Source organism: Nyctibius grandis, chromosome 3 (genome assembly GCF_013368605.1).
Source record: "Nyctibius grandis isolate bNycGra1 chromosome 3, bNycGra1.pri, whole genome shotgun sequence".
Lineage (NCBI taxonomy): Eukaryota > Metazoa > Chordata > Aves > Nyctibiiformes > Nyctibiidae > Nyctibius > Nyctibius grandis.
This window is the reverse complement of record NC_090660.1, coordinates 72,083,600-72,202,162: the sequence shown is the minus strand read 5'-3', so window position 1 is coordinate 72,202,162 and position 118,563 is coordinate 72,083,600. Positions and strand designations below refer to the sequence as shown.

Genomic DNA, 118,563 nt, shown 5'->3' with positions numbered 1-118,563 from the left:
CCGCATCTGCAATCAGCATACCCTTCTGGCTACACCTTTCACTGGCTGCGGGAGGGAAGGGGGTAAATGGCTCTGCAGAGCTTTCATTTGCTGTTGTGACCTAAATGAACCAATCTGGATTGAACCTTTAATCACTGGTGAATGTGTCCAGTGGGTCTCCCTATCACCCCCCGCTTCACACACGCACACACAGATGCACACACACATTATCTAATAGGTTCCCAAGTTGCCTGGGGAAAAACACATTGTTAAAATTAAATAATTGCGTTTCAAATTGCGTGCGCCCACTGCCCACACAGCACATTCCACTTAGCTGACAGTTTTATAAGGGCTTCAAAAGTTAAGAATTACTTTTGCTAGGTACTGTAATAAGTGAGCCCCCCCTATAAACAGCATGGATGAGGCAGTCACAAAGTGTCATGTTGAATGGCATTATGCTGGCTCTGATTTTTTTCTTTTTTTAATGCAAAAATCCTTCTGTAAAACTTGAGCACTCTGTAAATGCTGCTGTTTCTGCCCTCTGAGCCAGATTAAACTGCTGATTACAGTGCAAAGTTTAAATTTAAGATGCTGTTCTTTAAAACACATTTAACCTTCGCTTCTATAAAACCAACCATCCTTGCTGGAGGCTTCAGGAAAACTTCTACTGACACACTCTGGTTTCTTTAAACAGAGAATACAGTCCTATCATTTCCAATATTTTAATGTCATAAGTCAAAAAAAAAATTCTTTGTATATGGACAGACTCCTGTGTCAATAGAAATGTCTCAGTTTTTGTTCAGCGTTGGCCGCACGGACAGATGGCTGGTGACAGTTGCTCAGGAAACATGAAGGACTTGTACTCAAGCAAAACACATGTGAGTGCGTGTGTTTGTGTGTGTGTCATGTGCTCTGTGGGTACGGTGGAAGTCTGTTAATGTATCTGTGCATGTTGGGTGTGTGGGAGCTCAGTCCAGAGCCAGCAGTGGTTGGGTGTTCTCGCTTTCCCCCTGATCTTCATGCTTCAGTGTGCCGGCTTCCACCACAGACTGGGACCTGAAAGCAAGAAGACACGCATGCTAGCGAAGGCTGCTGCAGGAGCACTAGCCATCCTGGAGTCCCTTTGCTTCATTTTATGATTTTTGCTTTTGTCCATTTTCACCTTTATGGCTTTTTATTTCTTTTCTGTGGAATGCCTAAGGAATTTGAGAAGCATTCCTTTGAATATGAGCAGGGACGTGACTCATTGCAGATCACAAATGCTTTCAAAATATTTAGTGTTTCGCTATTAGCCATAACGTTGAATGCACTCAGCAACTTAAAGGCCTGATCCTGAGATGCCATGTGATCTGTTGGTGCTTAATGTCTTTCTAGGCAAAACTGCCTCTGCAACTGCTTACTGGAAAGCAAAGTCATTTGTACAAGTGCTTGCAGGAGTGAGTCTCAGCTCATGCTTATTACAAATCTCAAGAAAGACAAGCAGATAAAATACATTTCACTGATGTAGGAGTTTAAGGGGCAGAAGTTCCATGAGTTACGCAAGATCAATGAAGAAGCCAGAATTACTATGACAACAAGGGAGCTTCTGGTGTGCCCAGTCCTGCAATTTATCTTTATCTCCTTGTCTACACCCTTGAAGGAGAACTTTATTCAGGGCTAGTCCATTTTAAATTCGTTTCTGTCTTCAAGGTGGGAAGCATAGTTTATCCTTTGCTGCTAATGGGCAAAATAAAACCCAAGTAAAAAAAAATGAGTAAACACTAGGGAAAGTGAAGCATCATGATTTCTTGCAGTGATAAAAGCTGAATGGGCTTAAATTAGTGAGAAAATTCAAGACTATTTCATTTTCTGAGGTTTGTGTGCTCCAGCGTTTGCTCGCTGAGCTATGGAAGGAGGAACTGATGAGTTTATTGTTACAGAGATTTGTTACCCTCCATTTTCTCTGGTTTGGGCTAGGAGTTGCCTCCCAGTTTGGAGTGGGCAGTGAGCTTTAGATCAAAATCACTCTATGAATGAAGTACTTTTAAAAAGGGAACTTGTTCAAAGGTAGGGGTAGAATCTTCCAGCCCAGGCATTTCCATGCTGCATGGTATCGTTTTAAAGAGCCAGTTTTCTCATGGATAGCTTTTAGAATTAGGGTAGCTCTCATTCCCTGCAGGATGTGTTTGTAGTGCCTCATTGTTCATTATGGTAATCTCAGTTTAAGCCTTAGCTATTTCATAAGATTAGATGTCACTTCTCTTTCAATAAGAATCATTATTAAATTGCATCCTTTGATACTGCAGCACTTGATCAGGACTGAATAACATGACTGTGAATAACTTGTATCATTATTTTTCTTATTCTTATGCCTGGAGCATTCATTAAAGTGTAATAAAAAATTTTCATTTAAAAAAGATCTCCAAAGAGAGATAACAAAAACTGGATGCTCAATGAGAAGATTTTATGCCCAAATTTTCAAAGAAAATATGTTTGCCCAAATGTTTTCACTGTGTATTTTTTGCAGTAATGTGACATGTGTAGTGTTTATGATTGCATTTTAATATAGAAAAGCAGCTGATTCAGGAGATTATACAAAATGAAAATTTACATATTTCTAGTATATGGCAGCAAAAACTAATCATGGTGCTTTGAAACTGATACAGAATGGATTCAAATCACAATACCAACAGTTTATTTTCTTTTCTGGACTACCAGGTTAAATTATTATTAAATAATACCTAACTAATACTTGTCACCGATGTTTTGTTTTCTGTGTGACCCACTGCCCTAAAATGAATGTAAGAAGTCACAGGTCCATTGCTGCATTTGCCAGCATACAGCAGAAAGTTTCTGCTCTAAGTCAAATGTGAAAAAACCTCACAATTTTGCCTTTTGTGCCTTTTGTGATTCCTACTGATTATCTCTGCTCTCACCTCATTACAGGAAAAAAAAAATTCTTGCATCTGTAAGAGCAAGATACCAGTTTCTCCCCCATACTGGTGCTCAGATGCACACCAGGTTGGGAGCAACCTAATCCCACACTCTGTATGCAGGTCCCATGCTGCTGCTCTTCACACAGAGCCAAAATAGTTGGAGCATTGAGTAAATGCATTGCAGCCCACCTGACCTCCAAATTCAAGATGCCACATGATTCAAATGCTATGCCTAGCCCTTCTAGATAACATGAAGAGGGATCCAACTGAGATTTTAGTATCTGCCAAGCTCTGCAGCAACAGTAATCTCTCTTTTCCTTTTCTGCTAGAAGCTGTTTAGCCCCCTATCCTAAAATAGGTATTTCAGATATCTATCTGAAGGGCACAGTAACGATTTGAACAGCCATCACTATTTTCTAAGACACCACAATAGAGGACTTACTATCGTGTTTGGATTTCCTTTTTGCAAATGCATCAGTTTTTCATTTGGAGAAAAAATGCTTCCAGTTTTATTTTTAACTTAAATTTTATGAAGGAAAAAAGAAAATTACTCAATTCTCAAGAAGATTAAAGTATTTATTTCATATTCTCTGTTTATGGTAAATATTAAAAATGTAGGTGCTCAGAAAAGCATTTTAGCAACATATATCAATGCAGCTCACAATCTAATGTAATAACTCAGCATGAGAGCTATGTTTTACTGGCACAGAACATCCTGGAATATGTATTCCATAGCTATACTTCACTTAATGACAGAGAAAAGATGATTTGCAATAGGCCACCATTGCAGAAAGCTTTTTCAACTGACTAATAACTATATTTTGTGGCTGTAGAAATTCATATAAGACAAATGATATTTGAAAAAAATGCACCCTATATGTTGGTTTTGTCTTCCTTTTGTGTATCTAACACATGTTCAGGAAAGCAGTCATATTCTAGGTATGTACAAGTTTGCACAATATTTATGGGGTTTTGTATGCTGACTCTAATATTGAACCTAGGACTAAGACTAATTTCTGTTTTAAAAGTACTGCTACCTGTTTTAACGGCATTAACATTTTATTCAGAGGACTTTACAATTACACTTCAAATTTTTAAGTAGAATCTGATCATAGTTCTTGAAAGGTGTTTGAGTATCTAACTTCACCTTAATCTCTTATTGAAAAATAAATTGCAGTCAGGCACCAAAGTACCTTTGCCCTGACTAGTCCTTGTAATTTGTAACCATCTTTGCATTAAAACCACCAAAACACTCTCTTGCACAGCAGCTTAAACCATTTTGATGTAAAATGGTAAATGAGCAGTACAGAACTTTCCTTGTTTGGCAAGCTCTATTTAAGCTTTGATCATATAAATGCTGGGGATGCTGTTCTGTTGTCACCCTATGGCAAGCAGAACTTCATGGAACCAGACAAAAGTGATTTTGTTTTGCTGCCTTTCTGTATCGATGTGCATAAATACCTGATGAGGTGGAATAGAGAACATGAAGCCAGGCTCTTCTCAGTAATACCCAGTGACAGGAGAAGAGGCAACGGGCACAAATTAAAATACAGGAACTTCCATTTTAACATGAACCCGAATGTTTTTACTGAGGGAGTGGACAAACACTGGAACAAGTTGCCCAGAGAGATTGTGGAGTCTTCATCCTCAGAGTTATTCAAAACCCAGCTGGACATAGCCCTGGGCAACCTGCTCTAGCTGACCCTACTCTGAGCAGGGGGCTGGGTACAAGATCACCAGAGATCCCTTCCTCAACCTTTTTGTGATTCTGTGCCCACAGAAATACCAGCTTCTCTGAACCATCCCAATTCATGTTTCTCTATCCTGATAGGTCAATGATTTTCTTTTCAAGATCATTATGCCTTTAGGGTGTCAGCTTTGACAGTGTGGATCACATTCAGCTGCTAAACATAGATACCTACTGCCATTTAAGGCACCTTAGGATATCGCAGATAACCTTCCATAGCTGACTGTTATGACCCAGGATTTATAGAAGACTTACAGAGGGTTCATGTCCATCTGGAGTAACAGATGGAGGCCAAAAGGACATCACAGTACCTGAAATCATACAAGATGCCTATACTTAGGCAGCAGAGCCTCATCTGTGCTGTTGTTTCTGCAGGATGAATGCAACTGGTTTGTAATGTTCAAGACATGTCCAAGTCATTTTGACCTGGGCCAGATATGGACCAATCATCTAAGCAGGAAATAGTAATTGCATTGGCCTTCTCCTTATATCACTACATTTTAGTCACTTGTGTTGTGTGATTCACCTCACCATCAGATATCTATGGTCACTCTGTGCTATAAATGACAGAGAGAAATAGACATTCTTAGGGTGCAATTCATCTGATCTGTTCTAAATATATGGTCATATCATATGATTCATGGGTCACCTACATTCAGGTCCCTGTTCTGATGAGTTCTCACCTGTTAACACCAGGGGGAACAGGTTCCATGATTTGTGAGGCAATGTGTCCTACATATCATAGCCATGGCTGCCTTCCACTATATTACCTTCAATACTCACCTGAAATGTGGCACATGTCCTGCATGTACTGCAACTTTGGAAGTATAAAAGATTATATTTGAATTCAAAGCCTTCTAGTTTTCCTTGTTTCTCAGCTAAAAATTCTCAGTAACCAGTTTGGAAGATGCTTGGTTGTGAAGGGTCTGGTTGAATGAAATTTTAACATAAGTAGACAATTGTTTGTATGACACAGTTAAGGTCACTGTGTAAGGCCCTGAGCTGGCAGACCCCATGCCTGTCTTTCTTTAACATGATACATGCAGGAGACTTAGCTCTTGTAAAAGTACAACGTGATCACTGTGGGCTGGGTGCTAAGTCTTAAGTAATTAACAGACAAGTCAAAGCCCATAGACTTTCCTAGGCTAGTTTCCCAGGCTAGGTAGCCTTGCTTAGGAGAGCAAAATGAAAATGGAAAGAGAAATGAATTCTCAGTCTCACTTCTGAAGTGATGGTACTGTTTGTGTGTGCTCCATTTAAAGTGTCAATCAAACTCCCCATGGTTGCTTTACTGTTCAGCAAGAATATTTGGAAGTCTGGAAAATCAACACTATCCAGCTGTTTCTCCAGCAGGTCAGCCATATATTTCAAATGACAGCACTGCATAGGTATGTAAATCAATATCTAAGAGAGCAGATGGCTTTATGTGTGTGTGGTCATTTTAATGCAACTATCTCAAATTTAGTCAAAAAACACGAAGAACACTGGATGAAGGTCTTCTAGCTGCACTGATTTCAGAAGGTTCTTGTCTGAATAAAGCTGGAGTGAATCAGCTCACAGGAACTGACATCTGTTGAGTATCACTTTTTTTTTCCCATAAAAAAATTAAATAGCAAAATCCTGCACTGAGCTAACAGTAACTGCCAGCGTATCACGGCATGCTTGCCTTAAAAGACATCTTCCAGTTCTCTGATCCCTCATTTTATGCTTTTCATCACAGTGATGCTGATGTGTTGCAGCCCACAGGAGTGAGGACATATTACTTTTGTGCTGGGCTGCATTTGGAGGGGTTTGTGGAGCAAGGAGGAGAGTGGTATGTTTTTTTCCCCAGGTGCAGGAGGCTTCAAGCTCTCAGAGTGACACACTGCAGCCAATCAATCAGATCACATCGTGTGACTCTATTCATCTACCTCTCAACTCCCATCTGCTCATTTCCCTCTAATTCCCTTCCCATTTCACCAGCACCTCAGGGCTGTTAATCTCCCAATTATTCATTCACTTTACAGAACATAATAAGCATTTTTTTAAAATCACACCTGTGAGTTTTTGTATTGACAAGGTCTGAGGGGCATTTCTTTCTCTGCCCTTCTCCCTCCCCATCAGACTGCAGAGGAAGGTACAGCACCCCAGAATGTGCTCTGCAACACACCTCAAGAGTATGTCTTCATCAGAGGGAAAAACAAAGATTTTTTTCCCCCAGTATTTCAGAAACAATGCAGATGTGCAGGTGTGAAGTAATTGTGGTAAAAGGTACTCTTTTCGTATTTAAAGCACTTTAAATATGCATGGACAAGGCATCTTGAAAGACTTGTATGCTCCCGCAGGTGGTGCAGGCAGATGCAGGCAAGCTCTGCTCAGCGGTGCACAACTCCAGCGCAGAAGCCATGAAGTGTGGCTCTCTGCCCAGGCTAATAAGCCCTGCTAAAATCTCTTGCTAACACAGCTCTGCAGCTTCTGCACTTGCGCTGGCTCACAGCTCTGCGTTAAAACAGTGCAGGGTTGTGTTGCAGAGACCTAGGTGGAGCGGCAGCTTTGATACACCAACTGCAGCATTTCAAAGAGATTGCACCTCTCCTACGAAGACAGGCTGAGAGTTGGGGATGTTCAGCCTGGAGAAGAGAGGGCTCCAGGGAGACCTCATAGCAGCCTTCCACTACCTGAAGGGGGCCTACAGGAAAGCTGGAGAGGGGCTTTTTACAAGGGCATGTAGTGATAGGACAAGGGGAAACGGTTTTAAACTGAAAGAGGGTAGATTTAGATTAGATATTAGGAAAAAATTCTTTCCTGTGAGGGTGGTGAGACACTGGAACCGGTTGCCCAGAGAAGCTGTGTATGCCCCCTCCCTGGCAGTGTTTAAGGCCAGGTTGGATGAGGCTTTGAGCAACCTGGTTTAGTGCAAGGTGTCCCTGCCTGTGGCAGGGGGGTTGGAACTAGATGACCTTTAAGGCCCCTTCCAACCCAAACCATTCTATGATTCTGCGAAGCAGCACCCGTGTCTAGGGGCACAGCTAAGCTGGTTAAGTGATCCACCAACATGGTGTGTCAGAAGGCAAAGCAGCATGAAAACTCTGCCTTAACCTTACTGCCAGCCCAGTGCTTAGCCCACAGGACATAGGTGACAAGTTGCTGCATTTCTCAAACAGGAGCGGGCTTTGTGGCCACCTTGGCAACAATCACCATCTTTCTTCCTGATGGTTAGCACGTCCTAGGGAGAGGTCTCTGAGTAGTGCCTTGGCACATCAAAGCCAGAGGTGACCATGGCCCAGATCTGTGCTTAGCTGCATGTGTGAAGAAACCTCTGTGAGTGCATCTACACCGCTAAAGAGGCGACTGCTGCCGAGTGAAGCCCAGCATGAGACCCCTCATCTTCCCTGTGCCTGCCAGCACCCTCCATGCCCCTCCTCTCCGACAGCTGGCCCCAGCTGCTCTCCCCACTGCAAACCCTGGCCACAGCTCGCTGCAGGGTCTGCACCAAAGAGCAGTAGGGATGACACTGCACCGCATTTGGCTCTAACCATGGCCTGGCCGGCTGTGCACCCTGTCCCCACCTGTCCCTTAGCCCACACCCCAGCGGATGCAGCACATACCCTTTGGCTCTTGCTGTAAAACAGTTCTCTGGTGAGCTATGACACAGCTCACTGCAGACACTCTGAACTGCGAAAACATACAGGAGCATGCACTGTGGTTTCTCAGAGGGCTCTTTCCTCCCTCAGTGCTCAGGGTAGACAGTGCCGAGCTAATAAGTGGCTATTTATTTTGCTTTCTTCTAGCGGTTCAGTGTGTGGCTCTATGACACATTTGCTGCATATTGTTCCAGGCCTGCTCTGAAGGTAGCCTTTGTTGATTCCCTCCTGAGCTTTTATGTGGAATTCATCAGTGTAGGACTTGTGTGCCTCTTAAATGCTAATTCATTTACTGCCATGGCACAACTGTGAGGTTTTTATTTTTTTATTTCCATTTTGCATGTGAAGAGCTGAAGAACAGTTTGATTAGGGTCCAAGTATTCCTCTAACGTGGGGTGCCCATTTCCCAGTGCCAAGGGTCTGATTTTGCAGAACACTCAGCATTAGATGGCAGCTTGTGTGTTCAAAGCACAGGTCCCATTGATTTCTGCTGCAGGTGAGCACTGAATATTTCTGGAAATTAGACCCCAGAGTCCATAGCTTGGCAGGCTGAAAATAAACAATGTGCAATCTCACCATCTGCGTGAAATTTGGTTTAGCAACTTACCAGGCCAACGCAGGGGCTCAGGGAGAGAGGGAGAGCAGGATCCGCTTCTCCAGGGCTGCACCCAACAGGCTTAACCAAAGGATCGTTCCTGCTCTCCATCTACCCTCCCCGTTTGCTTGCCCACCAAGTGTGCTTCCTAGCCCAGCTGCTTTCCAGTCCTTTATGCCTGCCTCATCTTCCAGTCCGCCTTGGGGCTCCCATCCCTGTGACCTCTGTTCCCAGTATCCCAGCTAGGTTCACCACTGAATCCTCATTTCTCCAATGCTGCTGCCAACAGGAGGGAGAAGGCAGCCACGAGAGCATGGGGTGTCAGTCTGCCAAATCCCAGCTCCATGTCTTGTTACAGCCTGGCCTAGAGCAGGGAAAGTTGTTGTGATCACAAGTAAAAGTTGTAATTACAAAAGCCCTCTGCACCCCATGGCTTAGACAGGAGATGCGCATTGTGAGCGTTGAACCATCAGCCCAAGCTGAACAAGTTTATTTATTCTGGGAGGCCAAGCTAAAGCATGAGGCAATCCTTAGGGTCATTAAATGCTAGAATTAAATATGTTTCTACATAGCATGTGTGAATTGCCTTTTCAAAGGCTTGTAACTCAGCGAGATGTAGGTGGATTTTTCACAGGGCAGCAAAGGCATAAGCAGTGCAAAACCATTTGTTTTATTAAGTGTCATGTCTCTAATCTAAACTACTAAACTTTTGGCAAATTTATATCCAGCTGAAGACATAATTTACAATGCAATATTTTAGGCAGCCTGAACAGCACTGGTTCTGCCATTCCCGCCTCCAGCCTGTGTTTGTGCACCTGTACATTGGTCACTGGTGCTGTAAATAGATGGAAACCACACTGTCAATGCCCTCAGAGAGCAACCGATTTCCTGCCTTGTCCCAGGGGACCCCCAGCACCAAGCTACCCATCCCTCCTGTCCTTGGTTCAGCCATCGCTTAGTGACTCTAATCTCCTCCTCAGCTTCTCTCGCTCCTGGCTCCTGGGGATATTCTGCAGCGTCTCCCCTGCAGCATCCCTGGGACCTGCTAACATGCCAGATCCCCACCTCCTTTTCCATTTCTCTCTGATGTATTAGCAGAATTCCGGTCAAAAGCTATAAAACTGTTCAACAGCTAATAATCTATGTTGCTAGATAATGCATACATTATGTGATATGCATGTCCCTGGGACACCTGCTTTACTATCAAGACATGTCTCCTTCATAACTGCATATGGGGGAAGCATTTCCACAGAAGCATTCAGAAATTCTCCGTTGTTTGAAATAATTCATAATAAAATAGTGAATATAAGTCTTGCACCATAGGTCTCACATATTATAGAGCTACTTTAACTGAAAGCTTACATGGACTCTTTCCCTCTTCCCCCAGCACATGTGGAAATGCACCCCAGCTACAAGCAGAGTAACCCAGGTGCCGTCCATGGGCAGTGAGAAGTTTTCACACATTTTCATACTGATTTTTATTTGCTGGTATTTTACTACTTCTGCAGTAAATTGGTGCTGACTGTGAACAAGCATAAAACATGACCCATAAATCAGAAACATATGGCGAAGGAACATTAAGGTCACACCAAGGAAAACAACTAGAAAGGGCTGCCTTGCACAGCCCAGCTGGGCACATGGAGGAACCAGTCTGAATAATAAAAACCTTACATATGTCACCCCCACAAATGGCTCCTTTTGGATCTAAAACTGTTCCAGTTGTCATTAGTGTATACCAGTTGTGATGATGATACACTTCTTTCTGGGATCAGGATCCCATTGCTGAGAACCAACAATTAGTTTCAGCAAGAAGGTCATTTGAAGATCAGTCCTTTTGAAAACGCACACATCAGAAGGCAATAATGACACACCGTAATCTGTACCTTAAAATCCTTTCATTCTAATCTAGGACATAGAAATCCACATGCTCTGCCTCAACAATGTGAGACAATGCATTCCAACAGGTATTTTCGCTGCATTTTCAAAATGGGCTTTTGATGAACGACCAGGCAGGTCGTCGCATCTTTAGGCGCTCAAGTTTCTACTTCACAGCAGGAAAAGTTAATGATGCCATGATCCATGAATTGTACATTTTCACAATTATCTTGGCTCTACTTTAAAAGTTTTACCCTAACTCTGAATTTCCTGAGTCTCTAATGAGCTTGACTTGGTGACAGTAATGTTCTTGCAATTCATGTTATCCTAAGAATAATTTTTAACACCAAATTTGATTAGAGTTGTCCTTAATGAAACATTGATTAAATAAATTTTATGAAACAGCAGAAGTTGTTTGATGAGAGTGTATGTTTAGCTGCTAGGTAAAATTTCCTTTCTCTGCAGGGCAATTTTAAATTGCACTAGGTTTTGAGACCTGTTTGCACTGGCAGGAGGTTAAAAGCGAGCTCTCTTTTGATGCCTGGAAGGGCAGAGAGGGAACAGTCAGCTCCCAGGCTGTGCTTGGTGACTGCACAGGGAACAAGCAAAGGCAGAGAACAGTCTTTGTCAGTTGGACTGAAGTTCCAAGTTCAGACATCAAGAAGGGACCCAGATGCAGCTGCATCTTCTTTGTAAAGAAAAGCAAGTCACAGGGAGGCAATGCGCTATTGCAGGTTACTTGCTGCTGCTGGACCCAAGTGTAAGCATAGGGTGACACTGGGGAAAAAGGAAAGTCTTCAAAGAATTGAGCTCCTTCACATCTTCCCCAGTCACTGAATCCATCTCTCCAATTGGAGATGCTAGCTCACTGCGGTTAGGTACCCAAATATCTACAGGCACGTATCTCCCACTGTGGCTGCCCAAAAGACTATGCCCTGTTGGCACAGTGATATGTTGAGAGCGGTCTCTGACTAACTGCTAGGCTTAACCATCCACCATAACTATTCACTACACTGCACACCAAGATAAAACCTCCAGGTGTTCCCAAAAACAACAGCTTATTGACAAAAGCCAGCACGAGTGCCTCAGGCAAATGCTTTGTTTTTGTGTTAGCTCCCTGTTGACTAAAGCAACCCAAGGCCCCTTTCTGACCATCAGGGCTCACAGAAGGTTTGGCCACAGCTCAAAGGGAGGTGATTTTCTTCCCCGTGCTCCAAATTTTCACACCATTTTCATTGCTTTCAAATCCCGTAGCTCGTAAGTGACAGGCTCCCTGCGTGGATGCAGACCGTTCAGAAGAGATGGTCCAAGAGAGGGGAAGTGTGTGTTGCCATTGCTGCTCCCAGGATTACCAAATGGATGCAGCCAAGCTCTCAGATTGAACTGATTTTGCTATTGCTGTATTAATGCTGGTTTGCATGTTTATTACCTTGCCTATTTCAAACTTCATTGAGCTGAATCTTAATAAACAGATATATTCTGAATGGATTTTGTTATTGTTGCCTTTTTTTTTTCCCCTCCCCTGGCTATTAAGACTCATTATGTGGAGTCATCAGCTGTTTTGCTTTGTTTCTCATCTGCTCATACAGTACTTGAGTTCTGGGATTTTTCCCAGGGTGTGTGATAATACTGCAGATGGGAGTGCAATTTCCAGTGTTTTGATTTTGTCCCAGTGGGGCTTCATGTGGCCACTGGTGGAAAAATGACAATTGCAATGGTTTTGATTAAAGTTTTCCCATATTATAGAAACTTGTCAAATCTCAAGATTTTCGACATCATATTGCTAACTAGAGCCAGTGGCAGTTTTTTTCTAAGAGGATTTTCAATCCTTTCCCTATCTACAATGCCTCCATTCTCTGAAGTAAATACAAACTCTTTTTTGAGACAAATATTCTGCAATTTCAAGTCATGGGGAAAAATCATGCCTGCCTGTGGTTGGGGAGAAGATGATGTTCTGGCCCTATTGCTGTTAAGGGGAGCAGAAATTGGAAACTGATGAGACATTGAGGGGCAAGTCTAGTCTCCTGTGACCACTGGTAGCCACCTCATATCAGACCTTTCACTTGTGTCAGGTTGTCATACTGACAAGCTGTTTCAGTAACTCACTCCTCTGATGGCTTGCAGCCAAGATATACTTTGGTCAGCTTATATTCATTTGATCTCATGCCTAAGTTGTCCTTTTTCTCAAATACCTATTCTCTCTCCCCAGTTTTTTTTCCCTTCTGTATTTGTAGAGAACGATCACATCCATTTCAACATTTGCTCTGCGAGGCTGAACTAACCACTCTCTTCTATAGCTTCTCGCTGGAAAAATATGCTCTCTGCTCTCCTCACTCTCCTTGCAACTCTCAGGTGAATTTGTTTCAATTTATATTCATCTGCCCTGGTGATGGGAGCCAAAGCACTGCTGTCAGTCCTGAAGACAACATATGGGAACGTACCTGCTCCAGTTTCACTCCCTTGCACTGCTGCTTGGTGACACGTTTTCTCCTGGTCTGCATTTTGAGACTTATTTTAATTTTCAGGTGATGACTTCGGTTTGGTTTCAGTCACATCTTGAAAATGGCCTCTTTCTTCCCCTCTGTGTTCATTTTCTAACATAGATTAAGTGGCTACAAAAGTATTTTTATCAGCTATTCTCTTATTCAATTTCCTGGCATTTTTCTTTCAGATCTGTGATTCCTACCTTGTTTTCTCAGCATGTCTGCTACTAAAATTACGAGACACTATATTTGAAGTAGGTTGTGGCCAGAGTGAGCTTCTCTCTGGATGCCAGTCTCTGAGGGAGGCCCCTCTTCCCATCTTTGCAAGGTCAGCAATTTTCTGACTCAGAATTGCTGTTATTTGTACTACATTTCACAGGGACGTTTCTCTGTGGTCACAGTGCAAGACTCCAAACTATCCTGGCAGCACTGAGCTCCAAGATTAAGAAAGCTTTAACACAGCACTGGCCCAGTGGCAGCTCTAGCGAGGACGTGTTCGTATGGCTTTACGGCAAGTGGCTGCAGAACCAGGAGGGGCAACCTGCAACCCTGCGCCTTCAAGCAGCAGAACGGTGCTCCAAGTAGGGAAAAAACACCACTCCTGTGGCCTCAGGGGTAAATCCACCTCTCATAAACACTGCCCTCCCCTGCAGCTAATTACTGGGCAAGTAAATCTGCAGTGATATCTGGGAAGTCAGAGAGGAGAAGACCCATAATTGTTCAGCAAAGTTTTTCATCCTTAAATTACAGAAACCCAAGAAGGCTCAGTCTTCATATATTTACACCTTTCAGAGGAACATAAGTGCTAAAGTAAGGGTCAGCCATTTTTTTTTCTTAAACCCCACATTTTAGCATAGAAATGTTTACAAAATTACCATGTTTACTCAAGAGGATAAAGATTTTTACACTGTGAACGGGTGAAGAGGGGAGAGATTTTTAACGGAAGTGCAAAATTGATTTAATCAGGAAAAAAAGTGATACGGCAATTGTGAGGGAATTATATTTAAAATGAAAACTAATGCTAAGAGACCACCTATGACTAGTGTAAACCTTCCTGGAGGATCCAGAATCTCAGCCATGGCCTGAGACTCTCATTGTGTTAGAGATATATGAACCTAAAGAGGCGAAGAGGAGGGATATATAAAGAAAGGTAATGCTGGTGGAAGTCTGTAGAATTTTTGATAGGCCTTAGACATAAATCTGGTCTAATAAATTTAATAAAGCACACAATTATGCTTCCTAAGCATTGTCTTTTACCTCAAGTTAGGCCGAAATGGAATTTCAGGGAAAGAAGGATCAAAGCAAATACTCAAGAGAAAATCTGTTGAAGCAGTGAACTTTTCACCTCCAACAGCTAGTAATGACCACAGGGTACAAGATCAGATGGTTCACTTAACCACCGAGTAACAAAATTAGGCTAAAAGTTAGATCTAGTCTGCCCAGAAGCAACATGACAAATTAGATTCATCCACTCACCATATTTGTATTAATGCACTTTTGTATTAGTGAACAGATTATAAAAGAAGGCTTTGCCTCGAGGCAGGGTTTTCTGGCACTGAACTAATTTTCAAGCTGAGGTTCTCCCTTGAGGGCGTGATAAGACCCTCCTGTCTTTGCAGCCAAGGATCTGATCCTCAGCAAAGATTTACCTGTGAACAGCTCTTAACACTTTGGAGCTTTAAAAACTGCAGATTTCTTTCTATAAAACTAGATAAATTGTACCCTCTCAATATATATCTTAATAATTATGGAATATTTAGTTAACATCTTTCTAAAATCATTCAGTGTGTTCCACTGCTAATATTAAAAAAAAAAAAAACAAGTTGTTTTATAATCAGTTCTCTGGGACAGGCTCTGTAGACTCCTCCTGGCTCCCAGTCTTGGATGGCAGTCAGCAGTGAGAACTGCTGACTATGCAGATGGCCACTCCTCTTCATGCCATGGCTGCAAACCTACAAAGGGTTGTAGACCTGCGGTCTCGTGGCCCTGCGATTTGTGGGGCTCACAGCACTTAACAGCACTTAGAAGTGTGAGTATTTCCAGCACAAGGCTTCACTTTGCAGCTGCAGCAGCGTGGCATCCCTCTGACCTGGGAGGGAGCTGTGAATCGAGAATGCGTTTCTTTTTTCCTCTAAAGATGAAAGTCTCTTAGAATTAATTGCACAACATTATGGCTTGTCTGTGTTGTCAGCTTTGATTGTGCTGTGACAGAATGATGGCTGCTCCCTGTCACACAGAGTGACGCTGCCGTTTCTGTGAGCACCTCACTCGTCGAGTGGCAGCAGCGAGTTAAAGCATCGCTGCGATCTGCATGGAAAGTGGTTTCACGCAGTGGGGTGCAGAGGGTGAGGCAAGTGCAGATGTCACACTCCTGCAGGGGAGACAACCCGGCCATAGCTCACTGCAGCTGGTGTTGGCTCTGCTGTACCACCCACAAACCTGCACCAGGTATCCAACCCTCCTCACCCCATCCCTGCAACCAGTGCAAATTACTGAGGGTGATACTCTTGAGAGGTGTAATTTTAAGCATTCAGAGCAGAATGCACAACCACTAGATCTAAAATCAGAGATTTTAAAGAGCAGCTCTGCTGCCTTAGCAGGGCTGGATGGAGGAAGCTGGAGCAGGAGCAGCGGGAGGCGGCTAATCCCTTTTCCCTTTAGAGGGCAGTGGTGTTCATCATACAAAACCTGCATTTTCTAGGAGGTAAAACTCTTTATCATTAACAACGGGGATCAGCAGCAGCACAGCAGCAGCAAGTAATAGGGACCAGCACTGAAGTGGTGCTGCTGGTCGCACTACACCTTACAGAAGAGCACCTCACTCTGATATACTTTCCATAATGCTCTGTGCAGGGGTTCATTAATTTCCCCTTGTTTTCCTTCACAATAATCAGACGAGTAATTACAGTTCCTCAGAGAGGCTTCCTTTCTCTCACCACACCATGAACTCAGTCCAGGGTGAAGCTCTCCTTACTGTCAATGTTTGCCAAATTACAGCCTCTCTCCGAGCCAGATGAGCCCTTCCTGCTAGATTTATGCCAAACCTGTTTGGAGAGCCAAATAAGAGATGATTTCAAAGCCAGTACTAACCGTTTCATGGGTTTGGGTGAGGCCTCCCACTCCAGGTTGGAGGACGCATGCTTGACGTGCATGGCATTGTAGGAAGTGTGCGTGTACTCATTTTCGTCGCTGTAGTCAGGACCAAGTAACGTTCGAGCCCACGTCCCCATGTCGTACGGAGGAAGAGTCCCCCCAAATTCAGAGGGCAGGCATTCAGGGTGTATTAGCTGGTGAAGGCTGTTCAGGTTGTTACCATGAAGAAAGATCTTTAACAAATAAAAACAAAGTTCAAAGTCATCATCGATTCCTTGCTTCATTAAGTACAATAATAACAGCATTAATGAAGTGTGGAGCGTCATTTGTTGACACTGCAGTTTCAGGTGGGAATTTCTGAAGCGCTCAGGGCTGGTGCAGGCAGGAGGGAGGAGGGGGATTAGCTTTGGGCTGTGCAGCTGAAGAATTAGGCTGGCAGCACAAAAACTTCTGAAAACCCTGATTTGCTTACTTTTGGCACCTGACACTTCTTAAGTACCGGATCAGGGAAAGTGCAAGTCAGGAATAATGACTGATTATTGCTACTGTAAGAGGATAGAGGCTTGTATGAAGAGCTGTGAGAAGAAAAGGGAGATAGTGGAGCTTACTGAAAGAAGATGTGGAGAGTAGGTCCTCAGCGTCTGAGAGGGTAACCCAGCCCTGCACACTGGGACTGACCTTTCCCAGGGGTGTAGGTCTGTGTCGCCACTTTGCACTGCTTCAGCAACATTTGTCTCTCTAATCCCCCTTTGCTTTCAGGCTGGTACTACCCTTGTCCTGCCTGCTCAGACACACCCCAGGGTGGGCTCTGGGGCCTCCTGAGGGATGATACGGTGGTCATTTGATAGACTGCAGAGGGCAAATGGCTAAGATGACAGCAGGAGCACAGTTCATATGGGTTTCAGTGGGGAAGACCTGCCTCTTCTGCAGTGTTGAGCAAACAGCCTTCAGTCATGGGTGTTTTTTGTGGAAACATGTGAGTTACAACCATGTGAAAACAATCAACTTGCTGAAGGAATGGAATAGGAAATTTTACTCCCATAAAAACAGCTGAACTGAAATTTCCATCACTGCAGGTGACCTCAGCCAGGCCTGATAATCCCTCCACATTGCCAATTCTCTCTATCCCTGAGTACATCCCATTAAAATGTATCTACACTTTGTTAGTGATAACAGCTTTATGGTCCCTGGCTGAGTTATTGATTCAATCCAGACCATTGCAAACTCTGAGTTTTAATAACAGCAGCAATTCTCTGAGGCCATATGAAAAATGCAGAGAGAAAAAGAAGGAAGAAAAGAAAGCAGGCAGCTACTCAGCTACTCCATCTCTGCAGCCTCCTATCCCCCCTGGCCCAGTCTAATTACCCTTTTCCTAGTCTTGTCTTTGAGGAACGGTTTGATTAGCGTGTACAGGGCATGGATGTACCAGGGTTGGTTGACAAAATGGACTCCTCCAAAACGGGCAGGAAAGCTGTCCTACAGAAAGAAAGAAAAGGAAGGCAGTTAATAGATACAGTGCTTTAGCCCGGCAGTCAGTAGGATGAAAGTCAGAGGAAGGAGTCTGCCTCTTTCCACCTGCAAACAAGCACTGGGCTTGCTGGCAGGAGGGAGATGGAAAAAGAAAGACGCCTGGAAACATTTGCATCAGTTTCCTCTGTTAGCAGGCACAATCCCTTCTGCCCTCCACACACTAACGCGTCAGTTGCCGACGATTTAAAGTAGGCTCTCCAGCCACTTAGCCTGGACATTTTTTAACTCCATCAGGACATCTGACTTGGCCAGGATGGGAAGTGAGAGGGGGCTGATGAGCACCGCTCCCTCGAGGGGAAGCTTTCTAATTTCTCATTGTGCAGAGCAAGGCGAGCCCCCGGTTCCCATGCACACTGCTGCACGCAGCTCACCTTTTCACCCTCCGGCCTCCCTGCCTCCCCCCGCTACAATCATCATTACAATGGCTGACCTTTCGGGGTGAGCGAGCAGCATATTATGGGGAGGAGGATGGGTGGGAAACGCTGATAAGTGAAGGTGTAGGGAGAGTGCACCATGACGGCACCATGGAAACTGCCGGAGCCCCGTGCTCGCTGCCGGGCTGTGCACAAACACCCGCAGCATTAGCATGCAGGTAGCGTCCCACCAGGGAGGTGTTTGCAACAGCGTCCTATTCCTCTCCGCCAGCGCGGCACACTTAATAAAAGAGGAGGTTGCTGGCACGTCTTTAAAGGTTATTTTATATTGTGATGGGTATTTTGTACCTACACTCTCATCTAACAAATGTCAGTCAGTCAGGGAAGAGCCTAGGATTTTTTCACTTGCATAAACAGTGGGACGACTGCTGCTCCTGCGTGCAAATGCTCTCCCAGCGAGAGGAGAGGTGCCTGTCTCTCCCCTGTGAAGGGAGATACTGATGAAGCTGTCCTCATCCTGTGTGTGCTCCTAGCCCCTACAGCTTGGCATATAAAGACAGAGCATAATCAGGTCTCTTCCTTCAGGATTTTGGCTTTGGGACTCAAGCAGGTTCATTCCCCCAATAATTAGCACGGGGTATCCTGGGGCTTTCTCTCACCTTCCTCCGGAGCATCAGAGAATGAGCACAGCTGGTGAGGATATGGGGTGGATTTGTGATATGATATGGAAAATCCCCTTATATACCTGCTTGGTATAGCTTCTGTGCTGCTTCAAGGTCAAACTATTTCCCAGATTTAGCACTACGTAGGCATCCTACCACCTCCCACCACCCAAGGCAGATCGGCAGGACTCTCTGTGCTCCTTAGCACCGGCCATGGATTGCCCTGGCAGTCATCTTAAACCACACTCGGGCAATGTTTGTGAGTGGCCACAGGCACTAAGTGATATCTTTTTCTTTTGCTATACAGCAGTATAAGCTGCTTGCACCTCGGACACATCAGTTTACCTGAAATCATTACAGATCTTAATACTGGATGCTTTGTGCAAGACTAGTGGGTAGTCAGGCCAGCATGCAGGAGGCCAAGCAGTGTAACATAACAGGTGACCCCATTTTAAATCCCAATAAACTATGAGCTGGGCTTTTTAAGGATGGCCTATGCTCTGTTGAGGTGCTCATTCACTATAAAGATGACTGTATTTCGGCTGCTGCCGGAATATTCATCAGAGTTTAGGGACACAGCTCTGACTGATATAAACTACTGCAGTGCTGCAGGCTGCAGTGACTTCAACTGGGCTGTGCTGAGAAACAGCTGCAGAGAGTCTGAGACCACCTAGAAAATGCATTGACCAGCCGAAGTGTGTAATGAAGCCCAAAGTTATTTTCTACCCTGTGATAACCTAAAATTGGGGTTTAGAGCAGACCAGAGCCAAAAATGCCCATCTCATGCAAAATTCACATATTCAGTTGCTTTCCTCCCACATGGGAATGAAAATTTGAAGATTTGAAACTCTTCATAGAATATTCTACAAAGAAAAGAAAAAACAAAAGAAATATTGGAATGTTCCATATTTGTCTTTTTGGGTTTTATTCTATATTTGTCAAGCCAGCTGTCATCCCACAAGCTGTATCTTTAAGGGAGAAGTTCTGGACTCCTTTGCTCTTTGGGGTTGAGCTGCCACAGCCGTCCCAGGTTGTACCATAGCAGCATAGGTCAGTGGAGAAGATAGATACAGTCTGAGCTTGAAGCAAAGGACAGCAAAGAAATGAGAGATGGGAGGCAGGGGAATAAATTTGAGACATAGAGATTTATACTGACCCAAAAAAGAAAAATTGTTTTGCCTTCTCATTGGAATGCACAGATGATATTAATCACAATCTTCAGTGAGAAATGTCAGTCAGACTTCATTTCCAAGAGGGAACGTGTTTTTTTTAGAACATGTTGACCAGCCTTAATGATACCACATTACCCAGAAAGGTCTGAATGCTGAGAATTATAGGAACCAGCCAGAGGTTTAAACTGGCAGACTGCCTCTGGAAAAAGTCCACTAAGGAGAAGGATGTACTTTCCTATATAGAAAGTGACTTTTACGTCTACCCGACATAGATTTTTGAGTCCATAAACTAGATTCTGTCTGGTACATCAGCAGATTAAGTGTTACAAGAAAGCCCCTCATATAACAGGTTATTTAAAGGCAATTGATTTCTTTTCATTCTGAAGGTACACCTGAAAATGCACAAAGACCCTTGAAAAGGCAGCATGATGGCCAGGAGAAAAACAACAACCAAATAACATTTTTTTGTGTGTAACTTTCTGCTAATTTTTGTTCCTTACCCTATTAGGCACAATAAGCTCAATTTGACCTTCATCCCTCAGTCCACCTGCATTTATAAGGCTGTCAATTAGAACAAGGACAAAGACATAATTTTTTTTAAACTAAAGAAATTTGATATGGGAATCATCCAGACGCTGTTTGGAACCGCAACATACCAATTTTGTAGAAGTCCCTAATTAGAGCAGAGCTGTCTTGGAAAGAAAAGCTCCCATCTGGAGGTCTGCCTTGCGCAGTTCCAGGAAGATGTATGACACCTTTCCCACACCCCACTTAGTGTCTCTGCTGCTTTCCCTGGGGCAAGGTGAAAGTAGCTGAAATTGATTTTCTGCTGGAGAGCTTTTGCTTTTAGGAATTCTCTTTTGATTTCTCATGTCTTGTGATTCCTTGGGAAGGTGTATTTTATAATGAGGTACATTTTTTGGAGCCTACTGTGAAAAGGACCTTGGGATCATGGAGTCTTTTCTTAACCTGATTCCTTGTTAAAAATACCTAATTCTAAGGATATATTTACATTTTATTCCAATGGCATAAACAAAATATAGCATGCAGGAATTGGTCTAATTATTTGTGGGTACTACTGTAATTTTATCCGAAAGCCAGGCAGGACATATTAGCCTGTTGCTCAGACATGAAATTGCAGTGTTGATAAATACATCCAACTCAGTGCTAATCTAGCTAACTTGCTACTCAGCAATATCAGGGAAGAAACAGTGAAAGGACTTCATACATCTGCTTGGGCAACTGGCTTACTCCAGCGTCAGGCCAGATCTTCTTCATTGGGACCAGAAGTGAACTAAAATAGGGAATACAGCTAACCATGCTGCTTCCCGAAGTAGTGTAGGCAAACCCAGAGAGACAAAATTGTCCAAACACAGGGTTTTCGTTGTTCCTGTTGATTGAATGAAAGTGGTGCAGTAAGGTAGGACTTTTCTTTTGCCTGATTTGTCTTTTTTTTTTACTTTATATATTTGTTTCTTTACTATTTTCAGTTATTCACTGCTGCATCATCCTCAAAGAAGAGAAAGAAATGAACACTTGAGTGCCAGAGTGGAGGTGCCACAGCAGCCCAAAATCCATACAGACCTCAATACATCTTTCGTTTCAGATTGGAGAAGTGTCTCCAAGGCTTGCAGATCAGAAGAAAATGTCACAGAGAGTATTGCTTCCCTTCTCCGCTCAGACTTTCTGTGCAGGGAAATTTCTGAACTGAAATGAGCCTGGAACTGAAAACCCTCGGTACATAATGTTCCACTAAATATCTTGGGAGCAATAGCTACGAGGTTAATGAGAGACAATTTTTCACTATTTCTACCTGTTCTTGTCTTCATGACATCTATTTTTTTGGCATGAGTAAGAATCAGAAACCTTTTACTGTGTTGTTGTTCTGAACTGCCTGAAAGCTAAAAATCAAGATGATCTTCCAGCACCTCCTCACACCAAAGTGTGGCGGAAAAGAAAAACAATCTTTAGAATACCAAAATCAGGAATAAATCCAACCTGATGCTCACGGCCAATCTTTTCGAACTGCATGAATTGGCTTCATAGACCAATGACCTGAGCTCAAAAACCAAATTATAGACTATTTCTGTGTTCTGGGATATCTGAATTTTTTTGTGATACAAACATTTTTAAAATGCTTCTATAACTTCTACCCTTTGCAATCAGAAAAGCAAACACATATTGCCATCCAAATGCACTTTAATCTTGACCATGTTTGCTGGTTTACTGCAAATCAGAATATAATCCCCTTTGAACGAAAATAATTTCCCTTAGATTCAGGAAGATTTCAATCATAAACAAAACTGTTTAAACTGAAAGGTCATTTAAACTGAAGATAAAAACAGCATCACTTACATAATCAGTCCCCGCGGTGGATTAAAGCTCCTACAGATTGTATTAATAGTTCAGGAAGATTTTATTAATAGTTCGGTGATAGTTTCTCCACAGAGAGTTTCCGTGAGATTCCACAGAGAGTTTCCGTGAGATTTTAATGGATTGGCATGATAAGGGAAGGAGGCTTTCCGCTCTCCAGCTCTGGATCCAAATTCAGCCTCTGAAAGAGTGGCAGTGGTTGAAAGTTGTTGCCCCCAGATTTTATGACTTTGTCAGATATTGGATAGGTTGTGTCTATCAAAAACACGTTCCTGAGCACGTTTGAATGAACACCATGTAACACCTTTGGTGTGGATGGAGCAGGCTGTCTTATAGTAGGTGCTAGGAGAGACGATAGTGTCACCATCGCTACAGCTTCAGCTTCTAATTTTAATACAGCTCCTAAGAGATGCATGCTTAGTTTGGGAAATCCCATGGGCAGAAGGCAGCGGGAGGCAGCGGCAGGGCTAGGGGCCGCAGGGACCCTGGGACCAGGCTGCTCCCGCGCCTCTCCAAGCAGTCCCTGGGGCTGCAGGAACCAGGGCTGCTCCCACTCGCCTGCTGCGGTGCCTGCTCTGAGCCCAGGCACATTTCAAACCTCCATTCAGACAAGTTGCTCATCTTTCTGTTATCTCTTTTTGCTCCCCTGTGTTTTTGAAGTGACAGGAATGCAAAATTACTGTTGCCAGTGGAAATAATTGCAAACTCGTTTGCTTCTACCTTGGCATGCCCTCAAAGTACACAGGGCTTGGAAATCGCTGCAGAGTAGGGGAAAACCATTAAAAAAAAAGACATTAGTGCTAGCAAAATGGCAGTCTTGACCTACTCAAGTACGACTGTAAAAGGAATTCTAGCAACCAGGAGAACCTCATAGATTTTAGGTAAGCTGTGACTGCAACTGCTCACACCAAAACACTCTTTTCTTTGAAGCATACAGTAGCAAAGGACTGGAGCAAAATCACAGGAAAATATGAGTGCTTGGTTTATTTTTACACCACATACCCACATATGTAGGTGAGTACACTCTGAAGTACTGCTGTCGGGGAAATGGAACTGAAAAATGAACATTGGGATGAATTCTCCTAGACATTTTTCATTATGTTTGTTATCTCTCCTGCTACACTTGATAACTTTTAAAATTCAGTCATTTGCAGTGGGTTTCTCCCAGTCATTATTGCACATTAGTGAGGTCCTACAGAGCATCTGTTCATGGGTGTTGGCAGATGGCACCAATAAATCAGGTTATAGAACACAGATTTGCTCAGTAAACTTTGATTTGTCCTGATAGAATCATGCTGTCATGTCATCTGGTCTAACAAAATAAGTTGTAACCTTGGGGCAAAAGGGGGATTTCTTCACTACCTTTTTACAAGAAACCCTTTGCTGAACCAGCTCAGAATAATTTAGGAACAGAAAATTTCACAGAAGCATTGACTCTGCTCGACTGACACCATACTCTGGTGCTGATTTTTTTGCTTGGCATGTGCCCCTGTTGATTTCAAAGTGTTTCATACACTTATGGTATAGACAGAGGCTTCCTCCAGAAAAGAAGATGAATAAATTATATTGATAAACAGCAGGTTCATTCAGGGGCTTGGTTGAGGAGGTACACAGAGAAGAGAGGAATTCAAAAGGTGAATAAAAAATAGTAGTACAGAGAGCACTGACACACTGATTTGGAAGTAGCCTGCATATGTGTGCTACTGGGGTGCCACAGTTTGCTCTAGATTAGGTCAGATTAGGCGAGGCCAGGTCAGGGAGCTTCTGGTGGTGCAGAAGAGTGCAAGTCACACACTAAGATAAGGAGGGGTAGGCTGGGTCACAGGAACTGGCAGCAGCTTGGGAAGGGACACAAATTTGCCACAGAATATTTTTCAGCGTTAGTTTAGGAACTTGCTATGATCTTTGCAGTCAGCTTTAGCAAACTGGGCTAAATTGTCTCCAGTGTCCTGATTTTTGGTGTAAACTGTTGCTCAGATACACTTTCATATCCAGCTTTCTTAAGTGAGGGTGACTGCAAGTTAAGTTGCTTCTATTCCTCTGTCTCACTGAACATGAATGTCTGAAATCAGTTGTGGGGGAAAGAAAAAGCAACGGGAAGATTATCAAAGCTGAAAGTAGTTTAGGGCTTAATTAGAAATTGCAAAATGTACTGGGCACAGTGCAAGCCTGGCCTGGAGGCTTACTGGAGGAGCGCAGGTTCTGCTGGCTGAAGTGTGCGACCACAGGTTGGCTGTGATGCTCCTCTCTCCCTGGGATACCAAGCCCTTGGCTGGCTGTGACCTACAAGCTTTGGTTGCTCACTTGAAATCATCATCATCAGAAAGTCTCCATGCAAATGTCAGGTTTCTAAGAGAAGTGACAACCCTCCAGTCCTTTCCCTGACACCAGGAGTTAAAGCAGTTCTATTCATCTCTGAGCCGTTGGTGGGTCATGTGGGTGTGAGTTGCTCTCAGTTTTGGGTGTCTGATAATCAAAGAAGTGGATTTTTGTAGCCAGATTATAATGTAGGACCTTCTGAAGAAGAATGGCCACGTGCAGAATGAGCACATCTGTCAATGAAAGTAAAAATAAGCATTAAGACATCTTTAAGGAAAGACAACCCTAATTTCCTTGCACCTGGGAAAGAATCCACACAGGAGTGCTGGGGCTAAAATGTTTGGCATGGAAAACTCGACCTGAAAAATGTTCTATTTTAATATATTTTTTTTCAAAAATAATAATGTAAAGATTATTTTGAAAGTAATTTTTAAAAGTTAAGCTCTAAACAAACTTAATTAGCGCAATCAATCACTGTAGCCAAAATCTACAATTTTTTCTTAGCTGACCTGATTTAAGCCTCTCTCTCCCTAGCTATTTCTATTTCCATAGACAGGTCTTGCACCTACCATGAAGGGCAATAGATCTGTGGGACAATGCAGTTGAAAGCACAGGGAGTGAAGGAGTTGGGGCACAGAAGAAGATCACACTGAAGCAAATCCACTAGGATTTAAAAGGCTGTTGAAAGGAGAGAGTCAAGTGCATGCAAAAAGCCAGTCTTGAAAAGGACAAAGTACAGCACCTTATTTCTTGTCCAATACTGTGATTTTAAACAAAAAAAACCCGTACAAAGACTGGCTCTTTAGATATGCATTGTTATGTTGAGTATCTACATCATAGATGTAAAACATTTATTCTGTGTTTTCTTCCCGTTGCCACTTGCTGTATCTATGTATCTGCTCTCTGCCAAAATAGCCATGTCTGAGCGAAGGGGCAATGAAGGCCACACTGTCATGGTGAGGACAAATGCCCACAGCATTAGTTAAAGTCAGCCAAAGAAAAGCAATTAAAAAAGGTCTTGTGCCACTTACGTTTCTTATCAGGAGACCTATTGACTTTGCAGAAAAGCTTTCCATCTTGCCTATGAAAGCGTCAAGGTGTTTTACAGAAATCATATAGTCGTATTACACTTGTGATTGAAAGCTGATGATGGAGAAAAGGAGATTTTGTTATTTATAGTGCTGGGCAACCTATTTGGCACTGAACAGAAGTCTGCTGTAGCTTGGCTTGAACAAAGCCAGGAATCATCTTAAAGCTTTTGCATGTACATTCACATATAGAGCGGCATGTAAAGGAGATTATAAACTACTAGTGTGATGAGATTATAACCTAGCACAGGTCAGAAAAAAAATGATCAAGCAATTTTTTTATTGACATTTGTTGACTGACTGAAACAGATTATTCCTTTTCCAGCAAATTTCTCTGCATCTAGCAAGAAGTTAAGAAAATCCTTTGTGTTGACTTCTTCATACAGCTCCTTGAAGGTATCATAGGCTTCTAGCACCCATTTTCTTGAGGCTGTCTGCTAAACAGAAGATAGATACCCATCTTATTTCACTAAGAATTTAAGTTTTTAATCCTAATTTGTTTGAGAATGGAACACCTTTTTAAAATTGAAGGTTTCCCTTCCTCTAGATCTTGCACAAACCCTTTTTTAAACAATTTCTATGGTCTCTGTCATCCTTGACGAATCTACCCTGATGAGTGGCCTTAGGGTGAAGATATTTTTAAAATTCTTTTTTTTCTTTCAACAGGAGTGTGTGTATGAGTGTGCGTGGGTGAGAAAACCCTGTGACCTACTTTGTTTTAAAGGGAGTTGAAATGCTATATGCTTGTGCTATTGTGGAAACCCAGCTCTGGAGGGATTCAGTAAGAGGCAACTCACGCTGCATTAGACAAACACATGACAGCAGCAGCACCTTTGCTTTATATACAACCTTTTATTTTTCAAAACAATAGAAGCCTAGGGAAAAAAAAAATCTCTTTTATTATTTGCATGATTCAGTCTCTGTCCTTGTTCTAATATGTTAGTGAGATTGCTTAGTTTTCTTATCCCTCCATCCTGAAGGGAAACTTGTTTCATGTATTTGTGTATCACAAAGTCCCAGGGCTGAACTGACAGGACCAGACCAACATGTCGTCTCTGCAATAAAATATCATCTCTTTGTGTCTGCCCTTTTGTCATCTCTTTCTCTATTTTTTTTTTTTTTAAAAAATGGAGCAGTGCCTTGGTAATGAGAAACCTAACCATAACTGAATGTCCTTGAAATAAATTTTAAGAACAAAAAAAAGAAAGGGTAATACTAAAGATACATGTGGAAAGATATAAAGACACATGTAAATATACAATATAGAAAATATATCTTTAGGAAAGCTGTTTGTACAGTGACAGCATTTTAAGTTTCATGACATTTTCTGCACCCTGTATTTAAGAAACAAGTTATGAAGACCATTTTGCAATGAAGAGCCTTTTATGATGCAGTGCAGAGAACACAATGATATTTTTCCCTCGTGGCTGTAAAAGTAGGCATTGCTAATAGCACCACCAATAGCTGAGATTGTCTGATGCACCATTTGCAATTTGTTATAAGTTTGCCAGAGTTTTACATTTTGGGCCCAAAAGTTTCAACAGGCAGCTAGACATACTTTTATGGGGACATTTTTGGGGGCTGGAGGGTGGGAGCAAGGAAGTGATTTGAGTGTTTCTCAATGGGCTTGGGGGAAAAAACATGGATTTCTGCACTTCAGAAGTATTTCTATGACTACTGGAGAATGGAGCTTTGAAGCTCAAAGCCTTTGGGTCATGGACCCAGCCTTTCACATAAGGTTTTCCTAGTGCACATGGTTTTACTACCACAGTGAGAACTTGCAGCTCTGTGTGTGCATATGCCAGAACTCATTCAGGGAAGTTTGGATGTTGAGAGGTTTCATAAGCTGGACTTGTCACAGTGATAACCTCTTGCCTTAAAAGCTATGATCAGTCAAAATCCTTAGAGTTCATCAGCTACATTCTCCCAACAGAGCGGCTGCAGCCCTGACTTGTGGGTGGGAGGTAGAGCTCTCCCTGCAGTGGCTGCTCCTAGAGGTATGGGAAAATGCAGGTGGAGTCAGGGCCACTGAAGCTGTACTTTGATACTACTATTTCTCCTTTTCTAAGTTGCTTTGCTATTTTAATGTTCTTTTGTACCATGTTCACCACCTCAAGCAATGGTAGGTGACAGCCAGTGCTGATCATCACATAGTCACTCAGAATCCAGGGCTTTTATCAGTCTGGCAGCATTAAATGCTACATAAACTTTGTACTCTTTGCTACACAAAATACATGCTTATACTCTGTGCAACAGCTTTCTCATTTCCACACCACAACTTCCCTTCAGTTCACACTTCTTATTCTTCACTACCTTGCTTTACTGCAGCCTTAACTCTGACTTCAAAACAACAAGATAGTGGTAGAAAAATTATTTCTGCTGTCTGTGTGGGTGCAAGGAAAGCAGGGCACTAATCGGTTCAGCTTCCCAGCCTTTTCATTGTCATCAGCCAAGCATGGATATCAGACTGTGGGGATAATCCTCATCATTGAGGATGGCTATGAGGATAGCCATCCTCAGTCCAGGAGGTTCCTCCAGTGCATTGATGATAACTTTCTGATGCAAATGGTGGATGAGCCAACTAGGAGAGGAGCGCTGCTGGATCTGATCCTCACTAACAAGGAGGGTCTGGTTGAAGAGGTGAAGGTTGAGGGCAGCCTTCGTTGTAGCGACCATGAGATGGTAGAGTTCAGGATCTCATGTGGCAGGAACAGAATAGCTAGCAGAATCACAACCCTGGACTTCAGGAGGGCCAACTTTGGCCTTTTCAAGCAATTGCTAGGGGAAATCCCATGGGACAGGGTACTAGAAGGTAAGGGGGCCCAAGATAGTTGGTTAGCGTTCAAGGACTGCTTCTTCCGAGCTCAAGATCAGAGCATCCCAACAAGTAGGAAGTCAAGAAAGGGTACCAGGAGACCTGCATGGTTGAACAGGGAAGTGCTGGGCAAACTCAAGTGGAAGAAGAGGGTGTACAGATCGTGGAAGGAGGGGCTGGCCACTTGGGAGGAATATAAGTCTGTTGTCAGAGGATGTAGGGAGGCAACTAGGAAAGCTAAGGCCTCCTTGGAATTAAACCTTGCAAGAGAGGTCAAGGACAACAGAAAGGGCTTCTTCAAATACATTGCAGGTAAAGCCAACACTAGAGGCAATGTAGGCCCACTGATGAATGAGGTGGGGGCCCTGGAGACAGAGGATAAAAAGAAGGCGGAGTTACTGAATGCCTTCTTTGCCTCTGTCTATACTGCTGGAGGCTGTCCTGAGGAGCCCCGGACCCCTGAGGCCCCAGAAGAAGTCAGGATAGAGGAGGAATCTGTCTTGGTTGATGAGGGCTGGGTCAGGGACCAATTAAGCAATCTGGACGTCCATAAATCCATGGGCCCTGATGGGATGCACCCGCGGGTGCTGAGGGAGCTGGCGGAAGTCATTGCTAGGCCACTCTCCATCATCTTTGCTAAGTCGTGGGCAACGGGAGAGGTGCCTGAGGACTGGAGGAAAGCGAATGTCACTCCAATCTTCAAAAAGGGCAAGAAGGAGGACCCGGGTAACTATAGACCGGTCAGCCTCACCTCCATCCCCGGAAAGGTAATGGAACAACTTGTCCTTGGTGCTGTCTCTAGGCACATCAAGGATAGGAGGATCATTAGGGGCAGTCAGCATGGCTTCACCAAGGGGAAGTCATGCTTAACCAACTTGATAGCCTTTTATGAGGACGTAACCCGGTGGATAGATGATGGTAAAGCTGTGGATGTGGTCTATCTCGATTTCAGTAAAGCGTTTGACACGGTCTCCCACAGCATCCTCGCAGCTAAACTGAGGAAGTGTGGTCTGGATGATCGGATAGTGAGGTGGATTGTGAACTGGCTGAAGGAAAGAAGCCAGAGAGTGGTGGTCAATGGGACAGAGTCCAGTTGGAGGCCTGTGTCTAGCGGAGTCCCTCAAGGGTCAGTACTGGGACCAGTTCTATTCAATATATTCATTAATGACTTGGATGAGGGATTAGAGTGCGCTGTCAGCAAGTTCGCTGATGACACAAAACTGGGAGGAGTGGCTGACGCGCCGGAAGGCTGCGCAGCCATTCAGAGAGACCTGGACAGGCTGGAGAGTTGGGCGGGGAGAAATTTAATGAAATATAACAAGGGCAAGTGTAGAGTCCTGCATCTGGGCAAGAACAACCCCATGTACCAGTACAAATTGGGGGCAGAGCTGTTGGATACCAGCGTAGGGGAAAGGGACCTGGGGGTCCTAGTGGACAACAGGATGACCATGAGCCAGCAGTGTGCCCTTGTGGCCAAGAAGGCCAATGGCATCCTGGGGTGTATTAGAAGGGGTGTGGTCAGCAGGTCGAGAGAGGTTCTCCTCCCCCTCTACTCTGCCCTGGTGAGGCCGCATCTGGAATATTGTGTCCAGTTCTGGGCCCCTCAGTTCAAGAAGGACAGGGAACTGCTAGAGAGAGTCCAGCGCAGAGCCACGAAGATGATTAAGGGAGTGGAACATCTCCCTTATGAGGAGAGACTGAGGGAGCTGGGTCTCTTTAGCTTGGAGAAGAGGAGACTGAGGGGTGACCTCATTAATGTTTATAAATATGTAAAGGGCAAGTGTCAAGAGGATGGAGCCAGGCTCTTCTCAGTGACATCCCTTGACAGGACAAGGGGCAATGGGTGCAAGCTGGAGCACAGGAGGTTCCACTTAAATTTGAGGAAAAACTTCTTTACATTGAGGGTGACTGAACACTGGAACAGGCTGCCCAGAGAGGTTGTGGAGTGTCCTTCTCTGGAGACATTCAAAACCCGCCTGGACGCGTTCCTGTGTGATATGGTCTAGGCAATCCTGCCCCGGCAGGGGGATTGGACTAGATGATCTTTCGAGGTCCCTTCCAATCCCTAACATTCTGTGATTCTGTGTGATTCTGTGATTCTGTGATTCTGTGTGATAATGCCAGGACACTGTTTCCGTCCTTTGACCTCTTCTATATTATCACCTGCTCCCACTACAGTCTCTGAACAAGGGGAGTCTGAGGGTTACCAGTTAAGTTTACTGCCCATGTAGCACTTGCACTGCCTACCCCAAAAGGTTATTCTTAATTGTGTTTTCTGGCAGCACAGCATCAGTCTGCAAACTAACAGTTCCTCCATTTGCCTATTCTATTCTTGAGAATTTGTTCTGGCTATTTTTTCTAACGCCAAGAGAAGAAAAAAAATAAAAGACTTCCCTGAATTTGCTAAAACTACAGCTATCAGAAAGGTTAAAAACCATACAAATTTCCCTCTTCCTCTTTCTTCTCATATTGGATTAAAGTTACACATGAAGCATTTCTACATGAAGTCACAAATGAATTAGGCTTTTTCCACCCAGGGACTTGGAGTAAGTTGTGTCATATCCCTGGAGGTCATTAAATTTGCTAGGTAGGTACAGGGCAGTCTGTCTGTCCCTTCTCCTTTGAAGACTTCCCATCGAGAACTCTTTCCACCTGAAGACATGCACCAGGGTATCCTCTTTGTTAAACTCCAAGGTTTTTATTACTGCTCCCTGCTTGAGTCCCAGGGCATTTGCAAATCAGTGCGTGTCATTTACCTTGACTTTAGCAAGGCTTTAGGCACAGTGGCCTGTGGAAGACCCTCAGCCTGCAAAGAGCTGTGCTTTACTTGGGGAGCATAAGATTTGCTTGGGAACACTGCACTGAGAATAGTTTTTGCTTGCTTCTGAGATAAAGGAGACGAGACCAGTTCACAGGGCTCTTTGAGGCATGTAACAAGTAAACACGTGTTGAAGGTCAGTACTGAACACAGAGCTGAAAACAGGAATGGTTGTTGATGTTTTGAGCCCAGGACACTGGGCTCTTCCCAGGATGGGTGATGAGTGCTTAGCGTGTGAATGTTGATGTTATCTTGAACTGCCTAGTCTGGCTCCTGTATTGTAGCAGTTAAATAGGGTAGTAGCATAACAATAAAAAGCCTTAGGCCTTTCGGCTTCAGGCCTTTGCATCCTCGATCTCAGAGTCTGTGCCTTCCTTGCCACCCGCCGCAGTGGCCCATATTGTCCCTCTAGCAAACTGGAGAGATTTTGTTTGGAGAGGTGGAATACAGTGTGGGTGAAAAACTGACCAGATTGCTGAGATACAAGTGTTGAGATCAGAGGTACAAAGTCTGCCTCACGGTCATTTACTAATGTTTTTTCTCTGGGGTTGATACTGGAGCCAGTTCAGCTTAACGTCTTTACAAATGAACTGGGTGATGGTAGGGAGTAACTAACCCTCAAAAGCTTTGCTGATGGTACCAGGTTGTGGAGCACAGCTGATATGCTGACAGTTAAGTCAGAGAGTCCCTATTCAGAGGGATCCTGACAGGCTGGAGAGATGAGCTGCTGGGAACCACATCAACAAATGCAAAGTGTTTTATCTTAGAAAAAATAACCCCATACAACCGGACAGGTCAGGCACTGAGCAACTAGAAAGCAGCTTTGCAGAAGACCTGGGCATCCTGGTGGGCAAGTTGAATATGTCAGCAGTGTATTCATGTGGCAAAGGTGGCCAACTGTGTCCTGGACTGCACTAGCAAGTGCATAACCAGCGGGTGAGGGAGGCGATCCTTTCCCCCAGCACCTGTGAGATCACATCTGGAGTGCTGTGTCCATTTCTGGGCTTCCTACTGCAGGAGAGGCTGATATACTGGAGTAAGTCCATCAGAAGCTGCCGAGATGGCTGGGGACTAGAGCACATGACATATGAGATATTCAGAGAACAGGGTCTGTTCAGACTACAGAAGAGGAGGTTAAGAGGGAATTTCACTGCTCCCTGCAACAAATTAATGGGCACTTATGGAGATGACAGCCAGACTTTTCTCAGGGAGAAAAGACAATGTAATTGACATGAGTTGAAGTTGTGTTGGAAAGCCAAACCACATATTAGGAAAATGTTTCATCATGGGCAAACACAGCAACACATTTCCAGGGAGGCCATGGAAACCCCATCTGCGGAGATGTTCATATCTCAGCTGGAAAAGACCTTGAGCGACCTGATTTAAACTCAAAGCTGGATCTAACCTCAAAGGTTGCCCTCCTTTAAGCCATGAATGGGATCAGATGACTTTCGGAGATCCCTTCCAATCTTAATTATCACAGGATTGTGTGGTATTTTATATGTATGGGTACGTGTGCATTTGAAGTTGTCAGACTGTTCCTCATCTGTAATTTACTTAGTCATGTTCCACACTTATCACTGACTGATCTCTGGTTATTCAGGGTTTCAGGTTTCAGTTTCCATTTAAAGCTGAAGCTTTTATCATCTTTAAAATATGCCGCAGAATTTATTACAGAATAATGGGCAGGAAGGTAAGCCTTATTTATGATATGCTTTTCCGCAAAACCTGTATTATGAGCATAAATGACAGCAATAAACAAAAGAAAATAATCTGTTCAGACCACAGGAAAATCTATATCACTAACTCCCTGCACTGAACTGCTGTTCCAAGAATGAAGGATTTCCTTGTTATCAGGAATGTGCTGGGTGAACAGAAGTCATCAGAACATCTGCATTCTCTATTAACTGCTACAGTATTTCACCCATGCCCCAATGCATATTAATCCCACTTATGTCCATCAACTTAATTAAGACGTCTCCATTATTCAAATCTATAACTGGCATAGAAAGGTATCAGAGTTTAGGAAAGAGTGTTCATTTATATATATATATAATATATATATACTCCAGTAGTGCTAGGTTGTTTATGGTAGGAAATAAACAATTTCTGCCGGAAACACAGATATTTGGAAAACATTTGGAGATCGCAACCAAAGCCAACATTTGTCTGCAAGCGTTAGTGAGAAGTTAATAGTACTGCTGAATGCTTTGCAGGTGCTTGACCTGGGATTCTTGGTTTTTCCTTTTCTTTTGGCAATGACAGGGCCTGGTTGTCATGGGGGATTTCAACTAGCCTGATATTTGCTGGGAGGCCTACTCAGCCAGCCATCCTCAGTCCAGGAGGTTCCTCCAGTGCATTGATGATAACTTTCTGATGCAAATGGTGGATGAGCCAACTAGGAGAGGAGCGCTGCTGGATCTGATCCTCACTAACAAGGAGGGTCTGGTTGAAGAGGTGAAGGTTGAGGGCAGCCTTGGTTGTAGTAACCATGAGATGGTAGAGTTCAGGATCTCAAGTGACAGGAACATAATAGCTAGCAAAATCACAACCCTGGACTTCAGGAGGGCCAACTTTGGCCTTTTCAAGCAATTGCTAGGGGAAATCCCATGGGACAGGGTACTAGAAGGTAAGGGGGCCCAAGATAGTTGGTTAGCGTTCAAGGACTGCTTCTTCCGAGCTCAAGATCAGAGCATCCCAACAAGTAGGAAGTCAAGAAAGGGTACCAGGAGACCTGCATGGTTGAACAGGGAAGTGCTGGGCAAACTCAAGTGGAAGAAGAGGGTGTACAGATCGTGGAAGGAGGGGCTGGCCACTTGGGAGGAATATAAGTCTGTTGTCAGAGGATGTAGGGAGGCAACTAGGAAAGCTAAGGCCTCCTTGGAATTAAACCTTGCAAGAGAGGTCAAGGACAACAGAAAGGGCTTCTTCAAATACATTGCAGGTAAAGCCAACACTAGAGGCAATGTAGGCCCACTGATGAATGAGGTGGGGGCCCTGGAGACAGAGGATAAAAAGAAGGCGGAGTTACTGAATGCCTTCTTTGCCTCTGTCTATACTGCTGGAGGCTGTCCTGAGGAGCCCCGGACCCCTGAGGCCCCAGAAGAAGTCAGGATAGAGGAGGAATCTGTCTTGGTTGATGAGGACTGGGTCAGGGACCAATTAAGCAATCTGGACGTCCATAAATCCATGGGCCCTGATGGGATGCACCCGCGGGTGCTGAGGGAGCTGGCGGAAGTCATTGCTAGGCCACTCTCCATCATCTTTGCTAAGTCGTGGGCAACGGGAGAGGTGCCTGAGGACTGGAGGAAAGCGAATGTCACTCCAATCTTCAAAAAGGGCAAGAAGGAGGACCCGGGTAACTATAGACCGGTCAGCCTCACCTCCATCCCCGGAAAGGTGATGGAACAACTTGTCCTTGGTGCTGTCTCTAGGCACATCAAGGATAGGGGGATCATTAGGGGCAGTCAGCATGGCTTCACCAAGGGGAAGTCATGCTTAACCAACTTGATAGCCTTTTATGAGGACGTAACCCGGTGGATAGATGATGGTAAAGCTGTGGATGTGGTCTATCTCGATTTCAGTAAAGCGTTTGACACGGTCTCCCACAGCATCCTCGCAGCTAAACTGAGGAAGTGTGGTCTGGATGATCGGATAGTGAGGTGGATTGTGAACTGGCTGAAGGAAAGAAGCCAGAGAGTGGTGGTCAATGGGACAGAGTCCAGTTGGAGGCCTGTGTCTAGCGGAGTCCCTCAAGGGTCGGTACTGGGACCAGTACTATTCAATATATTCATTAATGACTTGGATGAGGGATTAGAGTGCGCTGTCAGCAAGTTCGCTGATGACACAAAACTGGGAGGAGTGGCTGACGCGCCGGAAGGCTGCGCAGCCATTCAGAGAGACCTGGACAGGCTGGAGAGTTGGGCGGGGAGAAATTTAATGAAATATAACAAGGGCAAGTGTAGAGTCCTGCATCTGGGCAAGAACAACCCCATGTACCAGTACAAATTGGGGGCAGAGCTGTTGGATACCAGCGTAGGGGAAAGGGACCTGGGGGTCCTAGTGGACAACAGGATGACCATGAGCCAGCAGTGTGCCCTTGTGGCCAAGAAGGCCAATGGCATCCTGGGGTGTATTAGAAGGGGTGTGGTTAGCAGGTGAAGAGAGGTTCTCCTCCCCCTCTACTCTGCCCTGGTGAGGCCGCATCTGGAATATTGTGTCCAGTTCTGGGCCCCTCAGTTCAAGAAGGACAGGGAACTGCTAGAGAGAGTCCAGCGCAGAGCCACGAAGATGATTAAGGGAGTGGAACATCTCCCTTATGAGGAGAGACTGAGGGAGCTGGGTCTCTTTAGCTTAGAGAAGAGGAGACTGAGGGGTGACCTCATTAATGTTTATAAATATGTAAAGGGCAAGTGTCATGAGGATGGAGCCAGGCTCTTCTCAGTGACATCCCTTGACAGGACAAGGGGCAATGGGTGCAAGCTGGAACACAGGAGGTTCCACATAAATATGAGGAAAAACTTCTTTACATTGAGGGTGACCGAACACTGGAACAGGCTGCCCAGAGAGGCTGTGGAGTGTCCTTCTCTGGAGACATTCAAAACCCACCTGGACGCGTTCCTGTGTGATATGGTCTAGGCAATCCTGCTCTGGCAGGGGGATTGGACTAGATGATCTTTCGAGGTCCCTTCCAATCCCTAACATTCTGTGATTCTGTGACACATTTTTGTCATACAAATGCAGTACTGTGCTTGTACATCTTTGCACAAAAACTCAAGATAAGGGCCACTGACAACACGCCTATAATGCCAAGGTTAGACTATTATCTTGCTTCCCCACTTCTATTAGGGGAAAGTCTGGCTGTAAAAGTCAGTTCGCTGCTTATCAGTGTCATGCTTTCTAAGATTTTAAGACCAGACCGTCAGCAAACTTCCTTCTTTCACCCCCCTAATTCTGTGCTCCAGGCACTATATTGTTTCAATTTTGTGTTTAAAATGAATCTTAGGCACACTGTGGTGCTGTACAATCTGGGAGGGACTGCTCTATTAAATAGGCTCTACTATTCGAACTGGTTGAGCTGTGAAGGGTCTCAGGTTATGAAAGTCTGCTCAGTGTGAAATCCATCACCAAACACAGCAAATTCTTCACTCAAGGTGATTACTGAACTAAATTTCTCAAGAATAAACATCAAGGAAATATCCTAAACAGAAAAATAGAGAAGTTAAATGCCTTGCCAGCACCATAATTCTTTCAGACTACAGAAGACAATTGTAGTCATTTGCCTAGTACTTCAGCCTATATCCATAAGCCAGCAGTGCCACTGGAAAGGTAGCTTAATGTCTGACAGAGAAGTTCTGAGGCACCTTGATTGTTAAAAATATTTTCCCATTAACTTAGGCAGAGGGGGCTAATTATGAAAGATTGTTACAGCAATGTAACTATCCATTTTAACAATTTAACCATTCCATTTTATTTCATAAAATAAGAAAACCATATCAATACTAATAAAAAAGACACAAAGTTATACTTAGCCCATAAATTGCTAGCAAGCCCCTCCAGGGGGAGGGGAAGGGGGAGACCGATCCCGAGCAAGCTTTCCAATTTATAGTAAACATGACGTTAATGTTATAGAAGACATCTGTGGGCCAGACTGAGTCAGCTGCCCTGGATTTAACTGTTAATGGCTTTGATCACCATACCATGGCTGGCCACAAACTAAAATGAAGTGTAACAGAAAATTTATTCTCTAATTTTATCCCTGTGAAACTAGGACATTTTTGGAATTAAATTCAGTTTGTGATAAGATCGCAATTAGATTCTGGGAAAAATCGTTCAAGGAAGTGTCTACTGAAATACCCAGAATCAACTTAACGGCAAAGCAATTAGCATTTCTAAAGCAGTAAAGGACTTGTGTGAAGTTTGAGGAGGTTAGGAGTTGCTTTGACACTGTGGACATGAAAATAAACTCAGAATGTTTCTGCAAATTAGATTGAGGTGTGAAAGCATAACATTGTCAGTGTGGGACTCCACAGAGCCCAAGACTCTGAGAAACTCAGAGTGGACAAACAACTCACACAAGATAATATCTGCCATTTGTAAAAGGATCACTACGCTACGCAGGCATTTACAAACATCAGTAGAGACCTGTAGAGGAAGGAAGAAGACTTCTTCATGGCAGTCATGGAAAATAGCATAGTAGAAGGTGAAAGGATTGTGCATTTGGAGACCCGTGGGACACAGACTGCTTTTCCATGTTTAGTTGCACCAGGGACACCAATAACAGCAAAGTCAAGTCACTGATGGTAGGAGTCAATGAAACTCTGGTCTTACAGTGTTCGGATAAAGAAAAAAACTGATAAATATGGAAAAGTTAAAATTTGCAATAGTACCAGAAGGAAAAAAAGATGCTTAATATTGAGATAAAAAGATGCTAAGTTCTGGATCTCAGAGAGTGAATTCATTCAATGGACAGACAATTGTTGACAGCAACTGAAGAGGAAACTAAAGGTGCTTTCAGGAAATATGGGAACTCTCAAGTATGGAATAGAGATGGAAGGGTCAAGATGGTCCATGGCTCATCTACTCAGGAAACTTTCTCCTGCCATAATTCAGGCTACAATATTGGTCTAGGGAGAAAAATATAACTAAGAAGAACAAGTGAAGGTAGTGCTCTTACAATCATGTAAAAAGCAAGAAAAACATTGAAATATTTCATTTGCATAGGAATTACCTAAAAATGGCATCTATTGCAATGTCTCTAATGAGGAACTGAAAGGGCAGTAACACTCTGGGAGATGACCTTATGAAAGTGGGGCATCCATTTGTGCATGATCATTATCTCTTTAGGAAACCATTTTCTCAGAACACCATTGGGTTGCGCTAGGAGACAGAAGTCTTTCGCTTGGAAATACAACACATTTGACAATATAAACAGTACTAAGTTATGCATAAATTATGTTAGATATAGGGAAAAAGTGTAAAAAATCCTGTCTGGAGGCTTCAAGTGGCTCAGAAAGCACAACAAATTCTGACACAAACTAAACAAATAAAGATGTAAAGTGAACAGATATATTCCAGAAAAACCCCTGGGAATGCCTCGCTTAGCAGACCCCTCAGAATGGAGAGCCATAAGGAAATTTGCACCTAGTCAAGCTGCCTGCATCAGCAGCTTGAGAGGGCTACTGAGAAGATACATGCAGGAGGGGTAGGTCACAAACAGATCTGTAGTTAACATCATTGTGAAACTGCAGTGGCACCAGCGATGCATGGCAGGTCACATGAACTGTGCAAACAAGGCGCCTGTGCTTGTCAGCCAGCTGTCAGAGTCACTTTGGCCTCACAGGTGTCTTGAGACAGATAGAGCAAAGTAGCAAGTCCAGTATGGTTTGTGAAATGATCTTAGCAGTGTTGAAGGTGGGAAGCAGTCATGCCAATGTGCAGCGGACTCATCCCAGATGCAAGTGACACTGCTGCACCAGATGAACACAAGCAGAGGAGAAGTAGGTGGAGTAGGTTTTCTCAGCTGAGGCAGCTGAGTCCCAGGAGATGCAACAGCAGTAACTGAAGGACCCAGCCGTGGCAGAAATGGTAGCACGGTTGTTACAGCTGAGATCCAAAGGTCCATGTGACAATACGATGCACCCCAGGAGCTAATTGAACATGGGTAACTGATGGTCTTTGAGATTCTTAATTGCATTAAAAATCAGTGATTGTGTGCCTAGGAAGAGAAGTTTTGGGAAAATAAAGAACTTGTAGGAGGACCTTAAAATAGCCACTTAGTAATAAATGATTACTGATACCTTCCCCTCTTCCATCAGTCCAACCACGGCCAGTTTCTTAGCCCCTCTGTTGCTGTCCTCATAACTTGGAGTGGAAATGTGAAACAGCGCTTTCTTTGTGTCTTTTTTAAAAGTGGCAGGAACAGCCTCTTCTCCCTTGCAGGGTGTAGGATAAGGTGTCCCATACTGCTTACAGAGGCCAGATTAGTAGGAAGCATCAGTAAGGAAGAGAAGACAAGAAGGAGGAAGAAGGTAGGAAACGTGTTCTGCCCAATGGCATTCTTACAACTGAATAATTTATCTGGCTTCAGATCCCCTGGTCATAATAGCAAACCATGGAAAGACTGCATTTAAAGAAAGGGTAACTGTCTCAGTCATCCAGTTACATCACAGCTCTACAGGATTTCTCTTATTTTAGTAAGTAGGGATTAATTTTTAATTGTTTCTCCATTCTTTAAAAAAACATTTTGATGTCATTTGTATAGTTTATCCTGTCCATTCTTCTAAAAAAATACAAATAATCAAGCATCCTACAAAAGCATAAAGCTAGTAGTACCAGCAATTGCTGTAAAAATAAAGCACAACTGCAGTTAAAATATTCTGGAATCAAATACTACAAGAGAGTTTAAAGGCCTAATAGAATCTCTACTATAAGAGTATCAGCCATGTTTAATACCAATGACAGACAGGGATATGCACAACCTTGGTGTTTACAGCAGGTGTGCAAGACTCAGCTCTGCATGGAAGGTCTGACCCCTCTCCAGGATACATCCCAAGTTATGGACCCATGTGGGCTAGGTTCATAGGATCAGCTCCACCCTGCATGGCTGGACCTGTCCTATGCTCATGGATGCATACACGTGCATGTTACACAGTCCTACAGTTTCTCTCCAACCTTCCCCTGGCCTCTTCTGGCCTCTTCTCTCTGAGAAGCCAGTGTGATGCAGATGAGCTGGAGGCAGAGGTGTAGGTTAGTGGGACGCTAACGTTTCATTGCTCTGCCTTCTGCTGCCTTTTCCTGCTCCTCCAAGAAAACTCCTGTCTAGTAGATAAGGAATATTTGTTTCTGTTACGCTGCAAGGCTTGTCGTGAGTTTCAGATTCAGACTGCAAACTATGACCTGATGCTAATGTTCTTGAAGTGCCTTTTTTGTGCCTTTTTTTTCCCCCATTGTTGTCATTCCTTCACCCTTCCCATCATCCATAGTCTTCTCCTGGCTCAGCTAAGTTTGTTGAAGAAAAATCCTGGACAATATATTTCAGTGTGCGTTTAATCTTTCGTTTTGATTGAATTCCCATGTGTTTTTAGAGCCATAGGTCAAAAGCTTCATCACTCCCTGCTGCTTTATAAAGTATTCTTCTAAATAAATAGTACATACCACAGAAATATCTGGTCGTCCTAGCAAAACATGACACTAGCAGTGCCAGTTGGAAGCTGAAGAAAACAGCACCTGCCTGCGCACAGCAATTCTGTATAATTCTAAAGACACAGAGACAAAATGAAAAACCTTGCCTCTGCTGAGACACAGGAAAATTTACTGTGAAGTGAAATTCAGCACATGAAAACAGGGGTGCAATTCTGAAAAAAACAGGAGAGGTTATTGTCCCATCTCTGCTATTAATCTCCTTGAAGCTGCTGGTTACCATCCCTCATGGTATCTGGCCTTGTGAGGGCCCCTACAGCATTACAAATAATAAAACTTTACAGGATGGCTTAGGTGAACCTGACATATTTGCCCTGAAGCATCAAAGAGTATTTCTGGTCAACAGCTGCAGAAAACTACAAGATGGGGGGTTGATACGACTATGTGTCCATCTCTAGTACTCCTCCAAGTGCACACGCATGAGGTTTGAGTTTCTAAAACTGATCTCCACAGAGCTGTGGTGGGTTAACAACAGGTACACTGTCATTTTCACCTCCCCCAAATAAAATATGGTAACTTGTAAAGTCTTATTAATTTATATCCATTCAATCGTATGTATATTCTCTCAGTTGTTTAGAAAACATCTTTTAATGGGTTTAAGTTTTTTAGAAGCCAGATAACTGAAGAAAAGGTTAAAATCTAGCACTCGTGCATTGTACATACATGAGGTACGGACAATGCTTTCTCTGTTTAGAACAGGACCTGAATATAACGCTTGTCGGTGCCTGAAGCAGTGAAATTTGCTGTGTGTTGTTTTTTCTTTCTGATGAGTGTCTTAGTTTCATGGCAGATTTTAATGTCAGTAGAAATTGTAGCTCCCATCCCTGGAGGAATTTTAAAAGATGTGTAGATGTGGTGCTTGGGGACATGGTTTAGTGGTGGACTTGGCAGTGCTAGGTTACCAGTTGGACTTGATGATCTTAAATGTCCTTTCTGACCAAAACGATTCTATGATTCTATGATTCCAAAGTACAGTCCCAGATCCAATGGCTTCAGGTTACAGAATTGTTTGTCACGAACGACAAACTTGTGAATGACTCTGTCCTCAAGGCTCTGACTCCACTGAGGAGAATTAGGAACTTTTCCATCTAATTCCAATTTCCATCTGATTTTCCACGTTAAGCTTTGGATCAGCCTTGTATCACATATGTATATTTTGTAATACGTAATACAACCCAGGTGTGTTTTGGGTGGAACTGGCAGCATAACAAGAGGGAAGATTTGAGCCATGCATTTTTGCTGGGCTATCCAGCATCATATGCCTTGACTCCAGATGTGTTGACATATGCAGCAAGCAAGTAGATAGTGTTTCAGTGGTGAGCCAGGGGGGTGGAGAGATGGCAGATATTATTTTGTATTCTAAACATATTGCAGAGACTGTGTCTGTAAGGGCTTCACACATAGCCCTAAAGAACCTGATGTTTCTTTTCATACTTTGTGGTATCAGATTTTGAGGAAACAACTGCAATATCTTGGTAGTGTATTTTAAAACTGCCTTCACTGCCATGGGTTTGGGATGATGAAATAATCTGACATTTAGATGGAAGTAATACTGAGTGCTGATTGTGTGTTATCTTGAAGGACTGAGTTTATTGGCAGAAGCCCACAAAGAAGAGCTGGCAGTTCGCCTTGATGTGAGACCACCAGGGGGATTATTCATCAGAAAATATGAAAGGGCATCAAACATGCCTGACAGGTGGGTCTCATGGTGGCTTGACAGCTTGGACTTTTGCATGAGAATCTGCTCACCCTTTGCTTTGCTTTTCATTGAATAACACTGTACATTGAGAACTCTACCTTGCTATCTTTGCAATCTCAACCCCTCTCCATTGCACTCAGTAGTCTCATGTGAGGCCATGTTTTGGAAGACTTCTCAGGATATCTTCCTCTCTGAGACTACCTACCAGCTTCTTCTCCCCTCATACTTCCTCCTTTGTTCTTCAAAGAAGATATTCTTCAAAGGACATACTGCTTTGACAACACTTTAAGGTGGGCTGCCACATCTGATCAATGACCTGGTGCCCTTAGGTTTAGCACATGAATGTTCCCTGGTATTTTTGTTATTAGGGAAAGCAGGAAATGTGAGGGCAGGAAATTCTCCCAGTCCTAGGATTGGATCTGAACATCGCTTCCTTCTCTTCCATCCTTTGACCGTACTTGCGTGTGTTAATGGCTGGCTGCTGACACCAGTGTGATCTCTAATTGCCTTTTCTTTGCCTCAGGGTTATTTGCAACAGGAAAAATATACAGGAACTCAACACTTCCTTGCTCAAATTCCATTTTTGAAAAATCCTTTCATAAAATCAGAGGAAGGTCCTTACTGAGCCACATCCAGTTAGTCCAATATTCTCTCTGGCAGTGGTCAAAGATGGACAGCCAAGAAGGAGTACAAAAAACAGATAAGTCTCCAGTTAACAGCTTCCTGTATTCACTCTTTTCCTGAAAGACTTTTCTGTCTCCAAAGACATCTCTTCTCTAATGACAATTCATAGATGATTCTCTATCCTAGAAATCTATAGATGAAAAAAAAGAATGAACTAAAGCGATGAGAATTTTGAAGACTATTGATACCTTAAGAGTCCAGCTTGCCTGACTGGGGATAGATTTCAAGGGTTAGCTTTCTCCTACCAAAACATTCCTTACTGAAGCAGGAGGGAGCCTGCCAGCTACAATGCTGTCCATGGAAGTCAGGGTTTGGTATGAGAAGGGGATATCATAACGATTTCTGTTTCTCTGTTTTGCCTCTTCAGCATATTTTAGTATTGCCACAGTCAATAGCTCATTACTTGCTTCACTGAAAGACTCTTTTGGGACTCTCTGGGCCTTGTAGGAGAATTTTCCACTGGAAAAAAATAACAGAAAGCATTTCTGTGGGAGGGGCCAAACCTATTAATGTCCTGAGAGCAGGAATCAGGATCCCAAATGTTGCAGTACAATGTCCTTCCAGCTACTCCCCCTCCATGTCTCAGATCAGGTGCTGTCCTGTGTGCTCCAGGAACATTTCAGTGCTAGCCAGGAAAGTTCTACATGCAATCCTCAGACAGAATCATAGAATCATAAAATGGTTTTGGTTGGAAAGGACCTTTAAGATCATCAAGTCCAACCATTAACCTAACACTGCCAAGTCTACCACTAAACAATATCCTAAGCACCATATTTACCTGTCTTTTAAATACCTCCAGGGATGGTGACAAAACCACTTCCCTGGGCAGCCTGTTCCAGTGCTTGACAACCCTTTTGGTGAAGAATTTTTTCCTGATTTCCTGATATCCAATCTAAACCTCCCCTGGTGCAACTTGAGGCTGTTTCCTCTCATCCTATCACTTGTTACCTGGGAGAAAAGACCAACACCTACCTCACTACAACTTCCTTTCAGGTACTTGTAGACAGCAATAAGGTCTCCCCTGAGCCTCCTTTTCTCCAGACTAAACAACCCCAGTTCCCTCAGCCGCTCCTCATAAATGCTAGTGATACTAGTGATACTAGTGAATACAGATACTAGTGAATCCTGTGAGAGCTCTGCTCTCCCATGCAGCACTTAAGCAACAAGGCTTAAAAACTTGTAAAAAAAAGCAGAATCTTTACGGTCACGTTGGTTACATTGTTTTATATAATAGATAACTTTGCTAGTCATCCCTGGAGCTGAGAGCAGCTGAGCATATTTCACAGTGTGACGTTGACCTTGGGACCCATACAGTAGCAGTTCTCCTTGGACTACCTGAGAATCTGACCTAGCTCAGCACTCTGTTGAACACTTCCAAGTACAAACTCAGGACTTTCTAGAACACTTCCTTGTTTTTCATTAGGTTGACATTTCCTTTTTAGCTTCACCTCTAAGCCTGAAGCATGTGTGCTTTCTGAAGTGAAAAAGGGTTGAATAAAAGGTGATGACTGACGGTAAGAAAACAATTTGCAAGGAAAGTGAAAACAACAGCACTTGACTTCATCCAGAAGCACTTGCCATTCTGTGACATCCTGCAGCAGTACTTCTGGATCTCCTGATATTGCCAAGTGTTTAGTAGGACTCACTGTAGAGTAAAAGGGACAAAAAGGGTATTAAAGCTTTTTCAGTTCACCAAAACATGAAATATTTAAGAATCCCTTACAACTTGTTATACTTAACTGTCTAGCTGCTAGAAGTGAAATGCTGACTCTGAAGAGGTCACGAGGACTACAGTAACTTCTAGAAGGTATAATACATCCCTTATACAGGTGCTCTTTATTTTTGTAGCTGTCTCTAATCCTGGGAATGCAATAAAATGTATTTTCTAAAAACTCCACAGTGTCAGACTAATAAACACTGTGCATTTACAGCTGCTAAAAGTATTTCCCATGTGGTGCCAAAACAGGTGAGGATAGAAACGACCAGTCATTAAAAAAAAAAATCTGTTCCTGTAAAACAGAATGTCTCATCCATAAAGCCCTTTGCTTTTAGGAAAAAACAACAACCCACAAAATCCATAAAGTCTAATTCAGCCTCTTAGTGGAAGGAATTTACTGCAACTATGCAGAATGCTGGAGGGTTGCAGTGCTTTTGAAAGTCCCTGGCAAAATAAATGCTTAAAAGCAACAAAGAGGTATAGTCTCCACTGCTTGCAGAGGGCGTATGGATCTCTGCACAGCCTTCCCTTAGAATCAAGATGTGAATATCCTCACACCATAGGCCAAATCCCTGCCCCGGGATTTCTCTTTCTCTGTTGCCTGGCCTGCAGGGAGCACTTAAATACTACTCTCTTCTGGCCCTGGGAACACCATCTGTTCTGTGAAGTAAACAAGCTCCAGACTGGGAAACCACAGGAAGCCCTTTATAAACACTTAACCATTCTTACACAACCATTTAATTGTTTAGGTAGGTAAACAAGAAATGATCTTGCTGACAACATGACCAAATTGAGACCTTACATCCCTCAGTGAAGGATGTCCGCTCTTCCATCCAGTGCTATCTAATCTTTAACAATGCAAGATGATACAATTAGGTATCAATTTGTTTCAGGCAGTAACAGCTGGACCACAACAAAAAAAGTATTTCTGTTGGAGAACAATTTCTGGCAATATCAAGCATTTGCTGTCTGAGTCAGAAGTTGTTCAGGAAAGCTGCACAGCTACACTGTCATGATGACATGTCTAAAGTACTGTATATACTCGCATCTCAAGAGGGCTTCTTAACTCGGGTGCTTGTCACCGGAGTGGCCACCTGGTTTTCAGGCTAGCCCTAGCAATTGGGGGTGACAGAGCATCTGTCTGCCTCAACTGCAGAGACAAGGCCCAGGTGGCTAAACTTTGTGAAGAAAGCAATTTATTCCCTGGAGAAACAAAAGGTTGACTGAAATTCCTTGTATTTGTCTGATAAATCATCCTGCCAAAAAGAATGAAGAAAAAAAATCAAGCAAATGCACAAACTGAAGTATTTTCAACTTTTATTTTGAATCCTGATTTCTTTTTGATACGTAGCTTCAATGTGACATGAAAAGGGAGAAAGAAACATTCCAAAATGATGCAAAACCTTTTTGCATTCAAAGAATGAACCAGATGTTTTCTGTTTTGGTTTGACTCACAACAATTTCTTTTCCAACTTTAATACTGGGACAACAACTTAGAAAATCAATTTGTTCATCTGTAGTCATTAAGTGGGTAATGAGGCATTCAGTGTGGTTCATGGCCACATTGAATAAACAACTTATTCAATGTCATTAACATTTTCAGCCTATGAACTCATGAACACCCAATAATGCTCCTCATTGTGCAGTGCAGGTGAGGCATCTTCAGTGTTTCACAAATTCAGAATTCAAGATAATCTTCTACTTTATTGAGCATTTTAAATATTTCTTTATGGCAAAATATTATCAAAACAGTCTGGACAAGATGGTCTGATGTCATTTTGGTATGTCATTTTGGCCAGTGGAACATTTGCTGGATTGTGTTGAATTGTCCATTAAAGTAATGGGGAAAAAGCAGGTATACCAGGAGGGGGTGTGCGCATCATACTGTCAGCTGTGTGACTTTGCTGCATTATGTAGATGTCACCCATATTAAAAAATGTTGCAGGCATCTTATTGTCACCTTGCGTATGAATTTTAATTAGACACAATATAGAATAATATGTTAATAATTAAACTCACAAGCATATATTTTACATGAAAAAGGCACTATGCACTGCATAAAATTATCATTCAATTTCCAGATCACCTTCTCCAAAATAGGACAGAGGGACTTAGACTGGCCCTGCAATCCATCTAGTCTGGTATTCCATGATAAGCTCTCTCTCAATTACTGATTTTAGTAGCAATATCAAAAATGCGGCTATTATTCACACCGGCATAGCTGATATATATTCACAGTCTGACCAGAAACCAGAAACCCTTAGCACAGTTCAGGCATATGACTTGAATGCATGTCAAAGCATAAGTACTGTTCCTGCAATTTAACACAGAGGAGCTGTGGGCTGTGAATTCCTGGTGCTAAGAAGACATGCCTAACTGAACACCTCTGAAATTGGAAGTCAATCCTATTCCTCCTTTTGTTTTCAGTGTTGTAAAATAAAGCATTAAACAAGAGCTGGCCCATATGAAGTGAGCGTGAATAGAAATTGAACAGAAAACTTCTCTAATTTGAAAACCAACCTGGAAACAGGTGAAAATGCAGCCTGGGTGTGACTGAGAGGGCAGAGCTAGGGTCAGGCATCAGCAGCTGACCCAAACCTTTTGGCTGAGGGTTGAAATAAACAATCTTTCCAAATGATTTCCCACCTCCTCACATGACAAGGCTGAAGTCCTTCAAGACCATTTGTAAATCACTACTGGAAACTGTATTTGCTTGGCCAAGAAGTGGAACCAGATCCTCCTACCTAAATCACAGAATCAACTAGGTTGGAAGAGACCTCTGGAATCATCGAGTCCAACCTTTGACCTAACACCACTGTGTCAACTAGACCATGGCACTAAGTGCCACATCCAGTCTTTTCCTAAACACCTCCAGGGATGGTGACTCCACCGCCTCCCTGGGTTGCCCATTCCAATGCCTAATAACCCTTTGTGTGAAGAAATTTTTCCTAATGTCTAACCTGAACCTCCCCTGGTGCAGCTTGAGGCTATGTCCTCAAGCTCATATGTCCTATGTTCTCTTGGGAGAAGAGGCCGAACCCCACCCCGCTACAACCTCCTTTCAGGTAGTTGTAGAGAGCAATAAGGTGTCCCCTGAGCCTTCTTTTCTACAGTCTAAACAATCCCATTTCCTCCAGCTACTCCTCATAGGACATACCCCCTAGACCCTTCACCAGCTTTGTTGCCCTCCTCTGGACTCGCTCCAGCACCTCAATGTCTTTCTTGAAGTGAGGGACCCACAAATAAATAAATAAATAAATACAAAACTTTCTTTATGCTATACATCCAGGCAGAGGGAGATCATCATGGGAAGGCTGTAAGGCTGGGGAAGACTCAACACTCCAGTGTTGCATTTATCTTAAGAAATCAGCTCCTAACCATGAGACCTACTGCAGAATCCACTATTATGTGGGTTCCAAATTATTGGAAGAAAAATGTATGTTTTACTTCTTTCCCAAAGTGGCAAACTAAGTAATTTTCAAAAATATGTACACCTGAAGGACAGAAAGATCTAATTATTATTTGTGTCTGATTACCTTTTCTTTGCTATCAAAGAGTTGACCATGTTTCCTCAACACAAAAAATTTTGCAAGAGACATAAGTATTTTTAAAAAGGTAGTCTAATATTAAACAAATTTTGGATCAAGAGAATTGGCACATTTTTAGACAGAAAGATGCTGAAGCTTCTAATTAACTTCTAAGCCAATGGTTCTGCTGTCGCTCATATCTTTCCAGGAAGTTTGCAAAGAGTTTGCAAAGCTGCTGGAATTCCACAGAACTTAGAAGAGCTTCAAAACTGCCACCTGCATGGTTCCTTTTGGCAACTACTTGATCATGATGTGTCATGTAACCTTTATAGAGATACTAGAAGACTTTAAGACCCATCCTTGTATTTACTATATGGCTGGAAGCATGGACTTTACATGACCAAATGCCACATCCCCTTCTCATTCAGGAATGTAATAAAGGTGGCTTCATTTTGCTCATGTGACAGGGATATATTGAGTCACACAAGGGGAGAGGCAGACATCAGGACCCAGGGAATTAAGACATCAGAGAAGAAACAGTCAAAAGATTTTTTATCCCTGTTTCCCTCATTTCTCCAAGAGAGTTATAGCATGGATTGTTCTGAGGTTGGGGTTGTTCCTGGTTGGATGGTCCCACTTTTGATTTAATATACAGTAGTCCTATGTGTAGAAGTAGCAAAGCTTTGTTGTCTTACCTGGACAAATTAACTATGAAATGAATTGACATTCTTAAATTGGTCTAGATTTCTAAATTGTTATTTTAGAGTTACTTGGTTGAATTGACTTGAACAATCTCATAATCCTATTGGCAAATAACGTTGATTGGACATAAATGCAAACTTACTCTTAAGAATCCATCTTTTTCTGTTGATACCAGAACCACCTGCCCAGACATGTGCAGGTAAGGGATAAATCTTGCTTTTGTAACAAGATTATCATAAGACTTTGAATTAATTGAGCTGATTATTATCACTTGAAAATTGTACTATCCCTTGTTGAGTTCAATTTCCAGTATAATGAAAGCATATCTAAACATCTTAATTTTCCTTCTTGTCATGGCTGTTCTGTTTTAACAACTATTTTGCCTGGGAGACTTAATACATTCACAATAATTTTCCAGTCTGTATTTTACTTAAGACACAAAGATCTCAAAACCCTGAGAAAAATCTGACAGAGGTACTGGTTAAATGAATAATTAGAGCATATGTATTTTATAACTCAGCATTCTCAAAGGCAGCTCAACAAGGAAGATTTTCCTCAAACCTCACTAGGAAAAGGATGAGACATGCCCAAGGACAGTACCATATGCTTGATATTTAGAAAAATAATCTGACTTGTAAAAAGGAAGGAAATGAGTCAACAAGACAAGTCTAGGGGTATCAAAGTCCCATGATACACCTCACCACAAAGTGCATCCCTTAACTATGCATGACCTAAATTAGTAAGTCCACTTGATGCAGCGTGGATGTGCCACATCACATCTGAAGCAGTATTGCTTCCTTCACATTTCTCTTATTATCTCCTACTGGATCTTCTGCCCCTTCTCTTGCAGTATAGATAAGCTACCCTATGGACCCCTCTGACTCACCCTCCAATTTTAAATTGCTTGTTTGTCCCCCCCAGCATCTGAAGTTCCTTTAGCTACGCCCTGCACAGGCATGGGAAGACCTCTGGCTGACAGAAGTACTGAGCGCTCTCACTCTGCATTATTATTTTCTGAATTAGTAGGCACAGTTTGCTCTGTGTCAGTTCAGTCACCTTCATGCTAGAATAATGGGGATTTTAATTACATGATGTAAAACCTCTTACTATGATGTAGCCATGTATTGGAAGGCTCATCATCAATTCAGCAGTCGATTGAGGAAACCTTGGATAATGAGAGTTTATTAACCCAGGTTAATGAGCCTCAGGCAAAAAAGAGGGATTTTGTCCAACTGAAGAGGAGCACTGAACACAAACGTGGCTACATGAGCAGAACTCAGCCCTCTTGAGATCTGCCCAGGAAATGACAGAGCATTTGGTAGATCTGGATGCTGAAAGCAGAACATCTGTGTTCTCAAGAGGTACATTTTTTAATCATGTCCTCCAGATTTCTGAGGAGAAGTAGATATTCCAGCAAGTGCATTGGCAAAGGGGAAAAATGGCTGTTGTGCTGCTCAGAGAGGCAATGAATATAATGGTTGTCTCCCAAGAAGTCCTGTAGACCCTTCCCTGAGGGTCTCCCTGAGGCAGTCCTTCTGTTAACAAAAATTTGGGGTGCTGAATGTAAGAAACAAACTTTCTGCCTCTCCTGGAAGACAACCCTCCAATAAGACACTGGCCCCATCACATAAATTCAGACAGGTACGTGTTCCCATAGGATGACGTGTCAGGGATAGGGAAAAAATTCCATGACATCTGAAACAACTATTTACAGCCACACAATGCCCCCTTCATTTTGGTCTCTCATGTACATCTCCACTCCTCTTGTTTTACCCTACTTTTTCAGTAGCTTTAAATGCAGCTAAAATAGCAATAATATTGTTTCAGAAGTATAGATGGATGTGGAAGTATAGATAGAAGTGGATAGATGATGGTAAAGCTGTGGATGTGGTCTATCTTGATTTCAGTAAAGCGTTTGACACGGTCTCCCACAGCATCCTCGCAGCTAAACTGAGGAAGTGTGGTCTGGATGATCGGGTAGTGAGGTGGATTGTGAACTGGCTGAAGGAAAGAAGCCAGAGAGTGGTGGTCAATGGGACAGAGTCCAGTTGGAGGCCTGTGTCTAGCGGAGTTCCTCAAGGGTCGGTACTGGGACCAGTTCTATTCAATATATTCATTAATGACTTGGATGAGGGAATAGAGTGCACTGTCAGCAAGTTCGCTGATGACACAAAACTGGGAGGAGTGGCTGACACAACGGAAGGCTGCGCAGCCATTCAGAGAGACCTGGACAGGCTGGAGAGTTGGGCGGGGAGAAACTTAATGAAATATAACAAGGGCAAGTGTAGAGTCCTGCATCTGGGCAAGAACAACCCCATGTATGAGTACAAGTTGGGGACAGACCTGTTGGAGAGCAGCGTAGGGGAAAGGGACCTGGGGGTCCTAGTGGACAGCAGGATGACCATGAGCCAGCAATGTGCCCTTTTGGCCAAGAAGGCCAATGGCATCCTGGGGTGTATTAGAAGGGGTGTGGTCAGCAGGTCGAGAGAGGTTCTCCTCCCCCTCTACTCTGCCCTGGTGAGGCCGCATCTGGAATATTGTGTCCAGTTCTGGGCCCCTCAGTTCAAGAAGGACAGGGAACTGCTAGAGAGAGTCCAGCGCAGAGCCACGAAGATGATTAAGGGAGTGGAACATCTCCCTTATGAGGAGAGGCTGAGGGAGCTGGGTCTCTTTAGCTTGGAGAAGAGGAGACTGAGGGGTGACCTCATTAATGTTTATAAATATGTAAAGGGCAAGTGTCATGAGGATAGAGCCAGGCTCTTCTCAGTGACATCCCTTGACAGGACAAGGGGCAATGGGTGCAAGCTGGAACACAGGAGGTTCCACATAAATATGAGGAAAAACTTCTTTACATTGAGGGTGACCGAACACTGGAACAGGCTGCCCAGAGAGATTGTGGAGTGTCCTTCTCTGGAGACATTCAAAACCCGCCTGGACGCGTTCCTGTGTGATGTAGTCTAGGTAATCCTGCTCTGGCAGGGGAATTGGACTAGATGATCTTTCGAGGTCCCTTCCAATCCCTAACATTCTGTGATTCTGTGATTCTGTATTTGCTCATCTGCAGGTAACTGGCATTCACAGCTAGAAAGAAAGATAGGTATTAGCCAACAGAGATAAAATGCATGAACTTCATGAACGTCAGTGATGCAAAATACTCCTCTTTCCTGTACTAAATGTATTACCCCATGGAACTACATAAATTAGTATCTGCAGTTCAAAATCGCAGTAGCAGAAGTTTTCTGGATTCCCACTTTTGTGTCTAATCCCCTGTGATTATGAACTCTGAGAAGAGCAAATAGTTCCAAATGACTCACTAGGCTGAAATTCTTGGTCCTGAAGTCAGCAAAAGGTTTGCCCTTGTTGTCAGTTACGGGAATTCGTGTAAGCGGTACATTTACTCATCAGAGCTTGCTGTTGGCAAAATTCAAATTGATACAAAATCTTTAAGCTAGTAGATGGAAGAGAAAATGGCCCAAGAGGAAATGACCCTTAATTTTCTGAACTAAAAACCAGGAAATTTCTATTTCATATTTCTGCATCTATTGCAAAATATAGCTCATGAATTAAAGTATCTTACCTCCTTCCCCATAGGGCATCTTATCTATATTCAAAGAAGGAAAAAAAGACTGCTTAAAATATCAAGTGATATGAAGTACATGTAACTTTTGAAATGAAAACAGGTGGGAAATGACTTGAAGAAAGTTGGGTGCATAATATTCATAGTTTCAATATATGTAAAAATGTAAAGCTGTGATTCAATGAAAATAATGGTAGCTATGCCAAAAATGTATCTGAGACAGATTTGGGTAAGCTTATTGTAAAATCTCCATTGTCCTTATTCTTCATAAGACAAAATCCTGAAGTTCTTATTAAAGTAAGACCTGTACTAAACAAAACATACATACATGCATAGAAATAGTCACAGGTTTTTTCTCAAAGTTAGAACCTTATTCAGCAGGGAAAAAAACCCTTATATAGTTGATGACAAACAGAAGCTCTGCAGGGCAATGGGTAAAACCTTGCCTGCACAGGGAAGTTCTCATTGTGTAATTTTTCTCATAATGTCTGTGCAAATATTACTACGACAAAAACACATCAGCGTATTTGTGAGGATGTGCCACTTTCACATGATATCAGACCCCACAGGGCCTTGGGCTCCTGGTGAGCATGAACTGAGGGGGCTGATCCACACCTCCTGGCAGACAAGCAGCAACCCCGGTAACACAGAGGTCTGTGAAGAGCTTGCTGGAGCTGCAGCAGGACATCAATGCTAGAAGAGACCTCCATCGAGCCACCATCACCTTATGTATATGCATATATATGTATACATGCCTATATTTACGAAAATATCTAAACAGACTGGTGTTTGTAGCTCAATTACTGCTGTCAGGAAGGTGGCTACTGCTATAGTGTCATTTCATGAGTCATGTGGGAAGGTTTAGAAATGCACGGGTGATTAAGAATAGATTTGCAGTGTAGGGGTACTGCAGCAGGACCATGACTGCACAAGAGGTCTTGCTTTTTAACCCTCACACTATTGATCCACAAGGTGGAAAACGCAATTGCTCTCTGGTGTCGTAAGGCATGTCAAAAGCTTCACCAGCCTATGTGGTGGCCATATTTTCGTAGTCTGGGGGTATGTGTGCAGGTTGTAAAGTCATTTTCTAGCTCCCTGTGAAAGACCACTGCCGTAAGTGCTGCTGGGAGGGAGGGAAGGAGAGATGGAAGGAGAGGGACTTTAGAGGTTTGAGTTGGAGGATATATAGAGAAAAATACAGTACTTTTTTGTAACACAAGGAGTATTATCTAGGTCTAGATTAAAATAGCCACTCATGGCTTCAAATCTTCTGATGAACTTTAAGAAATGTACCTGCACCAGACTATTGACAATTCAATTTATAAAATCCAAAGGTAGATAAAGAGCTAAGGGTATCAATTAAACGATGAACCAGAATACCATTTGTATTTTTTATAGCTACAGTGACAGTAAACATGTGTCAGATAAAAATTTTAACCTGTTTGTTACCACCACCTGGAGAAGGCTCCAGACCAGGAGGTGAGTAAAACTCATAACTTAGGAACAGAGAAGCATATACGGCCAATTATTGTGGGGTTTGAGTTTTCAAAGGGGGAATCCTTTCAATCTCAGTAAGTAAAAGGGAAAATATAAAGAACTCCTTAGTGTCTACATTATGTTAAGTGGCTTACGAAGTTGTGGGCTTTTTAACTGTAAGAGGCTGACTGGTGGAGAGCAGGGTACTGCAGCAGAGAGGCACTCGCACTGTTATCCTCAGAACTTTCTCCGGAGCTGACACTGCTTTCAACTCCAATTAGCTAACTCAAAATCATAGCCCTGATGTATTTTCTAAAAGAACTGTCATGTATGAATCACACAAACTGTACTTAAAAAATGATGATTCAGTAAAATACGGTCCTGTGAGCTTTTTGTACTAGAAAGACACTCCCAGAGTGACCAAGGCCAGCCGGTGCTAAGTACTCTTGCCAGAACAAGCTCTAGGGAGTGAGAAGACAAGATGAATTTTCATATGGATGCTACGTACTTAAAATACTGCTGGTATTTTCCTTTGGGTGTAGTGACAAGATCCTTTTGGCTTCACATGCTAATTGAGAGAGTGAAAAAGGGAGGCTAACCCCCCCTTCCTGTTTTAAAAAACACTATTTTCCATATTTAGGCCTATCAATGATGTGTAGATATAGGCCTTGTGTAGTATTATGAATTATTAAGGCTGACTAAATGCTTAATTGAACTTGCAGGCTTCTTGCAGGCCACCTGACAGGCCCTGGTGGTATGGAAAAAAGCAGGTTCCTTTGCTGAAGTATATAGTGTGGCATAGTAGACCTCTGCGTGTGCTCCCCACCCCAAACCAGGATCACCACAAGAATGCCTGAGTGATGCCCATAGCTATCCTCACACAACCTCTTAAGCTTTCTCCATCCTTTTTGGTCTAGCAGTCTTGGGGACCCCTTGTCTCTTCTCCAACTGCACCACAGCCCACAAATCCCATTCATGGTTATTTCTAATTCCACATATCCATCTCAGATCAGAGCTTCCCAAAACTTCACAGTACATACCAGACCACCCATTCTCTTTGCTCCAAAAAGCCATCCAGAGCACCACTCAACTCTGAATCTCCTCAGTTCTTCCAACTTCCTGCCCCAAACCTCCTGCTGCTCAAACCCTCCAACTTCCCTGATCTTCCATCCCAGGCTCTCTGCTGCCACCCCTCACTGCTCCATGGTCTGGACACCCAAACTCTGATCTGGCAGTGATGGCTGCTCAGCTCTACATCTCTGGACCCATCACCTTTGCTTGAAACATCTGCCAACATCTGCACCCACCGCAAGGAGCTGCCATGGCTGGCTGAGCCCACCTTCCTCCACCACAGCACCTCCTCACTCACCATCCACCCCAGAGAGAAAGATCCAGCTCCTGCCTCTTGCAGTGATTTCTAAAACTTAGATACAGGCTGTGGTTCCCAGAAATGTACTTTAGAAGGATGCAAAGCACAAGAAAACAAGATCTATTTCAGGAAAAACAGATGTATTTAGACCCTTTTACTCTGCAAATAGATCTGGAACTTCCCTTTTTATAGGATTTGGAAAATAAAACCTGAGAAAATGCACATGTAAATTTTTCCTTTTTTTCCCCCTTCCCCCCTTATCTCTGTTTGGCAAAGAGATTAACCCCAAAGAGAGCACTGTTACCTTTATCTGCCTCTCTTTAGCCCTGTATTTGAAAGGAAGGTGGGTGAGGTGAAAGGGGACTAAGATAAAAAGAATTAGAGGTTGCTTGATCTTTTTTGTAAATAATTGCAGTACCATTGACTTCGTGCCCTGAAGCCCAGCTGCCTGCTGACAACCATTGTGTCAGCAAAAATTTCTCTTGTTTTGCAGGAGTCTTTAAAACCATCATGGGTTGAATACAAGGCAGAGTACAAAACAAACTCACTACCAATCCTTGATGACATACAGTTGCTTTCCACCAAATTTGAACAATATTTTTTCCTTTCCACTTGCATCAGGGGTGTTACCTCTATGGTGCGTATCAGTTCTTCCTTTCTCAGGCAGGGTGGAGTGTTATTTGCTTCATTCTCACTGAACCATTTTTTTTTTCCCATTGATATTTCTCATTGCAATCAAAAGGCAGGAGGTTATTTCATTAATCACTTTGTTAGCCCTGTTTTCACTTTTGAAAAAGACACTTCATTCTCCATTTATAGTGTAGTAATTCCTACAAGGCATTGTGAATCACAGAATCACAGAATCACAGAATCAGCCAGGTTGGAAGAGACCTCTGGGATCATTGAGTCCAACCATTGCCCTGACACCACCATGTCAACTAGACCATGGCACTAAGTGCCATGTCCAGTCTTTTTTTAAACACATCCAGAGATGGTGACTCCACCACCTCCCTGGGCAGCCCGTTCCAATGTCTAATAACCCTTTCTGAAAAGAAATTCTTCCCAATGTCCAACTTGAACCTCCCCTGGCAAAGCTTGAGGCTCTGTCCTCTTGTCCTATCGCTAGTTGCCTGGGAGAAGAGGCCGACTCCCACTTCACTACAACCTCCCTTCAGGTAGTTGTAGACTACAATAAGGTCACCTCTGAGCCTCTTCTCCAGGCTAAACAACCCCAGCTCCCTCAGCCGTTCCTGTATAGATACAGCTATAGACCTATACTCTTTATTAATCCATTTTTTTTACAATAAAATAGCTGGGTGAGGAGGCACAAGGAAAACCTGGATAACAAAACCCTGTTAGGTGCCTCATTTAGACCTTTTCCTATTCAAAAACTCCTTGTGCCAGTACAGGAACATATGTTTCCTTGTAAATTGTACATGTTAATTTGCCTCCCAGCCTCACACTGCTGCCAGTGTTAAAAAGGTGAACAAAATCCAGGGTACAAGGGAACTTACAGCGGTAGAAGAACGTTGTAAGTTTGAAAAGCTGCTGAGTGGAACTGGACAAATAGGAGTCCTTGGTTTTCAGCCAAGGACAGAATGAAGCAAGGTGGAAATCTGATCTAGACTATTGCTTAGCAAAAGCCACTAAATCTTTCCCAAGTGATTGTTTCAAACTGTCCAGTAAATGCAGCTAGGGATAGCACACATCTTCAATAAAGCCTTCAAGCATTCATTAGCATAGGTCAGATGGTGGAGGATCTACTTCACTTTTAGATAAGATGCTGCAGTGGTTGACAGCACACATCACTAAATAAAGACCTCTTTTTCTAAAGACCTGTTACTGGTCTTTCAACAGTTAGATTAAGGGCTCTCCAGTATCACTGGAACAATTTTCTGAATTTATGGTCTCCAAATCAAACTTTGCCCATTTTGCAAGGGACGAGATGAGGGTTTCTTTTTCCAGCTAAAGCCTGGAATCAGCAATAATGCCAGGCTTTTCCCTTCTCATGCATCCCCATTCGTGGGAGTTCAGTGAGTGTGCAAGTGGCAGTAAAATCAAGATTGCTATCTCCTTTCCGGCTTGATTCTGCGGTGCTAGCGGAAGCAAATGGCAACATAGCACTTCATTGTCAAGGTAAGCCTTGTTACTCTGGTTTGAAGAGGAAGAATATGATTTCTTAAATATTAACCCTTCACTCTGAGCAAAAAAACCACCCTGTGCAAAAGTAAGCAATGAGGGTCTCTGTAAGTCTTGGACACCACAAAGAATTCTTTTGCATCTAAAGAAGGAGGGAGGTTGTCTTTAGTACTGAACCATTTTAGCTGCAAATAAACAGAATTTCCATGGAAAACACTTATATGTGGACATGCTGAGGAGGGATGTGTTGGAGCTGCTCACAAATCCTTGCTTAGTGCAACAGATGCTACGTGTCATTTGGCTGAGAGAGGTTGTGCCTTTCCATCCATCTCTCCTCCTCCATCCAACCTGACCATCTCATTGTCATCACAACCATATCCAACACAGCTGTCTTCTGCAAGGCCAGCAGCAGCAGCCAGGTCACATGTGGGCCTTGTAAGGGAGTGAGGGCATATGTAATCCTCCCATACTGTGGCGATACAGAAGCAGCACTGGGAATCAGTCTTGTGATTTTCAAAAATTCCCTTAAAGCCTGAGCTGCTATTCCTGTGATATTCATTAAAGTTGGCTTTCATTAAAATGGGAAGAAAATGGTTCCAGCCTTCATTACAGCAGACAGAATCCTGAAGACATTAACTGAATGCACCTCAGAGACAAAACCTAGGCTGCAAATGCAAAGAAAGAGTCTTAAAAAGTCTGCTTGTACTTTCATCTCTATTTTAAAAAAAAAAATCATTCCACTAAGCAGATAACAGAGAGGAGGAGTGTGGGTTTTTTTGATGTTTTCAGAGGGAGTACTGTTACGTACTATGGAGCAGCTGCCCTGACTGATAGTCTCTTGCCCACCTGGAGGAGAGAACCTGCTGTGAGGTTTCCATGAGCTCTTCAAAGAGAGCTGGGTGGAGCACAGCAGGAGCAGCAGGGTTTTGGATAAAACTCTCTCCCTTTTGAGTCCTGTAGTTTGTGAAGAACTCCTGCAAAGAAGCTGAAAAGTGCTGCGAAAGACTGCATGGTTTTCTGCCAGAGCACAGCTGGGGAATTCAGGGGTCTTATGCTCTTCCTGTGCTACAGGCACTCTGTGGGACACTGGAGTAATAGTGCCACAGTCCAGCTTTCATTTCATGATCTTGGTCACCGCTTCATCTGGCCCCAGGGCAGAGTGTGAGTGGGGGGTTGCTCAAGAGGGTGGAGGAAAAGGCTCTGCGGTTTCTCCCTCTCTGCCCTTCCCGTCAGCAGTGCTCACTCTAACATTACAAGAGGAGAGTTAGACCTTCAGCTCAGCAGGTCCTACCCCCACCCACCTTGGTTGGACCAGCCACCCACCAGGCCTCCATGCTGTCCTCTGCAAAAGAAGCCACCAGGATGGCAAGAGTGGCATTTAGTGGGATCAGTGGGAATGACTGAATGCTCCATGCTTTTGACCCACCAGGCTCTGCTGTGGTCATGCTTAGATAAGTACGGGGAGAAATACAATCAGCTTTCAACTAAATTTCAGAATTTACTACATTTTTACTAGCATCTTTTTTGCTTGAATATGTTTATTTTTATCCTTCAGACAAATATTTCTGCCTCCTGTGAACCTTTTATGTAAATCAACGAAGGCATTTGGCAAGCTGTATCTAAACTGGAGCTTTACATATCACTGAAGTGGAAAATAAATGGAAATAATTACTGATGTCTCCAAGTACAGATTTGTTTCAAAATTAAACACATAGCTCAGAGTGGGTAGGCAGTATATACCTAATGATTTCCTGTTAGCTTACACAGCATTGGCTCAGACATTTTTATTTCATTCCGGGATGTGTTTTTTCCCTCTTTTGGGGGAGATCAGAGAGAGGTGGTGTTGTTTGTTTGCTCATTTTAAGCATATTGAACAGTATCAGATCTTTACTTACTTAGGAAATCCAGAAGATGATATTTGTAAATCCCTCCCTCATGCTAGAAATCAGAAATAAACTGATGTTTGAAGGAAAAAGATGTACGCTGCCATGCCAGTAACATCATCAACAGAGAGACTGACTGAGTAAACTGTAGTTTCTATATGATGGGCTTGATGAATATTCATAAGGGTCAGTACTAATCTGCTTTTATGTATTTCAGTATAAACCAGTAATGCACATCCTGACGCCACTGAGTTGCACTGACAAGAGGAGAGCTGAGTCCCACAGTGCCAAAGTCTGGTCCTGAGCCACTACCACAGTCCACTGTCCTTACATTAGTTGCATTCTAGGGGAAAATTTAGGAACAGTCCTGCTTAGTGTCTTTGGACTCTTGGAAATAAATGTTTTTATGACTGTTACCATGACTAGGCAGTACTTGAAGGAGTCACTGAGGACAGGTGCAAATTTTGCAGCTTCTGGAGCAGAAGGCAGCCATGCAAGCCAGACCAGACTCGTCTGGCCCTGTATCCTCTCTCTAGACCAGCTGCCCTACACAGCTGCCAAGGGAAGAGGAGGAACAGGTAAGTGTATCTTCACCCAGCACGCTCTCAGCCTTCAGTTATTCTCAGCTTTTAGAGTCAGGCATGATTGCTGTCTCCTTAGTCACCCTCGCTAGATTTCTCTTGCATTAACCTGTCCAGTGTCTCTTGGTGTCATGTGGCATCCGCATATCCTTCGAGACAAGCACTTTCAGGTCTACAGCGCACTGCAGGATGAGCTGCCTCCTTTCATCTGTTCCAAACCTGGTTCCTGGTAGCTTCATTTACTACCTCCTCATCCTTGTACTAGTGACTAGTAACAGGTACCACTAGTGACAGCACCAAAGTATCAGCCTTGTGCTCTATTGTTTTTTCCGAGCAATAATTCCCAGACTTCAGTTATTACAGCCCCACTGTTAACATCAAGCCTACGGGGGCGGAGGGTGGTGCTGTGAATTCTAGTTCAAAGCTTTTCTTCTGCTGGATTTGGATTTTAAACACACCATCAACAACTGGACATCTGGGGGGGTCACAACCCACTTGGAATTGCTATAGTTTCACAAGCCCCAATTTGTTTATTGCTCCCCTGTATGCAACCCCAGGATATAAAAATGTAAAGACAGTTGTATTTTAAAGACTGACTCCAGTTTTATTTAATTTGTCCCTATTTTTATATTACCTTTTACTGCTGGGTGAAAATGAATGGGTTTTTTGGAACACCACTTCTATTGCATTCCTGTAGCATCTCAGCACATGCTGATAGTACACAAGTCCTGGAAAAGTGTATAGTACAATAAAACGACCATCCCTTCTACCCCTCCACATGTTGTAACTCTTTTAAAGCTTTTAAAGATAGTAAAAGTATTAAATACCATCTGAGCTTTGCTTACTGTGGATAGAAAATCTCTGAAGAGACAGTACCTTGAAGTTCAGGCAGAAATTATCTGAGAAAGGACAGAACATCAAGAACATGGGAGATGTAGTAACAAAAGAAAAAGTGAAACTGCACATTTTCTGATGTATTTAGCAAAGCAAACTACTGCAAATTGCAAATATCCTTCCAGTACTACCTCTTGACAGGAAGCTTATCAATGTTTGATGTGTTGCTGCTGAGATAATTTATGTAATTCTGATGCTGAACAAAAAAAAAACAAAAAGAAAAAAAGATATGACACTAGCTGTTCTACTTCATGAAACCTCCCATCATGGCAGTATAATACTTCAACTTGTAAAGCTCTGCTGTGCATTAGTGATTGAAGAAATGCAGGGGGAAATGTGAGCTCATGACTGAAAGGGCAGAAAGGTAGATAAAAAGAAAAAGATAAATAATTGTGAAGGTGGTGGTTTGCTGCATTTAGCACATACAAACAGTATTTTGAAATGTTTAAAGGATGCAAGATATGCTTGACATGCAACAACAGTTGAATGGCAAAGAAATCAGAAGGGTTCAAAGTCTTCACCTGTGTCACATCTACCAAGGCTGTCCCTACTGATGTGGCAGGTTTCTCAAAAGGATGCAATATACACAAAAATCAATAGATGTTTCATCTTTAGTGAAATGTTCCTGCCAAGAGTTATTTCACATCTTCTTTTAGTGTGCCAATGAGCCCAGATTCAAAGAGGTCTGCCTTGAAATCACATCTTCCAGGGTCTGTGGAGAGGTGGCATGAGGTTGCTCTCTGGGCTTGGACACAACCTCCCAAATATACAAAACAAGGGAGACATCGATTTTTGCCTATGGTTACCACAGCCACATTAGTAGTGCTGGTGACATATTTGGGGATTCACTACACTGAAATCCTTGATCACTTGCCCCTGTTAATGTCAATGGCATGGACACTTACTGATTAGTCCAGGGCAATTTGAGGATACACAGTATCTGAGATACTGCTGCTGAGGGAAAACTGCAGCCTGACAACTGCATGGAAGTGTGTTTAAGTCAGATATTTATTTTCAACAATATGCAGGCCCAATAAAGCACTCTGCTGTTAAAAGCAAATTTCTGAAATTCATGTTCTGATATTATTACAGAATTTGTACTATGTAAAATTTCCAATTTAAAAAAAATCATTGAAGAGGACTAGTTTGAAAAATCTTCTACAAGAATGTAAGATTATTTCCTTATTTTTTTTCTTTCCATTTAAACCTGGAATCCTACAGATGTACTTTCTGCATTAGCTTCAAAGAAAAGGAATGCACTGCTACAAAGGGTTGCTTTTTCCCTTTTTTTTCCTATATACACACACAAAGCTGGGCAATCCTTAGAGTTAGACGAAAAATTTACTCAAGCTAATAACATTCGCTTATTTTGTTAGTTTAACAAACATTCCTGAGCTAATTTGCCTGGAATATCTTTGCAAAACAACCAACCTCAAAATGGTGTAAGCAGTCAAAACAAAATACTTCAAACATTTGAATGGATTTTATCACAGATGGCAGGAATTTTCTAGTAAAGTTATTTATTCATTTGCAGGCACTACTGTTCGGCCATAAGTTACCTCTGGAACAGAGACAAATCTAAGTTATTTTCATTGTCTTTTAAGACAGTTCAAATGGAATTTATTCACCTTTCCTACTCAGCAAACTGGATAAGAGGTCTAGCCCTTTAAATGTTGTTGTTCCAGCTTTAGAAGAGAGAGGCTGTAAAATGGGAGGGCTTCATTAAAATACCATAGCCGGCACCTCTCAGAGGCACAGGAAAAGAATATTCACTGAGTAAGTAACACATTCTAAATTATAATTGAGATTCAGTTCTCCCAGGGAGAGGAGAAGGTAACTTGTCATTTGAAGTATTCTGGGTTTCTGAGAGTGGACTCAGAGTTTAGAGGGTATAATGATATCATTAAGAAATGCCCTTGCAAAGCAAGCAAAATTATACTGTGCTGTTCCTTGAAAACCACAGGAACTCTTTATTGTTCTGTCAGCAGCAGTTCAAAGAGCTATGTGACCCCATTAACATTCATTCAGGCATGTATAACAAATTGGAGGGGGAAATTTCTTGAATAGTTAATTGTATTTGATTTGTTTGAATACCTAATGCTGTTAACCATGTGGGCTCAGCCCCACAAAATGCACACCTTTCACACCTGGTTTACCGCACAGCTTTATTTATCTTTTAATATTTAGAGGAGAAAGCAATATCAAAGGTAGAGAAAGAGCAGGGAGGAAATAAAGAGGAAAAAGCTAGATAATGGCCAGCTGATTTGATGACCATGGCTGAACTGATCCAGTATTTGCAGTAGTTCTGCTATCAGCAGAAATTGTGACTGGATGACCAGAAGACACTTTGAACTCACATATCCATGGCAGGGACTGGGTAGGAATATGTGGGGTGATGATATACTATAGGCTTAAGCTAGAACCTTGCAGAGAAACAGAGTTTCTCTTAATTTCAACAAGCGGCAGCTCTTCTGGCCAAACTATTTATTTATTTCTGTGTGAAAAGCTGTGGGCTTCTTCTTGAAAATGTTGACTTTTCATAGAAAAGCCTAATTGCAGAGACTCTGCTGCAGTATCTGTCCGGGTCTGCAGCTTGGCTGTTTTCTGCTTCCTTAGTCCTTTGTCAGTCCAGTTGTCCAAGTGGCTCTTCTACATAAGATGCCAAATGACTAGAGACAGTCTTCATGCTGCAGTGATCGTTGACTCAGCTTAAGCAAAGACAGTGGCCAGCAACAGAAACTGAGGTTTGCCTGGTTGGTTTTAAGTGCAAACATTCTCTTTTTGATAAAAAGTGTTTGGAATTTGTCTGAAAATACAGAAGGCTAATTTTTTTGCGTAGTAAAATTAACTTTTTTTTCAGAGAGACTGAGTAGCAAATATTGTCTCCAATGTTAGCAGAAAGCCCACTCACATTGATTAATTAAGTCCAAAGCTTTATCTGTACCAATTCATTAATTTCAGTTACAGTACAGGTTCAGGAATCCTTATCTCTTTAAGACTGTTCCCTCACAGTTTTCCTCAAACTTAGCAATAAGTTTGATAAAGATATCAAATGATATGATAAAGGAAAGGAACATCACAAGGAGGTTAATGACGTCTGTGTTATACTGAGGAGATGTTATTTCCCAAGAAATTGTAAATTCAGGTTCTCTGTGTTTGTCAATGAAGACAAATAAAGTCAGGATTGCCAGTGGGACTCTTCATGAAATGTCACACAAACATTAGGGTAGGACACTTTGTAACTACTGCAGTTTTCCATTTGTATGAGCGTTCCCACTAACACACGAGAAACCGTCTCTTCCAGACAGTGAGCACATGTGCTACTGAGCACACTTCTAATTCAAAACTGCTTCTACGTTCTCTTGGAAAATAGAATAGGATTTATACTACCCTATAAGCCTAGGCAAGCTTCAGTTCTATTTTCAGTTTATTAAATGTTCTGCTCTTATCCTCCATAATTCTTAAAGAGTAATCAAGTATTTTGCTCATCACATACACATTCATGCTTCTGCCTTTCTTATGAAAAACTGTCACTTTGATGACATTCTAAATGTATCTGCTATTTGAAGAATACTTGCATTGTAATTGTATTTGTGTTAGCTATGCTTTTTCTTAGCTGCATTTTCATTGAATGTAGATTGGAGTTGATCAGAAAGCCTCCTCTGAAATGGAAATTATTTTTATTACACTTTGGCCATGCTTTAAACTGGTTCTACTGCAAACAGTTTGAAACAGTGGAATTGTGTTCGGACTGAAAAGCAGAATGCACATTCAAATGGTCTAATATGTGTCTACCATAAAGGGATGCAAAACACATCCTGAAAGAATCATAGGAAGGTTACAGGGTAATGCAGCTACTGGAGGAATTTCCAATGAAACGCTTTTTTCCTCAGAAGATACCCATTTGTCAAAATCAAACCTTAGCAGGGGACAAGGGGTAGAGAGGAGGGGAGAAGGAAGTAGGATGAATTTTTCACTCGATGTTTTCATCTGTCCTTGGAAGATTACGATGTATGAGATGTTTCAGGTTGACATTTTTGCATCAAGGAACCCCCGCTATTCAGGAATGCTCGTTTCAAGCGTTAAGCTCTACATGGTTAAGAAGAGACATAAAAATGTTTGAGAACAAATCAGAGTGCTTCAAGATCACTAGACAAAAAGTGCTCAGATGTTGGGGGCCATTTTCTGCAAGCCTGGAAAACTCTTACGAAGTGGAAAATCACTTCCTGCCATGGTGCAATAGGGGTGGAATTACAGCCTCCATCAAGGCAATGTCAAAAGTCCCATTTGCATCAGGTGACACTTCAACTCAAACTTACTGAAATCATTGTAGCCTCTTTTGATCATATGGACTACACACATATTGACCATACAAATATGTATGACCATACGAAGTATTGAGGAATTTATAAGTTGCTTTATTTAGAAGGAGATAATAATAATAGATGAGGCTTTAAAGAGAATTTTTGTGTGTGGCAGAAAAGTCCTGTTCTTCTGCACAATATAGAAGTCAAACAACAAGCAGGCAAATGTTTCTCAAAATCATTGCCTTTCTGCAGAATTTTAAAATGTTACTGTCTGCAGCTCTTTGTTAAAAACTTGCACCAGAAATTATTACCTTTCCCAGAGAAGCAGAGTGGACAGTGTGAACACAGGGTCCTGGCAAGAGCCCTCTTCTGCATTCATGCGAGCCAAGATGCTGGCTCTTGCATGGCAGCAAACGACCCATGGCCAGTTCCACTGATACAGCACATCCTTGAAAGCATGTGCTAAAAAGGGGACCGTGAGACGGAGGTGTAAGGGGACCACTGATCTCACACTGCCGCAGCTGTCTTCCCATGGAAAATGAATTTCAGTCCTGCAGTTTTTAGTGAGGCTCCAGCACGAATTGTCTCCTAAAGAAAGCAAAGTCCTTATCTACCTGTGCTCAGGGGATAATCCATGCCATATATCACAATGCACAGTTACATTATCACTCCTCCTCTTGCTCTGACTTCCTCCGTCTCTCTACCCACAGGTACCTCCAGCGCCACTTCACGCCTCAAACAAAATAATACCCATTCCACATCTGTTGGCACATAGCTCTTACTGAAATGTCACTACTCCTGGATCTTTCTGGTCTAGTCTTGTATATACAATCCCTTTTATATTTTTTGCATAATTGCTTTATATATTTCTCACAGCAAGAAGGTATCTGTAGTAAACACTCTCTTTGGGAAGCTTTCACTCAGTTTCCATGCTAAAAAAAAAAGGCTTTGGGGATTGTAAAAGAAGTTAAACAGTTCTTACAGATGCATCGCTCCTAAAGTTCTATGAAATTACTGAGGACAGGGATAACGTACATTAACGCAAGTACATTTGGCCATGTTCACATTTTATGAGAGGAAGAAAGGTTCAAGATACAACATGAGCTACTTATGCATATGTTGTTGGGAAGGTTCGAGCATGGCCGGTGTTAGCTCTAGCTGTCTTTTCACTAGCTACCAGTAAAAACCAGCTGCTTTCTGTTCTAAGCAGACTTATTGCATTGAACTTTCTCATTTCCTTGCCTGGGTTGAAAAAGTATTTGCTTCCTGTCTAATTCTTATCAGCAACTCGATGATATCTTTACTAAAATGTAATAACTGGCATTAAAAAATACTTTCCCATATATACCCAGCCTCCTGGGCTGTCCACATTGCAGCTTATCCTTTACTCACAGCCAAAAGCCCCAAAGCCTCCAACTGGCAAACATGGCTGGGCTGATCTATTCTACTAAGCAGTTAAGTCTAATTTTCAAGTGACAAATGTGAGTCTACAGCCTTCTATGCTTTTCTTTTTCCTTGTTCCAGTCAACTCCCTAGAGATGATAGGCATACAATGAGCATAGGCCTTTTCTTGCAGAGAGCAAAGTCTGTTTATCTACCTTTATTTTATATATAATGAGTCAATCCCTTTTCTCCTCTCCTAAAATTTCAAAGATGCTCGCTGACAGCTCAGAGAGTACTCACTCTACGTATCACAACAGCTGCTGGAGACAGATACCATGAGCATTTCTGGAACGATTCAAACTGACCTTCTTTCAATGTAAACTAAGTGCTCATCTCTAGCAGTGACTTCATGTTCAGCAGTTCAACAAAGGTCTCTAATATGAAGCACATTCTAATATTGAGGGAAGAAATAACTAGAGAACAGAGCTGGGAACTTCTGAGACAGCATTTAATGGAAAAAAATGGTATGCTTTTTATGTGCATATATTGGAAATGGTTTCATCCCAGTATTTGTGTAAATATGCAAACTTACATTTCATACAAATAGTGGACTTGAAATCAAGAAGGTTTTTTTGCCACACGTTTGGGACAGCCCGTTGCATCTTATAGCAACTGCTAAATTCTGATCTGTAGCTGTTTTCCAGATGCTGAACGTCATTAGATCTTGAAGCTGTCGCTTTTCAGAAACAGTTAGATCATCCTTCCTGGGAGGAGTTCTCTATTTCCTTCACAGACCAGATTTGTCCCGCTCTGTAGGTAAACCCACGTTTATGTAGCTAATCTTGCCTCTATGAACATAAGCTTGAGTTATTAGCAGGTCTTCTAGAGTTATTAGGAGGGACTCTAGTTTGGGAAGCTACATCATGCCTTTTGGACATATCAACACACTATGATTATGGCACAGGAACATCCTGCTTTTATGTTCTGAGAAAATTGCCTGTCCTCTGGTAAGCCACTACTAAAGAAATGGTTATCCATCCTAAAGGACCCAGCCTAGAATATCCCATTTTCTTCAATTTCCCTGTCCTGGGAAAGACACGACAAGGCTTTTGCACAAAATCCAAAATCTAAATACTTCCTTAATTTTTTACAAGTCTTTAAATTCTGGACATAAAAAAAAAAGAAAAACAGTCTGCTTTCAAGTAGGTTTCTTTCTAACAGAGGAAGGGAAAGAGGGACTGATTCTCAGCTGCTGTAAATCAGCATTACTCTGCAGATGTGCACAGAGCCCCAGCCAGTTATACTGCCCCAGCAACTGGCCTCAGCTGTCTGCTGATTTTCAGCCTGAAAGACTGAGGAGCAATCGAACAAACAAATGAGTGACTTGTGAGTCTGCACTTAGTCTCCCAGAGATAAACAGCTTTAGAGTCTACATTGAGGGGCTTTCTACAGTAGGTGCTAAGGTTTTTTTACTTGTCCTTGCCCAAGCCAGTGTATACATATGCCTATATAAGGTTTTATTTGCCTGGCTTCTGTTACTGAGGATTTGATCTGTTCTGCCTTCAGTAGCCAGTGACAGAGAGCTCTCTGTCTTTCTGTTAATACGACCTCTTATAAATACCTGATGAGACATAACAGCATCATAGGATATTTATAGCATAGACAGACTTCTCCCTACACTAGAGATTTCTACAGAAAGACTGAGCTAGAAAAAGTCTTTTTAGAGTGTTCTTCAGTTTGTTGTGGTGTGGATTCTCACTCATTTTAAATTTTCAAGTAACAGCAGTATTATGTTCAGAAACTCTATGGAAAGACTAGCTGTATCTTATACTTACTATGTAAGTCATCTTATAGCCTGCATCCTTCACATGACTCATAAAAAGTTCAACTGGAAGTACTAAGTAAGTCAAAGACATCACATTTACCTCGGTTTTCAGAGTATGAATGTGTTTAAACAAAGAGAGAAGAGTCAGTTCCTTGCTCCAGGGTCCGGGCTGGTGAAGGAAAGACCAAGCTTGCAGGGCAGAGGGTTTGGCAAAGTCTCCAGATGCATGAGGACTGCCCAGGCTCTGTTCAGATCCCCGGGTTCACCTTAACTAAGATTTGATCATACTCGTTAACCCAAGTTATGCTGATCTGAACTACGTGTTCAGCTTGATTTCAACTTTGAAAAAGCAAGAAATTACAACAATTAAGAAAGAAATGAAGTGCTTCTTACCATTCATAGTGAAATGGAATATTAAGTATTTTGATATTCCGGATTAAAATTTTTGAAGCAAACATATTTCCAGATTTTTTCCAGAGAGTTTTGGAAACATATTTCACCATAACACTTCTATTCTGAAAACATGGCATTGGTCCAGAAAAAAATGTTTTTCACAGGAAAATTTTATCAGCTCTAAAAGTTCATATTTTACACTAAGATTTGGAAAAACAAACAAACAAATTACACATTTCCCATAATATTGAACTACACTTTTTCCCTTTAATCTCTGCATTCTAGGCTGCGTTTTGAACATATTTTATATTTTAGCTCTTCCTTCTAAAGCACAACACGAACAATATTTGGTTGTATAAGATAGTGTCAAGAGACAAGTAATCTGCTGCTATAATTTAACTGACATTAAGTTTCTCAATCCCACATAGTTACAGTGGGAGGGAATTTAAAAAAAAAATAACTTATTTAAATCTGCTGCTCATGTTAAAGATCAAAAAGCTTTGTATAATTCTAAGCAGGCTGAGTTTTCCCTAATCTGGTATCTCGTTCCAGATTTTGAAGTGGGATAACCTCCAATAGTGTCCAAACAAATCTGTTAGCTTGATTATCTGACTTGATCTCAGCATCAGACATATTCTGGACAAATGTACCTCAGACAATTTTCTAAGAGAAGCTTATATGTGTCCTTTATCTGAAGGGTTTTTTTCCAGAAGAATTTTATCAGTACCAGTATCTGATTAAGTTGTTCTTAAGTCAAGCATCATTGATTTCCTTTCATTTCTCTTTTCTCCCAGAAACACCAGTTTCCAATTTTCACCGAATGATGATAAACCGAAGGTAATTAAAAAAAAAAACAACAACTTTAATGGATCTCTTACTGGACATTGTTCGTCATAACTTCTGTCAGGCTATTACCAAAGAAAATCTGGGGACAAATCTCTGTTTGCTGATCACTCCTGCAGTGATTCATTGTTGTCGCAAAGTAGGCATAGGGCTTTTTTTTAAGAGTCACTGTCCTCGCATATGTGAGTACAATTGCACGTTACAGAATTATCAGAGAAAAAAGAATACAGCCAGGATATAACCATTCACCATACTTGTTTCAGAACCTTGAGGCAGCTTTGGGGCAAGTTAGCATTTATATAAGGCAGCACTAGTTACGCTGGAGTGCAAAACTGATCTTCAGGTCAGTTTTGAACCCAGCTTGCTGATTTGTGTCGTAAGCCAGTCAGCTGGGTCTTGTTAGGCGGTGACCTTCTGGCTTTGTTTTCACCAAAGCAATAGCAGGTGAGATCAGACCTTGTGCTGGTCTGAAAGTTTTGGTATATTTCTGGATGCTGTTGGAGAAGTTGCTGCATTTCAACTCAGAGGACTAGCTATGGGAATTTCTACATGGATTTGACCATACTGCAGTACATCTCTCTGGTGTTGGATAAGGCAGAAGCAAACAGTGGTTCTCTAGACTCATTGGTAGGAGCACCCTAAAATCAAAAACTCTGTCTGCAGGCAAAGCAACTACATCCTCTGAGCAAAACCTAACCAGCATTTAAAAAAAAAAAAGTCTGCACTTCACTGGATACCCAGGCTGTGTTCACTGTAACACACACACTTCAGCCATAATTCACAGGTTTATTAGAGGTCTTCAAATGCAGTGGTCAGGAGGAAACATGCTGCATACTAAGAAGGACAGTAGTGACCACGTTTTACGTGCTTTACTTGCCTCACAGTTGCAGTAAGGTTTATTGCCTTTGCCATCAGACTCTGATTCTTCTAATCCGTTATGCAAAATGCCAAAAAATCAGTGTCTGGTTAACTTAAGCCACAATTAAATTTTGTCTACCATCATAGGATAATTATAAGTTCAGCGTGACACACAGAGAAGTATAACGTCACAGACGACGACAACAGAGGGGAGAAATATACTGTGAAGGGGAAAAGCTGTTCACATTAAAAGAATAAGGATCAGAAGTCAAAACTCATCAAGTTATTGGCAAAATAGATTGGTTTTATATACATCTCTTTCCCCGCCTTTCCATCCACATGACAAACTTCTCTTTAATGCGTTAAAACTCAAAAGATCAGTAAGGTCTAGGAAGGAGTACGGTATGAGCTCAAAGCATACAGTAGCAAATGCCTTGTGATAAAAGAGCAGAACTCATTAATTAAAGATGGTTTAAGCACTAAGAACACATTTGTCCCTGCACTGCTGTGGCATAATGAGAATTGCCATACTGTACAAATATTTGTTTAACATCTGAACAAATGTTGTTTAAACTGCAGACATTAAGCTACTTTTAGGTCGTTAAATAACGTAACTGAGAAACAGAGTAGGTGCCCTGTTAAGTTATAATGAACCATCTTGTGTGATGCAATATATACAGAAGTCCGAAGTGAACAAAGAGGAGTATTGAGCAAAATGTGCTTTCAGCCATGTGGTGATGTTGTCTCCCTAAACATTTACACACTTTACAGTATTTGGAACTGAGCATCCTATATAATAGCAACATATTAATCACTGCAGCCAAGTCTATCAGATTTGATTAGTGTTGGTCTTGCAACGCAGGATGAATTAACATATGCACCAGTGTTATGTTTGTTCTTATGACTTAGTGATAGCAGACTGCAGCAGCAATTTGAGGAAAAAAATAAACAATACAAACACAAAAAAAAGTGAACTGCCAATATATTAATTGGTTTAAAGCAATTTAAAAGTAAGAAAAAAATACCAAATGAATACATTTAAATTATTAAATACATTATTATTTATTTTTAGAGCTCTATATTTCAGAAAATGATGGTCTGAGATACTGAATCAGATGAGAGCTTAACAAAGGTAGGGGAAAATTGTTCAGCTATGGCATTAGAATTACTTTTACAGACAGAAAGACTAGAAGTTCCTGGCTCAGATACCAACATATGAAATTGTAAGAGAGAATTATTTTCCTTCAATCCACTTCACTAGGCTTACACAGGACTTAATATGACCCAAAATCTCTTCCTAGAAAGAAGAACTGAGATAACTGTGTAATTTGTCTGTCTGAGGATCTGTACATGCACAGTGCCTTAACTGTGAGAAATAACAAGGAACTAAAACAATCTCCATTTTTTTCAGACATCATGACCTCATGAGATCAGAACCTGACTTTTTCACTTCCAATGACCTCCCTGCACAATATGCAATCCACATTGTGACTCTTCTTTTTCTGCATGTAGGTCTTGCCTGCATTTCAATTAAATGTTACATAAATTTTACATTAGGATAGCAGTAGTTCTTTTAAAATAATAATAGAACAGTCTTAATGAAGGTACTTCAACAGCAATGGTTAGAGCCAAAAAACCTGCCCCTAACAATACCCCACCAACATTGCCTGCTAAATATATGCTTTATAAGCATGAATGACTTGCTTCTAAACCTAGTAAATAAGAGTGCAGCATTCACAACTCCTACAACTTGTCAAGCCCACCAGTGGTTAGAAAATTCTAGGACTCAATAACCCAATTTGTACTTCCTAGTTATATTTTTACTTATCTTGGAGAAGAAGACAGTGACGTGACTTTAAATGAGAAATGAAATGCCCACCCACCAACAAGAAAGGCAGACTCCTTAAATTGCTCAGCACAGGATGTCAGGCTGATGACAACCATCCTAAGACCCGCATTGGTACTTCCAGGCTTTGATACTTCCAGGAACACATTGTTGCCAAGAACTGAAAATAAATTGGGGGCTCCCTCCAGGTAATGGGGATGTCTAAGAACAGCCTGTGAACAGCACTGTAGGGGAAACCGACTTTGAAAGGAATTACTTCCTTTTCCACTGCTCGAAGTTGGAGCTGCCATAAGGTGGAGATGTCCCCTCATTCCACACAGTAGGCAGACAACCGGGCAGTGCCATAGCCAGAAATCAGGTGGGGTGAAGGCTAGACTGGCCTCTTGCTGGAGAGTTGGAAGTGCAAAATTTGGACAGGCACAAGGGCACCTTGTTGGAATTTGATTTCCTTATGAATGTCACTTGGCTTTCTCTTCTTTCTGACTGGAGGGGTTTTTTGAACCACAGAATGTTATTCCATGACGGAAGCCAGATGAAGTGATAGTAGCATCAGGAGAAGATAAGGTATTGTCCTAGGACTAATTACACAGCTTGACTTTCTAATTTGTTAGGATAGATGAAAATTCCCCACAAAGGGGAAAACAGGCTTAAAACTGCTGGCAGATTTTTCTACCTCATGTTTGAATAATAACATAAAGTAGAGAGAATCATGATCTAATTGTAGAAAATTTGTTAGTCAAAAAATTAGTTGAACAAATTGTTCTTTCTAGTATATAAATTAAAGTTAAAATACACACACACCCGGGAAAATTATTCCTGAGGTGTTTATGACTGCAGGATACCTGAAAAGAACTAAAAATAAAATGGAAAAACAATGACTTATAAAATCTCTCCTTTTAAATATGTAGCTACACGAAACATGGTCCTCTAGCAACTTTGTCTAAGATTGAAATCAGCCCTGCTTTGAGCAGGGGGCTGGACAAGGTGATCTCCTTCCTAAAGGGATCTGAGGGCCCAATATGCAGAGCTGACCCCCATCACAGGGAGGTCTGCAGCCTGCCTGGAGCCCAAATCAGGGATATCACCAGGCAACTCCCCAACCTGGTGAAGGCCACAGACTACTACCCCCTGCTGATCTTCCAGACAGGTGGGAAGAAGCTGCATCCCGTAGTCTGAGGGGGATGAAGAAAGACTACAAGGCCCTAGGACGGTTGGTGAAAGAGTCTGGGGCACAAGTTTTTTCTCCTCCCTCCTTCCATTTTCAGGTGATGATGTGGGATGGAATAGTAGGATTCTCTCTATTAATGCCTGGCTACGAGACTGGTGCTACAGACAGGGCTTTGGGTTCTTTGATAATGGCTGGTTTTATAAGACACCAGGCGTGACCATAATACATGGGAAAGGTTTATGTCGTAGGGGCAAAAGGGTTCTGGGACAGGAATTAGCAGGGCTCATTCAGAGAGCTTTAAACTAGATTCGAAGGGGGATGGGGTAGTAGCTGGGCTTGCACCACTGGGGCAACGCTCTAGTGTTGAGGTAGACCAGGAGGCCTCCCATCCCCCTGGGGTGAAATCGGTGTGCTCAGCTCGCTCCCTGAAATGCCTGTACACCAATGCACGCAGCACGGGGAATAAACAGGAGGAGTTGGAAATCCGTGTTCGGTCAGGGGTCTATGATTTAGTGGCAATTACAGAGACTTGGTGGGACACCTCGCATGACTGGAATGTGGTCATGGATGGCTATGTCCTCTTCAGGAAAGACAGGCCACTAAGGAGAGGTGGTGGAGTTGCTCTTTATGTGAGTGAGCAGCTAGAATGTATTGAGTTCTGTCCAGGGGCGGATCAGGAGCGAGTTGAGTTTGTGGGTGCGAATTAAGGGGCAGGCTGGCAGGGGTGATACTGTTGTGGGTGTCTATTACAGGCCACCGGATCAGGATGAGGAGGGTGATGAGGCCTTCTACAGGCAGCTGAGAGCAGTCTCGCAATTACAGGGCCTGGTTGTCGTGGGGGATTTCAACTACCCTGATATTTGCTGGAAGACCTACTCAGCCAGCCATCCTCAGTCCAGGAGGTTCCTCCAGTGCATTGATGATAAATTTCTGATGCAAATGGTGGATGAGCCAACTAGGAGAGGAGCGCTGCTGGATCTTATCCTCACTAACAAGGAGGATCTGGTTGAAGAGGTGAAGGTTGAGGGCAGCCTTGGTTGTAGTAACCATGAGATGGTAGAGTTCAGGATCTCATGTGGCAGGAACAGAATAGCTAGCAAAATCACAACCCTGGACTTCAGGAGGGCCAACTTTGGCCTTTTCAAGCAATTGCTAGGGGAAATCCCATGGGACAGGGTACTAGAAGGTAAGGGGGCCCAAGATAGTTGGTTAGCATTCAAGGACTGCTTCTTCCGAGCTCAAGATCAGAGCATCCCAGCAGATAGGAAGTCAAGGAAGGGTACCAGAAAACCTGCATGGTTAAACAGGGAACTGCTGGGCAAACTCAAGTGGAAGAAGAGGGTGTACAGATCATGGAAGGAGGGGCTGGCCACTTGGGAGGAATAGAAGTCTGTTGTCAGAGGATGTAGGGAGGCAACTAGGAAAGCTAAGGCCTCCTTGGAATTAAACCTTGCAAGAGAGGTCAAGGACAACAGAAAGGGCTTCTTCAAATACATTGCAGGTAAAGCCAACACTAGAGGCAATGTAGGCCCACTGATGAATGAGGTGGGGGCCCTGGAGACAGAGGATAAAAAGAAGGCGGAGTTACTGAATGCCTTCTTTGCCTCTGTCTATACTGCTGGAGGCTGTCCTGAGGAGCCCCGGACCCCTGAGGCCCCAGAAGAAGTCAGGATAGAGGAGGAATCTGTCTTGGTTGATGAGGGCTGGGTCAGGGACCAATTAAGCAATCTGGACATCCATAAATCCGTGGGCCCTGATGGGATGCACCCGCGGGTGCTGAGGGAGCTGGCAGAAGTCATTGCTAGGCCAATCTCCATCATCTTTGCTAAGTCGTGGGCAACGGGAGAGGTGCCTGAGGACTGGAGGAAAGTGAATGTCACTCCAGTCTTCAAAAAGGGCAAAAAGGAGGACCCGGGTAACTATAGACCGGTCAGCCTCACCTCCATCCCCGGAAAGGTGATGGAACAACTTGTCCTTGGTGCTGTCTCTAGGCACATCAAGGATAGGGGGATCATTAGGGGCAGTCAACATGGCTTCACCAAGGGGAAGTCATGCTTAACCAACTTGATAGCCTTTTATGAGGACGTAACCCGGTGGATAGATGATGGTAAAGCTGTGGATGTGGTCTATCTCGATTTCAGTAAAGCGTTTGACACGGTCTCCCACAGCATCCTCGCAGCTAAACTGAGGAAGTGTGGTCTGGATGATCGGATAGTGAGGTGGATTGTGAACTGGCTGAAGGAAAGAAGCCAGAGAGTGGTGGTCAATGGGACTGAGTCCAGTTGGAGGCCTGTGTCTAGCGGAGTCCCTCAAGGGTCGGTACTGGGACCAGTTCTATTCAATATATTCATTAATGACTTGGATGAGGGAATAGAGTGCACTGTCTGCAAGTTCGCTGATGACACAAAACTGGGAGGAGTGGCTGACACAACGGAAGGCTGCGCAGACATTCAGAGAGACCTGGACAGGCTGGAGAGTTGGGCGGGAAGAAATTTAATGAAATATAACAAGGGCAAGTGTAGAGTCCTGCATCTGGGCAAGAACAACCCCATGTATGAGTACAAGTTGGGGACAGACCTGTCGGAGACCAGCGTAGGGGAAAGGGACCTAGGGGTCCTAGTGGACAGCAGGATGACCATGAGCCAGCAATGTGCCCTTGTGGCCAAGAAGGCCAATGGCATCCTGGGGTGTATTAGAAGGGGTGTGGTTAGCAGGTCAAGAGAGGTTCTGCTCCCCCTCTACTCTGCCCTGGTGAGGCCGCATCTGGAATATTGTGTCCAGTTCTGGGCCCCTCAGTTCAAGAAGGACAGGGAACTGCTAGAGAGAGTCCAGCGCAGAGCCACGAAGATGATTAAGGGGGTGGAACATCTCCCTTATGAGGAGAGGCTGAGGGAGCTGGGTCTCTTTAGCTTAGAGAAGAGGAGACTGAGGGGTGACCTCATTAATGTTTATAAATATGTAAAGGGCAAGTGTCATGAGGATGGAGCCAGGCTCTTCTCAGTGACATCCCTTGACAGGACAAGGGGCAATGGGTGCAAGCTGGAACACAGGAGGTTTCACATAAATATGAGGAAAAACTTCTTTACTGTAAGGGTGACTGAACACTGGAACAGGCTGCCCAGAGAGGTTGTGGAGTGTCCTTCTCTGGAGACATTCAAAACCCGCCTGGACGCGTTCCTGTGTGATATGGTCTAGGTAATCCTGCTCCGGCAGGGGGATTGGACTAGATGATCTTTCGAGGTCCCTTCCAATCCCTAACATTCTGTGATTCTGTGATTCTGTGATCTCCAGAGGTCCTTCCAACATAAATAGTCCTTGGATTCTATCAAATGCCCACAATTAATATGGTATGTCAGACTACTTCAAAACTAAAAATCCATCTCAGGTCTAACAGCAGAGATGGGCTCAGACTCTAGTGGAAAGGGCTGAAGTCCTCTCCAAGCACCACAGCTTATCCTCATTCTCAGGTTGCCCCATCAGGCCCCAGCTGCCTTGTCCTCACTTTCCACCTAATGCTGTAACAGCACACGGTTTTAGCTTGCTCTTATTTACTTGGAAGCACCAAGTGGATGCACAGCCCCTGAACAGTCTGAACCATAATGTAACAGGATGCTGTGTGACAAATTAAGGCAGTCAGAATGAGGGCACAACAGGGAGCCTGTCCTCCCTCTTCCTCATTTCCCTCTGACTCAAATTCATCTGCGTGAACACGGCAGCACACTTCCATCTGGTGAGGGAGCTGCTGTCTTCTTCTTCCACCCTCCTTCTACATACAGATGTGCTTGCATGTGGACTGTATACTCCAGAAAGCAGATGCTGCTGGATTTTAATCCCTCTGAATTCTCTGATGGATTAATCCTCAAATCTCTAACTGTCCTTCTTAATGCTGCGGTAAGCAACACACACATTGGTTACACTGATTTACAGCTGATATAAAAGCGAAAGACAGTCAAAATGAAACGTCTGAAAATCAATCTATGCTGCTAATGGATTGGACACTAAAGCGTTCTGTATTATTTTCTCCCACCACCCTTCACCCTGCCCAGTGCCTGATGAGGTAAAAATGACTGGCTCCAGCAATAAAAGTTGCAGCTACATGTACTGCCCTCCGCCTACCTGTAACCCTTCAATGGCCAGTTTGAGGATAGATGGTGTAAGCTTGGAGGCTTGCTTGAAGGAGAAGTTGCTCCAATCTATAATTAGAATGAAGCCATTTATCTGAAGCTCCTGATCTTCGATAAGCACTTCCAATGACAGTAGGATAGCCCGAAGGATATCTATGAAGGAGTTCCTAAAGCCAAAGCAGAAAAAAAAGAAAATAAATGGTTGCAGTTATCTTCAAACCTCAAGATATTCAGCTTTGCTGTGGATGGGGCATGAGCAAGGGACGGGGATTTATTCTGTTAGAATTCTTCTGAAAAGAGAGTTGTTTCAGAGGTGTCACTAAAGCGCTCCTGCTCCGAAACTCACATTCCTTTGCTTGATGTGATAAGTCCTGCTCACAGGGGGATAAAATAAACCCTGAATTAAATCTTTTTGATTCTTCTGGCATTCCTTACAATAGATTTTTAGCTAAGCTACTTTAGGAAAATATTTCTCTGTGGTGAAACGAAATGGATTCAAGCTATCAGTTTAAATCCCTGCTCCTTTGGATATACTTTACCAGTTTTTTGTTTGGGTTTTTTTCATTTTCTTTTCTTTCTATTATAAAGAGGAAAATCAGAAAAGGAAATAAATTGGTACAATATTAATATAAATGGTTTGGTTACAACTAGGCTCCCTGGCTTCCTGCTTGAGTGGAGGGAATGATCCAAGGCTTTGCACAATAAAGTTTGACTGTTGCCTTATTTCTGCAAACCAAATGCAACATGCAAAATAGCTGCATCCACTCAAAATGGGAACTGTTTATCAATTAGCAGCTACCAACAGGCAGGCTGCAAGGTTTCCCTCAGCTCTGGGAGAATAATTAGAAACCTTGGAGGCCCTGAAGGAGACAGCAAGTGACAGAGAAGAAAATGTTGAAACATTTTCTTTAATGTGAAAGTCTGTACTGAGAAGCCTGGGCCACTCTCTACTTCCATCTCATGCATTTTACAAAAACAAGTTGGACACCTGAGTAAGCTGAATCAGGCCCTCTTGTCATTTGTCCTTCCTGTTAAGATGATTTACAAACAACAGGTTCTTTTAGAGAGCAACAAGCAAGGAAACTTCAGAAAGTACAGCTTAACCTTCTGTAAAATGAAATTGTAACATACTGCTATTGTGGTCTGCTTTACCTCTGCATAATTCTCAAATTTTGATGAGGCCTGAGGTCTGTTATAGGGAAGGCTCTCACCACGTTCTCCCACGGAGATTTTCATTTAATCCTTTTCTGCTGTTCTCTTTAATTTAAAACAAGTTATCTAAGCCTACAAAAGCATTGTTTCAAATTCCGCCTGAGAGAAAAAACCTATGTCCAGTTAAAACAATCTTCTCTACCATCAAGACCTCTACCCTTGAACAGCAGCAACACGTGATAAATTTAATGGTGAAGTGTTTTCTTTTTTTTCTCTTTTCTCTCAGCAGGTTTTGAGTGGAAATGTACATTCCTTCTCTAAAGACATGGTCCCTTGAAAAAGCTGTTTCTGAACTGTGCCTCTATGCCTAAGGTAGAAGCTTCTCTGAAGTTTAATTGCTGAGGAAACTTGCAATACATATTATTTAAAGATGTTTAACTTTTATCAATCAGAAACAGTGTGGCCAGCAGGGCAAGGGAAGTGATCGTCCCTCTATACTCAGGACTGGTGAGGCCGCAACTTGAATACTGTGTTCAGTTTTGGGCTGTCACTACAAGAAAGACATTGAGGTGCTGGAGAAAGTCCAAAGAAGGGCAACAGAGCTGGTGAAGGGTCTGGAGAACAAGTCTTATGAGGAGCGGCTGAGGGAACTGGGGTTGTTTAGTCTGGAGTAAAGGAGACTCAGGGGAGACCTTATTGCTAAGTGAAAGGAGGTTGTAGCAAGGAGGGTGTTGGTTTCTTCTCCCAGGTAACAAGTGATAGGATGAGAGGAAATGGCCTTAAGTTGCACCAGGGGAGGTTTAGGTTGGATATTAGGAAAAATTTCTTCACAGAAAGGGTTATCAAGCACTGGAACAGGCTGTCCAGGGAAGTGGTTTTGTCACCATCCCTGGAGGTATTTAAAAGACGAGTAGATGTGGTTGACTCGGTGGTGTTAGGTTAAAGGTTGGACTTGATGATCTTAAAGGTCCTTTCCAACCAAAATGACTCTGTGATTCTGTAACTTTGTTGCTGCTGGGTACCAGATCACCCCTCCCTCATTTGCAGTAACAGGACAACCTTGACCTTTCCAAATCGTATGGAGAAGCTGTGCTAAACAGACAAACTGAAGATGTACTTTCCTTGTCAACGTAAGGTGAAGGCATACCAACTGGACTGGCAACTGACATTTATTTTCAGTCTAAATTTATTTCAAAAAAACTCTGATATGAATATACTACTCACTGCCCAGCTGAAACGAGTGATGACTTTCAAACAGCATCAAATTACTAGACTTTCAGTGACGAAAAAAACGATTGCACCCCTAGACCATATCTACTTAATATATCCTATGCTACTCCACCCCAACATCCCTATTCAAGGGGGTCAGCCTTCCCCAAGAACTGCCCTGTGGAAGTTCTCAGAGGTGTGCAGTTGTCCAAAAGTGTCCTCACACACATGCCAGCCTTCTCCACTCTCTTGTTGGTGTCAACACAGAATGATATCATCATTCATGGATGGGCTTTCTGGCTAGATTGGGGAAGATGGACTAAGTAGAAGTTATTTACCTGGGAGATATGGCACCCAGTGTTTCTTAGTACATAACTAATCTGGCTGTCCCCTGTCCAGATCCCTCCCCTGCTCTATGTCTTTGCAATTTTAAGACATTGTGTAGGAAATAATTCAAATTGAACACAAAGGCATTTTTCAGATGTGTACAAGGAGACAGGAAAGCAGCGCACAAGACCTCCAGGTGGGCTGTTTGCAGGCGCGTTGTTTTGTGAATGTACGGTCTCGACAGAAATCAGACAGAGTGCCACTTGAGGCTGAAGCCCTCTGCTCCCTAATCTGGAGGCTTTGAGACAAATCATTCAGCTGTGTGACTGATTTGCATCCAAATAATTTTCTATGCATGAACACAGAACCACTTTCTATTAGTCCACCTCTTTTGTTCCTTTGCTTAATGTTCCCTTCCCTCTCCCTACCAGTTTAACCCTCTCACACACACAAAAAAAGTGAAATAAATAAATTACTATTACACAAAGGGAAATGTGTAAGGTGCTCTAAGGGTTCAGCATGGAGCCTGCTGAAGTGAGCCACTAATGAGTTACAAAAGATTTGCACAAGCCCCAGAAAGACAAAAAGGAGGAGGGAGGGAGAGGGTCTATCCGCCTTGGCTGAATGGAAAGGTACCACAAAAGAGGCTCTTCAAATATCCTTTGGAAAATGGGAAGTTAGCCCAACAGAAGCTGGTGGTAAGGAACAATAATGTAAAACAAAAATGAAGATGGTTTAGCTGAGGGATTTGGTGGGGAGATTAGCCAAAGGCATAACACGAAAATAAATAAGAAGAAATTACTTAATTATAAGAGGCATAAGCAGGCTGTGAGAGAATCAAAAGGCTCAGTGGAGTACTAGGGTGCAATGGGAAAAATTAAAGGGGATAAAGACATTGCAGGGAAATTAAATGATCTATTTGCATGTCTCTGCTACCAGTCATTTTGAAGAGAGACACGGATAATAAAGATAAGGGACTGTTGGAAAATAAGGAGTCAAGTAAGACATGCTGTAAGTGCCACATTTTGAAGAAGACAGCATCAGTAAAAGCTTTTGACATTACTCTCTCTGAACAGTTAAGGGTTCAGGCCTCTAAAACAGGGTCTGTTTTAGGCATGCTATGAAATTAACTGGATAATTCAGATGGTTAAAAGTATGAACATACAGAAGTACTGGCAGCTGAAGCCATTAAGATTGTCTGGTAGTAAGCAAAACCAAACTGTCACTAAAAATCCTGACTGTCCCACAAGACAGAAGGCTAACAAAGTTCAGACCAGTATCATTATCTTGGCAGTTGCAGAAAACCCAGCTTAACATCTCTAAATTAGTGTGCAGTAAGAGCCTCTGTCCTGCAATACTCAAAAGGTGGCTTAGTTAAATACAAATACAGATAAAAGCAGTTTCTTTACCTGTTAAAAAAAGCATTTGGATACCAAATCAATGAATGTATCACCTTTTAAATGTAACAAAGAAGTGAAGTTACACTATCATATTTAATATAAGCTAACAAAAGACTAAGCAATATAAAACTGGTTTCATTGAGTCGTCTTTGAACACCTAAAGAGAAGACTGTATAGTACACCTCAAGGAAAAACTGTGGCCAAAGTTGAATAACATTTAGCAAGCTGCAAACATGGCATCGATACAAATCAAGTAAGAGACCACATCTCGGTTTGTTCCATCCCCACACGGTAAATCACCAACAGAGAGCAAAAATGCACGCTTAGCTTTGAGTGGGGGAGAGCTGGCACTGCCCTGCAAGGAGGATTCCCACTGGGAGTAATGCACAGAAGAGGAAGAAAAAAGAAGGACCAGAAAAACATGTTCAGGTTGTCCCAAATTATTTGAGCTAATCGAAGCTGAAGAAGTTGTAAGGAAAGGCTTAGAAAAGGAGATGTGAACAACACAGCAGATCAATGCTGTGGAGTAGGGAGAACCCAGGAAGGAGCATGCCGAATGGCTCCTTCACACAGCCAAAGTATGCTGTTCATGGAAAAGCCCATGGAATCCAGTCAGCATTGGGTTTTGAACCAGTATTCATAAATCGTATGAAGTCATTTATTTCAGCAGATTAAATTCTCCTTTCTCTTCATGAAGTATTGATAAGAAAGCCCCAACTTCTGGTAATGTGTTCTTAGAAAACATCTGGTTTTTTTTAATGCATGTATTTATTTTAGCATTTTAAATCTTGCCTCTGCTGAAAAAAGCATTGGAATTTACTGACATACATTCCTTGGGGATTCATGTCTTGATTCAAACTCATGATTATGAGTAGCTATCCTGCCTCTCTGGCATCAGAGGAAAATGGCAGTCAGTCCAACCACTGCAAGACCTGAACTTCACATTTTATGCCCTTTTGGTGAGGAAAGGCTCCTCATGTGAACCATGCACAACGTGGGGCAGCCCTTGGCTGAAGAATAACCAGAAAGAATAATTGCAAAATGAAGAATCGTGAACAAACATGGTGACTCACTTGACTAATCCTGCACCAGAGAAGATGAACAGTCAAACAGAGGAGCTCACATCTGACTCATGCACTGAAAAGGGCTTGTTTGTCTCATCTGAGGTCTGAATAGCACGTATGTGTGCAGAAATTAGCAAGGCTTGTCTGCGATTCACAGAGAAAACGGGTTGCATTCACAGCAAATGTTCATAACAAATATTTTGACCAGCCATGGGTAGCTTTCTTCATAGAACAATTCAAAGCCATTTAAACTTGTTAGCTGCAAAAATACGAATAATTCACCAGCAAGAAATTCTTACACAACAATATGAGACTTTTTCTTATTTTGTAGGATACCAACCCCTTCTTTGTCATGCCTGTTACAAATTTTTTTATTTCTCTGTAGAACCAGAATATATGCAGATAGAACTCCCACTTAGTAAAACACAGGTTACCTTAAGTTAATGTCATAGCTCCGAATTATTCTTCTGTCACATCCAGTCTAACTATCTTTGGTTGTTCCAGTATGTCAGATTCAGACAGCCATCTCTCTTGTTTTGTAATGAAAAGATAGCAAGTTTTTCCCCACAGCATCTGTGTGAGTATATAAATAAAATTCCCAAGTAACTTTACATCCAGGATAACAGACTGGATAGATAAGTGTACTGATTTTTTTCTTTGCAAATGTTTAGTCCAATGGTGCACTGGTTACAAAGAACAGAGTAGACTAAGCTGAGACCTGAACTGTATTTAACAACATTAGAAATCCACTGCTTAGCTTATAACTGAAAGGAGGCCAGTCATTCATAGATATCTGACTGGCTTTGAATTCCTGCTTGGAGTGAGCTGGAAGCTTCTGCCATTGCCAGTGAAGGGGAATGTACCAGCCTGCAGAAAGAAACTGCATCAGTTTATTCTTATATCATGAAAAAATTGCCTCTCAGTGGCTTTCTTAAAGATATAAAAATATTCCCTATGTTACATTTCTACTGGAGGTTCTTCTATATACAAGTATTATGAGCTTTTTTTGCTGTCACTTTCCACTTCAGTTGAACTCCATAGCAACCAATAGCCCCTGAATTACACGCTCTGCATTCAAGTCAGTGTTATGAATCTCCTCCTACATACACTCATTCATATTGCAGGCACCTTTCTCAAATGAATACTTTGTCCCTGATGTTAATGTGACTGTTCAAGGACCCTTTCTTATGTGTAATTTGGCTGAAAAACAGGGACCTTTGCAGTCCCTGTGATCGGGGACAGTGAGTGCAGGTGGTGGTGCTCTTTGGACCCCTGGTAGGACCAGCTTCCACCAGAAGCCTACACAAGAGAATTGGGAGGTGACATCTTCTCTTCCCTTTGCCTCAGCCCAGGGATGTGTCACACCATCTAGCAGGGAATCAGTCCAAGATAAAGCATAAAATTTTTACACTCCTGAGATCTCAAAAAATCCCTCCCTGAGGTCTCCAGAAACTTGATCCCAAATGGAGCAGGCAACTGATTGCAACCCGTCACAGCACAAGTTTAGTGACTGCTCATAAGGAGTCCACTTGGGTGCAGTAGAGCAGCCCAGCCCTCAGGCTAATGGCTTGGCTGGGGTCCAGGCAGAGCGCTCAGTGCCGTGCAGGGTGAAGACTCTCAGGAGCAGTGTGCAGCTCTGCTTTGTGGTCTGCTGCTGAAAGGAAAGGCCAGAGTTACATCTCAGGTGCAATATGAGTGCACCCTCAGTAAGTCTGCAGACAACACCAAGTTGAGCAGGAGATCTGCTTGAGGGTAGGACAGAGGGATCTGTACAGGCTGGATCGATGGGCTGAGGCCAACTGTATGAGGTTCAACAAGGCTAAGTTCTGGGTCCTGCACTCGAGTCACAACAACCCCATGCAACACTACAGGCTTGGAGAAGAGTGGCTGAAAAGTGGCCTGGTGGAAAAGGACCACTGGTGGAAAAGGTGGTGGTCAACAGCTGGCTGAACATAAGCCAGCAGTGTGCCCAGGTGGTCAAGGCCAACAGCATCCTGGCTTGTATCAGAAATAGTGTGGCCAGCAGGACTAGGGAGGTGCTCGTCCCCCTGTACTCGGCACTGGTGAGGCCACACCTCGAATACCATGTTCAGTTTTGGGCCCATCACTACAAGAAAGACATTGAGGTGCTGGAGAGAGTCCAAAGAAGGGCAACGAAGCTGGTGAAGGGTCTGGAGAACAAGTCCTATGAGGAGCAGCTGAGGGAACTGGCGTTGTTTAGTCTGGAGAAAAGGAGGCTGAGGGGAGACCTTATTGCTGTCTACAACTACCTGAAAGGAGGTTGTAGCAAGGAGGGTGCTAATCTCTTCTCTCGAGTAACAAGTGACAGGACGAGAGGAAATGGCCTCAAGTGGCATCAGGGATGGTTAAAATTGGATATTAGGAAAAGTTTCTTCACCAAGAGGGTTATCAAGCATTGAAACAGGCTGCCCAGGGAAGTGGTGGAGTCACCATCCCTGAAGGTGTTTAAAAGACCTATAGATCTCGTGCCTGGGGACATGGTTTAGTGGTGGATGTGGCAGTGTTAGGTTATGGTTGGACTCGATTATCTTATAGGTCCTTTCTAACCTAAATGATTCTATGATTCTATGATTCTGTGATTCTATGACTCTATGACTGTTCCTCTGACTGTAGATTTGTTTTACTCCTTCACGAGGCAGTATTTCTGAGCTACACACTGGTGATTTTCTTGCCTTTTTAGTACCCAGAACAATGTCATGCTTGCACACTCTGCAAATTTCTCTGTTGAGAAGGAATCAGTGACAATCACAGGCAGTGTGTTATGATACTGTGGAAGTTATTAAAAGTCCTATGCTACAACCCCTAGATGCAATCAATAAACGAATACTAGAGAGCCACTGCAATAATTTGCCTGGACAATCCCAAACACAATGTCCCCTGCGAGGAGCATGGGGAAGATGGGCAAGGAGTAGATTCCAGCATGAGCACTGTCAGGGAGTCTATGGTGGTTTCAGGTTAGCAATCTCCACTGTTAAAAATTTAGGTGATGATATGTGGGAACAGTCTGATGGTCACAGTTTAGGATACTGTTTGAGAGGCAGTTTTTACTCTCTCATTGTGATCTTACTGATATTGTGACACTGTTCCCTCAAAGCACAGCTGTAGTAATAATGAACATAATGAATGCTGGTACATGAATGGCTTATGGTTAGAAGCATTAGGATTGATGACCTCTTTTGTTTTATTTTATTCTATGTGATTGCAAAGCCTTTTCTTATTCCCTCTCGGCACTGCAATCCATCCTTGCATCACACTAAGCTATTTGCTCAATTTCTTGCATCATTGCATTCCACAAGTTAATTTTTCATTACAGAAAGGGAAAGGATTTTCTTTTGAACATTACAAAGCTACTGTTTAATCACATAAAGCAATTATACAGCTCCTTTGTTCTGTTATTAGAAAGTACAAACAGCACTGCTGACGCAGTCTCCCTGCTATCATGTTTTCTCTATGTGATTCCACTGTATATCCTCTACCTATATCTCCACTGCGTCTTCAACATCTTTCCATTTGAAATAGCCCTGGACATTTTGCTCCCTCCTGATGTGATTACCTCATTTGTTCATAACACTAATGAATTCCTTTCATCGCTTTTTTCTTTTTGGACAGTTATATTTTTTACATCCCCTTCTTTTTGAGATAATATAATGTAAAGTGAATTCAGTATTCAATGTGAGTTTGGAATATCAACATACATAAAAGAATATGTTATCTTTCCTATTTATTCTCCATCTCATTCTTAATGAAGCTGAACATCTAATTAACTTTTCTGCCCACCACTGCACAATAAGTACACTCCTTAATTGTGCTGTCCATAATGACCTGATGTTTTTAGTAAAAGGTTAAAAGTAATTGAAAACCCAGAAGAAACTGCATAGAGTTAAGAGAGGATAAAGGATGTGCATACAAAATGTGGACGCATATTAAAATCCAACATGTTCTTGCACTGTACTTAGACTTCTTTGCATAATAAATGCTGCTTTTCTAGGCTGTTCTAGAATTTTCCACAATTTTTGCTAATCTTCACTAAACTACACAACTTTGCATTTACTTTTTGTCACATCATCACTTACCTCACCTACGTCTGCCAAAAGAATATTACTGCTGGGCATTATGATAACATAATTTTGCCACTTATAAATCCTATTCTCTACCTGAAGTATCAGGGCCACTTCTATGTGAAAGGCAGGAATTCACCTGTATATTTATTAACTTTTCTGAAAAGACTAATACAAGCTTCACAGGAAGATTTTTTATTAGCTAACTAAATGGTATATTTGCATACTTTACCTTAGACAATTCTAACAAAACTATCTAATTGTCCTTTTGGTTGCAACCAGTCATTCTTACAGCAGACCTCATAGAATCATAGAATCATAGAACGGTTTGGGTTGGAAGGGACCTGAAAGATCATCTAGTACCAACCCCCCTGCCATGGGCAGGAACACCTTCCACTAGACCAGGTTGCTCAAAGCCCCATCCAACCTGGCCTTGAACACTGCCAGGGAGGGAGCATCCGCAACCTCTCTGGGCAACCTGTTCCTGTGTCTCACCACCCTCACAGGAAAGAATTTCTTCCTAATATCTAATCTAAATCTACCCTCTTTCAGTTTAAAACCGTTTCCCCTTGTCCTATCACTACATGCCCTTGTAAAAAGTCCCTCTCCAGCTTCCTTGTAGGCCCCCTTCAGGTACTGGAAGGCTGCGAGAAGGTCTCCCTGGAGCCTTCTCTTCTCCAGGCTGAACAGCCCAAACTGTCTCAGCCTGTCTTCATAGGAGAGGTGCTCCAGCCCTCTGTTCATCTTTGTGGCCCTCCTCTGGACTCGCTTCAACAGCTCCATGTCCTTCTTATGTTGAGGGCCCTAGAGCTGAATGCAGTACTCCAGGTGGGGTCTTACAAGAGCGGAGTAGAGGAGCAGAAGAGCAGAGTAGAGGGGCAGAGAGTAGAGTAGAGGGGCAGAGGCACCTCAGTGATGACTAGATCAAATAGTAAAGTTTAAATGAAATAACTGCTCACCATTGCATACATTCTGAGAGTGCTGAGTTCAGAACTACAAAAGTCATATTATCACTTGTAAATATCCAAACATCACCTGGTTACTCACACAGCACTCATCAATCCAGAAAGCTTTGAAAAATGTATCAGAATGCCTGGAAGTTCATTCAGAAACTCACTTTTCTTATGTCTGTTGGAAAGTTTAACTGTTTGGCTAAGAAGCATACTCCTTCTGTGTGCTTGAGATTGCAGTAATGAACTTTCAGCTGGTAATCGTAAGCGGACAATGAACCCAAAAGGTATGCATGAAGTCACCTCTTTCCTTCTAGTACCTTGTCTGAAATCTCTATGAAGCTCTAAAGTCAGAGGAGAAATCTGGTCCATCTGAATCTCAGATTTTTAGAGCCACAGATAGAGTACAATCCATGTGCTTGACAGATGAGAGTCAAAACTTGCCTGTGAAAGCAGCCCATATTGCGAAAAATAATCTGCTGAAGGGTGTCCTCTTGTGTATGGAATTATGGAAGGTACGTTTGATTCTACAGGCTGAAAAAAAGTCAGAAAAAATCATAGGAAAACTGGAAAATTAAGTGAGTCCAGATTGTCAGGAGCAGATTGCTTCAGGATCAAGAAATGACAATCTAGCCAGTAGGAAGAGCAGAGCTGAGCCGATCATGGTGAAAAGCCACAGTAAACCGAGACCAAGTTATGGATAGCACTCTGTACATGAAATTCCAGACACTGTGCGTGGAGCTGACAGTCATGCAGTATTATGTCCCTAGCAAAAGCATAACATGAAGAAGAAAAAGACAACATTCCAGTGGACTTTAGTAAGTCAGTGTGACATCCTCTTTGGCTTGTGTGAAATGAATACACACACAGAGACAGACTATTGCAGACCTTGCAGCAGTAGCATGTTGTGACAGAGTTTGTGTGCCTTGAACAACTTGTTTGACAACTCTGGCTGGAGGAGGGGATGGGTGCTACAGAGACCGGCAAGTCTGGCAAGAGATAAGGGCCTTGGGAGCAGAACAATACCTTTGCTGTGCCTTAATTCATGTGATTTACAACTCTGGCTGGAGGAAGAGATAAGTCCTGCTGAGGCAGTATGGTATCTTTTCCTTGGGGACAGCCTACATGTGCAACATCTTTGTAACATGAAGGCATCAACCATGCTTGCTCAGAAGCCACCTGAGGACCAATCCTGCAAGCAATTTACCAGAGGACCAACTCTACAAAAAACTTCACTGGATCCAAGGGTGGTGATCTCTCTTTTCCTCTCTCATATTCTCTATCCTCTTTTTCCTTTTCCTTTTCTCTCTTTTCTCAGTGCCTTTAGAAACCCAAGACACTTATGACCATGCTACTTTCCTTGTATTAATAAATTGTTCTTAATTTCATACCAGTTATTTGGTGTCGTTTCACCTTAATTTACTCCAAGGGATTTATGAACTAGTTGCGACCAGGTCGTAACACATGTCTAGAAATGGTTCACGTGAAGATGGTGGAAAATGGCCTGTGTATCGTCACTGGCAAGATCATCCTATGGTAGTAATGAATATCTCCACATAAAGATTTATAAAGTAGTTTTGATATCACCAGATGGTATAATGGAGAACCAGAGGGACCAAGTTTTATTTCTCCTTTCAGGAGGAATGAAAGAGAAAAGCAGAGCAGGTATGGCTAGTGAGCAGCAACGCCACCAATGAAAACAAAGAAATAATTTTCAAAGAAAGCAATCAGAAACATCACAGTCTCTAGACTTACAACCCCTCTCCACTAAAAATAGCATTTTAGCTATCATAATATAGAGGATGATATAAAAATGATGATGTTATTAAAAAGCTTGGAGAAGCTCAGTGGTCCCTGTGCCTGTCTGGTGGAAAGCTTATTAGGGTTTTGCTAGAACAGCAAGAACAGACTGATGAAGCCAAGTGGGATGTCATCACCAAAGGCAAATAATCAAAATTGAATCTCTTCAGACATATTGGGTAAGAGGCTATCGAGACATGAGAAGAAGTGGCAAAAAATAGAAATGCAAATATATATTAGTAAACACCTAAAACCCTAAAATGGCTACTAAATCAGGCAATTAAGTATATATCTATGCTTATGCCTGTACTTAAACCTGGGCAGTGAAAGTGGCAGATGTTAAAAAGATGTACAGAAGTTATGTCAATCACAAAAAGGGATATAAATTATTTTTGTTGGAGCCCTTCAGTGCCACTAAAAGACAGACATGAAAATATTCTAATCATTTCTTATAAGTAAATGAAAAGATGTGTCAAACATTATATATCAAAAAGGTTTCTCACCGGAACAATAGGCAACTTTTATATAGTTGACAAGATGAAGGAACCTGATATTATTGATGTAGAAATTATCATTTGGGAACTCAAAACAGATGCTATAAGGATTCATAAGACAGCAGTCTACGAAAAATTAACTGCAGATCTCTTCAGAAACAATGATGAAGAAAATTTGCTATAATGATTTAACTGAGCAGGGAAGAAGGACCAGAAAAAAATGAACCTGTGTAGATTTATGAAAATAGAGAAGACACTTAAAAGTGTATGAGATCATGATGCTGCCAGCCACGAAGAAACTCCTTTGCACAGTTATGCTGAAAAGGATATGCAGTGCCGTGAAGCTCAAGAAAAATGACCAGTTTTCACCTTGGCCACCTTTGAGTGGATCGTATTTCATGCAACATCGCTGAAGAAAGTGAAGGAATGAGTAGCAACAACCATCCCTCCTAAGAGAGCAGATTTTTTTTCCCCAGAAATTCATTGAAAGTGCAAATGACAGACATCTGTAGAAGGCTTCAGACTTTACAGAATCCCTAATGAGAAAAAACGTGATGTGATCCAACCAGCAATGAGGACTCTGGTCAAATGTTACCAGTGGAATTAGAAAAAGATATGTCTTCCTACTCACGTTTTCCAGGTTTGTCTCAGACTTCATTGGGTATCAGACCTCCCATGTGGAAAACAGCTGACAGAAGTTGCTTTGGGAGAGCTGGATTCCACTGACACATGACTCCCCGATACATCAATCAACAAAAGACTGATAACCGAATGGATTTTATAAGTAGCTAGTAGAAAGCAAAAGTTGTGGAAGACACCATCTGGCTGAATCATACCACATTGTAGGATAAACCCTGGGAACTAGTGTTGAACTTAATTCTATAGGCAATATGAATGACAACTGCTTCTGTAATGACTCCAGTGAGTGAGGGTGAGGTGACTGATCCTTTTGAAGGGGAATTACTGAATACAGAGATCAAGTTTCATCAGCTCTATGCTACGCATCATTGCTAGCCTTTTACTAAGTGTAATTTTTTATGGATGATAGCAATGGAGCAAAACAGGTCTGCCTAAAAGAAGATAAAAATCTTTTTCTGTGAATTTAGGACCACTTATGCAGAATAAGTCAGGGAAAAGGAACAAAAACTGTTCAGATCCAGAGACAGCTACAACCACACGATGCTTTGCAAGTGAGGAAGTGAGCTTTCCTTGGATACGAGGGGTTGCTTTGACAAAATAGTCCTTTGGTAGGGTCTTTTATTTTGGGTTGTTTTTTTTTTTTGCCTTGAAGTTGTAAAATATGATTTTCTGAGAGAATTGCAAGACAAAGGAAAAAGAGGAGAGCCTAGAAGGGCTCCCTGCAACACAATAAACCAAGAGGAAATTTTTCAAAGCAGTAACCTGAACAAATTAATGTGACTCATTTAGAAATACAACAGTGTTTAGACTGGCTTTCTCAAAACAGATGAAATAATTATGGAACAAAAATACTAAAATGCAGGTTGCAAATTGAAAATTAGAAACTGCCAGGGTTACAGTTGCTCTCAAAATGCCCCCTGTGCAGGATCAACAGACAAAATAAGCTACAATAAATTTTTAAGTATGATTTCATATACCATAATCACAAAGAGAAAAATTAAACATATTTTAAAAGTCTAAGAGCAGTACTTCATAATTTTTGCTTACTTCTTTTTCTGTGAATGCAGTGGCTTGGTACATAATTTCCCTACTTCAAAAAAAGAAAAGAATGTATAATCTACCTGAAGCATTCAATCAATGTTTTACCTGTATTTCATTTTCAGGATTTAAAAACCCTAAAATTCTGCGATAAACTCTGCCTTTTAACCAAGATTACTAATTTCATGATCTAGCAGCATGAAGGCTTTTTCCTGGATGGGACGGGATGGATCTTCATGTCTGTGCTGCTTTTGGCTGGGATAGAGTTAATTTTCTTCATGGTGGCTGGTATGGGGCTGTGTTTTAGATTTGTGCTGAAAACAGTGTTGATAACACAGAGTTGTTTTTGTTACTGCTGAGCAGTGCTCACACAGTCAAGGCCTTTTCTGCTTCTCACACCACCCCACCAGTGAGTAGGCTGGGGGTGCACAAGGAGCTGGGAGGGGACACAGCCAGGACAGCCGACCACAACTGACCAAAGAGATATTCCATACTATATGACGTCATGCTCAGCATACAGAGCTGGGGGAAGAAGGAGGAAGGGGGGGGATGTTCAGAGTGATGGTGTTTGTCTTCCCAAGTAACTGTTACGCATGATGGAGCCCTGCTTTCCTGGGGATGGTTGAATACCTGCCTGCTGGTGGAACATAGTGAATGAATTCCTTGTTTTGCTTTGCTTGTGCATGTGGCTTTTGCTTTACCTATTAAACTGTCTTTATCTCAACTGATGAGTTTTCTCACTTTTACTCTTCCAATTCTCTCCCCCACCCTACCGGGCAGGAGTGAGCGAGTGGCTGTGGGGGGCTTAGTCGCCAGCTGGGGCTAAACCACGAAAGTGTCACATACTGACCACAATGGTGTGTAATAACTGTTTGAGATCCCAAAGAAGGCAGAAATAGGATTGTGGAGTCTTGTGTTGAATATATGGTAATGGTGAAAGGAAGCCCAGCCTGCTATTCTCTATTCCTCTGAAGCCAGTACAATTTTTCGGTACATGCCAGTTCCCAATAGGGTACAGATTAGTGTTGCAGGTGCAGTGTGGTCCTTGCTTTGGAATAGTAATGTTATCTTATTATTTTGGCAGACTATCAAATTTTCTTAGGAATTTCAAGTGAAAAACTATTTAAGTGATTTATAAACTATTACAATTCAATTGAGTTAAAAAGAGAATTTCATGTCAATTGTAATGTTAGGAATTCTGAAAGAAAAGTTTCATTAATTTCTTATTACACAAGTTATCAGCACCCTCCTAAATCACTCTAACCTCTGTCCAGTAGAGTATACTTATATGTGTGGATGTTTAGTCTCTGTCTTCTGGCAACCACTGTTTCAGGGTTTGCTGTTTCTGAGGGAAAGGGCTGCGTTTCAGGTTTCCTAAAAAACTGGAAGCTGTACAGTGATAATGTAATGTTTTATACTCTTCTATTTCTGTTTGTATTTTTTTTATAGTGAAATTAATATAATTAATTCCAATTTTTTTCACACTTCTAATAAGAATTCTCACATAGTCAATACAGAGAATTACTGAAGAAATGTGGTTGATTGAAGACACTAATCTACACTACTCATTCAGTCATAAATAATTGCTCATGGAGAAACATATGTAACAATTAAGTACAGAAAATAATAGCCAAAATTTTTGTACTTTTGAACTCAATGCACAATGACATCCTGCCAAACCTGATGTTGGTATTTGTAGGAGGCAGCTTTGGAACCAGTTAGCTAGAACAACCAGGATCTGTACTGCAAACACAAGCAGTAGGGATCACTTCAATGAAGATACAGACAGCAGGGAGGCCCTATTTTGTCAGAAGACACCAAAAAGAGGCAGAAAAGGGATCAGCAGACATCGCCACAGCAAATCTAGTTACATGGCCTTGAGAAAATGCCAGAAGGAAAACTTCAGTGTTAGAGGTAAATGTGAAAGTCTTGAACAAATAAATCATCCTTTGTTCTTTACTTACTCTTGTTTTCTGGAGAACAGTTGCATGCAGTCATTGGTACAAGCTTTTTTACAACGAAACACCTGATTTCTTCATCTATTCATTCCCATTAAAAAACGTTATAAAAACAGACGTCACAATTAATTTTCCTCGAGATCTAATTGGTTTGATGTTAAGAAAGTAAGGGATTGGGTGTTACCATGAACATATTATGGTTTATTGGAATAGCTGCACCTTGAAGTCTCTTTTAAAGGTAGCAAAGCTTACTTTTCAGGAGACAGCATTGAAGGTGCTTGCACCATAACAGGAAAGATACGGCCTTTGGAAAATTTAATATATAAAAGCTATAGTTTGGTATCATAGGATGGCTTGTTAAAATTGCAGGGTTTGTTAATACTACATTGGGTATCATGTTTTCTCTGTTACTGGCTCACAGTTTAGAGTGTATTGAAAGGGGAAAATTAGGCGGGGAGAGTCCATTCCTACAGATCTAATCACAGTCTTATGACACATTTGTTACAACAGCAGAATTCATTTGCTTAAAAGCAACTGTACTACATACTTCTTTTTATTCTAACCAATACTTTGACTTCACAAAAAGTGTTACTAAAAAGGCCTTAAGGCCATATCAGAGAAAAACTACAAGTGATCAAGTCTTTGCAAAATGAATCCAAACATCCTGCAGTTAGTTTCACCCACCAAAAACACACAAAAACCAGAGCGATTCCATCCTCTCTGTGGTTTTTCCCCTTGATCTGGTAGAACTCTCCACCACTCCATTGAACAGTTGAATTTGTTGGGGTTGCTCACATGCACGTGAGTATAAACATTACTGAATAAGACGTTATTAAAAAAATCTTTTCTTTGTCATCTTGCTCTTTGGAAATGCATGAACTCTTTAACGTGTAAACTTTTGAAAGAATAGATAAAGAGATTCCCTGGCTTCAGCCACGCAATCTTCTAACTCCTATGAGTGAAAAACATGAATTCATGACAGTTGAAAAACAGACTTTTAGTTCACCTATTCTGACCTAGTCAAGTGCACTAGTTTTATTAAGGGCCGCACAACATGACTGAAGGCATGAATTAGCCCATTTTTCATTCTAGAAATAGGAAACTACATGACATAGTACAGCACTGGAAGACCAAGGCACAATGGGACCTTGTGTGAGCAGGACATTGATGGACACCTTCCTCCCCTCTGCCTGGCCACAGCACTTCACCCCTGCACTCTGCTACTCCCCCAGTCCCAGCCAGAGCCTCTCCTCAGAGGACACAGCTAATCGAGGTGCAGAGCTATAAATCACACCTGCTTCTTGATGCTGGGCACTTCTTTCAGCATAACTATTTCCATTTTTTTCCTTTGCTTTTTTTCTGTTATCCTGCCATGCTCACACTGGAGCAATTCACCACATGCAGAAATGAGTCTCATCCATAGCTGGTGTGGCCTTCTTATTTGCTTGGAACCACCAGCCTGGCAAATGGTTGTTTTCTCAACATACCATTAACATAGTAAAAATTCTCATTTCTCTGGTTACTTCAGGATAAGAAAATAATGATTTTTTTTAATTGAAGATGCATTTTAGGCATCTATAGTGAGCCATAGCCTAGGCCAGGCTTAGATGGCAGTCACGAGATTTATTTTCCACCACACCTTTGGGAGATGTAGAGATTCTTTGGGGGATAAAAAAGTAGACAAAAGTGTTTTTCTTGTCCACCGTGGTGTAAGATCTGGACCAGGACTGAAGTCTGTGAGTCAGGGTGGGGGGCCATTTCAGGTTTCCTTTTGTAGTTTTCAGGAAGCAGGATTAAAGAAGACCTTGTCTTCAAGTCAGTGGAGTGACAAGTAGGAAACATTGAGTTATTTCTTCCCTGTGTCACTGATCTACTGTCTGAATGTGTTTAATCACTGCAAGCCCCTCCATCAGGCCCCAGCTGCCCTCCTGCCTTGGGATGCAGCCAGCTGCAAGCTCCTGGGCCCTGCCCTGGTGCTCCAGGGAGCCACCAGCGCTCCCAGCCCCCAGGGAGCCCTCTACCCCCCGACACACTCTTCTTCATTTAGGGAAAGTACAAATGCTTCTTTTCTCTTGTCCGTTTAGATTGCAAACTTTCTAGAGTGAGGGTTAAGCTTTGCTTTATTTTTTTCATCCTAGTGTGCTAGGACCCGGGTTAGGGCTGATAGTAAAAAATTAACAAATGCACATGCAAAATTGGTTTCGTTGTTGGTGAGCACAGACTAGCCAGTATTAGTGCAGTGTCCTTTTGGATATATCATGCGATAAGCAGTCATCTGGCTCAACAGCCGTGGTCTGGATGGACTGGGCAGGAATTTTGATGCAGCTGCATTTAAAGGCTGTGGCTGTAACTGATTGCATTTTATTACATTTGACCATTGCCTCTAGGCTACCTCCCTGCGTTATATGATAATATAACCTTTGATATTGACTGTCTTTCTCTGGCTCTAGTGCAGTTGAATGAGACAACACAGTAAACTCCTTAAAGTTCAAACCCACTCTAAGAAAGACATTATTTCTGACTTGGTAGGTCCAATAGTATTCAAGAACGACGTTTAATGTCCTGGAGACTAGACACTCAGCTGTGACAGAATCATACTCCAGTGGATTTCATAGTTAAGATGAAGGTGGCTTTACACTAATTACATTTCCTTGGATATATGGATGTGGCCACTGATTAGCAGGGCCAACAAGAGTTCTGAAGGCCCTCCTTGTGCTGTTGTCCTCAAGAGCAGCCACCAGGACAGGCCACGTAGATCCTACATTGGCTGCAGCATTACCTCCATGAATATGTAGCCAACGCTAGACCTGCACTGCCATTTCATGAACAGACACACTCAGTACTTCAGAAACGCCCTCCCGTGGAAAAAACTGAGATCTGAAAGTAAGACAGACACAAGAAAGCCCCATTCTCACCCACCTCATCTGCATACTCTTCCTGACAGAGTACTTGCTCACTGATGCTTTCCTTAATTCGCAGAACTTCTTTTACTGGGGTCATGTCAGAAAGCCCCTGTTGGAGGATTATTTCCAGATGGGCTACGTACCTATAAATTCTGCAATTTTCCATATTACAGATAGATAGCAACCTTTACCCAAAGTTGGAATACCTGCATTATTTAGTGGTTTCAAATAGGTTCTAATCCAGCAAGAAGGTTGCAATAGACCTTGGAGACAATGGGTTTTGCGACCATTATCCCCCTTAGCACACAGTGAGTGGGAGACACAGCTCCAGTGTAGGAAGCAATGACACTGGAACACCATAAAATATCAGAACTATCCAGTTTCACATATAACTGAGGCATAAAACACCCAGCATGTATTCAGTATCCCAGATGGGAAAGTTGCTTTTGCACAGCATCTTTTATATACAAGATAGTCTGTTGTACTTTTAGATACTAGAGCTTACTGATATAATCATAGAATCATAGAATATCTCAAGTTGGAATGGACCCATAAGGATCATCGAGTCCAACTCCCTGCTCCTCGCAGGACTACCTGAAACTAAAGCATATGACTAACAGCATTGTCCAGATGCTCCTTGAACTCTGACAAGCTTGGTGCCGTGACCACTTCCTTGGGGAACCTGTTGCAGTGACCAACCATCCTCTCAGCGAAGAACCTTTTCCTAATGCCCAACCTGAACTTCCCCAGACGCAGGTTCATTCTGTTTCCTCGTGTCCTATTGCTGGGCGTCAGAGAGAGGTGATCAGCACCTCCCCCTCCACTGCCACTTTGAGGAAGTTGAAGGCTGCGATGGGGTCACCCCTCAGCCTTCTCTTCTCCAAGCTGAACAGACCGAGTGACCTCAGCTGATCCTTGTAAGTCTTGCCCTCAAGACCTTTCACCATCTTTGTCACCCTCCTCTGGACACACTCTAACAGTTTGATGTCCTTCTTGTACTGAGGCGCCCAAAACTGCACACAGTACTCAAGGTGGGGCTGCACCAGTGCAGTGTAGAATGGGACAGTCACCAACCTCGACTAGCTAGCTATGCTGTACTTGATGTACCCCAGAACACGGTTGGACCTTTTTGCTGCCAGGGCATATTGTTGACTCATATTCAATTTGCCATCAACCCAAACCCCCAGATGTCTTTCCGCAGGGCTGCTCTCCAGCCTCTCGTCCCCCCGTTTGTACATATGACCAGGATTACCCCTTTCCGGACGGAGAATTCGGTACTTGCTCTTGCTAAACTTCATATGGTGACTGCCCAGCTCTCTAGTCTATCCAGATCTCTCTGTAAGGCCTCTCTGCCCTCAAGGGAGTCCACAGCTCGTCCTAGTTTAGTATCACCAGCAAACTTATTTAATGTGCATTCGATTCCTACATCCATTAAAGAGCACTGGCCCTAAAACTGAGCCCTGGGGAGCCCCACTGGTGACTCGCCTCCAGCCTAATGTAACCCTGTTTGCTATAACTCTTTGAGCCCAACTCATCAGCCAGTTGCTCACCCAACGCATTATGGACTTGTCTAGCTGCGTGCTGGACATTTTATCCAGAAGGATACTGTGAGAGGCAGTATCAAAAGCTCTGCTAAATCCAAAAACACCACATCTACTGGCTTCCCTTGGTCAACTAGATGGGTGACCTTGTCAAAAAAGTTGGTTAAGCAGAAGTTTATGTTTATGTTCTTAAATTGCAGGATAGCTTAAAGCACCTTCTGAGTTTATCATCTTCAGAGACCTTGACAAAAAAACAGGGGATAAAAAGTGATCTGACAGCATCTCATACATCTCCTGCACTGCATCATCATAAGTATTCCTAGTTTGTCTCTGACTTCTTCAGTAAAAAATCCAGTGATGAGGAGTCCACAGAGTGCCTCCATTACCTGTCCAGGTCCTTAATCAGCTTGATCATTGCAAAATGTTTTCTAATTTTCAGAAATCTAATTCTGTTTAAGATTACTTAATTTGCTTTTTTGCTGTATTCCCATCTCCAAGGAAATGGGGAACTTTTCACTGCCACCTTTTATTAATATGAACTTTTATACATAGGAAGATTTGTACCCCATCTTTTATTGTCCTTAACTTTTATTACATTATTACATTTTCCAGATTTCTTGTTTTACTATTCTTTTCTAGACTTAGCTCAGATTTGCCTCTCATGCTAGTACTTAGGTTACAGGTCTGTTGAGGTGAGAAAAGGTGAATAACTGCTGGTGTCCTGCAGACAACATTCTTGTAATATAGCTCAGAGACACTGCTTCCTCAATGATATCACCTTACCGTATCATTCCATTTGTAGTCCATCATTGACCCCCAAATCCTTTTGTGCCCAATCAGTATTTTCTCCATTAGTTAACCATGAGTACCTTATTTAACAATCCAAGAGGTGAGAAAATCCCAAGAGTGTCAAATGTGTCAGCCAGGACTAAAACAGTAATGGCAGGTATGTCTGGTGTCTCACAAGGCTCCTTGGCTTTTAACATGGAGTCTACATCTGATATGCCTCTTTTTGAAGTAAACCCCCAAATGATCTTGAATTACTTTTAAATGAATCATATAAAATGTTCTCTGAAAGAAAGTGAATGTACAAGTACCTGTGTATACATTTCAGCAGAGAATAATAATAAGATACTGGAAAAAGGAAAGGCATTCATCGACAGCTACGGCATACACAAATTGCCATTTTCCCCTGACTTGCAAAGCTCTTTTATTCAAACAGAATTGAAGGCTTTATCAGAGTGAAACTGAATTTAAATTGCAGTAGCCAGCTAAAAGTGGCTTACATGTAGATGGGTGCCTAAGAAATGGAAAAATTTCCTACCATCTCTCCCTAGGTCAGTTTATTCCTGCTCCTTTTTTATCTGTTTTCAAATGAATATTGCAGTGCATTTGGAAGTAGGATTTTTCAGCAGTCTTTTTCTCTTTCAATATAAATCACATTTCTCCTTTTGTACTTACACAACAGATGGGTAGGATTATCCCTGGGAAAACAAGGCAATGCATTCTTATTCAGAAACCTCACAAAGTGAGAACAGCTTAGAGGATCAGAGCTCCAAGATAACAGGAAAGGATGGAGATACCTTAGATAAGGTTATTGCACTCTGGTGTGGATTTTCCTGGTCAGAAATACCTATACAAAAGAAATTCTGTGTACTAACACATACCCTAGTATGGAGTATAGGCACCACTTATACTTTGTAGATTGATCTGTGCATATTTAATATACGACTGACATCTCTTGGATTTGCTGTGAAAGGAAGCCAGAAGGAAGGAAAGAGTGAAAGGTTTAGCACTGGCAAGGGGAGTGCATGTTCCTGATCACATCATAGCAGTAGCCTTGTGCTTGTTACCACTTTTTTTCACCTTTATTACTTCATTCATGTCTGAATGTATGGAATTCACTTCCTCTACTGGCACAGTATAAAACCAGAGGAGCTGAAATTATGGCTTTGTGGAATGGAGCACAGGATTATCTATGGGAAAGAACAAGGAAGGCATGGGGATGGGGAAGGCATGATTTGTAACTGGAACTTAATGAAGAAAAACATATTGGTCTAAAAAGGTAAAAAAAAAGTCTTGAGATTCCTGCTTTGTTAATTCAGACCATCAGCTGCATGTCTTGTAAAGTATGTGAGCGTACATGTCTTGTAAAGTACACGTGAGAGTGGTTCTACTGGATCAAACCAAAGGCTCCTCTGGCCCCAAATCCTCATTGTGACAGTGGCCAGCAGCAGGTCCCTAACAAGGGGTTTGATACACAGCAGGTTGGCAGGGCTAAAATAGAAAACATTTGCCTCTGAAAAGCAAAGATTTCTTCTTATGCATATTGATATGTTAGCTTCAAAAATATGGTAGTCAATAGCTTAGAATCTTACAGTTTCAATCAAATCCTGAATTTTGGCCCTTTAAAGATGTATTATGGGATATTATATAAATAATTGATATGCATTTTTCAAATAGATTGTTGTTGATCATATAGTATCATAACGTTACTTGATGCTGTGATTTATACTGCATATATGAAAGATAACTGGAACCCCACGTGTTAATGCATGCATAGACAAGTGCCATCCACTGTGCGTCTGCAATGGAAAAGTGGAAAAGTGATACCATCTTTCCATAAAGAAAAAGCACCAAAGAAGATATTTGCATATTTCCTTTCCCTTAAAAATTCAGCTTTACTGATGCAAGTTTGCTCAGCATGGGCAGAAAATAGGCAGTTACATAGGAAATAGTTCCAGAGGGAGGCTGACTGGCTGGCTTTGCCCTTCGTCTCCTGCTCCAAGTGGAACTTCCAGGAAGTTTCCAGCATGGTCTGGGAGCAAGGGATAGTTGCTTTTTACTGCCTCTGTGGTTGCTGCACCTATTAAAAATAAAAACTGTGAGACCGAAATCAGAATATAAGACAAAAATTTCCTCTTCCTCAAGGAGTGATTCCATTTTCTTCTCTTTAGGAATCAAGTCTCCAGTGATGGCTTATTAATTATGATGGTCCACCTGTTTTATTGGCTTACCTGTGTCAAAAGAGGCAAAACATCTTGTACAGAAGAGCTTTAAGTACTCCATTTTTAGGCTAGTTTATTGGAATGACTTTACTCCTCCATCCTTTCCCCTGGCCTCCACCTCTGTCTGGTCTGTTAAATTTTTTAGGTGCCTGTGGCAGGCAGCTGCTTCTACACTTCCTTATACTACCAAGACCATCCCAGAGATACATCCCAGTGCACCCAGTTGGTGCACTCTCATCAGTGCAACCACAGGAGCTGATGTCTCCCCTGTCCTCCACCCTCTCCAAGGTAGACAAGCACCCTGAAGCAGGGTGACTGTGGTGGCTGGGTAGAATTTACCCCAACATGCTGTTCAGCTGTTTCATGGAGCTCAGCACCCCTCACATCATGCACATCTTGAGCAAATTCATGCTGTCCACTGTAACTCCTCTGGGATCAGCCAGCCTGCTAACAGTAGCAGTTCCCAAGCATCCCTCGTGCTGCTTTGAGGGTGCTGGAAGTGGAGGATGCTCAGCACTTACCAAGGCGGGGTGAAAAAAGAGACTATTTTAATGTAAAATGCAATTGATACAGAGGCTTAGAATTCAGAGCAAGTAGTCTAAAATAAATCATGGCCTGGGGAAATAATATATCAAGAAATTATTAGAATTTAAATACTTCAAATATATTTAAGGATTCAAGCTCAATAGCTCCACTCTTTTCTGATGCTTCTTCTGCATGCGGTCCATTAAATAGGTACTCAGAGAATTACATTTTTTTTCCTTCCCTGACTCTTTGCAGTCTGTTCCTGCTGCAATGAATTAGTTTGCCTTAGCTCCCTTTAATTGGGTTGGCAAGTTAGAAACTGATCAGAATATCAAATATTTAGAAAACTTGATTTAGGAAAAGCTCCAACAAAAAATATTCTTATCTCTTCCCATGAAGTCTCACCTCAAAAAACTCCTATTTATAAGAGCATTCATTCATGGTTACCAGCTGTTTCCAAGGCTCAAAGGGACAAAGAGCCAAGTGGGATGTCATACTGTTTGGCTTCATACTATTCTATTGATATAGCTCTGTTATAATGTTCTTTTGCAGAACCCAGCTGGGAGGACGACAAACACAGCCCACATAGGAATATGGGTTATTTCCTAGGGACCAGGGACAAGTGCTATCACAACTGTATGCCGTTTCCCTTTTCTGCCACCCAGACATAAACCCTCACACAAAATTAGAGACAGTCTGGGAAGGAAGAGGATGTGTGTGCATGTGTGTGTATGTGTTTGTTGTGTACATGTGTTTGCATGTGTGTATTTTTCTTAATCAGCTGTCCTTCTCTCTAGTATAAAGCTTGGGAATTAGTTTTGGTTTCTTTTCTCCACAGGAGGGAGGTGGCGCAGGGCCACTTTCCAGTTTGCCCTTCGTTTCCTTTTGTTATCCCACAGGCCAGCTCCAGCAATTGTCTGTCTCACCCACTGGCACTGTCCTGCACAGCTCTTCAGTCAGCCCTCAGCCTGATACCATCCACTCACCTTCTCTTCACTCTCAATATGTGAGATTGAGATTATCCCCCCTCCATAGATATTTTTTTTTCCCTTTCAGTCAGGCTTGTCTTGTTCTTCAACATATGCTTCATAACTTTCCCAGCTGCTGTTTTTCTTTTTCTTTTTCAGACATTTTCTCTCTCTTCTTTGATTCCCTTCTCAGCCCTATCCAGGACTGTCACTTGTGTATGTTATTCTTCTGTCATTCATATGGATTACAACAGCCTTCCCAAACTTGGCTTCCATAATAAATGGTACTAACTGAATTAAGTTGCTGCCTCCAAGCAAATTAAAACATTTCAAGACAGAGCTCCTTTTCGTCATCTTTGTCCAACATTTAATTTGCACATCTGTTACTCCCTGAAATGAGTACTCTGCTTATGCTACGCTTTCCTTCCTTTACTACAGAATCACAGAATCACAGAATGTTAGGGATTGGAAGGGACCTCGAAAGATCATCTAGTCCAATGCCCCTGCCGGAGCAGGATTACCTAGACCATATCACACAGGAACGCGTGCAGGCGGGTTTTGAATGTCTCCAGAGAAGGACACTCCACAACCTCTCTGGGCAGCCTGTTCCAGTGTTCAGTTACCCTCACCGTAAAGAAGTTTTTTCCTCATATTTATGTGGAACCTCCTGTGTTCCAGCTTGCACCCATTGCCCCTTGTCCTGTCAAGGGATGTCACTGAGAAGATCCTGGCTCTATCCTCATGACACTCGACCTTTACATATTTATAAACATTAAGGAGGTCACCCCTCAGTCTCCTCTTCTCTAAGCTAAAGAGACCCAGCTCCCTCAGCCTCTCCTCATAAGGGAGATGTTCCACTCCCTTAATCATCTTCGTGGCTCTGCGCTGGACTCTCTCTAGCAGTTCCCTGTCCTTCTTGAACTGAGGGGCCCAGAACTGGACACAATATTCCAGATGCGGCCTCACCAGGGCAGAGTAGAGGGGGAGGAGAACCTCTCTTGACCTGCTAACCACACCCCTTCTAATACACCCCAGGATGCCATTGGCCTTCTTGGCCAAAAGGGCACATTGCTGGCTCATGGTCATCCTGCTGTCCACTAGGACCCCCAGGTCCCTTTCCCCTACGCTGCTCTCCAACAGGTCTGTCCCCAACTTGTACTCATACATGGGGTTGTTCTTGCCCAGATGCAGGACTCTACACTTGCCCTTGTTATATTTCATTAAGTTTCTCCCCGCCCAACTCTCCAGCCTGTCCAGGTCTCTCTGAATGGCTGCGCAGCCTTCCGTTGTGTCAGCCACTCCTCCCAGTTTTGTGTCATCAGCGAACTTGCTGACAGTGCACTCTATTCCCTCATCCAAGTCATTAATGAATATATTGAATAGAACTGGTCCCAGTACCGACCCTTGAGGAACTCCGCTAGACACAGGCCTCCAACTGGACTCTGTCCCATTGACCACCACTCTCTGGCTTCTTTCCTTCAGCCAGTTCATAATCCACCTCACTACCCGATCATTCAGACCACACTTCCTCAGTTTAGCTGCGAGGATGCTGTGGGAGACCGTGTCAAATGCTTTACTGAAATCGAGATAGACCACATCCACAGCTTTACCATCATCTATCCACCGGGTTATGTCCTCATAAAAGGCTATCAAGTTGGTTAAGCATGACTTCCCCTTGGTGAAGCCATGTTGACTGCCCCTAATGATCCCCCTATCCTTGATGTGCCTAGAGACAGCACCAAGGACAAGTTGTTCCATTACCTTTCCGGGGATGGAGGTGAGGCTGACCGGTCTATAGTTACCCGGGTCCTCCTTCTTGCCCTTTTTGAAGATTGGAGTGACATTCGCTTTCCTCCAGTCCTCAGGCACCTCTCCCGTTGCCCACGACTTAGCAAAGATGATGGAGATTGGCCTAGCAATGATTTCCGCCAGCTCCCTCAGCACCCGCGGGTGCATCCCATCAGGGCCCATGGATTTATGGACATCCAGATTGCTTAATTGGTCCCTGACCCAGTCCTCATCAACCAAGACAGATTCCTCCTCTATCCTGACTTCTTCTGGGGCCTCAGGGGTCCGGGGCTCCTCAGGACAGCCTCCAGCAGTATAGACAGAGGCAAAGAAGGCATTCAGTAACTCCGCCTTCTTTTTATCCTCTGTCTCCAGGGCCCCCACCTCATTCATCAGTGGGTCTACATTGCCTCTAGTGTTGGCTTTACCTGCAATGTATTTGAAGAAGCCCTTTCTGTTGTCCTTGACCTCTCTTGCAAGGTTTAATTCCAAGGAGGCCTTAGCTTTCCTAGTTGCCTCCCTACATCCTCTGACAACAGACTTCTATTCCTCCCAAGTGGCCAGCCCCTCCTTCCATGATCTGTACACCCTCTTCTTCCACTTGAGTTTGCCCAGCAGTTCCCTGTTTAACCATGCAGGTTTTCTGGTACCCTTCCTTGACTTCCTATCTGCTGGGATGCTCTGATCTTGAGCTCGGAAGAAGCAGTCCTTGAATGCTAACCAACTATCTTGGGCCCCCTTACCTTCTAGTACCCTGTCCCATGGGATTTCCCCTAGCAATTGCTTGAAAAGGCCAAAGTTGGCCCTCCTGAAGTCCAGGGTTGTGATTTTGCTAGCTATTCTGTTCCTGCCACATGAGATCCTGAACTCTACCATCTCATGGTTACTACAACCAAGGCTGCCCTCAACCTTCACCTCTTCAACCAGACCCTCCTTGTTAGCGAGAACAAGATCCAGCAACGGTTCTCTCCTAGTTGGCTCATCCACCATTTGCATCAGAAAGTTATCATCAATGCACTGGAGGAACCTCCTGGACTGAGGATGGCTGGCTGAGTAGGTCTTCCAGCAAATATCAGGGTAGTTGAAATCCCCCATGACAACCAGGCCCTGTAATTGCGAGACTGCTCTCAGCTGCCTGTAGAAGGCCTCATCACCCTCCTCATCCTGATCAGGTGGCCTGTAACAGACACCCACAACAGTATCACCCCTGCCAGCCTGCCCCTTAATTCGCACCCACAAACTCTCAACTCACTCCTGATCCGCCTCTGGACAGAACTCAATACATTCTAGATGCTCACTCACATAAAGAGCAACTCCACCACCTCTCCTTAGTGGCCTGTCTTTCCTGAAGAGGACATAGCCATCCATGACCACATTCCAGTCATGCGAGGTGTCCCACCAAGTCTCTGTAATTGCCACTAGATCATAGCCCCCCGACCGAACATGGATTTCTAACTCCGCCTTTTTATTCCCCATGCTGCGTGCATTGGTGTACAGGCATTTCAGGGAGCGAGCTGAGCACACCGATTTCACCCCAGGGGGATGGGAGGCCTCCTGGTCTACCTCAACACTAGAGCGTTGCCCCAGTGGTGCAAGCCCAGCTACAACCCCATCCCCCTTTGAATCTAGTTTAAAGCTCTCCGAAGGAGCCCTGCTAATTCCTGGATTTTGTTTGGATTTTACTACCCTGGATTTTGTTACCATTTCAGACTGGCTCAGTAATGTAATAATGTAACACAAATTATTTTTTAATACAGTGCACTTCTAGGCTACTTATTGGTCAATGCAATGCTTCTACCACAACCTCAATCTGCATTACTGTAAGCATCTCCTAACCAAACAAAAAAACTTGCTGTGTAAAAATCATGCTGGTGTTAGGGCTGGCTTTATTTCAGCCATAATCTCTCATAATAAACAGATATGAGGCTGAGTTATTGCCACAGTTTGCCTGTGACTATAAATCAGTCTCAACAGATGTTTATTCCATCATATTCTATTAAGCATCTGAGATTATCCATGAAATATATTGGAATAATCAGCATTTGCGACATATTCATTTATACCAACAGGATCTGCTGATGATAATATCCTTGTAATTACACCACTACAAGCATTCTCAGCAAGGACATCATTTTTTCTGTCGTGATCCTTTAAAATATTTATAGCTGCCAATTTACTGTTATGTCAGAGTATTTCACAGAATCACAGAATCGTCCTGTTTGGAAAGGACCTTTAAGATCGTCGAGTGCAACCATTAACCTAACACTACCAAGTCAACCACTAAACAATATCCCTAAGCACCACATTTACTCGCCTTTTAAATACCTCCAGGGATGGTGACAAAACCACTTCCCTGGGCAGCCTGTACCACTGCTTGACAACCCTTTCAATGAAGAAATTTTTCCTGATATACAATCTAAACCTCCCCTGGTACAACTTGAGGCTGTTTCCTCTCGTCCTGTCACTTGTTACTCGAGAGAAGAGACTAGCACCCTCCTTGCTGCAACCTCCTTTCAGGTACTTGTAGTCAGCAATAAGGTCTCCCCTCAGCCTCCTTTACTCCAGATTAAACAACCCCAGTTTCCTCAGCCGCTCCTCATAAAACTTGTTCTCCAGACCCTTCACCAGCTTTGTTGCCCTTCTCTGGACTCTCTCCAGCACCTCAATGTCTTTCTTGTAGTGACAGCCCAAAACTGAACACAGTATTCAAGGTGTGGCCTTACCAGTGCCGAGTACAGGGGGACGATCACTTCCCTATCACTATTTCTGATACAAACCAGGATGCTATTGGCCTTGGCCACCTGGGCACACTGCTGGCTCATATTCAGCCAGCCATCGATCAACGCCCTCAAGTTCTTTTTCCACCAGGCAGCTTTCCAGCCACTCTTCCCCCAGTCTGTAGCGTTGCATGGGGTTGTTGTACCCCAAGTGCAGGACCCGACATTTAGCCTTGTTGAACCTCATACTGTTGGCCTCAGTCCATTGATCCAACCTGTCGAGATCCCTTTGCAGAGCCTTCCTACCTTCCAGGAGATCAACACTCCCGCCCAACTTAGTGTCATCTGCCAGCTTACTGAGGGTGCACTTGATCTCCTCATCCAGATCATTGATAAAGATATTGAACAGAACTGGCCCCAACACTGAGCCCTGGGGAACAGCACTTGTGACTGGCCGCCAGCTCGATTTCCTTGCCCTGTAGCCTATCTCAATACACTCTCCTACAGAATGGTAAGTATCTGTCATTTGAGATTCTTTGGTTAACAAAAGAGAATTTATGACTAGCAGCTGACTTGGGAAGGTATGCTGTAAACAAAGAAGCAGTTTTTTCCTTTTGATTTACAGAAATTTTGGAGCTATTTGACAGCTTCTAAGACAAAACAGTCGAAACATGAAGATAGAAATTAATTACTATTTTGCTGCAAAAGACAATGGGCAACCTTCTGCCCCCCTACCCCAAGACCCTGTTCTCAGAAGATCAGCACGCAACCCATGTATCATGATTGGAGATAGCCCTCATGCTGGCTCTCTACACAGAAATAAATTTCACTCTGGCTGAACAACCTTGAAGGAAATATCTTTACTTGGAAGATTAATGAACACCTTCTGCTGAATTACTTGTTCACCCAAAACCCCCATCTCCCAGGTGTATGAGCAGGGTATATTAGAAGGCACTGGCAGACTTAGAAACAGCTGTGGTAGGTAGTGAACGCTTTCTTCAATCCGGCAACCAAAAAGGCACTCTTATCTGACTTCTTTAAAAGCTTCAGTTTCACTAGAGATGCATCAGAGGAGTGAGGGTTTAGATTTGGTGAGACTGATGAAATGAGAAAGTATAAGAAAGAGTATTAGTAATCCAGCACATGGCACATTTATGTTTATGTGAAATCCTGGTTCAGGTCTTAGCAAAATTGTACGTTTGTATGTAAGCATGTATTTGTTTTACAAAGTGGGATTTTTTTTTTTACCTGTCTTTATCACTCCACAATTTCCATTTAAAAATAAGGTGCTCTGTAACCAGTTGTATGTGTGAAGCCTCTGTGGGTTTTGGGTGAGTTCACACCTTGTAGTTGGATTATTCTGCACGTCTCAGGACGGAACTCTGATCAAAGTGAATGATGACCCTCCCTGCGTGGATTCTCTAGTGTACAGTAATATAGTTCAAGATTTTTCCTCTCCCTCAGTGTGGAACTAATCTGATCTCTTTCTTTTATATCCATCTGCTCCTTTTCACTTATTCAATACCTCTGAAGTTTTCTGTTCTGTATTATATGTGATGAACATTGACTAACATATCCGAAATATACTATGCAGAACCTAGAGAGAAAGTGATGACATCACCTCTAAGAAACCTGTCTAAAAAATAGAGCAAAATCGAACCAATGCAGCACATGCTAAATGAATGAAAACCTGGCACCATGATAGATCTCAGCTAGTGATTGGGAGATAAGAATTATAATTCCTTGTGGTTTTTTCCTAGTCATCAAGGAGGTTTTGATCAAAACAATAATCACTATCTTGTTCAATGATGTGGAAGCAAAGATAAAATTCTCACTAGTGAACTTTGCAGATGTCATAAAAACCTTGCAATGATAATTGATGAGGAGGATAGGTTTAGCTCTGCAGAAGAGCGTGAATCACATGCTAGACTGTGCCCACATTATGGATGAGAATGTATGACACATCTACCAGTGATGTTTGTATTTTAGGAAACAGTGACTTTAAAGCAGATTTGAGATGAACATGAGCTCAAAATGTGATAGAGTAGCTAAGAAAACAGTGACAATCTTATATCTAAAAGGAGAGAAATACTGAACAGAAGAGTATGAGATGGTGTTACCACATGATGGTGTATTAGTGAAAGTCTGCATTCAGTTCATCCATCTGCATATTAGCAACAATGCTAAAATGATAGGAAACATCTAGTAAAGAATGATAAGGAGTATTAGCAACCTTGAAAACCTTCCTAATTCTGAGAGTAAAGAAGTTCATTCCATCTAAGCTTTGGCAGCATAAATATACTACAAGCTATCCATCATCTTTGCTAAGTCGTGGGCAACGGGAGAGGTGCCTGAGGACTGGAGGAAAGTGAATGTCACTCCAGTCTTCAAAAAGGGCAAGAAGGAGGACCCGGGTAACTATAGACCGGTCAGCCTCACCTCCATCCCCGGAAAGGTAATGGAACAACTTGTCCTTGGTGCTGTCCCTAGGCACATCAAGGATAGGGAGATCATTAGGGGCAGTCAACATGGCTTCACCAAGGGGAAGTCATGCTTAACCAACTTGATAGCCTTTTATGAGGACATAACCCGGTGGATAGATGATGGTAAAGCTGTGGATGTGGTCTATCTCGATTTCAGTAAAGCATTTGACACGGTCTCCCACAGCATCCTCGCAGCTAAACTGAGGAAGTGTGGTCTGGATGATCGGGTAGTGAGGTGGATTGTGAACTGGCTGAAGGAAAGAAGCCAGAGAGTGGTGGTCAATGGGACAGAGTCCAGTTGGAGGCCTGTGTCTAGCGGAGTCCCTCAAGGGTCGGTACTGGGACCAGTACTATTCAATATATTCATTAATGACTTGGATGAGGGAATAGAGTGCACTGTCTGCAAGTTCGCTGATGACACAAAACTGGGAGGAGTGGCTGACACAACGGAAGGCTGCGCAGCCATTCAGAGAGACCTGGACAGGCTGGAGAGTTGGGCGGGGAGAAACTTAATGAAATATAACAAGGGCAAGTGTAGAGTCCTGCATCTGGGCAAGAACAACCCCATGTATGAGTACAAGTTGGGGACAGACCTGTTGGAGAGCAGCGTAGGGGAAAGGGACCTGGGGGTCCTAGTGGACAGCAGGATGACCATGAGCCAGCAGTGTGCCCTTGTGGCCAAGAAGGCCAATGGCATCCTGGGGTGTATTAGAAGGGGTGTGGTTAGCAGGTGAAGAGAGGTTCTCCTCCCCCTCTACTCTGCCCTGGTGAGGCCGCATCTGGAATATTGTGTCCAGTTCTGGGCCCCTCAGTTCAAGAAGGACAGGGAACTGCTAGAGAGAGTCCAGCGCAGAGCCACGAAGATGATTAAGGGAGTGGAACATCTCCCTTATGAGGAGAGACTGAGGGAGCTGGGTCTCTTTAGCTTAGAGAAGAGGAGACTGAGGGGTGACCTCATTAATGTTTATAAATATGTAAAGGTCGAGTGTCATGAGGATAGAGCCAGGATCTTCTCAGTGACATCCCTTGACAGGACAAGGGGCAATGGGTGCAAGCTGGAACACAGGAGGTTCCACATAAATATGAGGAAAAACTTTTTTACGGTGAGGGTGACCGAACACTGGAACAGGCTGCCCAGAGAGGTTGTGGAGTGTCCTTCTCTGGAGACATTCAAAACCCGCCTGCACGCGTTCCTGTGTGATATGATCTAGGTAATCCTGCTCCGGCAGGGGGATTGAACTAGATATCTTTCGAGGTCCCTTCCAATCCCTAACATTCTGTGATTCTGTGATTCTGTGATTAAAGTATACTTTACTCTAGTACAGCAGTACTTTGCAGAACATTATCTTTGCTGTGCTGGCTGCCCACAAGTATGTTCTTTACCTTGTGGACAGCACAAGATTGTTTTACCCTCAAGGTAAAGGGTGTTTTACCTTCACCATGGTTAAAAGGGAACACAAGAACTACTGCTGTAGAGTAGCTAATATACTATCTTCTTGTTGCCTGATAGTAACTTACCGTACATTGCTGCACCCTCAGTGAATTCAAAAGTAGGTTAAAAGATGACATCATCAGGACACATGAGTACAAACATGGGAAGCTGTCATATTTTTGTGGTGCTTTTAAATCAACACAACCCAGCAGCTGGAAGCTGAAGCTGGAAACATTGAGACTGGAAATTGAAACCTATTTTTCTAGAAGTGTTAGATCTATTGATTACATTCTTGAAGCTGAAATTACAAATGTTTCTAAAAGCTCACGTAGAAGTTTTATCTTTGATACAGGGAAACCCTTAAAAATATCTTGGATCTGATTTGTTCAAGCAGTCACATTACACAAATAATGACATTTCCTTTTAAAAATCTATATATAGAACCAAAAAGTTTTGAAGCTGCTTCTGCGTCCTTGGCCTGTGATCCCTACAGCCACCATACTGCCAGGAGTATAAATGGTAAGAACATCTGGACTAAAAATAAGTTTCTGGATTATAGCTATGCTGATTTTAAATGATCCTTTATAAATTATGATTCCTTTATAAATCATCCCTTATAAATTATGATTTAATCACAAAGGAAGAGAAGATACAACCAGCTGCAAATGAGATTAAAGTTTGGGAAGGCATGCTGAAGGCTGAGCTCTTACTCTTGCATGTCAGCATCACAGCATCATATGAATTGATTGCATTAGCGTTCAGCTGAAATGTAAGCTTGTAAACATCTTGCCATCACTGAAGACACATCTATAGAAAGGTTGCCCAAGACACATGTAAGATATACACAATGCCTATTTGTTTGAGGGGTTTTCTAAAATATGTATGAATATATACTACTTCTGGTCAATGACCTGCTTCCCTACTGCTTAATAGGACATTGCACTCATCATTTCCTGTTCCTTAACGGCTTTTCCTCTTGTTGATGTCTTTAGACAGTAAAAAAGGAGATCATACCTCTATTTACTTACAGCCCAAATCCTGTCCCAAATCCTTGTAGCACTTGCAGTGCTACAAAAGCTCACAGAAATGACAGTTCTTGTCATTCGCATCTATAGAGGAGTTGAGCTTCAGTGGCTGAAGAGAGGTAAAATTTGCAAGTGATTTTTAATTTCACTGAGGAGCCTTAGGAAAGTATATCCTATCCTATTTGCCTCAGCCTTTCTTCTTTGAAGGTTAAAATTACATTTTCAGAAACAAGGTGTCTTGCATGCAGGCTCACTTTGGTTTTTGCACACACACATATACACATATATATGGATGCATACTAAAGGACTTGCAGAAAATTCTGCAAAATCTGGCAGAAATCAATGTTCTGTCAAAATCTCAGTGCAGAAGCCTTAGACAGCAGCACTTTCAGCTTTCCAAGAGCAGGACTTGATGTACAAGGTTAATCACAAGGATTCATTTTGTTCAGGGATCAGAAATCCAAAGCTGGCTCTATATAATACCTAAATCCTGTAATGCAACCAGCAGAGCCACAGTGCTTCTGTCCTCTAAAACCAACACTTTCTAATAATTCGAGATGCCTGTTGATTCATCTTTCTTTTCAGGCCAATTGCTAAAGGAAGGGTTTTGTGGTTGGAAAAAAGGCAAGCTCACAGTTCAGAAATACAGGGGATAAACTGCTGGCCCCTTTGTAGTCAATAGGACTTTTATCACTGGCTTCAGTTCTGGATTTCACCAAATACTTATGTATATGCAAAGTTACATTTCTGTAACTTTTTCTGTACATTTATTTTTCCAATGTAAAGGAAAATTAGAAATACTTATGAACTCTGTTTTCACATGGAGATGAAAGGTTTTCCCAGCAAGCAACTAACATGAAAAATTGCAGGCATACGTGTATTGTTCTCTAACAACTTGTATAATATGAATTCAAAGCTCCAATGTATTGACTCCTAAGGATAAGACACTTTCATGGGCAACTTTAGAATATGCCAAGAAAAAATCCTACCTGGAACTCATTAGAATTTATGATACTCAAAATCTGAACCTGAATTTTGTTCTTTGATCTATTTTTTATCAAAAATCAGCAGAACACATGGCAATCCTACAGCTGATTACATTTTGTTATGTCACTGTGAAGGCAGGGAAAATGGAATGGAATGACTTCTGACAAAGAGGACAATGTGACCATGATAATCCTGGACTAGTCCCTTTTCTCTCTATCACTTCAAATAGGTAGTGAAAACAGACTAATCACATTAACATTTAAGGGCATCATTTTATAATAATGGCTGAGAGACATCTTTGTTCATAGCATTCTGTAAAGAAGTGACCCGAATAGAAAAAACACTTTGCATGAATCTCCCATTTATCACACTAACAAGTATGCACCAACCAGAGTGTGTAGAAATTACAATGCAGTTTGTGGAAATCTCATAACACAGGCTGTAATTCCTGAAATGGTTAAACAAAAGAAAAATTATCTGTTAAGAAGTCTGGAGACAGAATAAATATGGTCAGTTCCTTCTGCACCAGAAAAGCTATGAGAACCCCAATATGTTTTGAGACATTTGCTTTCTCTCAACCTGTTCAGATAGTCTATGATATTACTGAAGCAATCCTTTAATAAGCATTAATGTATTTATAGCAAACAGACACTATCTGGCTAAAAACTGGGAATGTTTATGGAAAAACCATGAGCTACTTATCTGACACACTGATATACCCTTATCTCTCAATGGTGTTATGTTTGAAGAATGAGAGGTGATCAGATCAGATGACAGTTTTAGAGAAACAGATTCATGGTTACAAAATATTTTACTGAAAATGGCCTTGTTACTTCAAGGATGGTCACAAATACTGAGTTACAATTTGAGTGTGAGTATATGTAAAAAGATAAAGACACTATCTACATTTACCTACTCTGATCCCAGTTGGCTGCAAAAAGCAGAAGAATCTTCCTGCCACAGTGGTCACGATTTTCCAGTACTCCCGGGAATCCATCTGTCAGAGCCCGTTTGATTCCAGGATCATCAGCCTTGAAGTTCTTGAACATGTCCAGATTTAATTGGCGGTACTGGAAGTACTGAGCCAGCAGTCTGAAGGCCTCAGTTTGGTGAAACTTTCTGGCTCGGAGAAATCTCAAGATGAAGGCATCATCTGTACGTAAAAACCCAATGTCAGGTCTCGTAATGATCATGTCCCTCACTTGCTGGATGTCCTGATGCAAAATGTCTGGGTTTTCATTCAGTTCTAGGCGGGCTTTCTCTATAGTTTCTGGACTAAGTCCAGCTTGTAAATGGGTCATCTCTGCAAAAACCTCTTTTCCAAGTCCTTAACTTCAGATATTTTAGTAGGAGAAGTGCTGATCCCATTCAATCGTTGCTCTGCTGTGAGCGTGAGCCATTCAGAAGCTTTTTGTTATCAAGCTGATATCTGACAAATGAAAGTGAAGGGCTTTTCTTATTCTTGCAGAAAGAGTAACAGGCAGTTCACATGTAGTATAATCCATCCAAAGGAAAGTGCTATTTATTCCATCACTTACTAAAAAAAAAAAGCAAATATATAAAAGATAGATTAAATATGCATATAAAGCTTACACAAATGCATTTCTGAACTTTATATAGCAATAACATTGTTCTGTGTGCTCCATATGTAACAGAATAGCAGTCAAATAATTTCAGAATGGGTGCATTTAAGATAAGACAGTCACTGACATCTTAAATGTATATATTCAATCTTTTGGAAAGGCAATCTGATTAACAATTAATACTAAGCTCTATCAACTTACTATTAGAATACACTTTGCAAAGTTATCTTCTAGACGTGTGGGGAGTTCCAGCATCCCATACCTTCAAGCCCAGGATGACAAAAGCAACAATAATAGTAATTTTTTTCCACTGCTAACAGGAGCTACATTTCAGCTTCTTAAGTGTGCAGATTTACACTTATCATAATAAGTATAACAACTGTTTGATTTGGTTTTATCATCCATACTATCAGCTTGTAGCTTTCCTTGAATTAGCCCCTGAGTTGATTGTAAAACTGATTAAAAAACCGCAAAGCTCCACCAACATCAGGGCTATTTTCTACTTGCTAAAACTCACTGACAATATTTCCCATTGAGAGTTAACAGATCTTCATGGGAAACTTCCCATTAATAGAGTGTTTGATGAATTTATTCCGACAGGATTGGTGGTTGAGTTGAAAAGAGACATATTTTATTCCAAATTCTTTTTTACATTATCTTGTAGCTTTTCTGAACACCTAGTTCTGAACTTCATTTTCGTTCCTGTACTTTACCTAGAATTTGTTTTTACAAGTGTTAGAAGAAAAGCTGCTTAAGCTGTTATGTATGAGCAAAATGGTACAGTGAATCTCTTAGATTTCAGTGATATAATTAGCAAGAGGCTGTCATCGAATTCTGTATAGTTACACTTGTGTGAAATAAGATCAAGGTCTGTTCCAATGTGAAATGCGTGTGAAGAAAGATCAAGATCCATCAAATTTTTCAGCCTTCGCAAAAACAGACAAGCAAACAAAAAACCCCACTGCTTAACTGATCTCTCTCTCTTTCTAATTTCTGAAAAAGAAAAATTGGTTTAAAAATTAAAAGGGAATCCCTCAGTGAGACATACTTTATTGTACTTGAAAAAAGCTGATTGGAAAGTTATGAATTATTTATAGCAAAACAACCATTTCATTCAGCTACTCCCCTGGGTTCTACATTCTCATATTAAACAAAGGGGACAGCAGCAGCCAGAGCATTTCTTCATCCAGGGGCTGCTCAAAGTTGTGTTGCAGGACCTGGAAGTCAATCAGCACAAGGGATGCCAGAGGCCCCTGTTTTGTGAGCTTGCATGTTATTGATAAAAACTGCATTTTAGATGCCACAGCTGCCTCACTGGGATGAGATCCCTAAATTTGAATACAGACAGTTTCTGCATATTTGCTTAAAGGACATTTGTGGTGGGACATAAGCTTTTCATTCAACAGCAATGTGCATTAGACATGACTGTGGGTGATACAAAGGAGAGTTTGTCAAGCAGCCTCCTTCTATGTTCACTGTGGAGCTGGAGTTACGAAGGGCTACCTGCAGGGCAGCGTAACCAGTGATCGATCAGCCTGGGAAAACTTGGGAAAAGGCAGAGCTGGGAGGAAAGAAGGCTGGCTGCCTTTGACAAGTCACTACAGAGTGCAAATGATTCCAGAAAAACAAGCCCTGAAGTTTTGAGGGGGTAATCTGTGGGTGCAGGTTATTCAGTTTTTACAGAAATGAGAGTTGTGTTAAAGGTGAATTACATACATAAAAATAAAGTAACAGTTATTTGCTTTCCTCTCATGTTTATTAGACCAAATTAGGACAACTCCAATGGTATCAACTGAATTCCACTGATGTAAAATCGATGTAGGCCATGGGAAAATCAGGACAATATTTTGTGCTTAAGATCTCAAATTAATGGTGGTATCAGCATTTTCTTGCATAAATCATGGTTTTAGTTACAATTGCCTCCACGAGCTAGTTAGGGGAGCTTGGTGTATTTAAGTGTGACACTGTCATTGGGGGAGTGTAGCATAAGGATTGGTTCTTTCCCTAGTTTTAACAGCAAGTCGTACCCTAAGGAGGCTGGTTGTGCTCAAGGGTGATTGGCAGAGGGGTGGAAGTAAGGAGCTTATCTGAGGTCTGCATCACCTCTGCTTCAGGGCTCAGTATGAATTCGAACACCTTTGGAGTTCCTGTGACTTAGAATTACAGAATCATAGAATCACGGAATGGTTTGGGTTGGAACGGACCTTTAAAGATCATCCGGTCCAACCCCCCTGCAATGAGCAGGGACATCTTTCACTGGATCAGGTTGCTCAAAGCCCCATCCAGCCTGACCTTGAACAATTCCAGGGAGGGGGCATCCACAGCTTCTCTGGGCAACCTGTTCCAGTGTCTCATCACTGTCACAGTAAAGAATGTCTTCTTTGTATCCAATCTAAATCGATCATATTTCAGTTTAAAACCATTAGTCCTTGTCCTATCACTATAGACCTTGGTAAAAAGTCTCTGTCTTTCTTATAGGCCCCCTTCAGGTGCTGGAAGGCTGCTAGAAGGTCTCCCTGGAGCTGAACAACTCCAACTCTCTCAGCCTTTCTTCATAGGAGAGGTGTTCCAGCCCTCTGATCATTTTGTGGCCCTCCTCTGGACCTGCTTTAACAGGTCCAAGGACTTGTGGCAGTTAACTGTGACCCCACTGGGTTCTTCCATCTTCTGAGAGTTTATGGCAGTAGCACTGTCCCTTCCTCTGCTCCTTTTCTGACTCACATCTACACCAAGATGCTTCTTTGGAAATAAATAAGGCAAATTCTTTAAAGGTCAACTGCAGTTTACTCCAGAAAAAAATGGGGTTGCACCAAGGAAAGAAAGTCTGGCCCTTCAGATTTTCTTAAAGGATCCCCAAACATTTAGTGTCAAAAATTATGCTACTTATTACCATTAAAGTTTCCTACTGTTTTTACCTTATTTAAATGGATTAGCACCCTTCATGCCCAGGATGATCCCAAGGTGAGGGAGACACAGACCTCTCCTGTCAGATGTTGTTGCCAAAAGCAACTTATAAATACTCAGTCTAACAAAAGATACATTTTTTAATGCATTTCAGAGTTTTCTGGTAGCGAGCTCAGCTATAGCCATGGGTTACAGCTTACAGGAGAGCCTCTATAGATTATCCTGATTATCAGCTGGATCAGACTTTGCACTAAAATACTTTATTGGCGTAGCGTTCTGTATTGCAAAATAATCCAAAATATGTATGAACAATGTTGTCACTACCTGAATCATAGCACAAATCATGTGATTAGTAATGCACTCTAGCACCATTGACTTCAAGGAGTCTGATTTATATCAGTGGATGATTTGTTTCTCCCACTGCTTATCTTGACAAAAAATTTAGTGCTCCATAGCTACCCAGTTTAATTGTCATTGTGCTTTCTCAAACGATATTGATTTATTTTGATTCCCAAAGGTATAACAGAAGCACCTTCTCCATTTTCACCCCCTCCCACACATGGCAGTTTCTCCTTCTCTTCTGGTGTTGTGTACAGCTCTGATCCATCTGCCAGTTTTTCAGATGTTTACATCTTTGTTCTCATGGGTTTTTTTTCCCAAATGAAGATGCTGGCCTTTTTTCCCTATCTTGAATATTGTTGCTGCATGTTGGCACACTAGACTCTTTGTTATAGTCTCAACAGCTGTTTTTCTGTGTTGTGACTCTTTGTTCCCAAAGGACTATTTGCTCTCCTAATGTCTTTTCACAGCCACTTACAATAAATCATCCTTCCAAAGGAACAAAACCCAGCTTTAAACAAGGAAAAATAATTAACAGAGGTCTGAAATGCAATGCATTAATACAGAAAGAAAAGGGAGATTTCCACCAAAAT

At 42.4% G+C, this 118,563-nt stretch overlaps 1 protein-coding gene across 1 annotated transcript; it reads right to left on the bottom strand.

Moving 5' to 3' along the window:
* Window positions 1-947: 947 nt before the first annotated feature.
* Window positions 948-114,512, bottom strand: CLVS1 (clavesin 1). The gene is given in 6 exon segments (XM_068396975.1): window positions 948-1,035; window positions 16,308-16,543; window positions 17,676-17,786; window positions 77,650-77,824; window positions 114,057-114,454; window positions 114,456-114,512. Coding segments are annotated over 6 exon segments (1,065 nt in total).
* Window positions 114,513-118,563: the final 4,051 nt, after the last annotated feature.